Consider the following 141,041-nt stretch of genomic DNA (forward strand, 5'->3'; position numbering starts at 1 on the left):
GCCTGGCTGAGGTGACACCTTTCAAAGCCTCTGAGCTGTGGCAGACTCTGCCCTTAGCAGTGGTGGCAGGTGATAGAATGAAAAAAGCATTGTTGTCACAAACATATAGAAATCTGCACTATTACAGCCAAAGATCCATACGGTGGAAGGAGTTTGATTTGAGAGGATCTTACTCTTGGTTCTGTTTTTGGCCCTTCAGCACTGCTCTGCCTCTTCCTCTAGAACCTCTACAGCATCAAGTTGTGCTGACCAAAATTAACCCAACTACCATGAAAAGAAAATCTTTCATCTATTTAATGCTCTCCAGGAAGGTCTCCATATATGAAGCACACAGGGCATAAACTCAACCTTACGGAGAATTTTACAGGGTATTTCTTCTCCTTTTACAGTGCATTTCTTCTCCAGACTCAAATATCATGAAGAATCTTTTGCTGGAAGGAAGAAAATAGTCTGTATCCACAGGTGGGGGATAGAAGCTAGAGTATGTGATGAAAAAAATCAGGTTCTCTGGTATATTCAAGCTCTATTTTTATTTTTTTTTATTAAAGTCTATTGAAAACCAGGCTCTATTGTTTTATTCAAATATCATGTTAGGAAATGAACAATACACAAGCAAACCATTGTACTAGGATGTGTCACAAGCTTTTTATACAGATTCACAGTGATAAACAGATAAAAAGACACTGCTTTTGATCTATACCAGATACTTAGGAAGAATACAAAGTGCAGCTTTTTAATATTATACAGTCTCACCCAGAGGTGTTTCACCAGAAGTCTGGCACATAAACAACTTCTTTTTTGGAAACAGAAGTTTCCAAAGCGTGACAAGCACTAAAACTGCTTCATCCAGATCACTGGGACAGAGTTGTTGGCACAGGCTCCTTTTAATGTCCATTCCCACCTTCGGAGAGGATGCGTGAGGGCTCTGTGTACTTTGCTGTCATCAAGTAGAAGAGGGCAGGGGCAGGTACCAAGGCAAGCAAAGGCAGGTCCTGCTCAAGCTTATCCAGTTTGGAAATGGAGATGATTCCATAGGCATGAAGTAACCAGTGGCTGAAGAGGACAACGAGCCTTTTCTTCCTCACGAGCAAATCCTTGAAAAACTTGCAAAATAAACAAAATATCCTCTTAGCATTCAGCCTGTTACCCAGCTCCTGAAATTTAAGAGGTGTGACAGGTAGAGCACAAAAACCACGTGAAGCCTCCTGGGTTTGAGCCCTTCCAGCACACACCCAGTTTCTCAGTGCACCATCAGAGGGAATTCTCATGTGAGACTCCTCCAGCCAAGAGGGGAAGGGATGAAGGAAGAGGCTTAAATGTAAAATACACCACTGAGAAAAGGCAAGAGACAAAGTGGTCTCTGCTCACTCAAGTCTTTTTTTACTCTGAGTTTTAACACAGGAAACATGTTTACCCACCTCCACTTCAGAAGCAGACATGTACACAGCCAGTGTAACCAAAGAGAGCACCAGGATGATGTATGGGAAGGCATAATCTAAAGGCAAACATGCAACATGTTAGCAGACAAAAAATGGCACAGCTTATCCTTCAGCAGAGAGTTTTTCCACAGGTGTGAAGCAAACTGAGCTACTCTAGCTGCCTCTTAGCATGGCACCACACATGCACAGCAGTGAGGGTCAGCCAAGCACAGCCCTTCAGCTGTTCCCTCTGAGGTTTTCTGCTGTTTCTCAGTGGAGTTACTCAACACTTACACCACAAATTGAAAAAGGCACATAATGAGAGAAGTAGGCTGAGTGGAGATTTTGTGGCACTTCTCCAAATGTGACAAGAATGCTGGAAGCTAAACCAAAAATAGTCAATCTCCCCAAATTTACACTGAAATCCATCTCCAAAATCAGACAAACTCTGCCTTAGCAAAAAATGGAACTAGCTCACTCAGAAGTACTTTCCTCTCACGCCCCCTCTATTCCTTCTTTGGGAAAGGGACAATCTCTAGCAGCACTGCCTGAGGCAAAGCAGTGTTGGGCAGGAGCCTGGTGAGGACAGAGCTCCTAATGAGCAACCTTTTCAGGTGAAACCCCTCAAAATAACCCTAAACAATATCCTTATTCCCAAAGCAAAAAGTGTCCCTCCCTACTCTCCCTTAAGTCCTCAGTGTGCATTTATAGGTGTGTTCAGGAGCGTTTTTAGGAGAGAACTCACAGAGAAGGCCTCCTCCCACGGCCTGCAGCACGGTGAGGATGGGGAAGAAGTAGAGTGCTGCATAAATGCTTTTAAATCGGTCAGACCTTCCCAAGCCACAGGCAATCTTCTTAACCAGGAGAGGTCGAAGCAGCATCATCAACACAAGACAGAAGGCATAATAGATAAACACGATGGTGTACCTGGAAGAAAAAACAAATCCTTAAAATATGCACTTTTCTCATGGAGATTCGAGTCACAACCAAGGAATTTAGGGTTAGTCAGTAAGCTCTAAAGACTTTATAGGCAAAAGGTGTAAATGATGGGCTCATTTTTCCCTAGGGGAAACAGTCAAGATGTTTCTTTTTCAAGAAAAGGAAAACAAAAAGAAAAAAGTTTTTAGCTACATAGTGACAGGAGAGGACATTCTCAAACTGCACATGGGGAGGTTCAGGTTGGACATCAGCAGGAATTTCTTCACAGAAAGGGTGATCAGACACTGGAATGGGCTGTCCAGGGAGGTGACAGAGTCACCATCCCTAGAGCTGTTTAAGGAAAGATTGGAATTGGCACTCAGTGCCATGGTGGTGTTGGGCCATAGGTTGGATTCAATGATCCCAGAGATCTTTTCCAACTAAACTGATTGTGTGATAGCCTGGGCTATGCCACTTTCTTTGATTATTGAGAAAGTCATTAAGTGTCGCTAAATCTATGAAAAACAGCTCAATGCACCAAGGATTATAGGAACTGACTTCATTGATCCCAGCTCTACCTGAACACTTCTGGCAGCTTTGAGGAGAGGCAGGGACAGAAAGCCAGCTGTACAAAGGGCAGGGAGCACAAACCCTTGACACTCACAGGGGGTAGACGGCCTCGTGGGTGCAGTGCACCGTGGTGATGTAGTCGGGGCTGGGGTTGTAGAGCATGGTGTACCAGTCTGAGAGCTTCTTCACGCGGCAGGAGCGGATGTGCAGGGAGCCCACGGGGTCGCTGAGCAGCAGCGTCACCACGGCCGCCACGCTGCACTCCAGCAACGCCGTCAGGTGCTGCAGCACCGCGCTGGAGCTGCGGGACAACACACACCGGCACTGCCCCGCTGCCAGCTCCTGGCAAAGCCCAACACCCGCTGGAAACAGGGGGCCTGGGCTGGGCAGAGCCTTCTGCAGAGTTAAAAGCCACTTTGACAATCTCAGATGATTTAGGGTGCAAAAGAGAAGAGCAGTGAGGGTAAGGCGCCACATGTCTCAGGAGGGGTGACATTGCTACATGTGATATAAGCAGAACTTCCAAAGTTGCAAGTTCTTGTTGAAGATGGTAAATATTCGCATATTAAACATTCCCAGTCCCCTATCTTTTCAGTCCTCATAGAGTCACACAATGATTTGGGTTAGAAGGGAGTTTAAAGACTACGCAGCTCTAACCCCCTGCCATGGACAGGCACAGTTCAGTACACTCCAGAACCATCATTAAAAAAACTCCAGTCTAACACCTAATGGCCACATGCAGCTATTGATTTAAACTTTTTTAGAGAACTTCTCTGCTGTAAAGGCCACAGCAGCTCTGCTATCAAGACCCAAACCCATCCCAAAGAGAAAACTCAAACCCATCCTCTCAGTGCACTTGTGCAGCCCTGCTGACACTGACTCAGGAGAGTGGGGATGATACAGCCTGCTGCTTCTGTCTGCTGGGAAACCAAATCCAGCCCAAACTGCCAGATGGACTGTGCACCACCACATTAAAGAGACAAGGACCATGCCCTGAGGGCAGTGACTGGAAAGGGTGTCCTGCAGGACACTTACATTTGTAAATAAACCCTCCTACAGCTGCTCTAAACTTCTGTGAACTGTATCAGCTCAATCAACAACAAGGGTGGATGGGGCTCTGAGCAACCTCGTCTACTGAAAAGTGTCCCTGCCCATGAGAGAGAATTTGAACTGGATGATCTTTAATGTTCCCCCCAACCCAAACCAGTCTAGGAACTGCTGGACAGTTCAGTATCTCAGACTGATCACTCGTGGATAAAAGACTTCCAGTTTTAAACAACTCATCTAGAGAAAGGGTACACAAACCTCTTTTTTCCAGAATACCACTCAATAAAGAACCAGTGTAAAACCAGGGGCAACATGGCCATGAAGCCGAGGTACAGCCAGTCATAGCGGTCTGGAGACCCCACACATTCCCGGCAGATTTTGTTGTCATCCGTTCTTTGGCCTCTAGGACACACCTACAGAAAGCAGAGGTTGTATTTAGAATCCCAACAGCAAATCACTGCAGCTAATGGAAAAACAGCTTGAAGCAGTACAGGGCAAGACATAGACCAGATTTTAAAAAGACGAAACCCCAGTAATTTCTCAACTGAGACTTGCTCTCTCTGGTTCTCCATTTTAATATAAACAAGGGTGAGGCATGATTAAAAGCCTTTATGCAAGCCTCCATTTTCCTCTCCTGCTGTCACACCACTCCTTTTCATCTCAGCTCCCTCACCAGGCTGCTCACAACCACTGTTCCCCAGTTTCTTGCTCCCCTTTCATCCCACTCTTCCTGAATCTCGCTCTCCCTTAGCACTCCAATAAAATCGGAGAGCACAGTGATTTATTTCAGCACAGCTCTCCAACACCATCCCGTTCTGTTCCAGCTTTTCCACTCAGCTCGGGTTCAGCACCGAGCCTCCAGCACGTCCTTCGGGAACCGTGTCCCGGTGCAGCTCCTGTTGGTGTCCTGTTTGCTGTTCTCGCCCCCGCAGCCGCGGTCACCCCGAGCCGCAGGGCTGGGACGCGCCGAGCCGCCCGCACCGGCCCGAGCCTCGCACTTACCCCGCAGTCCCCGTACGTCTCCACGGAGCCGTTCACCGACAGCACGGTCCTGCCGCAGTACAGCCCGAGGCAGGCGGGCTGGATGTCCACAGCTGCGGGGAAAGCGCGGGCCGCGTTACCGGAAGAGGCAGCGAAAGCCAGTCCCGGCCCGCTCCAGCCGCTGACAACACCTCAACCCCATCCACACCCCCACCCTCATTCCCAGCCCCGTCCCGGTGCCCCATCCCGGCCGGTCCTACCGGCGCGGAACATCGCGGTAACCCAGCAACGCCTCCCCGGCACTTCCGGCGCGGCGCTTCCGCTTCCGCCGCGGGCCGGCTCCCCGGGCCTCCGGGGGCGCGGTCTGGGGGCGCGGTTACGGATGTGGGCGTGGCTATGAGGCGGGACTGCATTATGTGGGCGCGACGTGCGCGTGACGTCATGCTGAGGGGGCAAAACGGGGCGTGGTCTCTCGTTTGTGGGCGTGGTCTTTCGGGGTGTGGCCTGTGGCGCGGGCGCGCCCCCGCCCCGGCGGAGCGGGCGCGATGGCGGCGCAGGGCGGCGGTGACGGTGGCAGTGGCGGAACGGGACGGGCGCTGCCGCCGCACTCTCCCTCGGGCGCGGTGCTGCAGACGGGGGGGGTGCACACGGGCGGCGTGCCCCTGGGCATCATCCCGCGGCTGGAGGCGGCGGAGCAGGCGGCGGCGGCGGGGCTGTCGCTGCTGTCGCTGCGGCGGGAGGTGGCGGCCAGGCAGGACCACGTGCGGCGGGCGCTGATGCACGAGCCGCGCGGCCACGCCGGCATGAACGGGGCCGTGGTGGTGCGCGGCGGGGCGGCCGCGGAAGGCGCGCACCCGGCGGCCCCGGTCCTGCACTGCGCCGGCTACAGCGCCATGTGCGGCCACGCCGTCATGGCCCTCGGCCGCTTCGCCCTCGACTACGGGCTGGTGCCGGCGCCCACCCGGCCCGAGACCGCCGTCCGCCTGCGCTGCCCCTGCGGGCCCGTCACCGCCTTCGTGCCCTGGGACGGCCAGCGCAGCGGCAACCCCGTGCGCTTCCACAGCGTGCCCGCCTTCGCTGCCGCCACCGGTGGGGACCGTCGGGTTTTGTGGGGTGGTTGGTGGTGGCCTGGCTGAGGGGCATCAGGCAGTTATCTCCCTAGTTCTTCAGAGGTCATCAAGGTGATGAGCTCTGTAAGGTGCCATAGGAATACTCAAGTTACCATCCCCGTCCACTGGGTTCCTTCACTCTCTGCGAGCCCATGGCTTCGCACAGTTTTAGCTCCTCACGTTCCTCCCTTTTTCTGCTCAGACTTGGCCATTGATGTCCCTGGCCATGGGAAGGTGGTGGTTGACATTGGCTACGGTGGCACTTTCTACGCCTTCCTCAGTGCCGAGCAGCTGGGCCTTGATGTGTGCTCTTCAAAGACCCGAGACCTTGTCAGTGCAGCGAGTGCAGTGACAGAAGCGGTGAAGAAGCAGGTATGGATGAGCACTGTGGTATCCCAGCATGTTCCCTTTGGGGTGACTGCACCAGACTGAGATGCTCAGCATGGTGGGAGAGTCCCATCCTCCTGGCCCCACGTTGAATTTCAGTCTGTAACAAGGATGTGAGAAGGAGCCTTCCTGCTTTTCTGTTACCTGCAAAGCAGAGGTGGAAATGCAGTAATGTGGCCTTGTCCCCTCCCCTGGTCTCTCACAGAAGCTGCACTGCACACATTGCTGCTGTTGCGTGCATTTGTGACCCTCTCTGTGCTGTTCCCAGTTCAAGCTTCATCACCCTGAGAGTGAAGACCTGGCTTTCCTCTATGGCACCATACTGACAGATGGGAAAGATGCCTTTAGTGAGGAGCCCACCACCAACATCTGTGTGTTTGCAGATGAACAGGTACAGAAACGAGCTCTTCTCAGGCACATGAGGCACCACAATTGTCCCTTAGATCCTCTGCAAAGAAGAGAGACTGTTCTGATTCTTAGTTTGGGCAGTGATTGCTTGTGCTGCTGTCATGTCCCTGGAGAGCTGAGTGCCAATTCTGGTTTTGCTCCTAATAGCAGAAATCCTTCTTCACACCTTAGATGGTGACATTTCAAAAAGGTTCATATCCAAAACCTGTTGATTGGAATCCAGGATTCAGGGGCTGTGACAGGAACCCAGCATAGTGCATGTCCCTGAAGTCCTAATCCAGGGAACATCTGCTAGGGATGAACAACAGGAGAGAAATGGGGTGTTAAAATTCTGTTCTTGTTTGCAGAGCATAAGGTATGACCTAAACGGCAGGGGAAGTTTTGGTTGGACTTCCCAGCAGTGAGGAGTATGCAGCACTGGGACAGATCACCTGAGAAGCTGTGTTTTTGGAGATTTTAAAAACCATGCTGGCCAGGAGTCCCCTCAGCATAAGGAGAACCAATCTTGCCTTGAGGTGTGAGAATGGGGCACGTAGCCTTAGCCCCTCTCAGTCCTTTTAAGATGCTGGGAAGATTCCAAGTGTTCCTAAATAGCCTCAGTGTGAAGTAGATCATCCATCCCTAACTGTGCCAAAGCCAATCACAGTCCAAAAGTACCCCAAACTTGCTTCTTTTTTCCTTCTCAGCTCTGATATATCTGAATTCTCTACAAAAGCCTGGGTTGGAGGGGCTTCCCCCAAGTGCAGTGTAAAGGTGGCAGAGAGAACTGAAGGGAGCAATCTCATTTTGTATTAAACCCCAAAATCTAGAGCTGGTTCATCTCTTCTGCTGTAGGTTGACCGAAGTCCGACAGGTTCAGGGGTGACAGCTCGCATTGCCTTGCAGTACCATAAGGGACTCATCCAGCTGGACCAGAGCAGAACCTTCCGGAGCAGCACCACGGGCTCCTTGTTCACTGGGAAGGCAGTGAAGGCAAGTGGCTTGTGCTGGGCTTTCCCTTGTCTCAAGGGCTGCTGGAAATGTGCTCAGTGGGGAAGCAGAAAATCCTTTCTGTTCCTGGGGAAGGGTGTAGGGAAGGAGGGAGGTGCCTGTAGGTCTTGCCCTCCCACAAACCTGGCCCTTGGAGGATTTTAGGACCTTGTTTTGTGTGGCTGCTGCACACTTTGGGATGTAGCAGGGCAAGACAGAGTGCTCGGGGAGGGGTGCCTGCATAAATGCCAGGTAGCACAGGAATTCTGTGGGGTTGGGAGAGTGGAGAACCTTCTGTTGCCTCTACCCTCATCCTAATCCCCCTGCAGGAAGCCAAGTTTGGGAACTACAATGCTGTCATTGTGGAAGTCTCAGGAGAAGCCTTTTATACTGGTACAGCCACCTTCACTGTCGAAGAGGAGGACCCACTGAAACACGGCTTCTTCTTCAAGTGACCCGAGCCATGGATGGTGGCAAAGTCTCACTGATGGTGCTGCACTTCTCCTGCCCATAAACTTCTGTTTGCTTCCCCACATGTTGGAACAGGAACAGCCTTGGGTGGTGTGACAGCATTTGTCACATTTCAGGGTAACAGGCTTGTTGCCCTGTTGTGATTAGCATATTGGGTGCACTATGATTAGCATATACAAGCTGCTCTGAGAAGCTGTAGTAGTTTTCTTCTTTTTCTTCCCAATAATTCACAGAAAACGGAGCTGATCTTGTGAGAGCTGCCTTCAAATTTATGTGCCTTCTCTATGTCTGCAAATTATGAATTTCAAAATTAGATTTCTCTTAAATGCCAACTGAAAACTGCCGTTTTCCTTGTTTTCACTCTCAGAGCTCATTTGCAGGATTCTGCTGAGTATGTCATGACTCTGGGTTTGAATTGCTAGCTCTTGTTGTCTCCTCCTCAGCCAGCTGTGCTGCTCTGTCTCATGCCCCAGCTTCCCTGCTCAGCCTGTCCAGACAACCCTTTCCTCACTCATTTCACCCCACCAGGGCTCTCCTGCACCCAGGGGCTGGATGCAGCTATTTGATCAGAATTTCCTGTGTTCCTGCTGAGTGTCCATGCTGTGCTGCTTCCCTAAGCCTTCCTCTCTTGCTTATCTTGGACCACTGGCTGCAAATACCCTGTGGTTAACTTTCAACAGGAGCAGCTGTGTTTGAAGGTCTGAGCCATTAAGACCTTTGCTAATTATTTACTGATTTTGTCCCAGTCCAGGGGCAGCTTGTGCACCAGATTGCAGTCAATGCTTGTTTTGTCAGAGTCCCTCCAGGGAAAAAACAAGCATTTGCAGTGGCAGGAGTAGAGCTTCACTCTGGTGGTCTGTCACTTCCACTGTGTCTCTGGACAAAATGGTGCTTGTTAAATGAAGACACTCATGGGAGGAACTGGCACTTGTTAAAATGAGACATGAAAATGAGAACGATCATCTCACAGAAGCTCATGCAGCAGAAGGGAGAAAGTCATACTGGTGAACTTAGATAAGGTTGGCACAGAAAAGCCTGGGAGGAATTTCTTCTGTGAGCTTGAAAATAACTTTGTAGCAGGAGGAAACAAAAATCCTGATTTATGCAACTGCTATGCTGACAATAGAGGGTTTTTAGGATGGTGTCTGGGGCTCTTGCTCCCAGCTTTCCTGTAACCCCCTTTTAAGTCCCATACAACCTCTAGTCCAGGAGAACAAGAAGTGACACACACATCCTCTGAGCTTGCCAGGAGCACACTCTTACCTGTGTTTTCATCTTCTGGGCATCTCTCTTCTGACCAGCCCCCCAGCCCGGCTCTTGGGAAGGAGCTGGGACAGAAAGTCACAAAGCCCAGCACAGGACGTTTGGAGGCTCTTCAGGCATTAACTGGGATGCATCCTTCATTACCTATTCTCTACCTCCATCCCTAAGAAAAATTTCAGCTAGGGGCAGGCAGCACGGATGACAGTGGGGGGAAAGGGTCTTGCTGCCCATGGCAGATCCCTGGCCTGATCCCTCAACCCTACAAGTGATGACCCCTCAAACCCCAGCCCGGTGAGCCGGGGTGGTGATCCCGGCCTCCACCCGAGTGTCTGGGGGTAGCCGGTCCTTCGTGGTGGGGAGAGGAGCTGCCAGGGGAGCACATCTGTGGGGACCCATCGCCGACTCCGGGATGGGGCTGACGCCGGTGTGGGGTGCGATACCGCGGCCCCACCGCTCGTCTGTAAGGGCTCCGCTCCGCCGCCCCCGGGTCCAGCCGGGCCGGGCCGGGCCGGTCCCCCGGGCACCGGCGGCCGAGCGACGTCAGCGGCCGGGGGGGCCGGGAGCGGCGGGGCCTCTGCAGCCGCGGCGGGGCCGGGCCATGAGGCTGCGCATGGAGCCGGCGGCGGCCGTGCCGGGCAACCTCTCCCGCGGCGGCGGCGGCAACGAGAGCGGCGGGGCGGCGGCGGCGGCGGGGTGGTCGGCGGCGGCGCTGGCCTCGCAAGCGGCCGCGCTGCTGCTCATCTTCGCCCTCTCGGCGCTGGGCAACGGGGCGGTGGTGCTGGTGATCGCCCGGCACCGGCAGCTCCGCACGGTCACCAACGCCTTCGTGCTGTCGCTGTCGCTGTCGGAGCTGCTGGGCGCCCTGCTCTGCCTGCCGCTGGCCTTCCTCAGCCTGCTCAGCCGCCCGCCCGGCGCTTGGCTCTTCGGGCAGCGCCTGTGCCTGGCCAGCGCCGCCCTCCACGCCGGGCTGGGCATCGCGGCCACGCTCACCATGGCCCTGCTCTCCTTCGACCGCTACTGTGCCATCGTCCGCCAGCCGCGGCACAAGATGGGCCGGCGCCGCGCCGCGCAGCTGCTGGCCGCGGTGTGGCTGGCGGCGCTGGCGCTGGCCGGGCCCTGGTACGGGCTGGCGGGCGAGGGGCGGCGCGAAGCCAACCCCGGCGCCTACCGCTGCGTCTACGTGCTGCCCTGGGGCTCCTCGCGGCTCGGGCCGCCCTACGGCGCTGCCCTCATCGTGCTCTGCTACCTCCTGCCCTTCGCCGTCATGTGCTTCTGCCACTTCAACATCTGCCGGGCGGTGCGGCTGGCCGAGAGCCGCGTGCGGCCGCTCACCACCTACGGGCACCTGCTGCGCGCCTACGGGGAGATGCGCACGGCCACCACCGTCCTCATCATGATCGTCTCCATCATCTGCTGCTGGGGGCCCTACTGCATCCTGGGGCTGGCCGCGGCCGCCGGCCGCCTGCCCTTCTCGCCCACCATGGACGCCGTGGCCAGCGGGATGGCCTGGGCCAACGGCGCCATCAACCCCCTCATCTACGCCGCCCGCAACCCCAACATCTCGGTGCTGCTGCGGCGCAGCCGGGAGGGCGGCTACAGGACTAGGAACAACATGGTGGCTTACCTGTCGGTGCCCGGCCGGCAGCCGGAGCCCCGGAGCCGGGCTGAGCGTGTCCGGGAGCGCTACATCAATCGGCACAGCGGCCCCCCGGGCAGCGGCCTGTCCTCCTCCAGCCCGGCCAGCGGCGGAGAGGTGGCCATGTGGGCCTGCAAGACTCCCGCGGTGCTCTTCTGTCGGGATGGACAGCCGGACACTCTCTCTGAGGCCACCCTGAAGGCCAAAGCGGGCGCCGTCGACACCAGCCTCTGAGGGGATGGGGGGCCGGGATGGAGGCATCTGGCCCCGGGGCTCTCCCTGAAGAAAGTCCTGGTGCTTGGAGCCCTGTGCAGCCGGATTACCGGGAAACTGTGATGGGACTGTGTTTCTTCTCTACTGTGCGAGCTCTGCTTTGGAGACCCGATCTACAAGCAGCAAGAGCTCCGCAGGGAAGGGAAATCCTTCCTTTTCAGCAGGCCTGATGCATCGGTGACAGCCACCAAGCCCAGCCAGCCTAAAAGCTCAGCTGCAGGAACAGGGCAGCGTTTGCTCCAGACCTGCAGAAAGTGCCACTGTGAAGCTCAGAGGCTGACACACCAAAGCTGACTGAACGACTGTGTGAGCTGTTTGTTAAGTGCCAAAAAAGCAATTGAAAGCTGAGCACTGGCAGCTGGAAGCCGCTCTGAAAACACCACACTGTGAAAACCTCATCGTGGCAGGAACATGTTGCTTTTACCCATTATATGTGGAAGTGCCAACAGTCATGAAGTCACAGACTGTAGGACAGGCTGGAAAAGTGAGCTATTTATTATTTTATTTAAACTCTGAAGCATAACAAAAAAAGTAATTGTAAAAGGGAAAATGTGTGGTACTGGATGGGAAGGAAAGGAGGGTAATACCTCAGGTGGTGGAATCTCAGCAGCCTTTTCTCTTTTTTTGCAGGTACAGTCAACTTAAAATACTATGAATATGAGAAACATGAGTTCCTCAGACAGACTGAAAAGGGTGTGGGCGTAAACTGTGGTGTGCACAAGATATATGTTTTCTTTTTGAGCTCATCCAAAGTGTCTCACATCTCCAAGAGTTTTACCATAATTAGAGGAGCTGTGTGAGAGAAGGGTGTGAAAGGAGAGGTAAACCAGTACCACGTGCTCCGTGTGTGCTCTGCAGCGTGTGAAAATGTGTATATGCACAGAGCAGATACTGTTGTATTGATGGCAGCAATCCATTGGAATACAATAGTTAAAAACCAGCTGTTTGCTGTTGAAAATAGCACCATGAAAGTGCGATTGCATAGCATAAATTTGAATGAATTTATCAGTGTTCTGATAATATTGATCTTCTTGTTCAAAGGCCCAAAGCCTTAAATTAGTATTTTGAATCAGAAATTAAGATTTGGCCTTCATTTGTCTTTGCCAGAGTTAAGTGTGAGACGGTATTTTTCCTTGTACAGGCTTTAAAAATACAGTGTTTTGGTTTTACCTTATTTTTCAGCTGTTTGTGATGCAAGTAAACACTGTATCATTATTTTGTGAAACAATAAATAAATTGTCTTTTATGCAGGAAAAGAAAGTGTCTCAGCCTGGCATTATCCTCAGGCCAGCACTGGGAAGGGAACTCCTGTAAAAAATTGCCAGATGAATGATAGTAGAGAGATCTAATTGTTTGTGAAATTTTAATGGAGCTGGTTTCAATGCTGTAAGCATTGCTGTAACTTTCTTCTCTCATGTTCCTGAAGCCAATGAGGAAAAGATCTCACCCTTGACTACACAGCACTGCTAATTTGCCCTGCAGCTATTGGATTTTGCAGATTGAGCAGTGTCTTTTTGCTGTTTCAGAAAGCAGCTGTGCAGAAAGCCCACTGCTCTTCACAGGAGCTGTTTGACAGCGAGTGAACACGGCTGGCTTGTTGGAAGGGAAGGGCAGGACAGGAATTTCTGGCACACCTGCCCTTCCACAGCAATGCTGGCTAAGTGTAAATGGAAAGGGGTGGTTGAGAATAATGAGATTGGATTTCATTCTTACCTGGGTAGCTGCAGGTGGTAACAAGGAGGTTGGTGGGGGATAATTGATCATGCAGAGCATATGGCAGAAAGCTCCTGAAAAGGGTGGTCCTGCTTCCCTCAGTGCCTGGCTCTGGTCACCTTCCCTGTCCCTTCTGTCCCTGCCACCCTAGCTGACTCAGGCACTGAAGAGCCACCGATTCCCTCTTTTTCATACTGGTTTCCTTTTCTACTGATTTGATGTCCTGACCAGGGTACCACAGCCCAGGGAAGCATCTCTGTGGCAGTCAGTTATGGCAAGGGAAGGGTTGGGGATGGCAGGACTGAGGGAGCTGCACTGTGAGTGGAAGTCACTCAGCTTTCTAGGAAAGTGGTGGTGAAGCTGCTATAACACAGGTTTCAACATACTTTTAACAAGCTCAGGCTGGTGGATGTTAGTCTTACATATGAGGAATTGAATGAGGGCAGCTGGCTGTGGTTTTGGAGGCATCACAAATTGGCACATTTCTGTGAAGAGCTAACTTGGGCTGTAGCAAGGGGAGATTCTTGACCTGATCCTTTTTGACATGGACCTGGTTCAGCTTCAGTAGAGAGCAGCTTGTGTTTCAAAGCTGTGCCTGGCCTGTGCTCCTCATAATCACAGAATCACAGAATCATTGAAAAAGGCCTCTTAGGTCATCAAGTCCCAGCACTGCCAAATCCACCACTAGCCCATGTCCCTCAGTGCCACATCTACATGTCTTTTAAATGCCTCCAAGGATTGAGACTCCTCCACTTCCCTGGGCAGTGTGCTCCAGTGTTTGGCAACATTTTCTCTGAAGGAATTTTCCCCACTATCCAATTTAAATTTCTTCTGGTGCAGCTTGAGGCATTTTCATCTGGCCCTTGTATTTGTTACCTGGGAGAAGAGACCAGGTTGTTGTAGAGAGATCCCTTCCAAACCTCCTTTACTCCTGGCTAAACACTCCCTCAGCCACTCATCACAGCACTGTTGAACAAGTCAGGTACATAGGTCTCTACAGCCACATTTTTAAAAGTATGTTTTAAAAAATACAACCAAATGGTCTTCAATAAACCACAAACAAAGCTGCAGGCTGCCTGCCAAAACAGTGCTTGAAATGCTGCAGTGTCCCAGCTTTGCTGAACGTTGTGCCTCTCACCCAGCACCACAGAGTGGGTGAGAAGGTCTGTCCCTGCACCTCACAATGGCTCCACGAGTTCATCTGGGAGAAAGAAACCAGTGGATTAAGCCACTGTTTTACTCTAGGTCTGAAGACTCTGCCTGTAGTTGCAGCTGCTTGTTCATGGGTGACAAAACATTGCAGCAGGTGGCTCCTGGCCAAGCCACTGTGGGACATCACCCCCACATCTCCCACATGCCCATGCTGCTGTCACCCCACTTAGAGGTCCCCTTTCTTCGGGCTGAAAAACTCAGAAGGCAGGAAGACACTGATGTTTTAGACCCTACAAAACTGGCTCTGAGGCTCCAACCCTCCAGCTTCTTTCCTTTTCCCTCCCTTGAGATGAGCCTGGACAAAGCAATCTGCACAAATTTTATTTGATCAAGGATGGTGGGACATATTTTAGCACACCAAAAATCACGTGGATTATTCTGTGCAGGATATTCAGCATAAGAGAAAGAGGAGCTCAAGTGATTTGAAGGCCAGTTCAGCCCTGGATCCTGAAGACAACTTCAGTCAAAGGCAAATTAAAAATGAGTCTTTGGGCTCTTTAGTCTCTTGTTGACTTTCCAGCACACTTAAACCCTCAGTTTAAGAGTACCTTACTATTTGGCAATGACAACACGCTCCTGACTGAACTAATGCATTATATCTCAGAAGGAAAACATTAAATCTTGATGAATGACAAGCTTTTTAGAACATACTGCTCCAACTGCATGCAGCGGTAGTTTTCCTGCTGATTTAATCATCAGATTCATTCAAGTAGTTATTTTCCACTCCCTTCCTAATCTGTGGATGAAGCCTCCGTTCAAAGCAAATGCTGTGTGCATAACTTACGAACTGTGAACAATTAGCAGTCCAATTAGCAGTATTTATAAGTGACAGCCAGATGGGCTGTAATAGCTGCCATCAATCACCAGAACTGGGAGAGCTCAGGAGTACGAAATACCCCATTGCTGCCTCTCTTTCAGCGCTGCTGTTGATTCCTGTATCCAGCAGATGCCAGCAGAGACCTGAGCAGCCAGCACAGCTGCCCCGTAGTGATCCTGAGAAAAGTCTCTTTCTGTTAATGAGATCAACCACTGCCCTTCCAAATTCCCAAATCAGAGCACTCAGGGTAGGGGTTGTGACCCATGCCCAAAGAGCACCTCACCAAAACCTAGTTCAAAAGACAGATTCAACACGTGCTGCTCTTTGGGAAGTTTGTTGTACAGGCTGAAATGAATAATTTGGAAGGCACATCAGAAAAGTGGCCTTTTGTGCATGCAGGCCAGGGCTACAAACCTGCAGCCTGCAGGGCTGGTGAGATCAGTCCTAGTGCTGGCAGGGTGCTTTGTTCAGCAGCACAGCTGCCTCTGCACTCTGGCTGCTTTTGTATCTTCACATAATGGCTCTGATTATTAATAATAAATGGGTGCTCATCTAGATCTGCTTGCAAAGCATTACAGAGCCACAAAGTGCTAGGAAGAAGAGGTCCCGAGTCCTCCAGGAGGAATATCCCACATTAAGATCCAGTTTTGGGGGACCTCATGCCCAACTGCACAGTGCTGCTTTGCTGCTGCAAGCCTTGGGCTTGCCATGAGCAGTGGGCTGAGTTTCAGTGACTTCTCTGGGGCTGAATGTGGGAGGACAAGGCCAGCCCTCCTCCTGTAGCATGGCCAGCCCTCCTGCTGCTCCCAGTTTGCAGAGGAGTGATGGGTTTTCAATGCCATGCTGCTGGCAGGCTGCTACCTGAGTCCTGAAGTATCTACACTCACCACAGCCAAAGTGCTTGGGCAACAGCTCAGTATTTCTAGGTTTGTTTTTTTTTTTTTTTCCTAGGAAATCATCACTGCAGGAAGCAGGAGGAAAAGTGACATGGAGAGAGACAGACTGTGAATCCCTCTCAGCATGAAATGGTTGAGTCACAAGGGGAATCAAAGTGAAAGCAGCAGAAACCCCAGGGCACAACACCAAGGCCTGCACTAATTTGTCTGGGGAGTTATGGATGATCTCAGCCAAGAAGACCCCAGGAGGCTGTGACAGAAGGAAATTTAACAAGGCAGGCTGTTTGCTGGGGCTGTTTGTACTGGGTGGCAGAGCACACCAATGTGCCCACAGGCTCCTGGAGTGATCATAAGAGATGAGTAGGATCCAGCTGTGATTCAGCAGAGGAAGTAAAATCACCTGAGAGGAATTGCTTGTTATTTGTGTTATTTCTTGACCTGCTGGCACTGAGCTCCTCCAGGTTGAGCTGGTTTCACAAAGGCAAGCACTGCCAGAAGCCCACAAAACCAACTGGGGAGCAATTTCTGAGTACTTGGGATCCATAACTTTATACATCCTTTATTCTTGCCTTTATTTTTATTCTTATCTCTTGCGTAGTCAGTTCAGAAACTAAGTGAACATCTAAAGGTAATCATAAAGATAACAAAGTTTTTTTAAAAGCATTGTTTAGACCAGAGGATTGTGCCTTTCCTCAGGTGTCTTTTATTGTGTGCACTGAAGAGTTAAAGGTGTTTGCAAACTGCAGTGCTGCACACATTTGCTTTCCCTTCAGACATGGGGACACCTCCTTGCCACCATAAAGAAAAGTGGAAAGATGCAGCTGTGATGACTTTGGGGAAATCACTCAGGAAAATGATATTCCTCAATTCCTGGGATGGAGATTGGGAGTGGAAATAGTGCTGGTCAGCCTTCCACATCTGGAGGAACATCCCTGTTTCTCCCAGGGGCCAGAACAAGCAGGGATTTCTCCTGCTTCTGCCACTTCAACACTTTGGATTAAACACTTGGGAGCTTGGCCCGAGGAATTCACTGAGGGATTCACACTCAGAGCAGGTGAAAATTGTCCCCATGTTGGGGCTGCACATGGACACCAGGCTGGCTCCTGTGTGAGTTTATGGAAAACACCAGGCTGGCCCAGCCCACCCCACTCCATCAGAGAGCAGCTGGGAGGATGCTGGTGCTTCAAAACCCCTCTGGATGGGCCCTACAAATTAACACACGCCCCAGGCTCATCTACCCTCAGGGCAGGTGTGGACAAAACCAGCAAAATTAATTTCTCTGAAATTCATCTTGCCCTCCCAGCAATTTCCTCACGACCCTGTAAATGTAATTTGCTTACCTGATTTAGCAACATACTCTGAACTAATCTCAGCATCAGGGATAAAAAAATGCTCTGAGTAACCAGGTCACTAATTTTTTTTCTAGTGGAATCTAATGTGCTGCAGCACTTGTGCCTGGTCTGTGCCTGTGGCTTCTGTGTTCAGTCTGGTGCATTTTACAGAACATTTGGTAATATAGCATCCCTGAGGTCATGTCAAGTTCTGAATACAGCATGTGAATTGTGGAGTCTTTACAGAAAATGTAACTCAAATGGTGATCTCCTCCTGCTATGAAATTGGAAAGACTTCCTATAGAAACTAGGTCTTGCCTGAGTGCTTCTTACTGATTTCATAGCAAAGAGGGGTTTAGGGAATGAACAGGAGCTGGGCAAAGTGCAAATCTGAGACTTGCTTGCTTTTCCTTCAGCCCAGGGGATGCTCTGCACAGAGCCTGGCAAAGCAAAGCCATGTCAAAGTACACAGGCACAAATTCAAGCAGATGGAAAAGCTGCTGGTACCCTTCAGCACCCAAAGCTCAGATAAAGCCAGGGGCACTGTCCCAGCCCAGCCTACAGCAGTGTCCTGGCGGGCCAAAGGCATGGGTTAGGCAGCAGGAATGAAGCTGTGTCCTCCAGACATGGTGTGGTGGTGCCCAGGATAATCTGGTTTAGAGCAGCTCTGCTTGCTGTTGCCCAAAACCAAAGCATGTGTGTCCTGAGCCACCTCTGAGCTGAGAGCACATGGGCAACTACTGGAATATGGGCCAGTAAAGAAAGTAATGGGAAAATGGCAATTGCAATGACTTACCTTCACAGAATTGCTCTGAGAACTGGGAAACTCCAGCTTAATTTCAAGTTCTTTGTGGTGTGACAACAGAGTGCATACAAAGTGTAAGGAAAGCTGGGTAGAAACAGGCTCCCAACATAAACCCTGGCACTGGGGCAAGCCCTGGGGACGCTGTAGTGGAGTGGGACACTCTGTGGTAATTTCAAAAGCCATGAAAGTAAGTTCAGATGACCCACTAAACTGTTTTGAGTTAGTTTATCTTACACACATGGGCATTTTTGGAGCCTGCACCTTCACACACTCTGCATCCACCTGAAGGTGAGACATTGCCAAAAGTCACAGACAGGCCACAGGCTATGACCTTTGGCTATTTGAGTCGAATTACAGTGGAGAGAATTAAAATTAGCCCTCCTCAACCATTCTGGGGGAAACTTGCATAGAAAATTTAGCGTGAGAACTTTTCAGACCACACTAGAGATCGCAGAGGAAAACAAGCTGAACTGATTTTGTACTTAACAGCTCTAAAATGCTGAAGTTGGAAAGTACCAGCAGATGGCACATTCCTCAGCCTGTGCTGAGGCTCCAGTGGGGCCAGGCAGCATGAGATTCCTCCCTGGCTTACCTGCACACACTCATCAAGCCTGGTTTAAGGCTAAAAATGACACAAAATGCTCCGAGGTTTCAGGTCAGAGCAATCCTGATTCAAACAGAGAGCTCTCCTTTTCACATGCATCTGTTGGAGGACCCTGAACAGTGCCAGAGCTCACAGGAGAGATGTCTGCAGGATTTGCTGCAGGAGATGGAGTGGAGATGGGGCTCATCCCCTCCGTCCTGCATCCATCACCTTTGTGTCCTCATGGCCTCTCCTGTTTCCCCCAGAAGCCAAGCTCGAATAGTGTGTTCACCCAAAGCGCAGGCTGGTGAAATAACCAGCTTTTATGGGAATTGAAATCATAGAATCATAGGATTGTTTGGAATTGCAGAATGGTTTAGATTAGAAAATATCTCTAAAATCAGTGAATCCAACCATTCCCCCAGCACTGCCAATCTCACCATGAACCATGTCCCCAAGTGCAATACCTACATGGCTTTTAGATACCTCCAGGGATGGTGACTCCACCACTGCCCTGAGCAGCCTGTTCCAATGTTTGGTAACTCTTGGGACAAAGAACTTTCCTCCAATATCCAATCTAACCTGCTCTGGCATAATTTGAGGCTGCTCTCTCTTGTCCTGTTGTTTGTTACCTGGGAGAAGAGATCAACCTGGCTGTCCCCTCCTGTCAGTAGAGAGTGAGAAGGTCCCCCCTGATCCTCCTCTTCTCCAGGCTGAGCCCCCCCAGCTCCCCCAGTTGCTCCTCATGAGACTTGTACCTGTTCCTGAGGCAGTCCAGCAGAGCCAGCCCTGCACAAGGACTGCAGATTTGATCAGGCTGTGTGATAGTGATGATGGCAAAGTGCAGTTTTACCCCAGAGCATCTGCTTGACATGTGACACGGGGACAGTGGCAGTGGGGACAGGTCCCACAGCACAGGTGGGAGCAGAACTGGCAACATCCCTGCTTTGCTTACCCTCTCCCAAGGGCCTCCAGCAGGGATGTCAAAGTCTGACAGGTCCATTTGGCCCACAGTCCCCTTTTTTGGGATTAAATAAATAGTCCAGCAGCTCCTGCCAGTGACACAGAGCGGCTGCCAGCAGGATGGGAGCTGGGTGTGTCTCCCCACGTAGCTGTGCCTGCCCTACTTGAGCTGAGCTTTGCATGCAATGCTGCAATGCTGCCGTGCCTGCATCGGGCCATTGCCACAACTCCTTGACTCATCTTTTCCGAGCTGGGGGGCGATGCCGAGGACACCGGGCTGCGAAGTGACACCTGACACTCCTCACTCCCATCCTTCGAGGTGACACCTGACACTCCTCACTCCCATCCTTCGGCATCAGGGAAAGCTGCCAGAGCGAAGCGCAGTCAGGGCTGGCTCTGCAGGTTTGGTGCCACCAACCTGGGTGGCCCCATGGGACAATTCCTCCAGGAGCGCCGTGCCCGGCAGCTTCCCTGGCACCAGCGGGTCTGGGCAGGTTTGGATCATCCAGCACCCAAGGGTGTGCTGGCTCATGGCTGTAACTGGAGGGAACAGCCAGGATTTGGGGCACAAGAGCCTTTTTTCAGGTGAAAACCCAGCCAGCCAGGAGGACATGGGCTCACACAGCACAGGTGTGCCAGTCCAGCACAGTGCCCACCCTGGTCCCCTTTCCTCTGGGATGACAAACATTGTATCTGAAATTTGTATCTTAAACAATAGATGCTGCTAATCCAGCCGTGTGCAAGGGTTTGAAGTCACTGAAGCTTCAAAGTTATCAGGATTTTTTTTTTCCCCATCAAGTATCTTGTTTGAATAAAAAGCTGTGTCCTGACCTCACTCACGTCTCCCTGCCCCTGTCCTGGGGACCATGATGTGTCACACAATGGCATGGCCAAGGAAACCTGCAATCTGCCATAAACTAGAATTTCAGGTCCTCATAGGTTTGTGGGGTTTGGCCAGCTTGTTCACAATCTATTTATGGATGAACCCAGACCAGCCCTATGCTGGGGACACGGGAATTTATGATGGGAAGAGCAGCTGAAGCCATTCCTGTTTTCCCTGGGTCCTATCACCACACAGCCCTGGGCTGCTTTCCCATGACATCACCAGCCCACGACTGCCGGGGTGGTGATGGAATCTGTGCTCCCTGCCAGCCCCAATCCAAACTGGGAAGCCCATGGGTCACAGCACAATGCAGATTCTCCCACTGGCACAGGCTGTGCGGTCTGGGGGCATCTTTGGGTGCTGCAAAAATCACTCAAGAATGCTGGAAAAAGAAAGTAAAACAGAGCCTGGATGGAAAGGTGTGTGGGAAAGGAAAAGGTGAGCAGGAATAAGCCAGAAAGGGTTTGGGCTACTGCCAAGGAAACATCACTAGACAGGCTCGCTAGAGGCACGGTGGCCAGCCCAGCCAGCACTTCTCCTGGAAAAAGGGACAGGATCTAATCCCAAGATGCAAAACTGGCTGCTGCCTCCATGCAGGATCCTGGAAAAGCCCCAGTGGGCTTTTGGAAAAATTCCCACCAAGGTGGGAACAGGCATCAGCAACAACACAAGGAGGAGGAATGGACAGGTACACCAACTGGGAGGCATTTCAGAACCCACACGTGGGTGACAATGAGGATGCTGCAATCCTGGAGGGTGGAAAACCCCTAAAACCTCCTAAAACCTAGCACTCAGGAAAAGGGTGAAAGGGTTATCACCTGACCCCAGAAATGCCTGCAAACACACCTGAAAAAGGGCAACCCTCAGAGAGCCTCTTTTTTCCACACCTGCCTCAATTCCTAATTATTCAATTTTTTTTCCCCTAAAAAATAACTCACGCCTCTGCTGTGTACACTCACCGAATTTGTTTTGCTTTATTGCATATTGCCATCTTAGAAAATGTACAGTCTCATAACATTACACAGCATTTCCCACTAGCTAGAACTACTAACATCCTTGCACCTAACAGACTACCTTAGTCACTACGAAGCTAATAAGGTCCAAGACATAAACTTTTGTTTACAAATTATTATGGATTTTTTTTGTTTGTTTTGTTTTTGGCATTATTAAAAAAAAAAAAAAAATCATCTTTAAAATACACACCCAAGAGAAAAGAGTGGCTACATACACCAGCACCAATCTAAAAGTAGTTTTCGACAATGGCACATGGAATTACCTGCACACAGCCTTTGTATTTATTTATAGAGATATAATATTTTTTCTTTTTTCTATTTTTTTTTTTGAAAGAAAACAAAGAAATGGCAAAGTCAGCCTGATAATCAGGCTGTTGTAAAACAATTAAAAAAAAAAAAAAACAACCCAAGAGGTTTGGAAGGGCAAGAGGAAATCTGTCAGGAAAGGTCCTGATGTGGCACTGGGGTTGCAGAGGCAGGAGCTGGGGTGGGTGCTGGCACCCAGACCCCAGGAGGAGATCTCCCTTTCTGACCTCCACCACCTGTCCAATAATAAACACATGTGACCAACCATTCCTTAAACCATCAGAAGCCAAACTTTTTTTTTTTTAAACCTTTTTTTTTTTCTTCTTATTTTATATATTTTCAATTCCCCCCATAGTCCATTCCCTCAATTGTATCAGCCCCATTTTTTTCAGCCATAAATAAAAAATATAAATAGAGGCACTTTAGTTAAGGAATAGTATTATCATTACCTTTTGTCTTTATTTCCCCCTCCTTCTTAAAGCAAAGTGCTTAACTCCACCTTTGAACATAATCTGCAGGTTTTGCAGCTGCTTGGATATGAGGTGCTGGACTTTATTTCAGAGCTTACCTGCTATATTTATTACTGCTTTATATGCTACTCAGAAAGTCTTTTTTTTTTTTCCTTTTTTCTTTTTTTTTTTTTCTTCTTTTTTTTTAAAATCTACAGTGCGTTAAATGTTGCAATGAAGGAAAGAACAAAATGGTAAAACCACAGCTCTTGACAACTCTGCTTTGAGAGAGATTTCACAGCTTTCACTCAGCACACAGACCCTGCGGCCTTCAGGTGCTTAGAACCATATTTTTTTCTATACAAATTAGTTTAAACAGCACTTTTGCTATACAGTACATATAGTTAACTGGCATCCCATACCCCACCAGTAATACCGATTATCTGACAAAAAAAAAAATAAAAAAGAACAACCAACCTTATTTCAAATAGTGTTAATATCTAGTGCAACAGGGACAAACTCATCTCTCCACAGGAAAAAGAACAAACAAACAAACAAAAAAAAAAAAAAAAAAAGATCACAAAAGTATTGGTGGTATAAAAAGGTTTTGTTTTGCTTTCTTAAAAAACATACCACAAATAAATAAAAGTAAAAAGTAACAGTCCTCTATATACTCAGCATAATTTAAGAATACAAATGTTAATATGTTAATGGTGGTTATTTTTTATTCTCCAATTCTTAATTTTCTAAACCCTTAAATTATTACTCCCTGAGAGCTCTGAATTACTTTTATTATTGGTTTTTTTTTTTTGTCTTTTTCGTTTTTGTTTTTTTTTTTGGACTGACATTTGACAGGTAGTTCTGCTTACAAATTTGCAATGACAATGAACAGCAAACCAGTCAAAAAAAGGACCTGGCTAAGAGACGAGTGTTTCTTGGCATCGCTGCTTCTGTGTGTCCGAGAAAGAAAAAGGAAAAGAAGGTGGGTGAAAGCTGGTGGGTTTTACCCCAACCCCTTTGTATTTCAGAGACATTTGGTCCTGACCCACCTTGACAGAAGATACAGTTTGTCCCATTGAACAGAAAGCAAGAACAAAAGTTACAACGCAAAAGTTTGTGCTCTTCGTCTCCTCCGAGAACCGAACCTTTCCCACCGTCTTGGGCCAGAAAACGTTGCAAAAGTATAAATACATCAGTGTGGCGTTACAGCGAGAAGCACTTTGGGGTAAAGTTTGTCCTTTAGCAAGGTGGCAGCAGGAGGAAAAAGAGAATTTCCCAAGGATGACGGGAAGAGCATCTCTGGGAGCGCCCGCGGCGCCGGGCTCGGGAGCCAGCGCGAACGCGCAGATCTGCGAGTTTCTCAGAATAATCACAACAATGAGAGAAAACAAACAAACAAACAATGCATTAAAGTTCAGTCAACTTTGCTTTTTTTCTTTTTTTTTTTTTTTTTTTTTTTTTCTTCTTTAAACCGCTTGGCTTGTGTGCAAGGCGTCCCCTGCAAATGGCCCCTGGGGGTTCTGAGCAGGAGAGCAGCAGCAGGCAGCTTCTCCCCGTTGGCTTTGGGACCACGGGGACAACCGGCGGCTTGGGGTTGGGTCCTCTCTTGCTCCACGGACGCGGCATTGTGCTTGTGCATGGGGAGAACTACTTTTGGAGCGGGGAGGAGTCGGTGCTGGCACTCACCCACGCGAGCTGCCCACGCACCTCCCTCCACACGCCCCCGACCCGACTATATACACAGTATATACACACACCCACGCTCGCCCGCGGGGACAAAGAGCGTGCCACTGTTCCGCTTCGAATCGCAAGGCAGTGTCATGGAAACGCAAAAAAAAATAACAATAAACAAACCAACCAAAAACCACAGCCACTTCAGAAAGACTGACCCGCGTGTCTTTTGCCGGGTTTTGTTGTCAGTTTGTTTCTCAGAAGTTGAGCTTGGTGACGGGCCTCTCGCGGCCGCTCTCCGCCAGCTGGTTGGTGATGCGCTTGCGGTTGCGCTTCAGCTTGGTGAGGTCCTTGTCGAAGACTTCTCCCGAGCGCAGGGCCGACACCAGGTCATCGAACTCGCCGCTCTCCTCCCCGGTCTCCTTCGCCTTCCTCGCCTTGCGCTCCCGCTCCCGCTGCTCCTTCAGCTGCAGGCCGTGGTGGAGGGGGAAGAGAAAGCGTCTCAGTCTCGCACAGGTGGTTGTGGGGGTGTCCAACACATGCGTGGTGATCCCCAAAATCACGGAACAAGGGTGGTTTCCCACCCCACTGCTTCGCACATGGGAGCTGGTCAGGGTCATTGACAGACCACATCCCTGGAAGTGTTCCAAGGCCAGGTTGGACAGGGCCTGGAGCAACCTTGTCTAGTGGAAGGTGTCCAAGCCCACAGTGAGGGGGATGAAACTAGAACTAGGTCACTTCCAGTCAAATCATTCTATGGTTCTGAGATTCTATGATACAAGCCGCGAGTCACAGCCCCATGGCTGCTGCTCGTGGGTCACAGCAGTCGACAGACAGCACCAGCTCTGCTGCACATTTCAGCTGCAAGACCTCACCAGCCCAAGGTCATTAGTTAATCAAGTAATCAAAAGCCAAAAGCCAGTGGGTCTAAGACCACAGAAGCTCCCTTTCTGGTTTTCAGTGCTCCCCATGCCACCCTGACCACCACGGGGACATCATGACACGGTTGCCACTCCCAGGTGCCCTGGGTGTGCTGCCAGACTTGCTGGTGTGTGCTCACCTGTGCCTCCATGCGTGCCCGGCGCTCCTCCTCCTCCTTCCTCTTCCTCATGTTCTCATTCTCCTGCTTGGCCTCGGTCACAGCTTGAAGGAACTGGTCAAAGATGCCAAAGAATTCATCTGGCTGCATTTTGTCTGTGTCTTCTCCGAAGTGCTTCACAGCCTTGGAAAACTGGAACAGAGAAGACAGGGGTGCATCAGTCTTGGATAAATCCACTGGACTGGTGAAACTTTCAACCTGATGGAGCAGAGCGAAACACTTCCAGCAGCCATACCACACAGCAGGGCTTTGCCACAGCAAGCCTTGATTTCAACCTGAAATAAATCACCTGGTGTGTTACCTGCTGCCCTGCAAGACCTGGATCACTATCAAGCCCCCTCTCCCCATCTTGCCTCTAGCTCTGCTGAGCCTCCCCTGCCCCAGCTCCACTTTATTAACTAAGCAGCAGTAAAAACAAGGAAGCAAAATACTGTGGGACTGAAGACATAAAACTAATAGTAAACACGGCAGGGGAAGGGAAACTTGCACTTTTAAGTTTTTCTTTGAAGTATTTTTGGGGTATTATTTATCATTGCCACATGCTCTGCTATTGAAACCAAATGTGTTGGTGAAACTTCTAAAAGAGATTTCTGCCCAGGCTCAGGCACAGCCCTGGGCAGGGAAATAGGGAGTTTTCCGGCCTCTTGTGCTGTTTGCACACCATTAATGTGAGGGAGTCGAATGAGGCCGTAGCAGAGGTCAGGACAGGACATCCACGATCTGCCAATGTGTCCTGGTCCCCAAGCAGCCCCCGAGTTGTCCTTGGGACTGACACTCTTTGTTCTCACTTCCAGTCTGAAGGAGACTCTTTGTGCAGAGAAAGTTTGTTAAAATTGTGAAGGCACATTCTGGAGATAAGCGTGCTTAAAAGAAAAGAAAAACAAAATCAAAGCACCAACAGATTTATTAGTTGCTTTGATATTGCAGGGTAGACCAAGAGGAACATTTTTAAAGCCTGCCTGTGTGATTTAGTTTTATTTGCAGGGGTGCCCCAGGCTCTTCAAAAGACATTTAGTGCATTTTTATTTCTTTGTTTACTTAAGAAACTTAACACTTCAAGATGCAGGAAGGAATCTGAGAAGTGCCACTATATAAGTCAATATAATTGAGGCTAATCTTGCTGATTTTAATCAAGATCTTACAATTCTCTGCCATGTTACAAGAGAATCTGGTGGGGGAGGGAAGGCTGAAAATGCTCTCCTCATGTGATATAAAGTTTATAAAACAGGGATGTTTCTGCTTTCCTAAGACAAAACAGGAACACAACTTGAATCTTGACACGTGTTTAAAAAGCAAAGAGCTGGAGCACTCCACACAGCCCATCCCTTCCAACAACCATGGAAAACTGCTTCAGAGGGGACTTCCACAGATGCTGGGGACCATGAGCAGACCTTCTCCTCCAGATCCAGCCAAATCAGCAGAAGATGATACAGTTTGCTGAGTATTTGTCACCAGTCCTAACTCACTGCAGAGAATATCTCTGTCAGGTTACCATCAACAGGCAAAAAGGGTGGCCTGAGCTAGCCATGGCCTCAGGGAGGTCCATCATAATGCCCAAGCATGGGTCAGAAGGACAATGCCAGCTGGACAGGGGGTACAGCCAGGGAGGAGAGGCTGAAAAGCTGCTCAGATCTCAAGGACAATGGTGACCTTACCAGCTCTTTTGTTTCCATCAGGAGATCTTCCACATCCGAGAAGCTGAAGCTGGCCAGTGTGATGAACTGGCTGACGACAGACACAAACTTGTCACCTGCTTGCTGAACCTGAGACTTCTGGAAGTCCAGCTCCTTTGGGGAGGAAAAAAAAAGAAAGGTAAATCTGGTCAGGCCCTGGCTGATGAGAGACACAAATACCATTGGCCTCTGGAAGTGTCATTGGGAGTGTGACTGAATCAGTGCCAGGGGTTCTGCTGGCACCACCACTGCTGCTCCCCCTGCCATGCTGACACCCTGGATTACACTGCCTGAAGCTTTTAAGCCAAATCCTGCAGGAAAGCTTATGTAAGCAGGATAATTCAGCAAGACAGCGAGTCCTTTGGGATACCTCCACCATTTCATCACCACTCCAGCTGTGCTGCAGAAGTGCTCCCCAACCCTCAGTGGTTTTACAGCCAAGGGGAGACTCCTCTGCACATCACAGGTCCTCCTTGGGTATCATCACTGGGTTTACTCAGCCCCCCTGGATGTATCAGACTTAAACCATGCATGTGCCTGATCACACATGGGAACTTCAGTGCCAAAACAGCCAGGCACACATGCAGGGCAGGAAGGAAAGGCATGCAGATCTCCAGGATGTGAGATAAAAGCTGAGAGCTCCCTGGCCTGCCTCCTCAAGGAGGGATGCAGTGCTGCTCAGAGCCAGGCTGCACTATACTTCATTTAAATAATACTTACAGTCTCCACTGCTCTCAGGCCACTTCTCAGAGTGTTTATTTCTTTCTCCAGCTCAGTCATGCTGTTGGAAATAGCAGGATGTTAATTTTCAGCTTTTCCAGCAAAATCTACAGCTCTCTGACCAACTTGACCATGGTTTTCCCACTGAGAAGACCCCAAAACCCTGCCCACATTGCCTCCTTTTTGCAGACCAGCGTGTCTCAAGCAGCAGATCAGGCTGACAGCCTCTAAGCTGGGACAATCTCAAAGTGGCTGCAGCTGCTTGTTTCAAAGCAAAGCGCTTTTCTGTATTTTTAATCAAGGGGACTGTGCAGGTTTAGCAAGCTCAGCAGCCTCCAGCCCTCTCCAAGCAAAAGGATGGCTCAGGAGAGGGCCTTGCTGGGCACAGATTTCTCTCCAGGTCCAGCAGTAGATGGGATCGCTGTCCCAGTGCACAGAGGAGAGTTTTTCAGGGTACCACGGCTGGGTGAACACCAGGCAAAGCATCCTTCCGAGGAGCAGTGAGGCTTTCACAAAGGGAGACAGCCCAAATATAGAGAAATGAAAATAAATCACCATGTCTGGCGCTGGCTTTGTTTACACAAGGCTCGAGCCCCCGATGAGCTTCAAATTCAAGTGCTTATGGGTTTCTACCACTTTGTCTGAGGGGAAGCTTTCTCACAAAGCCTTGGTGACCACAGGCTTGATGCCTTTCCAGGGGTGTCTGTGCAAGGCCTGGGGTCCCTGGAAATGCTGATGCTGGGTCATGGGGCAAGCATTCCTGGCAGGTTTAGTCTGGGAAAATGCAGTTTTGGGAGGCCTGTGCTCCAGCAGTTCATTACTAGTGGTGGGATTGACAGAGGCGGCAATTTCTGCTTCACAGCTGCAGGACTGGGGGGAATTCAGGGTTTTCCAGAGCTTTAGAAACTTTTTGGTTTCACTCTTGATTGGACCAAACCCAAATGTTACATATGGTGTCCAGTTTAGAGCAAAATGATAAAGTTTAGGGGGTAAAGAAACCTCTGTGCAGGCGTTTTCTTTCCCGTATGTGTGCCTGTACAACAGCTGCAGATCAGGAGCATGGGAAAGCCAAGTCTCCACCAGCATGGAGCATGTCCTGCTCAGCCATGCCCTCAGCTGATGCCTACAAACTGAGCACCACACACCCACAGAACTGTGGAATGCAGGGGAATGACCCCTGCATTCCCCCACAGAGCCATGGAATATCCCGAGTTGGAAGGGACTGACAGCAATCTCCAAGTCCAGCTCTTGGCCCTGCACAGGACAGCCCCAAGTATCCCACCCTGTGCCTGACAGCATTGTCCAAATGCTTCTGGAGTCCTGTCAGGCTTGGTGCTGTGACTGCTGTCCTGGGGAAGCCTGTTCCAGTGCCCAACCACCCTCTGGCAGAAGAACAGTCTTTCCCACAAGCCAAGATTTGTCCTGTCACTGTGCTCAATCCCAATGGCTGATGATTATTTTACATTTTATACATGAGGATCCTTGTTTTGCCCAGTACACATCTTCCCTAGGAAGCCACCACTGCTACAAGAGACCTTGGAAGCTTGGAAGACCCTCGAGCCACTGCAAACTCCATGTACATTTCATAGCATCATAGAATGGTTTGGGTTGGAAGGGACCTCAAAGCCCATCCAGTTCCAACCCCGCTGCCATGGGACACCTTCCACTATCCCAGGCTGCTCTGAGCCCCATCCAACCCAGCCTGGAACACTCCCAGGGAAGGGGCATCCACAACTTCTCTGGGTAACCAGTTCTAGCTGCATGCTTTCTATATAGATGTGCAGTTTCAGCCCTTTTCATGTCCACAGCCAACACAAAGCGCTGCAGAAACGTGTGATCTTTGCTGCTCACATCCCTGAAGCATCAAAACCCGTAAGCTCCTGCTGGAGTTAACCAAAACAGAGCCTCATTGATTTCAGAGGTACCTCAGCACATACTTGAGGGCTTTGCAGGGCAACAGCACATTCCTCCTGAACATAAAGGTTCAGGCTGTGTCTAAGGGCTTTGCTGAACTGGGGCAGCCTGTTCCCAACAGGTCACCGGGCAGGCTTAAAAAGCTGTTTGCAAACCCCAGAAACTCCATGTTGGTAGAACAAGGGGCAGGCAGGACCTGGATGCAGGTGAGCCCCTGACAGAGCTGCCTGGTCCTGCCCATGCTGCAGGCAGAGGCTCCCTGGCACATGAAGATAAACAGCTGCCCTTTATCTGCAGCCACACCGCAACCGCTTCCTCCCGGATTACTTAATGTACCATTAGAAATTAATTAAATGCTTTTGCGGTGAGATAACAACAGGAAGCGGCTGCTCCAAGCAGCTCTCCTCCCCCAAGCTCAGAAGTTTAGAGCCTTTGCTGCAAGGGCTGTGATTAAAAGCCGCCAAGTGATGTTTGCTTGTGAGTGTGGCCATGGCATGGAATACAGCCTAGCAGCCAGGATCAGGCCAGGAGGGTGAGCCAGGGTGAGGAGACGTGGAAAAGCAGGCTGAAATGAGGGGAGAGGTGCTACCAGTGCTGCCTAAGTGCCACCAAAACCTCTGCTTACTTGACTTTGGCTGCCTGCGGGATGTCTCGCAGCTCCTCGTGCAGGCGGAGGACTTTGGGATATTTCTTTTCCACGACAGTGATGAGATAGTGCAGCAGGGTGATGTTCCTAGGAGAGAGAAGCACAGAGGTCAGTGTGGAAGCTTCTTGGGGAGCTCATTGTTCAGCCAAACCCCCTGGTTAAACCCCAACCCTAGTAATGAACTATTTGAGGATTTCTGCAAGGATGCTGCTTGATGCCTGTGTGGGGCCATGGCATGGGTCTGTCCCATGCACAGCTACAGGGCAGAGCAGCCTGGTCCCTGCAAGCTAGGGTTCTCCACAGGAAGAACCCAGGGGAGGTGACTTGAGTGTCCTCCACTGTCTTTACTGATGGATGAGACCAGGCAGGTTTGAGACCTGAACCAACTCCTCTTGCTCTGTGAACAGAGCTCAGAAGGGCAGAGCAGACCAGGCAATGGCTGCATCAGCATGGGAGAGTGGCAGAGGGAGTTCCTGCAGAGAAAAGCCCCTGGAAACCCTTTCTCTGGCTCTTGGCAACTCCCTTCAAAGGGGTTAAAAAGCATTTGGAAGATGATCTTCCTAATCAGCCTTGGCTGCAGTTTAGCCAGCCCAGGAAGGAAAGGCCCCATCAATCCCCGTGCTGATCTGCAGCTTGGCTTCCCTTGAAAGCTGTCCTGCTCAAAAAAATGCACACCCACATCACTGGATGTGCCAAACTGGGCAGCAGAAGGAGGGGACTGCTCCCACCTACCCATGTCCCAGAGGTAATGCTAATGACCCCTGCATTCCCCCAACACCCCTGGGGCCCATGGATGCTACCAAGGATAAGGGCAGCGGATGCTCACTTGTCAATGCTGGACTTGGTGTCCGCGATCTTGTTGAGGCTGGAGATCTTAAACCCGAAGGCGTTGCCCCTCTGGCCCTTGTTCATGTAGTTCCCGAAGGCCAGGACCACCTCCAGGAGCTGCTGGAGGCTGGTGCTCTGCAGCACTGCCTTGGAGCCAGCACGAATGGCTGAAAGCAGAGAGGGGTGGGACATTACCCCCTGCCACAACAGCCCATCAGCAACCCCTTCAGTACCCCCAGAGAGTGACCACCAGCTCCTTCCTTTCCCTTTCCCTTCCCCTTCCCAGTGCCAGCTCCATGTGGACCAGGTTGATCCTGGCACAGAGGATGCTTTTCCTGGGAGTGATCCCTGTGCTGGCACAGGGTCCCTCAGCAGGGTCACTTGCCTTCCACCTTGGGTTTGACCTCTGCAACTCTCTCTGCAAACTTCTTCTTGAAGTAGAGGGACTGCAGCCTCTGCTGATAATGGTTTATCCTGGAAAACAAAGAGGAGGTGCAGGTTGAGCTTTGCTTGCTCCAGGCAGAGCTCTGTTGCTCCACTGCTTACAGCTGTGCTTACAAAGCATGCTTGAACCAAAGTGATTAAAAAATAATGACCCCTTTTCTCCCTGAAACTGCTGGGATGGGAAAAAAATTACAACTGAAGCTACAGCTGTCCTGGGGTGGATCCCTGTGGGTTCTAAAGCACACACTTAAGCCTATCCCCTTAACTCAGCAGGCTCAACAAGTGGATTTTGACACCCTGTTGGTATGAACAAACAGTTCTTTCACAGCCACTCCTAAGCACCGGTGCTGATGAGGTCTGGGCTCCCCATGGCTTTGTGATGAGCTGCAGCTGGAGAAAAGCTCACCTACAACCAGAACTAATGAAACTGGACCTTCTGATCATCAGAATGATGGGCTGGGCTGGCAAGTCTCTTTCCTGGGCAAGTCAGTGATGGCTCTGCTCATGTCAGTTGTGTTTATGCTAATCAAGGTCTCACTCCTGAGCACGTGGCAGTCTGATTTGAGTCACTTGGATCAAGGACCCACGGGAAACATGCTCACACACAGGGCCATGAGCTACGCTGTTGTACTAATCAGAGGTGACAGAGACATCACACTCGGTTACAGACCACAAGGCAAAATTAAAAAGCCATGCTGGAAATCAAGGGAAAATGTTTGCATCAGCACATTGTGCTCTCCAAAGAATGAAAGCATGGGAGCAACACTTAGGTGAGAGTCTGTGAAGAAGAAAGGTGACCTGTGATAGAAAAGCTAATTCCGAGCATCACAGAGCCCTGAGGGCTCAGGTCTGAACTTCACAGCTCCATCCTGCCTGCCTTTGACACTCAGCAACCACACAGCACATCACTGCAGTGCTCATCGGTGCATTTCTTGGGGAGGACAGAAGCATTTCTATTTCTGATCTCCCAGTGCAATCTCAAATTGTAAAACTCGCTGACCTTGCCAACAAGTGACTGGCTTGAAGTTCAGCTAAGAAATTCAAAGAGCTCAATGCTCAGTTCAATTTAAATAAGGAGCTTCAAGATTTTTACCCAGCACCTCTAGAGGATGTGCATGCAATAGGTAAGGTTATTCATCCCTGAAGACTCCTACGTTTTACATGATTGCTGCCAGGAGCAGGAAGAAATGACATTTCCTTTCAGTCTCATATAGTCTCAGGAGCCCTAGAGATGAGTCAATCCTCAGGTGAGAGCTGGGACTCTTCTACACAGCAGGGCAAAATGTACATACATCAGGCTTGAATATTCGTTAGGATGAAAGGGAAAGGAGCATTGTGTTATCATTTTAACAGCACTTCCCACCTGGGCCACAATGAATCATAGAATGGTTTGGGCTGGAAGGGACTGAAAGATCATTTAGTTGCAACCCCTCTGCCCTGTAGGGACACCTTCCACCTGACCAGGTTAGATTACAGAATCTCAGCATTATCAAGGTCCAAAGAGACCCTCAAGATCATCTATCTAGTCCAACCATCAACCCAGAACCACCACAAAATCCATCTCCTCATCCCTCTCCCCTGCTCTGTCCAGCTGCTGCTTGTATGGGAGCACAACCCTGATTTTAGGAGCACAGCATCACAAATTATCCTTACAATCTGGAGCACCTTTCTTGCCCTCCTGCCTTCTTGGCCCGCTTATTTCTTGATGTGAAAAACAGTAAGAAGGGCTTATTTCCCAAGCAGGCTCTGTGAAACAGCCACTTCCCAACCAGCCTGTGCAGCCACTGGCCAAAATGTGTCCCCTGAGGCACCAACCTGCTCATTTCGAAGAGGAACCGGTCAGCCTTGGCCATGCGGTCCAGCTCGTGCTTGTGCTCTTCCAGCAGGTCAATGTCACCCTTTTCAGGAACAAACTTCAGGAGCTGAACAGGAGAAAGACAGCAGTGGGACATGAGATCCAGGCACACTTTTTCAGGAGTTAAGAAGTGATTTATGTCCTTGAGTCTAACACCTTTTCAGCATGTGCAGACAGTGAGCCCAAGGCACCTGTGAAATAAGTGTTACTGCTGTCCCTGTGACCTTCCTCACACTACTCCATCACGTCAGTGTCTCCTGCCTCTGCCCTGCCATCACTCAGCTCTTACTATGAATTAAGTCTGCTCTAAGGAGGTTTCAACATCAGCTCTGCCAGAGGAGATGTCAGTCAGGGATTCCCATTTGCTGCAACTCTACTTATTAGCAAATGGAAATTTTGTGCAATGAATCCTCCCACATCTCTGCTCAAAGTGCAATTACCAGCTCAGCTTTAAGGACAGGTGAATAATATGCTTCCAAAGGGATTCAGAATGGGTGAAAATGGGATTCCCCTTTTCAGGACTGCACAAACACTGTCTAACCTTTCAAAAATAAACCACCACTGAGCACAGATTTCAAGCTGCAGCCACAGAAAGGGGAAATGGCCCCACCTTGGGGTCCCAGGGCACAGCTGGGTGCAGGAATGGCACATGGGGGCCATGCTGTTCCCAGCACTGATGCCACAACCAAGCTGCTTTCCTGCTGCTCCACCTGGGTGGGTTTTCATCATGTGACTGGTAAATAACTTGGGGCCCAGCACACTCAGAGCCATGCTTTGGTCCCAAGCACTTGGCACGGTGCTGTCTCAGCATGAGGCAACCACAAAGGAGCACGAGACACGTTGCCCACCTGTTCCAGCATGTCTTTTGGGAGGTCCTCCTGCTCATCCATTGTCAAAATAGCCCGTTTGATCTCCTCATTCGAGAGTTTCAGCCTGGGAGGTGGAGGGAAAGGAGAGTTATTCCCAGCCCAGCAACTGGGGAAGGCTCAGGAGCGTTTCCTTACACATCCCTGCAACACGAACAGCTGAACCCCCAGCCAGCAGCAGCATCACAAACAGCTTATCCAGCATGTTATGAAGGAGGATGTGTCAGAAACGTGGCAGAACCGTGCTCTGCCAAGGCTCAGCACAGCACTGAGCAGCCCTGGCCCTGCTGCAAACAGGGGGTCAAACCCCCCCAGCCAATTCCCCCTCCCCACACCGCAGCTGCCACTCCCTATCTCCCTGCTTTACAGTACTTTATGTAAGGATTGTAAGCAGTACTTTAAATATCCAGCTTTCAGATGTAACTCTTGCCCATAGCAATGCTGCTCCTGCAGTTCCAGCACCCCCAAAGGCCACAGGGCCAGTGAGGTTACATTCCCACTGGAAACAGAGCCCAGCCCAGGCTCAGGAGTGCAGCTCAGCACTGCCCCTGAACCCACTGCTACAACCCTGAAGGAAAATCTGGCCAGTTTCCACTGCTGTTCTTGGATTTAAACATTGTCTTTCCCACTTCTCCTGACCACCTTCGGCTGGAGTCTTCCTCTAGGAAAAAATTAGAAAGAAATCCAAAATTTGGGCAAATGGATGTTCAGCATCCATTCAGGAAACCCCTAAGTTTGGTTTTCTCTGGAAGGGTGGGGATTCAATGCTCTTGGAAGTGTAAGAAGCTGGAAACCAGCCTCTCCTCCACCTTTTTCTTCCTCTACTTCACCCAACAGGAACTGAAGATGCAGCCTCAAATTGGAGCTTTCCAAAACCACAGACCACTGTGTCACAGCGAGCACCACCAGGCTGGGCTTCCCTGGCAGGGATCTCTCTGCCAGCAGCCCACACTGAGCTGAGGCTACAGAGAGATGGAAAGACGCCCTCGGCTCCTCCTGGGCTGGAGCAGCCATTAATTACACTTTAATTCGACTGCAAGGAACCGCTCCCTGCAAGGACTTTGATTGCAAAACCACACGTATTTTTCTTATTCTCTGCATTGTGGTCTGTAAAATAATCGTAATTAAATAAAGGGAAAGCCCAGAAACTCCTGCAACTCCATTTACCTATATCCTCTCTCTCACCCAGTGTGCAGTTGTGGTTAAAGCCATTGCAACAAATCCAGTTTAAAAAATGTAATTCCCTGCACTTGCATGCAGGGAAAAACCACAGAGTTGAAAAGACCTGTTTGAAGAACCCCATGGCCCCTGTATCAGTGATCAGTGCTGCCAAGGGATGCTGAAACACTGGATGTGGCTCAAAGGAATGAGCTGAAACCAGAAACACACCCTGCAGCAGGATGTGAGACCTTGGAAGTCAACCTGATCAGCAGATCAAAAAGAAGATCAGGAGCTGACTTGATCACTCTGAGTAATTAAACAAGGAGGGTGTTTTTCACCCCCACACCTCTTCAGGGAGCAGACTGAGACTGTGGAGTTGGCTTTTGGAAGCTAAAGCTGATACAGGGAGGGTGCTGGTCTCTGAGGCCAGGGTAGCAAGGGCTTGGTTTAGCTTGGAATATTTTGCTCAATACTGCTCAAGCTTCATTGAAACAGGTGCATCTTACAGACCTGGTAAGTAAATCTTCATTCCTTACGAGCCCATGTTTCTCATCCTGCACTCACAGTCCCCTCTCACCAAGGGAGCACCCTAGAGAGGGTCTGTTAATTAAGGAGTGAATTAAAATCTACCTCAGCCAGGGGAGGAAGCTCAAAGATTGCACAGAGCAGCGGCCAAGACAATTGCTAGGGTCATCATACAAGGAACAAATCCAGAATCCTTGGAAAATATCCCCTCTGCTGCTTTCAGTAACAAGCAGCCACATCCTGGGGTCACCCTACCTGTCCCTTACTACGGCAGTGGCCAGGATGGGACATGATCCAAGGTGGGATATGAAACTGCAGAACTTCTTTTATACTCAAGCAGAAACAGGAATGCTCAGACCACCAACACCAGTCTGCACCCTGATGAAAAGCAGACATTGGCTCAATCTGGGCATCTGGGATCCCTGGGAGGCAAAAATACTCCTGGGAGAAGGGGGTGGGCAGGCAGCTACTCCTCATCCACAGCACCTAAAGCACAGAAAAGTACCATGATCATCTCCAGGAGGGCGGGGGAAGATGAGGGTGACGTTTCTAAGCCCTTACTCATTGAAAGCAAAGTCAACAATAAAAACACATTTAGAAAGAAAGAGGCTGGAAAAAGAGAAAACCCAAACTTTTCTCAGGAATCATCACAAGGCAGTGCCAAGAACAAGAGCCTGCCCCTGCAACAGCAGAGAGCAAGCGCGGGGCGCCAGAAGAAAACAGCTTCTCAGACAATTTGATGGGAAAGGGGCCAGTGAAAGCTAGAAGCTTATCTATAACCACAATAATTATCATTGTTGGCAGCAGCTGTCGAAGGCGAGCCGTCTGAGAGGAAGGGGGTCACAGGACTCGCTGTCACAGGGATTTAGAGGCAGCAGCCCGGCGATGCGAGGTGACAGCTCGCCAGCCCGGCCAGCGCGGCGCGGCTTTTGTCGGGCCCCGCGCAGGACGTAATAAGTGTGAAGGGGAAAAACAAATTCTGCCAGGAAAGGGACGCGCCCTCCCTGAAAAGCCACATTCATTTGAGTTAAAAAAAACAGCAGCCTCATGTCGCCTGGCCGGGAGAGAGGAATCAAACGAGGCATTCACCGCCAGCACAGCCGGAAAACGACGGAGCGAGGGGTGGATTTGCATCTGGCAGAACTCAGGACTAAAAATACACACCCATACACAGGGAGCAAAGGCAAGGACATGGTGGGTTCACAGAGGGAGACACGGTAAGGCACTGACATCAGCAAAGCCTTCTCCAAAAAACAGAAGGAAAAAGCAAGCGTTAAAAATATTCTTGTGCTGCATTACAAGCTGGAGGAAAATCCAGTGATCTCACTGCGCAGTAATTTCTCCCAAAGCAAGGGAAACAGGCAAAAAAATAAATCTACAGAGAGAGATAAAATATCTCACTGGCCGTAATCTTTCCACGCTGCGAGCCAGACAATGCCTGGTGAGCTCACAAATGTCTGGGCTAAATCAGGGGCCAAGCCCGCAGCTCCTTTCTATGTGAGTCTGCTCAGCCCCATGCTGGCCATGCAAGAGAGGTGGGACAACAGCAGCCCAGCTGCCAGACCAGTCCCTTTGGAACACTGGGACCAGGGACCCACTGCTCTGCCCAGCTTTGGGATGGGCAGCTGGGGTGGGCAGAGGCGAAAGGGTTTGCCCAGTGATTCATGGAGTCCTCTGGAGATGCAGGAGCTGGACCTGAGAACACTAAAAGGATGCTTGGGGTTTACCTCTACACCACCTCTGAGAGACCTGGCATCAAATCACCCAAAGGGATTTTGGGGAGAGAAGCTCATTGTGGTCCTGGGAGTACCATGGGATGAACTCCAAAGCACTTCCAAAACAACATCTGGGGCAAGTCACTGCAACTTCAAAGCCACTCATCCCTGCGTGAGCATGGGCCTGGGAAAAGCCATACAGAGGCCTGAGGACCACCTCGCAGGGCAAGTCTGATCCTGCTTTTCCCCTAGGAATTGGCCCACAGGGAAAGGCAGGCAGGCAGCAACCTCCATCCTGCCCTTTTTGTGGGATTAGTTACTGGCAATTTGTTTCCAGCCATTGCTTTCTTGGAAGAGAAAGGTTTGCTGGTGAGATGAAATTGAGACCTTCACTCAGTAAGATGTGCAAGACGCCTTTGAAGTTGAGTGCTTGGGTCTCTCCCCTTCCCACTGAAGGAGCTATTTGTGTGCTTAACTTCCAAATATACACTTAAACCTCTGGCTGAATCACACCTAAACCCACTCGACGCTCAGCCTACGTACGCCGGGAGCAGCTCAGCCAGTGCCCCAAATCCCATCGTTTTACTTGCTAATAGCTGCCTGCCACAGACATACTCATTTGCCTGCTGCTTTAAACTCTGCTTTCATCATCATCCTTTTTTATTTGGACTGCTAGGAAGCATGAAAATCCCCAGAAGCAGCCCAGAGCAGAGCCAGCCAAAAACAGGGCAGTTTTACCCCCAAATGCTGCAGCACTCGTCGCTCTCACTGCCCACAGGCTGCCAGCCACCTCTGGGAGAAGCACCAGGGGCTCAATTACCCACCCAGAGGTTTGGTTTTTTTGCAGACATCAGCCTCTCCAAGCTTCCTAGAGAAGGAAATCAGCTGGGCTGCCCCGACAAGGCACCATCTCCACTTGGAAGAACCAGACGGAACCCACAGTCTGGGAAAACACTGAATTCGGCTGCAAACCCAAGCCACCAGCAATGCTGCAACATCCTGGCCAGTCCTGGGTGGCACAGAACCTTCTGTGCCTCCAGACAGCAGATTGAATATTTTTAAATTTTACTGATGTTGGATTTTTTTTTTTTGCTGGGTGAGTCAGAAACAAGTGGCATTTTCTGCTGCTCTTTGCGTGTTTTTTCCAAGCAGCTACACTTGGAAGTAGACAAGCTACCTCCTTTAAAAGGATGATGGCTCATTCTTTTAAACCACCACAACCTGGTTTCCCTTTTCTCAGGATTCAGTCTTATTGGTGTAATTTATCTTGCCAAAATAATTTTTATCATTTTGGCAGCTGTTTGGAGATCAGATTAAATTGCTGCTAGCAGTGCTGAGCCTGCCTGGTGAGGGGTGTGAGGGAGGCTGTCAGAGCAGCAGGGCAGCTGTAAGAGGGCGACATCCCCTTCCCAAAATTTAGATGTGGGCAGCAAGGTCCTGCCTGAATTCCTGCTGCTCCCTGCACCCTGCTGATACCCAGCACTTCCCCAGCCCAAAGAGACCCTCTTCAACCACCAGCAAAGAGCAAATAAAACCCAGGCTGAGAAAGATAAGAGGTGAAATCAATCCCCTTCCACCTCCTGTGAAATCTCACTGGGTATCCCATCCCCCAGACCCTCAGGGGCTTGCCAGGGTCACCAAATTGCCACAGCTAATGGCATTGCCCCTCTCCAGGTCACCCCACCATGAGGATGTAAGGCTATAGCTGGGTTCAGGTGACACTGACTCTCCTGCTGCACTGGCTCCTGTCATCAACCCCCTGCTCCAGGGATGAGGAACACACTCAGGGCAGCCCAGGGCAAGGCATTAAGCATCCCCCTAGTCTCCAGAGGGTAGCAAGGCATTCACCATACCTGGAGAGGAGGATGTTGCAATTCTGAGCTCTCCGGCCGTCTATGACAGAAAGCTCCTTGACTTTGTGCCGGGAACTCAAAGTGTCATCGATGGCATCTTCCTTCTGCAAGAAAATAGCAAGAAGAAAAGCCTGGAGAAGAGCCTTGGAGCAGCAAGGACATTTAGCACTCTCAGCACACAGCAGCATGATACACAGCGGGCCCTCATAAATCAGGAGTGTCACCACAGGTTAAGGTAAAACCCCTCGCCTGTAACCGACACACAGCAAGGCATTTCATAAACCAGAGCTGCCTTTGAAGCCACTGGTTAGAAATGTAAATATTTTCTCAGACAGGGAAGATTTAAAAATCTGCAAACACTCGGGCGCTGCTGAATAAATGAAGGCGGGAAACATTTCCCTTCCCTAGCATACATACTTGTGATACTTCATTAAACCCTCACATGGAGTATTTCATTACGAGCTGCTGCACACACTCAGCATGGCTCTTGTTCCTCACCCCTGCTCCAAACATCTGTGATCACCCTTCATGCATCAGTCCTCCCGAGTCAGCTAACCAATACAGGCTATCAGACTTGTAAAAGCAACCAGCAGCTTTTCCAGTGAAATCCTCCCAAAAGAAGGGATTGGAAAGCAGGAATTGGTGTGGCATGAGCATCTGTATCTCCTAAATTGCTTGAACAGGTTACCTTCAGATGAGTTGTGGTTGTGGGCAGATCTACATAACAGCAGCTTTGCAGGGCTGCCCGAGGAGTTCATGTTGCCCCAGGATTTAATTTACCATATTGCATATTTTAGTAAGGTTAATCAATTAAAAGCTGGCTATTTAATCCTTCTGGAAGGAACACAATCTGGAGCTGCAAGGTCATGAACGTCCATGTAAATGTCCACAAGCATAGGACACCTGGCACATGGCCACTGCAAAGGCCAAGAGTGAGCACTGAAATTACCATTTTTTTACTCATTTTTTTGTTTCAATGAAGAAAACATGCAGATATGAAATGGGGGAGAGAGAGGCAGATGATGAAAAATGAGCCCCAAGTCATCCAGCACCAGCTGCCCCTCTCACATGCCTTGACTGCTCTGACCAAGCAGAGAGCTTCAGCCCGTGGGTTTATTTCTACCTTCTGAAAACGAAAACTGCTCAGGGGTAGGAGCTTCTCTGTGTTCAGCTACATCTAAAAATCCAACTCTGGGACTCAGACATTGGCTTTGACCTCAGGCCAGACAGCAGAGAGGGTGGGTTCTGCCTTACCAGCCTCCCCAGCATCAACCTTCAAGCTGCTCCTTCTGGTAATCTTTGCACCTCTCTGATTCAAGCCCATTTGTCACACATTAACCCCCCTCAGAAGCAGCCACGTGCCCCCTGTGTCCCTGTCCCCAGCCCCACGCTCACCCTGCCCACATCACACTCCTGCAGGTGCTCACTTACCTGTCTGGAGCTACCATTCACAAAGAAGTCCTACAGCCATAGCAGAAGCATGGAAAAAGGCAGTAAAAACACATGCAGTTCAGTGATCTCGGCAAAACCAGAGGGAATTGAAGCACAGAGAAGGGAAACGTGCACTGTGGGGGGGGTTTGGCAGCATGGGGAGGCAGGTGGGGGTGCCAGTGCTGAAATGGGGGGGGGATGCAGGTGAAAATGTGGGTTACAGGATGTGCAGAAGGGGAGAACTGATGGGAAAGGAGGCTCCATGAATGGATCAGGCCAAGGCACATTGTGCACAGAGGTGAGGAGGGGACACGAGATGAGGTGGGAGGATGCTGGCCAAGCCCTGCTACTGGCCCAAAGGCACAGCACTGCTCAGCCTGTCGTGCCAGGAGGAAAATTGCTGGTTCTTGCACATCTGAGGGACTGAAATGCCAACACAACTGCCAGGAAAAACAGGGCTCTTAAGTGGAAATAACGAGAGGCACATCCTGGAGCAAATCTGGCCACAGCAAAACTTCACCATTTGCCACAGCAACACGCTTCCCCTCGAGTTCTCATCCTCCTCCTCCCTCTCCCTGCTTCTCCAGGGCTTGGCAGCCTGGCCAAGTGCCACCCCAATGCCCACCAGCACCATGCCCCTCCCAAGACCTGGCTGTCCTGCTGGGCTCCCCCACCAGACTGGAGGCAGGTGCAGTAAAGCCAGCACCGCACACACACACACACACACACACACACACACACACACACACACACACACACACACACACTCGAGTTTTCCTTCCTAGTTCCCCTGGCTGAGCTGTGCTGATCAAGAGTCTTGTGGCTAAAAGTTTCTGGTTCAGTTAAGGTTAAGGATCAATGTTTCCCTTATCAATCTCTTCCCAGCAGTCTCCTCTTCGGGACAGGCACAAAGCACATCCATGAGCTGCAATGGTTATCTTGATCTTCATTTAACTGGTCCCTAATTAGGAGCTCTTCCTTCCTTCCATTTCAACCCTCAGACCTGTGCCAAGATGCTCAGACTTGCCCCAGGCTGCTGGAGAGGGAGAAGGACGTGGTGGCTTTCTTTGCAGTCCCCTGCTCTAGGAGAGGGAGGGCTCCTCATACATTAAGGTAGAGAAAAGGTTTGCTACAAAAACCTTCCCTCTCTGCCTCAAACCAGCCTCATCCCTGCCCCTTTCCCTCTCAGGAACCATGATCCAGCCTGTGCTGCAGGATGGTGTAAGGATGAGCAGCTTTAAATGTGCTGTCACCATCCCCACAAACAATTCCCAGCTCTGTGTCCCTGGCCCCTGTGCAGGTCACTCTCCCTTGCACAGAGCAGCTGAAGGCTTTACCTCCTTCATCCTTTTCTGGGAGATGAATTCTTTCCCAGCTCACTGCTAAGCCCCTGGTTCAACAACACATATTTTTTCCACTTGGCCCTGACTTTTTTACATCACTCACCGCTGCAGGACCTGCCAGGACTGCCCTGACTGTGCCACTGCTACTTATCAACATCACTCCCAGCCTCTACCCCCATGAAGACTCTCAAGACGTCCCTGACAGAGGCACAAATCCCTGTGTAATTTAAGCCCTGATGGTCCTGGACTTGCCCTTCTCCTACATGCACCCTTAGATAGCTACTGCCAGTTCTCATGCCACAGCCAAAAACTCCTGCTGGCTTTTCAGTAAATGCTGGTATTCTGTGCAGCTGCAGGGCTGAGACCTTCTCTGGGGACAGGGACATCTGCAGAGCCTCAGCTGGGAGGATACAGGCTCTCCTAACAGTTTCATGCATTGTGAGGCAGGGAAGCTCCCAGGCTGAGTCCCAGGAAGCCCAGAGGGTTCCTGTCCTCCCCACATGGAAAGGGCCTTTCCCAAAAGCTGCAGAGCTCACTTAGTAGCCTGCATTTACATCCTAGCCTGTGATGTGGGAAAAACATTTAAAGAGATGCTTAAAATTAAATACATCATTAAGCCTCGGGTCTGTGCAGCACTTAGGGATTCCCAGGACTGACAGCAAAACCAGACAAATCCCAGCAAAGGCAGCCCCACAACAGCCACCCTGGGGGGGCTCAGAGAGCTCTGTGCACTGCACACACCTCTGCCTGCTGTCCCCAAGTCCTGCTGGGGCACTGGCCACAGGGATGCACCACCTGACCATGCATTTTCAGAGCCCTGGTTTTTTGGGGGGCATGGGCAGACAGGCAGCCCCTGATGCCCCATGTCCTGTGGATATTTTGAGTCAGGACAAGTGAGAGGCATGATCACTGAGCAAGTGGCTCAAGACAGGGAACAGGGAGGAAAAAACCCTGCTCCTCCATTGCTTCTTCGTGACAGAAACCAAGTTTTGCTGGAGCTTGAAAATGCTGTGAGTTATTAAACCACATTTAGTTCATTGTGCCTCAGGGACAGGCTGTTCACTTCCCCAGCCCCCCACCATGTGCACAGTGCCCCGTGGTTTGCATGTGTTACAGAATCACAGAATGGCTTGGGCTGAAGGAACTTCAAAGATCCTCTAGTGCAACCCCCTTGCCATGGGCAGGGATCATTCCACTCAACCAGGCTGCTCAGAGCCCCATCCAGCCTGGAACACTTCTCCTGATCTCATGGAGCACATCCAACCCCACACCCTGGTGCCTGCACTGCCACTGGCTGCAGAGCCACGCACCCTCTCTCCATCCTGGGAGCACCCTGGGCACTTCCAGCTAGACAACCACATCCCTCAGGCCCAAGGAGATGTGTCCCATGCTCCACTCACAAAATGAACCACCAGGTGAACCACAAGGAACTTGTGCATCACGTCCCCAAGGGCAGCTCCAGCCCCAGCAGCATCTCACAGGTGAGATTTTGCCTTGTCTTTCCCATCTGCCTTTCAGATGTTCTCACAGCATCTTCTGCCAGTCCCACCTCAGCCACTGGCTCCTACTTTCAGCTCCCTTTTGGTCCTCATCCCATCTGGGGTAGAAGCCCATGTCACAGATCTCCTTGCACCATCTCCCTGCTCCTCCTGGCCCCAAACCTAACCAGCCACTTCATCCAGCAGGACCTCAGCCAAGCCAAATTATTTTTAAATTCCTGCCTGGCAATAATCTGCATCACACCAGGTGATTCATGGGCTCAGGCAGGCAAGCCTGAGGGCAAACTGTCCTGCTGACACTCAGGTTTCTATTCTTGCTCCTCTTCCATTTCCATTCCTTGTCCTCAGACGTGCCCTGCAGCAGGCATGAGTCAGGCTCAAAAAATGCCGGGGGAAAGAGACATTGCTGTGGTCACCTATTCCCAAAACACTGGGGCAGGCAGCACGTACTTCTGGTGGCTTACTTAATATTTGCCCTGCTCTAATCCACCCTGATCTTTCCCTCAATTAGCCTCTGGAACAGATTAAACTCTCACACTGCCTTAATGAGCTTATGGGTCTGGTCCACTCCTTCCTGACACTGTCCCCCTGAGCCTGGCACGAAGGAGACAAGCTGTCCTCTCCTCCCAGGAACACAGCCAGGTGTTCAGCAGGTGAACATCCTTTTTCAGCCTCCCTCCTTGCTTTTTCTCCTGCCTTCTTGAAACACTCATTGCTTTTTCCCATTTTCATCCTGCCTGGGGTAAAATATGTGTCTAATTTTCTTCGTGTGCTTTGATGCCTTCCAAACTGGGGCTACAGAGCTTGAGTGGATTAAAAAGTGGAGAGTTTTGCCTGCAATGACATTATTTTGGTTTGGGATATTTGCTCAAAGCTCACATTTTGCTCTTGGCTCACTACAAAAATAAAAGGAGAGACCCACCCATGGTAGATGTGGGCAAAACTTAGTCCTTCTTGGCCAGAGAAGGATAGAAATTTTCCACCCAATACAGACACATGGAGCAGTTGCTGCTAAGAGCAACCCAAAAATATTACCCAACTCTGGCCACATCTGGGGGTTATTTTCATGACATTCCCTGTCTCTTTTTTTTTTTGTGTGTGTGTTTTTTTAGTGATCCATCTTCGGGGTGCACGTGGTCAGGTGTGGGCAAGGGTGGAGCCATGAATGGCCACCTCAGTGCAAAGGCTCTGGCACACGGAGGAGAGGATAAAGCAGATGAAGTGGATCTGGCAAACATGGCTTTGGTATGAAATAATGATGGGAGATGTGTTTTGGGACCACAAGTGAAATCACATGATCCTATAACAGTGGCACCTCAGCCAGGTGTGCCCACCCCAGGGCAGCTGTTACCTGCTGTCTTTGGTAGGCAGAGAATGTCCTTTCCAGGTCTTCAAGGTCCAGGATTTTGTACACTTTTGTGTCATCTATGTTGGTCCACACAGTGCCTGCCAGCTTGTTCTGCAAGACAGTGGAAGCATTGCAGGTTGGTCCTGCTCACTGCTCTTACATCACCACCAGCACCTCCAGTCTCACCACCCAAATTACTGCCCAGCTTACCTCTGGAAGCTTGGACCAGTTGAAAGACTTGAGGGCGTTCGTTGGCTGAGGGATGCTCTTCTTCTTGAAGGCCATGCCCAGGGGTGCTCCAAGGGGAGGCATCATCCCACCCAGAGGTGGGGGGCCAGGGGGAGGTGGGGGACCACCTGGAGGAGGTGGTGGGGGAGGCGGTGGGGGACATACCCCTGGGAGTGGTGGGGGTGGCGGAGGGGGGAGAAGAGACCCGGGAGTTGGAGAAGGTGAAGGGCCACCAGGTGCTCCTGGTGGCATGGGAGGTCCTCCAGGACTGGCAGCACAGATCGCCCTCTGGGAGAGAAAGAGGAATGGGGACTGGTCATATGGAGTTAGGGGATACCACCTAAGAAATACCCTCATGCTGATTTTTAATTAATTTGGTTAATATTTAGGAAACAGAGGAAGCATTCAAAAACTTCAACACTCCTGACTGAGGGTCAATGCATGTCAGAGGCAAAATCATCCCATCACAAGGGACCTTGGTGGCTCCTCCAATAAGCCTCTTTCTCAGTCCCTCCATGCAGCTCAGCCTCCTGCAATCACCCCACAGCATCTGCAGGGGGTTAGGGACTGAGCCCACAACAGGGAGAGGGTGTGAGGTCTCACCCTGCTCATCTCGTGGAGCTGGGCTGTGAGATCTGCCACCTGCTGCTTGACCTGCTTGTGCTCACTGGATTCCTTCTCCAGCTTCTCCTTCATCTTGTTCAGCGTCTGCATCATCTCTTCCTTCTCCTGGGCCTTGGCATCACACTCCCTCTCCTTCTTCTCCAGCTTCTGCTGAAGCTCTGTGTGCTCTGGAACAGCCCCACAAGACCACTTTTAGGTGACAAACACTCTTTTTAGCCAACAGCAGTCTTTTTAGCCAACAGCAGCCCATGGGGGGCTAAACCCCACACTGCCCAGCAGAGAAGCTTCAGCTGACAAAAGGGAGCCTGTGTTGTGCCTTAGTGGCCCATCTGGAGCCTTTCCATGAAAAAATATTATTTGCTTTTCCCATTTCCCATGTCAGCCCCATGGTGTGATACTATCTCAGCCCTTCAAAAAAGCCTGCAGATACACATATAAATAAACACATCAATACATGGGTATGTTAACTGTTTAGCCAAGGTTAGAGTTGACACTATATTTCTCCATCACTCACCTTTTCTCATTTTCTCTGCTTGCTCTTTCCACTGTTTCACTTCATTTTCATTGACTAACCTAAAAAGAAAAGAGATGCAGCACATGAGACAATCCTGCTACAGAACAGGAGACCATCACCAGCAAGGAACATGACTGGAGACATGGGATTTCAGGCTCCCAAACTGGCACACCTAAAAGCTCTGCTGTGTCTCCCCTCAGCAGGGTTATGTAAAATTTATCAGGGAACAAGTAAAAACTCCTAAATCTCAAACACTGCTTGCAAGTGCTGTCTAATGAAAAGGATGGGCTTCATTGATAAGGTGGGGTGGGTGAGTCCTGGGAAGTCAACAGCTCCAGGGATGCTGGCTCACATCCAGCCGAGGAGCAGGAGCATCACTGTGTGACAGCAACAGGTAAGGAACACTGACACTGAGCACTTACATTCGTACAACATTTTTAATGTTGAAGTTTTCCAGGGGAGTGGCGTCGGGGTCCTGCCCTTTGTCACTTTGGATGACGATCTGCTGCACGATCCTGTCGAGCAGCAGCCAGTACTGGACAGTGTTGCCGCTTCTTTTATCTGCAGGGAAGGAAGGGGAGAGGCTGATGTGAGCAAAGGGGAGGTCGTGACGCTGCTGGGCAGGAGAGCTGGGCTGCCAAGCCTCCAGCAAGCCACGGTTTTCCTGGCCTCTGCTGGGACTCACAAGGCATCTGGAGACAGTGGTGCAGGATGGACATAAAGTGCGGGTACGCCTCGCTGTGCGTCAGCCTCTTCCTCGTCAGCTCGAACATCTGAGTTGCACTTTTGGTGTCGATGTGGACCTGTGGGCAGGAGCCAGGCAAGGTCAGGCCACTGCACCCACAACAGCATCGTTCCCTGAGCCTCAGCTCCAGACCCCACGAGTCACCCCCACCCCAAAACTGACAGACAAACCTGCCTCGCTGCCCTGTGAGGGGCAAAGAGAGGACAAAAGGGCTAAAGCAGGCTCTAGGACAGATGTTGCAAAAGAGCAGGGGAACAGGAAACATTTCCAACCTCCATGTTTTATCCAGAAGACCACTCTTTGTCCCAGGGCACGCAGGTGTTTTTAAAACTAACTGTGGCATTGAGTGCCAGAGCCTACACCAGCAGCATTTGTACTCACCAGCTCAAATCTTTTGGCAAACTCCAGTTCATCTTCATTTCTAAGCATTTCGAAGAAATCTAAGTGCCTGAGGAAAGAAAGGGAAATAAAAAAAACCAGAACAACCTGTTAGAAGCAGATATAAATGTGACAATTAATAAATTACAGGTAGCAGGTCTGTTAGCTGACCAGACACTGTAGGGGCTTGAAACACCAACTAGACCTTCAGCCTCGACTGCCTAGGCACTACAGGAGGTCCAAGGAGCCTTTTGGGATGAGAAGGGTTGGATGAGGGCTGACAGCATCCCTTGAACCCCTGATGGCACATCCTCCCCAGCTCAACTCTACATCTGAAAGCACCAAAATCATGTTGGAATTTTTTCCTCCCTCTCTGGAGACAGCAAGGAATTTCTCTAAGAGGTGTGACTTTAGAGCCATGTGATATCTGAAAAGGCCAGCACCTGAACCAAGGGCACCAGACAAAAATCACAAGTGTGCTGGGGGGTCATTACTCACCGGTCAAGGGTTGAATTTTCATGTTGCCTTAGTTTATCAATGACTGGCTGGATGCCGAGCATGAGGAATTCGTATCTCAGATGGAGTCTGAAATCCAGGCTTTCCTGCAAGGGACAGTTGTGGGCTCAGCACAGCAAGGTGCACATCCTCAGGAAGTTCACTGAAATAAAAGCACCCCAAGCCCCCCTGTCCCAGAGCCCCGGCGCTCACCACGCCCGCCCCCTGGCTCAGGACGGCGTTGATGAAGGACATGATGGCTGTCTTGAGGCTCACTTCGTCTCGGTACCGGCCTGTGCTCTTGTCCAAGTCGTTGATCAGCGTCTGCCAAACACACAGTGTCAGCTAAATGCCCCATGACAGCCCCAGTGCTGCCCAAGCAGCCAGGGAGCACAGGCAGGAACAACTCCTCATGATGCTCCCTCCCATACCTGGCGATGCACCCTCAGCTGCTGGCCACCCCAGCCCCCACTGGGGCCAACACCAGCCCATGCAGATGTGCTGCAGCCTTGCAGAGCTGTGATCCCAGTGACCCTGCACAAGCAAGCCTTTTTTTTTGGTGGGTGTTGCCTTAAATAACTGTTTCCTCCCTCTTCGCTCAGCTGCAGATCTCATCAGACATGGCTCTGGGCTAATTCTGGATTTTTCAACTTGCAAACAGCCATAACAAAACACTTGCAAGCAGCCACTTAAGACATTCAGTAGGAGAAAGGGACAGGAATGCTGAATTTCAAGGGCTGGGGGCTGAGTGGAGACCCACCTACCTGAAAACGAGTCCTTTCGCTGGCGTATTTCTGGTAGTGCAGCATCGCCTCCAGTACCTTTTTGTGGCCCCCGGGAACCAGGCACACGGCGCCCATGATTTCCAGAACTGCCACTTTTGTCTTAATATTCTCTGTGCTCAGACTCTGAGCGATTACATTAATGCTCTCCAGGTGGGCCAGGACGTGGGCCCGGCCCAGGGAGTTGTTCATTAGTGCTTTTATACATCCAATGAGCGAGGTATGTATTCGAGACTCTGCTGTCTCATAGTCCATGCTTTTCAGAAAGTTGAGGATACACGTTAAGCCATCCAGGTCGATGAACCGGGTCACAAACCTGCCAGAAAAAGGGATTTTCACTTTAAAACAAAATGCTAAAAGTCCATCTTTACCCTCAAACAGAGCTTGTCTGTTGATGTAAACCTAGAACCTTCCTGTATACCTTTTCAGGCATTCCAGAAAGCCTGAAGGACTCCCGTGGCCCAGACACCAGGATGGGGTTGTAAAAATCAATTAAATTGGTGCCTGGTAGCATAGGCAACCAGGCCCCACCTGCACAAGGTTCTTCAGAGTGAGGATATTTCAAAGAGGACCAGATAAACCAGCCATCAATACAAGTCCCAGGATGGAGGCTGAAGTTTGCAGTCACACTGCAAAGAATACCGACCTGAGATTTGAGACCAGTCTTGAACTGGAAGAAGATCCCAAGCCCTGAAGTCACCTCCCCATCAGCTGCAGACACATCAAGGTGAGCCTTTCTGCCTTCTCCTGCCCCACCATCTACACCCTTCTCCTCCCTCAGGCACAGCTCCCCAGTTTTAAGGGATTTCTGATTTTTACAATGGCTTACAACGCCACTGAACAGAAAGCAGACAGCAAACACAGGGCAGTGCCCCAGGCAGATTCACTAGAGCAGGCAGACACAGCACTGCACACTGCTGAGGCATTTTAGGGCCCCCATGCCCAGTGCCATCCAGGCTGGGTGTCCTCTGGTTTGGCAAAAGGCATGGGCTGGGAAAAGAGCTTTGGAAAGCAAACGAGCCAAGAACACCCCAGCACTGGGATGATTTTAATTCGAAACAAGCCATGCTGATGCGCAGCAACAAAAGGGGTAATTGCAGGCTTGGGGAAAATTGCTTTCTCTGCTCCAAAGCCTGCTCTTCTTCCAGCCAAAGTCAATAGGAAAGTTAGTGTTCACCTCCCAGGGTGCAAAAGTAGGGCCAATAGGTAAAATTTTCTATGGAGCCTGCTGCATCCCTCCAAAAACACTCAAACCCCACTTTTAAGGATTTTGTAAAGTTTCAGGGCCACCAGCCCTGCTCACTGCAGGGACCAGCACCCACAAGGACCAGGTTCTCACAGAAATCAGATGCTCACCCTGGACCCTGAGAATTTCTTACCATCACCACAGGTGGAAGAAGGAAAGGTATTTGCAAGCAAAAGTAAATTTGTTTCTTGCATAACCAAAACAGGTCAGGTATTTCCTAATGGAATGTATTCCCATCAGAAGATGTTAAGCTGAGGCACCTTAAGTGTTGCAAAAGTGTGCATGCAGACTCCAGAGAAAATAACATTAGGAAAAGTTACAGACATTCAGAAAGAGTCCCAGCCATCATTTATCCTCCCCACCAAAAACTGTTTTCCATTTCATAAAAGCCTGAAGATCCATGTGACTTTATTCCCCTATAAAGTGCAAGAGCAGTTGAAGTTGAAACAAAGGGCCTAGCTGACCAATAAAAATTGTTGTTTTCTTGGGGGGGGAGGGGGGAAATCAATCTTTAAAGAATTTTTACCTTCTGCTCAGTACAAAGGAAAATCTGGAAAAATAAAAAAGTTGCCTGATTTTTTCTGAACAGACAGGGAGGTCCTGGTGGCTCTTGGTCACTAAAAGGACCAAGAAAAACGAACAAAATGACAAAATGTGACATAAAAAAAGCAGTTGGAGAAACAAAAAAAATACAAAGCAATTAGTGCCTCAGAGTCCTTGCTCCCCTCACCAGTTCCCATTTATATTCCTATTTAATCCCTTGCTCTGCCAGAGAACTCAAATCCAAAGCCACAACCACAGCAATAAAGCCAGAAAAGGGAAGGGAATTGCCTCATTGGTTTTGTCCGCAGTGCAGTCTTCAAACTTTCAATTGTTTTATTTCTCTCCTCCTCATCTTCTTTTTCCAAGGCGATCAGTGACTTTCTCTGTGGAAGGAAGAAGGCAGAAATCAGAGGGGGAATCCCTCCCTGTGTGCCTGAGCAGTGCCCACCACACACTGTGCCATGGGGATCCTAAACCCATCCTGGCAGTGTGGAATCCTTGTGGCAATCACAGAACTTGGGAAAAGGAGCAGAGAGGAAAAGCACTCCATGGTCTGCAAGGAGACAGCCTGGACTGGGGACAGAGGGATGAAGGCACTGTCTTCAAGCCCCCACACAACTCCTGCTCTGCTCTGCACTGGTGCAGCCTCACCTTGAGTCCTGGGGGCAGTTTTGGGCACCACAATACAAAAAAAAAAGACATCCAAAAAAGACATCAGGCTATTGGAGATCATCCAGAGGCCATGAGGATGGTGAACAGCCAACCCCCAGTGCAACCCAGCAGTGTGCATCTCAGCTGGGGACAGTGGCTGTGTGCACAGGATGCATCTCCCACACTGGAATTTGCTCTCCAGTTGGGACTGGGGATGGGATTTGACCCCTGCACCAGGGCTGCCTGCTCCCTGGGCATGCATGAGGCACAGCTACAGCTAAAGCAGCTCCCCAAGTGGTTCCTGCACCACCCAACAGTGCTGGGCCCCAGAGGTGTCAGGGTGAGCCCTGCCAGCCCCAGCTGAGGCTAATCCAAAGCAGAGAGAAAGGGTCCCAGCAGATATGAGGAGCTGTGCTGACCCCTCCATTTAACCCAGCTCCTCTTCAGCAGCACGTCAGGGAGATCAAAGCCACCCCCCAGCATCTGGCAGGCTTTGATCACAAGCTCTGCTCAGGCTCAGGGCTCTGCCTGGCTGGCAGCCCATGGCCAGCACTGCATGTTTCTGCCTTCCAAGAGGGAAGCAGCACACTCCCTGCTGGCTCACAGCCCCTGCTCATCCCTCTGCCCCAACCCTGGAAGTGTTCAAGGCCAGGCTGGATGGGGCTTGGAGCAACCTAGTCAGGTGGAAGGGGGCTGGAACTGGATGTTCTTTAAGGTCCCTTTCCCACCCAAACCCCATCCATGGTTCTGTGACTGTGTGAAACGCCCCAGGTGCCGTAGGGGCATCTCCGTTTTGCAGCTGTACCTGTTGGTCCAACAGGTGACACTGCCTCTGTAACACCTGCCACCCTTCAGGCACAGTGCTGACACTGTCCCCACCAAACTCTGCCCCACAAGGGGCTCAGAGGCACCAGAGCTCTGGGGGAATACTCACAGCAGCCATTGAATTCAACTGATCAATGTAGAACTCTGGCCAGCTGGTGGCTCCTTTATTTTCTTCCTGGTCCTGGTAGGGGATAAAAAAAGTGAAACAAAAGCCAGATTAGTAGAAATAGTATTAACATTCCCTGCCCTTCATGACCAACCACTTCTGAAGCACCCCCAAGCTCTTGCATTCATTTATATTAATATAGTGTGAGTTTCTTTATTTTGAGCTTACCCCTGACTCCAGCTATGGGAACAGTACCTGGTTTATTGAACACCCATACTTGAAATACAATTACAGCACCTGCCTATGACCAAACACTGCCCCACTGGTACTGCAGCAGTCCTGTGATTATCAGCTTCTGGGAAAACACACTGGAATTTTACATCCAAATCTCTCTTGTTTCAACTCTACAGTGCCCTTGAAGCTTTGGCTGCACACCCTTGAATATGCTCAGTGGGGAAAATGTTAACAAGCAATGAAGAGTGTTTAAATGTGACATGATCTAGGCTGCACTCCTGGAGCAGAACCATGACTTATCAACATCCTAACAGAGACTCCAGGCACAACAGTTCCTCTGGGGACTTCGTAAGTCACTGGGAGGGAACACGCATCTGGCAATGTCACCTCTTAAAGGATGTCACCCCTGGGCCCATGATCGATGACCTGAATGATGCAGAGCCTCATCTGGTCATCCTGGTCCATGATGCCCTGCATCTGTCAGGGTTCATGAGGGGTTTTCAGTTCTACCTTGTTCTTGTAGGACATGATTGAAGGACCTCGGAGCCCAGCTCAGATAACTAATGCTGGAACAAGTAGGCAGAATTTGAGGGAATACTTCATAATTAACCTTTTCCTCCACTTTTTTTTCTAGAGACATCTATATCAAAAGAAGAAGAAGATTTCATGGCAGAAATGCCACACAGGTCTAGGCTGGAGTCAACAGATACTACACAAATCCCAAACATTTCCCCTCAGTAACCATCTTCTCCTCACAGCCTGACTTGCTGCATGGCTCTGCCCCGTCCCTAACTGTAAGAGATGTTTGTAAACCTCATCCTACACCACAAACACGATGGTGGGAGCTGGACACCTCCTCTCTGCTCCCTCTCTGTGCATGCAGACAACCGTGCCTGCTTTCAGCAAGCCCAAGGAGCAGAGTGCCAAATATTTACTGTGGCTCAAGGGGAGTACGTGGAAAATATTTGTGCATCCAAACTTCCCAAGCTGCAGCGTGCCAAGAAGAGGGCACATGGAGTCAAGGACGGGTAGTTTGGACGAGACTCAGTTTGCCCCTGGGCAGAACAGCCTGTGCCTCCAGACCTGACCCTTCCTTTGGCTGTGCCTGGCTCCAAGGAAGGGACAAAACAAGCCTGAGAGCACCAAGAGGCCTGGAAACCTCTGCCCTTTAACACTTTTCTTCACCCCACAGTCCCTCAGAGGTGCCAGGCAGCTGGGTTGAGGCTCAGGCCACCTGTCTGCTCGGTGTCAATTCTGTCTGACACGGCCATCAGGGCTTCCAGCTCCTCAGCCAAGCCCTGGGCACTGTACCAAGCTGCCTGTGCCCTGCCAGGGGAAGGCTCTGCACAGAGCTTGTGGGCATCCTGCTCTTCCCAGCTGCCCTGCCCCACTTAGAGTCCAGCATGCAAATGTGCTTCAGGGGACAGCAGAGCTGGGACATTCACAGGTGCCTTGAACAAGGTCCTGTCACCTCCTGGAGGTGTCAGAGAAGGTCTTTCCCATTGTCCCTCTGATAAAGAGCATCTCTGTTCCCCCAGAGACACCAGCTGGGAAGGGTGGCAAGGTCCCCACCACGGCACAGCAGCAAGAGGGGTCCAGATGTGCCCAGCTAGGAGACCTGGGCAGGGAGTGAGGTCCATGCTGAGGAATGGGGAGGGAAAGCAGCAGGGCTGGGTCCTCCCTCATCCCAGGACCTTCCCACGTGCTGTGAACACCTGTGAGGCAGGCAGGGATGTGGACCTGCTGCTCATTTAGGGTTGAAAAGAAGCGGTGGAGCAAATAAAGGTCTCCAGGGGGTGGAGGGGAGGCTGAACAACAAAATTGGCTAAACTGCTCATTTATAATTAACGTGCTGCATTATAAATATTTCCCTTTGCTCGGCTCCCTCGGGCTGTTGCATTTCCTCCCTGAAACCCCCAATTTACAGAGCACTCTCAATTAAGTGCAGCAGAACCTCATTAATTCCGATGAGCAGCTGGGCAGGCTCGTCAGAAAGCAGCTTCCCAGGCAAAGGGGGACTGCACAATAAAGCAGGCAAAGATCAGGGCACGGGCTTCCCTCCCCTCAGCTCGCTGCAGGACGTTGCTCAGTGGTAATTACTGGGGCTAATGGTCTACAGCACACTGATAAGTGTCCTTTGGTGTATTCCTGGTGGCAAAGAAATCTCCTCACAAAGCGACAGCCCGGAGGGAAGTGAGTCACAAGGCTCTGCTCAGCACCAGGAGGAGGGAGGAACCTCTCCAGCATCAGGATTTGAAAGGCCGAGTGTGTAAAATAGTTTCCCAGCACGCAGGGTGGGTTTTGGGATGTGGGTTTTGCAGACTGCCCTTGGGGAGGGATGCCCAGACGCAGCTGAACACCTCCAGCATCTCCAGGATGTTCCACTGCATCACTGAACATCTCCCCATTCCTTATTCTCTGGGCTGAGTCTCTGCTGTGTGTGCTCTCAAGCAGCAAAGAAGTGAGGGCTGATCTGAACCCTGCTGGAACCCAGGCTGAGCTGCTCTGTTAGAGGCACACTGATGGCTTTAATTGCACATCAGCATCCCTCACTGTCCTCCAGGCCTCGATGTGCTCAGCTGCAAAAATTAAGACATGCCAAAATTGCACAGACAAGGGCAGACCTCGCTCCATCCCCTGCTTTGTTCCACCTGCTCCCCTCACCTACTTCTTTCCAGAAACCTGGCAAAACCACAAATCCCATCAGCTGTGGCCCTGGTGTCACCCTCTCGTGTCACAGGCTCTGCTGTTCCTCTGCATGGGGTTGATGGATGCTGCCCCTGGACTGTTCTGTGCCCTGGTGGCAGTGGCAGGGGGTGTTGTGTTGTGATGTGAACCCGATAAACGAGCTCCATCCCCTCCTCAGCACTGCAGGGCAAGCAGTGCCCAGTCAAGATGCCTCATTAGCAGGAGCTTTCCCAAGTGAAGGTCACCAACCTGCCAGCTCCAGCCATCCCTTTGCTCTTCCCAGGGAGATTTCACAGTCCCCTGTCATGTCTTGGTTATGAGCCTGACACTTCCACACCCTTCGTGCCTCCCTCTCAGAGCATCAGCAGCTCCCCAGCCAGACTTCCCTCTCTTCCCAATGACCACTGGGCAGAGGAAGTGGGGGCTCAGACAATGGTGGCTCAAAGCAATTTCAAGTCTGATCTCAACCCACTTCCACCTGGAAAGTGCATCCCCCCAAACTCCTGCTGCTCTGACCTGCAGGAACGCAGCTGCTGGGAGCAGTGCAACCTCACAGCATGCCCCCATGGTGGTGGGGAGAACGACACCTGTCATGCTTCTCAGTTCTTTGCCACCTGCTCTGCTTCCTAAACAAACTTCTGGCAACATCTTTTGGATCCTCAGTCTGCAGCTGATGTCACACCTGATCCAGCAGCCTGCTTCCCTACGCTCACAGCCCATGTGGTGCTTTGGGATAACTGGATCTGCTGCTGCTTTGGGATAATTGATGGTGGCTGGCTGAGTTCCCCACCCACCTGATGTCCAACTCAGCAAGCTACGTCCTACAAGGCTGGAAGGAAAAGGCTGGCTCACAGCAGCCAGCTCCATGAAAGGCACAGAGCCCTTCAGTGACAACACCCGTGGCTTTTCTCCAAGGTAGCAAGTGATAGGACAAAGGGAAATGGCCTCAGGTTGTGCCAGGGGAGGCTTAAATTGGATGTCTGGAATAATTTCTTCACTGCAAATGTGGCCAGGCACTGGAACTGTCTGCCCAGGGAGTGGTGGAATCACCATCCTTGAGTGTTCAAAAAAGCAGGGATGTGACACTTGGGGCCATGGTTTAAGGGAGAGCATGGCAGCACTGGGTTAATGGCTGGATTCAATGATCTCAGAGGTCTTTCCAACCTTAACAACTGTATGATTTTGGTGGTTCACCTCCCTCTTGGCACCACCTGCAAGGCTGGTCTGCCTCAGGAAAGTCACAGGAAGGGATTAAAAAAACCCTCTTCAACTGGCACCAGCTGCAAAAACAGCAACACCCCCTCCATTTTTACACATGGTCCTGACATAACTTTCATTCTGCCCAGTGTTCCCCACCCCTCCTTGCTGCTCCATAAGAGCAGAGCAAGGGAAAGCTGGCAGCTCACTGCATTTTGGCAACCCCTCTCTCCCTGACTGCTCTGGATGATCCACCTGGATGCTGTTTGCAAGGTCAGAGAGGAAGCAGGAGGTGGCACAGATGAGTTTTAAAGTTTTAAAAAAATGAGTTTTTTTAAGTTTCTACAGCCTATGTGAGATGTTTAAATGCAGCCCAGCTCCACCAACATGGCCCAGCCCTTGCCAGGTATGTGCTGGTGGAGGTTTGGGCCCACCACAGCCCCCCAGGGCTCCCTCATCCCTCCAGGTATCCCTGGAACAGCACCTGAATGATTCAATAAAGCTGCTTCCCCATGGGGCCATGCTGCAAAGGGCTGGAATTTCATCAGACTCTCCCCAAGCTGGGATCTCAGGGTCTGAACCAGCCCAGCCCAGCCTGCTCTGGTTTTCCATATGCTAACACTTCCCATACCCTCTCCTCCACAAACACACACGTGCCCTCGTACGCTTTTCCCAGGGTTTAAAAATTATGCTCCCCATAAGCAAATATAGCATGACCAGATGCCTTTCGTAGTCAGCTGGTTCATTGTTTGAAAAGCTTCACTTTAAAATCCAAAAAGATTGCTAACAGATGCATTTTTTGGCCGGAGAGCGAGAAAAAAACCTTGCTTAAACAAAAGTGTGTTGTGATTGGAACTAAAAGGGGAATTACCTTGAAAGATAAAAACTATAAACATTTCCAAGTGAAAAACACCCCCAGCCATGCAAACAGCGAGTTTCTCTCGGTCAGCCTGAGCAAATGACACCTGAGATGGTATTTCAACCTGCTGCTGCAATAACAGCAGGTATATCTGAATGCTCAGAGGCCATGAAACCCTTCTCATCCATCCCAGGTGACCCTGGAGCATGGCAAAATGCCGAGCTATTTTATCCTCCCCTCCCCTGCATGCCATCTTTGTCAGCTTTTGCTCTTAGTTCTGCTACTGCAGCAAAAATATGGGGAATTGATGTTTTTTAAATGAAGGAAATGGAACACAAGCCCCACGAAGGAGCTGCAGAACTGAGCAGGACAAGTGGAGGAACAAGCTGGAAAGTGAAGCTCTCTGGAGGGAGTGGGTGGAAGGCACAGTTGGAGGGGAAAGAGGCTGGCTGGCTGGGAAATAGAAGATTATTGGAGAGACATCACTCATTTCCCCATTTATCACATATTTCCCCTGAAAAATCACCACTTCTGCCTCTTCCTAATGTGAAAGGATCCTGGTTTTTATCTGACCCCTGAGGGAAATTTTAGATACAAGCTTTGCTTCACACTGCTCGGAACGATGCATCCAGGGTTAGAGATGCCCCCAGGTTTTCAACACAGGCCTACAGAGCTCAGCATCACTTGGCATCCCTGCAGGTCGTTTTTCCTCTAGTCCAGCTTTAGAAAAGCTCAGCTGGACCCACAGGGAGAGGGGCAGCGCCAGACCCTGCACTCACATGAGCTGTTTTTCACTACCCATCCCTCCCACCTGGTTATTTATTCTGAGCTTCTGCCCCAACACCCTGTACTCACCCCTATTTTGAAGCTCATAAAAACCACCCTTTGAGCTGCTTTAACAGCTTGACATGACATACATGGGCTGTCAGGAGCCAAATCTCCTGCAGTTAAACAGGTCCTGCAGACTAAGCACGAAGGGTTAATCATTAACTCCCTCTGGAAAAAGGCCATCTCTTCCACTGAGGCAAACCCACAGCCAAAGAAACAGCAAATCTGGAAACCCTCCTGCTTCCTCCCTGCACTTCCGAGCAATATCCTCTCCTGGAGAGCGGGGCCAGCAGGGAGCGGAGTATTTTGGGATGAGGTATGAAACGAGTCATCGTCCAGAAATACCACTTCTAAAAGCAGATCTCATCCTGCTGCTGATGCTTCTCTGCTTTTGCATTTCCCTGCTTTATCCCAGCCGTAGAGGGGCTGATGACTTCAAAGGAGGTCTCTCCAATAATCTTGAAATCCCTCTCCTGACCCCAGCACTGCACGGCTGCTGGGTTTAGTGCAGATTTCAGTTCCTCCTTGGGTTGCTGCTGACACAACTCACCAGCCCTATCATGAGATGCTTTTCATCTCTCTGTCCCCTGAGCGACTCAGGGTGATGCAGGAGGGCTGGGACCACGAGGAGTTCATGCAGTGCAATCCCCAAGGATGGGATCAAACCCACTGTCTCCATGGATGGAGAATCAGGGAGGACAAAGCCTCCACCCTGCCAAGCCAGTCCTGTGGGCTGGGATAGGCAGAGAAACCAGGATACAGAGCTGCAGGCCAGGGGGAAATATTCCAGGGAAAGAAACACACCTGGGGAATAGCTGGATTTCCCCCATTTCCTCTCAATAGGCAATGCCAAGGCCAGGTGCTGTCAGGTCTCTTTCCAGGACAATCCAGCAAAAAATGTCTAATTTTTGGTTTCCTCTTATGCAATCTTGCCCATCACAGGAATATATAAAACAGCAGCATCTGGGACGTGCTCTGGACAGCTGAGTGTGATGGATAAAACCAACAGCAAAGCAGAAGTGCCAGCCAAAATTGGCAGCAGAGTAAAAAGCAAAAACTGCTCAGGGGACAATTCTGGATTGTTGGAAAGTCAGGCAGCTGCCTGAGACTGATGTCCACCTCTGCCAGCCCCCAGGTAAAACTGGGTGTTACAAGCATCTCAAACAACAGATTGCTGTTAAACACAGGCTTTGGGCACATCCTGCACTTCCCAAATCACTGTCTCTCTGAGAGCAGCCAAGCCAGGCAGGTAGGACCACTGTCCTGTCCCCAGCTCTGCTGCCCTGCCCAGAAAGCAGACACTGCTCTCAGCTGGAGAAGTCCAGCCCCTCTCCTCGATGCCAGGCTACCATGTAGGTGATCTGGCCTCATAAATACACAGGAGCACAAGAAAGATTTACCATGAGCTGCCAGGGATATCCAGCAGTGTTTCTGCTGCTCACCAGTCATCATCACACAGGGCAGGACAGCCTAGAGCCTGCTGTACACAGACATGTTCTCCAGCCCATGTAATTCCTGATTCCCTCCACGGCTGGAACCTTCATTGATATGGTCTTGCTCATTTTTAATTAAAAAGCAGGAGAAGAGCATTTGTCTCCACCAGCACATCTCCATCAGAGCAAGCACATGTGCTCTGCAGCTCACTGTGATGGTATCACAAGTAGGGAAGGAGTGGCTGGGAACAGCCAGAGGAATGAGGACCAGAGGAGAACAGCAGCCAGGATCCAGCTGGATGCCTGCTCCCAGAACCTCTGAGAATGCCCCAGGCACTTCTGTGGCTCCTTCCCCCCACGAGCAAGGAGTTTCACAGCACAGCCTTTAAAAACCCATGAGAGTAAGGAGGTTCTGGGAAGGGAAAGAGCCACCATCAGCTCCATCTAAACCCTTCCTCAGGAGATTAGATAGCACATAATCTCCACTCACAATAATCATTACATGGCTTTGCTTGATTTAACTCTCCCATTATCCACACACACCAGGGCAAGGCTCTGCTTATCCACCAGGGAGTGACGAGTGAGCATCCCCTGCCCATTCTCTTGTTGATCCAGACCAGTGCCTGTAATTTGTTAACATCCCTCCTCCCCTCCGATTTAAATCTCGGGCATGGCAGGCCTCTGTCTAACAATAATACAGGGATTTCAGGGGTATTTATGAGAGGCTTAAAACTTAATCCTACATGAGCAAGGTAAGCCTGCTCTTGGCCTAAAATGTGGATGGAAAATCTGGTGCCATTGCTACAGCAGGAGAAAAGAGGCGTTTCCAGCAGTGAGCACCCTTTGAGTGGGGCCAGGGACTGCCAGCCCTGCCCAGCCACCCCCTGCAGCCAGGTGAGGGGCACAGTGGAAAATCAGGGAATGCAATCACAGAACCCTACAACAGTTTGAGTTGGCAGCAACCTTCAAGATCAGCTGGTTCCAATGCCCCTGCTGCCAGCAGGGACACCTGCCACCAGACCAGGTTGCTCCAAACCCCATCTAACCTGGCCTGAAACACTTCCAGGGATGGGGCATCCACAGCTTCTTCGGGCAACCTGTGCTAGTGTTTCAACAGCCTTACTGTAAAAACCTTCTTCCTTTTATCTAACTTAAATAAACTTCCAGTTTAAAATCATTACCACTTGTCCTACTGCAACAGCCCCTATTATAAAGTCTGTCCTCATCTGTTTTATATGCCTCCTTTAGGTACTGGGAGGGGCTCTAAGGAGATGGTGAGCAGCCCCTCGCCCCTGCAAGGACAACCTCAGTGCCCACAGAGTTCCACATGGCCCTGATGTGCTGGCAGGGATGAGCCTGGGGCTGGGGACACTTGTGAGGATTGTGGGGACACTCCCTTCAGCCTGAATGGGCTGGGGACTAAAAACCTTGTTTTCCCAGGGTCACTCCAGGAACAGGGACATTTCTGTGACACCCCAGATACCACCTGGCATCCCAAAGGAGCTGTGTGCTTCCCCCCAACTCTTCCCCATCCTGCATGAGAGGGAAGAGGCTCAGCACCCAACAAGTCTCTTACTTTTTTCTTGCTGCAGTAGATCTGCCACTTCTTCTCCGCTGGCAGTGCAAACATGGCCTCTCTGTGCTTGTCCGTGAGGTCAAGTTCATCCTGGAAAGGGGAAAAGAAACACAAAACATGCACCATGAGTACACAAACAGGTGATGTACAGACACAACCCACCAGACAAGCAGTGTGCATCAATGTGGGGCCACACACATCACAGCACAGCAGCAGCCCCACAGCATCACCCCGTGACTCTCGATTTGTCAGGGCAATGATGCCAATTCCCATCCTGCTATTGCTGACCTCTCCTGACTCTGGGCTGCAAACTTCCGTGCCTTGTCCCTCCCAGATATCTCCTTCACTGCTTTTAAAGGCTGTAAGTGTTTTGGGAAGGATACCCATGAAGCTATCACGGCTGCCCACGAGACTCACACTGACAGCTTCAGGTGAGCAATCTCATCTAAGACACACAGCAAAGAAAAATTCAAACAGGATCTTTCTTTTTTATCATCATTGCTTCACTGGAGCACCCCACCCCGAGTGGTCCAACCCATTTCCATTGCTGACACCCTCATATCATCAAAAACTGTAGTGCTTTGGGTTTTGCTTTGTTTTCCTACAGCTAAAAATAGAAAGCTCTTTTCCTAATACCTACAGTTCATAAAGAGGTACCTCCTCTCCATCAAAACTGGATCACATACTGCCTGGCAGAGATAAAGCTGTTTACTGACTGAAGCCTTTATTGGTTTATCTGATTCTTTAAAGTACACATCCATTTTCGACTTGGAAGCTCGGTTAGCAGCGTGCCCTCCGCCAGCATGCCCGAGTATTATCAAAGCCTCATCGCTTCCTGGTGCTAGATGTAGGTCAAAGCTTTTATGAGGGAACTAAATAAAACATTCAGGCAGGCCTGGGAGGCTCGTTGCTAAAGCCAACATTGATCTTAGAACCATGGGTGTCTCTTAAAATCACCACCACTGATGACAATCCTCGTGCTGGAGGGGTTTGGGGGTGGCAGTGAGATACTGGAGAGGCTGCAGAAGGTCACAGGAAAGCCCCCCAATGGCCTCAAGCCAACTCATCCCACCCAGACAGAGGATTTAAGTAAGAGGATCACCATTAAAAATCACACATTTAATTTCAGCAACCAAAAAAACCCCACGTGGAAAACTCTTAAAGCTTCCCTGCCTGAACAATTACACTTATCAACTAAAACTGGCAGCTCCTGTACCCCAATCGAAGCCTCATTTGGGGAAGGCTGAGCAAGAAACCTCTGGCAAAAGATGGCTCCCTGCATCAGCAAGCCCACAGGGCAAGAAATTCATCTGATCTAATTCATGCTCATATTGCACCCAGTAGCCAAGGAAGGGAGCTTTCAGCTATATTGTAACCCAAACCTAGAGGCTCTCCAGCACAACAACCAGTGACAGAGGGCTGCTAGCAGTCCCAAACACCTCAGAAAGGCTTATCTATCCACTGCAGGTATTGATTTCTCTTCTTGATGAAATTACTCCTCAAAAGGAAAGGTGTTCGGAGCTTTTTCTGTTACATATTTCATGGAGGAGGCTTTGCCCTACATCTTCAAACCACCATGCTGCACAGAGCTGATGCTGGCGGAGTTCTGGAAGCAGACTTGAACACCTTTACAACAGAAAAAAACCAAAACATTTTGCTACAACAGAGACTGGGAAAAAAGAGAGGGCTGAGAAAACCTGAGCCCAGTGCGAGACACATCTGTCATGGAGTTACTTTACCTTTAAGAAAGTTTAAGTTGCTGGGATCTGCCTGGCGTCTTTTCTCCTGACCAATTATCGGTCATTGCTGAGAATTGACAGCAGTTTAGGCCATTGAAAAGTGGGATCAACTTGTGAACCCTACCTTAAAGTGTAAAACCAGAGCTCTCTTAGTTCTCTTTGTTTTCCTGGCTGGGAAGGGCGGCAGAGCCCCAGGCTTCCCGCTCCCTGCCCAGGCCATGCGGCCGGGCGGGGACTGGGCTGGGCCCAGCGTCTCCCGGCCGGGGGATGCGGGCCCTGTGGAGGGGGTTTTCTCCGGGCTCTGGCCGGGCCGGGCCGAGCCGATCTCTGGCTCGGCTGCAGGTCTTTTGCTGTGGCTGGATTCACTGGAGACTGCTGAGTGAAGAAGGAGAGGGGCTCTGGGCCTGCAGCGGGCTGGGCGCGGCGCCTACACTCTCCAGAGCAGCCATGAGGAACTTTCCATCGCAGACGGCTCCAGCTCCTGCACCGGCCGAGGCCACAGAACTACCTACAACAGCCTGGGCAAGATTTTAACTCTTTCATTTCCCAGATGAGACTTGCGGATTAATCTTTTTATCCAGACAGAGAAAAGAGAGTGATCAACATGAAAAGAGACTTTATAAACTACTAGTGACAGGAAAGAAAAGAAAAGGTAGAGAATTAAGAAGATGCTTTAATTAAGCTGAAATATCTTTCTGTTAAAACTATGGAAATGGACAAAAAGGTCTTGAAAACGCTCCTTTAATTCATGACAGTATATAGGGAGGAATAGAGTGTTCAAAGTGTAAATTTTGAGTAAAAAGTAGAGTAATTATGGTACAGTGAAGTGCTGGAAGATTTGAAGCCTTGAGAGGCAATGAGAAAACTGTTTTCTGGTGAAGCTCACGGAAACAGATGAAGAAGACTTTTTTGCCTTTGAATAACTTATCCTTAAAAAATCCCATCCCTAGACTCATGGCCCATACACACTTGAGAGTGATGTGAAAAATGGGAGGAGTGGGCTCTAATAATAGCAGCTCTGGGCAGCTAACATTAGAGCAATGGAAAACTATAACAAAAATAGTTTTTCTTGTGAGAGACTCCATAAATTAACAGGAAGAAACTTCTGTTTCTCTATGAAGACTGGTGAAAAGACTGTAGCAAGAATTGGGACTGTTTTAACCATCAAAAGTTCCAAAGGTTTTGTCTCTTTTGTCATGTGAACAAGGGAATAGTGGGTAGACAAGGGATGAAAAGGTTTTTCTGGAAGTTTATTCTGGTGTTTTTATTGTAGTTTGTTAATAAACTTTCTTTTTTTTTTCCCTTTTAAGTTTTATGCCTGTTTTGCTCTTGTTCTAATCCATATCTCACAGCAAGAAATAAGTAATTTTCTTAGTTATTGGTTTAAAACCACGACAACATCTCATCCTCCTGCACCCAGGGAGGAGAACCTGGGCTAGGGACTACTCCAACAAGTGCCATTCTCAAACATTCCCATGTCCTTAAGAGTTTGGGAGGTCAGAGATTTGTATCAAGCAACCAACCTCCACCCCAGCCTTGGGCAGGTCTCGTCACCTTTCCATGCCTCAAAATCAAAACTGCACTTCCCCGTTGTCTCCTCAGGCCATGAGCCAGTCAAACATCCAAGCTCTGCTTCAGCCTCAGTTCATAGAAATCACAGAATGGTTTGGCTTGGGAGAGACTTTAAATATTATCTAGTTCCAACATTCTCCACCCTCTAAACCAGGTTGCTCAATGGTCCCATACAACCCAGCCTTGAACACTTTTTTGAAAAGTCTAAAGGTGACCAACAGAATGATACCTACACAGGCTGAAATTCAGCTCATTGGAAAAGTAAATCTGGGAGTGTGGGGGAGGACAAGGGTCTCTTGATGAATATTTACTTCTGTGGTGAGGGTTTGAGAGAGCACAGGAAACTGCTTCCACTGTGACCCCACTTTCCAGCCATGTGAATGAATCTGATAGGCATGAAAGCACCAGCCACCCACATCTGCACTTAGGTCCTTAGAAAAATATTCACTGAAACTTTCAAAATGCCCATACCCTAAAAAGACAGCTTGTGCAAATGTGAAGATTTATTAACCAAGAAAAAAAAATCTAAACCAAGCTGAAACCTAAGCAGGAGCAAGGAGGGACAAAACAGTAGAACATATTAGGTAGGTGCTGGCACATGACAACGTGCAAACACATCCAAAAAAGGTGCAGAAATGCTTCTAAGTCTCACACAGCACATTTCATTGTGCCCCAGCTCTAACATGTTCAGTCATCACAGCCCTGCATCACTCAACAACACCTACCTAATGATATCTTGCAGGATGCTTGGGAGAGGTGTTTAAATAAATACTGTGTGGCACCAGTGAATATGAAAATCCTCATAATCAAAGAGTGACTAACAACTGTTATTCGGAGCCGTAACAGTGACTCAGCTGTGAAGAGTCAGGTCTTTGCTGGTTTTTAAGTGTATGGGGATTCCTGCAGCCAGCTTTCACCCTTTGCTTAGTCTCACTGATGTGCATCTCAGTGCAGGCTGCTCAGAAACTGCCCTTTCCAACTCCAAAAGATCAAGAAAGGATAGGAACAACACCTGTTTTCTGGGGGCTCACAGCCCACTGTAGAAATGCCTTTAACAACTGACCGGAGCCACACACGGCAGAGAAGCCGTGCAGAAACTCACACCCGTATGGGCCTTCAATTAATAATTACAAGCTTGATAATTAGGTGATTCCAACTGGCAATTCATTTTATGGGCCATTTGCAATCCACACACTCCCACTACAGCGTGTGATGCTGGCAGCTGCTGAAGAGTGAGAAGACAACCAGTGGGTCGGTGTCCGTCACCCTCACAGCCCCTTGCTTCAGCCTCACCTTTCACAGCTCTGCCCCTTCCACCTGGCTGCCTCTCGTGTCAGGATCTGCCAACTTCACTATTTTTAATACTTTTTTGGAATCAGGTCAGTGGCACATAAAATAACAGCCTCGTTTTACCACCAAAAGGAAGTCTCTGCCCAGAGTGTTTTTACTGGAAGAAGATAGGCTACTCTTAAATATTTATCCTGTACAGCTAAACTATTCACCTTTACATCAGGAAACAGGTTTCCACATTAAATCTTCATCTGAATATGGTTTTAGAAAAAACCTCATAGGGAAGCTTTGATTCTCAGTGTGTAAGCTGCTATTTCCAGGAGGTAGAACACTTCCATGTGTTCCATGTGCTCTGCTGAAGGCTCTCCATTCCAGCCAAGCAAACCTCACTCCCTCTCTGAGCTCCACTGAAGGTGAGATCTCACACCACTCTCCTAAAGCTATCTAAGAACGTGGGGCTCAGCTCAGCACATGGTGAGCACAATCCTCTGGGCCAAACAGGTTGTCCATAGATTTCCCCTGGAGGACTCAGGGACAGATGCTCCTGTGGCCTGCACCTCCCTGAGCTGGCAACTTGATGGTATGAGGAGACCTCTGGTCAATCAACCCCCTGGTCAAGCAGGGCCATTGCCCAGGGCCATGTACAGATGGCTTTTTGAGTATCTCCAAGGAGGGAGATGCCACCACCTCTCTGGCTGGTAGCCACCAACATCTCCCATCACCTCCTGAAGGCAAAACCAGATCAAGCCAAAAAGCCACTGGAAGAAATGTTCGGCCCTCCCAGCAGGAAAAGCATCAAGCCCAGCCTCAGACTTGCAGCACAGTCCTTTGAGACAAACTCCTGCCCCTGACACTTCACACATGCCATGTTCTAATGAGCATCTTCCACAGACTGAGAGCCATGGGCTTCAATGGGGGCAACAGGAGGGAGACAGCAGGATGCTGCAAATCTCCTGACTTCAGGAATGATCTCCAGGGTGGCTTCCTGGAGCTGGGTGAACCCAAGTGCTGCCCACCCCTGTCCAACAAGACCACAGTGAGACCAGCATGGGTTTTTCCCCTACATTCCACAAGTTCCTTGTGCCATCAAACATTCTACATGAAGCATCTGGGGAGCAGATATTAAATAAAGAACAACTCCCTGTAAAGGAGTCTGCAACTCCAAAATACCCTTACTGTAAGAAGGTACTGTAAGGCTGTAAGAAAAGCAGATGAAAAACCTTTAAATCCAATGCACTGCTCTGACTGATAAACTGTGTAAGTGTAGCACATGGAAGAGACGGGGGTCACCCACTGCCATAACTGAAATAATCATTATTTATAATTTGCTGGTTTGTGCTGGGTTTGTATACACACATATATATATATGTTTATAGAATGATAGAAAAGTTTATTTTGGGCAGAACCATAAAGATCAGCTAGTTTCAATCCATTCACTGTTAGCAGGGATGCCACCCACTAGACCAAGCTGCTTCAAGTCCCATCCAACCTGGCTTTAAAACTTCCAGGGATGAGGCATCCACAACTTCTCTCTCTCTGGATTTACTTATATATACATGTGTGCATACATATATATATATAGAAATATATATATACAGAAAGATGTCACTGGATCAATAAATGACCAACATAATAAACAGCAAGTGAATTTACTCCTGGTGGATGGATGCACAGAGTTTAGAAACCTCTGTAAGCAAGGTTATAGCACGTAAAGATGAGATCTCTTGCATCATCAAATGAAGCATGAGAGAGATACAAGACTGTTCAAAAAATTTGGGAAAAAATAGAAGGAAAAAACAAAGCATGAACTTTTTGGTGACATTTGGCATTAAGGGGTCCAGTATAGGAATTAAAAAGCCAATAAATAATGGCCTGTTGAAGCCTGCACTGCCTTCCTTTCTCAGGGGTCATATCGCTTTTTCACTCTCTTCCAGGCATTCTTCTCCAAGTTCATCAATTTGATTTATCCCAGAACGCTGTGGTGTCAGGGGAAATGGCAATCAGCATTTTTCCCCCGTTCCTCATCTCATGTTTTTCCACTGCCGGCCGGCGCTGCCCGCGCGGCCAGAGCAGCAGCTGCTGCTTCCACTGCCAGCCCTGCTGCCTCCAGCAAACCCCTGCCTCAGAACACACCCTGCTCTGCTCCTTTTAAGCTGTTTTCTTGGAAAAAAAAAAAAAAAAGACATATTAGTACTTATTAATCAGCGGCTGTTACAAACAACCCCCGCCTCCACACCCTGTGCCGCAGGAAGAGATCCTCCAGCTGCAGCTTTATTTAGGCAACTACAATTCTCAGTGTATGCAGATTTGTCTCAGGGTTTGTTTTTTTTAAAGTCTTTTGTTTTTATTATCACTAAAAAAAATGCCTCCTCCTCAGCACACTTCAGCAGCAGTACCCTGAGAGCTTAAAAACACCTCCTCAGACAAGCCAACCCCTGCTAATGTTATCACTGCGTATTTTTAATTTCTCCATGACAACTTGCAGCTGCAATTACAGAACATGAACAAAAATCGACTATTCATATTTCTTAATGAATAAGCATAACAGATAAAAGATTATTATTCATTTTGCCTTTATCATGTAATGAATTTCCTGGATAAAGGAAATTGCTCGCAGCCAAGCGAATGAGTAGCAGCAACAAGGAGTAACAGAAGCCCTTCAAAGTGCTCATGCCTTGTTAACCTCCTCCCACAATTAATTTTTTGTCCTAGTCTCAGAAAGACCCCAATCCACCCTGCTCAGTTATTGACCTGAACACATTGGACAGACATAAATAAAATATATATTCCTTCCTTCTTCTGCAGGAAAGATTATGGCCATCAATAGCTGATTTAGCCCTTCAATAAACTCCAGCTGCAGTTGATGCATGTTCCCATCAGTTCAAACACCTAACTGGGGTAGACAGTATTTAATGCTTTAATATTTTACTTCAATTAATTATTTTAATAGGTAAAAGGTTTCAAAGCTGCTCATAATTCAATATTAGTGTATTTTAAGAGAGGTATCCAATTAGTTTCTCCTTTTTTGTTATCACATATATATATATATAACTTCACATACACTTTTTTTTGAATGTTATTTATTGAGCTCAGCCTTCTGTGACCTTTTCACCGACCTCATCTGGAAAACCTTTCTGCCATTTTAATTAACCCAGGGTACTTTTCCAGCCTGAGTTATTGATCTACACAGTTTCACCCTGCAGTGCACTCTCAGATCTGGAAGCCCTGCAGGTGCATCACCAGCACACCTTTTCCACACAATTGTACATACACCCTGAAAAAACAACAAAAATATGTCTCAGCCTATTATCTATTACTGTGACAGCTCAAATGGATTCAATCCAATCAACCAGAGCTGGGGACGGCTGTTCTTTGGTGGGTGCACCTCCTACCATAATAAAGCACAGCACTGGAAAATAAGTAAGGTTTCAGATGTGAACATCTCACCTCTTTACAGAAGAACCAAAGTAGCAGATCCCTTCTCAGTCAGATTTTACACTGCTTCTGCTGCTGGCACCCCAGGGAGTTGCTCAAGCTGGAAATCAAGCCAATGGGTCAAGAGTGGCTCCAGTTGTCCCCTGCCTGAGAGGGATGTTTGGGTAGGAACACTGTGGATGGTTGGTCTGGGGCTAAACCATGACAAGGTTCCCCCAAATAATGCTCTGGGAAGGGTTTCAAAAGGGGGCTGGATGGAAACAGAGGCTACCAAGCCCCACACCAGCTTGATCCTGAAAGTTTCCCAAGAGGTACCACTCTGTTTGTGGGACCTAAAGAGTGCAGCCACGGGAAGCAGAAGCCAGCTGTAGCCTGATGCTGATGGAGCAACAGAGGATGGAAATGGACACCCGGGTGGGACAAGTCCTCATCCCCCACAGGCCTGGCTTCAGTCACACCTGGCACCCTAATGGCAATTTTAAGAGCTTACTCAGGTGCAAAGGGTCACCCTGAGAGGAGGTTCCTTCTGACCAAGGCTGGATGAGACTTGGAGCAACCTGGTCTGGTGGAAAGTGTCCCTGTCCATGGCAGGATGAGATGTCCATGGCATGGAATGAGATGATCTTTAAGGTCCCTTCCAACCCAAACTACTCTGTGATTTCTATGATTTCAGGCTCTGACACGCAGAAAGATGTCAAGCACAAGGATATAAACACAGACTGTCTAATAGGTGTTGGGTGTGGCTGGGAAAGGGAAGCTGATCCCTGTAAATAACAGTATTGATCAGAACACTGGAGTTCATGGGAATTAGGATTACTAGGCACTCAGGCAGGATCCTCCCTGCAGGGCTGTGAAAACCTCAGCTGCCAAAAGCTGACCTTGGTGATGTTCCCACGCTGAGGAACACCCAGACTCTGCCAACAGCAGATACTACAGCAGCACAGACAGCTTCCACTTGTATCTGCAACTGGAAACAAGGCAGGCACAGGCAATTCCCAGCAGGAATGCTTCCAGCTGAGGATGGTGATAGAGCACAACTCATCTGCTGTCCAACCCTGCTCATAACTCCAGCAGCACCACCCCACCACTGAGCAGTCAGAAGAAGACTGCTTCTGGAGCAGATTCCCCGTCCAAAGAGGCTGGTACCCTCCATGGTGACCTGTGCCAGAAACACTGAGATCATGTGCAAGCCAAAAACCTAAATGCCTCAATTAAGGTCACCCATGCGTTACCAAATGAGCTGGCCAGGCATCTCCCAGGGATGTGGCCTCCTCTTTTACGAAGTGCAAAGTGGAAAGCATTTAGCAGGTAGACTATATTGTTTTTCCACTTCACTTGTACTTCTCCTGGAAACAAAGGGGTTCCTTATGTGCTCTCTGCCTTCAGCTGAGATTCACATTGTGCTGTAACGTGGCTCCTTTGTAAAATCAGGGCTTGGGAACAGCACATTTTTTGGGCAAGCCCCCACACTGGTTTGTAGCAGTAACAGATACTGCAATTACAGGGCTGTTTCTGCTGAAATACAGCGTTCCTTGGTGGATTGGTTCATTTGGGTCCAGGGAACACATGTAGGCAGAAAACCCTTATTTTCTGACTGAGTAGGTGTGTGACTTGTCTATCAGATTCTTGTCTATCAAAAGGTGCATTTAGAGATTATCTGGGAGGGCGTTAACAACACGAGGTGATGAAAACAAGCACCGTGAGCACTGGGCTGGGATGGGAGCCCGGCAGATCCAGACTGTTCACATCTGAGAAACAGAAACTGGGCAGCCTGGTAAAAGTGTCCATGTGGCACATGGATCCCTGCAGAGTGAATTTAAAAACAGGTATCACCGATCATTTGGTTCTTAAAAGTGATTCATAAGCCAAGGGAGCTTAGCTTTGGGAGACAGCAGTGGGATGGGGTCAGGAGCTCCATGCTCAGCACCTGGCTCTGGATTGACTCTGCAGAAAGGGGTGGCTTGCCCAGGACACAAGGGCTACTGCAATTGTCCTTTTTTCCAGACACCAACCACATGCTTTCCTTTGCAGATATAGGGGAAATGGCTTTGGCCACCATTCAGCAGTTCTCAAAATCCTCAAGTCCTTAATGCTGGAAGGACCAGGCTGCAAAACACAGCAGCTGACCTGCAAGCATGAAATCCAAAGCTTGGCTTTGCAGCTGATCCCTCAGCTGCTACTTAAAAGCCATGTTGTTTTGCAAAGCCCAAAACCTCATACTTTCTCCTTATTGGATTAGAAACCGGGGGGGAAAAGCACATTACTGAAGTTCCTGAGTACAACTGGATATCGCTAGCAATGAGTTCTCAAGCCAGAGCTGCTATTGACACACAGCAGTGCTCATGCTGGGCACACCACCACTTCTCCTCACGTTCATATGCTCCCTGTTCAAGCAGCATACAGAACAGGCATCACCCCAGCATGTCAAGAGGAAGGGAAGGCACAGCTCCAAGGGACAGTTGTGCATGGAGAATCCTGCCCCAGCACTGCACATCATGAGCCACAGACCCATCGACCACCACAAAGCCTTTCAAAGGCAACAGATTTAATGTCTGTGACAGGGGGTACCATCTCTTGACTACATCCTGATAGCATCCAGAGAGCAGCTCGGATGAAATGCATTAGTTGTCCCAAGTACAGCAACAACAAATGCTGTGATAAATCTTATAAGCTGCCAGAGACCTTTTTATTGTTCCTCAGGCTCACAAGTTTCCACTACTTCATAAAGCAGCAGGGAGGGGATACAGCCGTCTTCCATGTGAGGAGAAGGCATAAAGCCCAGGCAACATCAGTGGGCAGAGGCCTGCACCCACCCTGAGTCTAGGGGGCTGGGGACACAGCCATTCACCTCCCCAAATAGCAAAAAACTTGTCAGCTGCTGGAATCTGGGCAGAGGGACCCAGGGAAGGTTACCTGCTCTGGTTTCACAGGCTAAAAACAGCCTGCTGCACATCACAAGCAGGATGCAGGGCTGGATGGAGGTTGCTCTAATTTCTTCTGCATCACTAACTCAGAAGTGAAAAGGCTGCAAAGCCCCATTGGGAGCAGTAAATGGAATTTCCTTGAAGCCTGGGGAAGATAAATGTTGAGGAATGTCTGGGGCAGCATCTCCTCTGAACCCATCCCTCCAGCAGCAGGGATGCAGGCTGGGAGCAGGGTGTGGGATCAGGGAGAGGCAGCATCTTGTGCTTCAGGGGCAAGCAAAGCCACACCAGACTCAGCAGCTCCTCTGAGCATCTAAGCTATCTGAGGAGCCACCAGAGCATCACTCTGACTCTGCAAGGATAGAGATGCCACTGTGACCCACCCCACTGTGAAGAGAGCCAGAGAGGAGTCCTGGGTCATGCCGGGGCTCCTCCTTTCCTCTCCAAATCAACCATCCCAGCCCCCTGCCTGGTGCACACCACCACACACAGAGAGTTTCATTACAAGCCTCGGAGTGACAAGGAGTGTTAAGCAGATATAAAGGACATCAGGCATTCACCCATCTGGTGGAAAGTCTAGTTGCTGGCGGAAAATAGAGACGATTGTTATGGCAAGATCTACCATATGGCACCATTATGTGGAGCTTTGCAAGTGCTTTCTCTGAGCGTGCAAGCAAGATTTCAGCCTTTGAAGAAATGCTGTATTGTTAGCCTGGATACGCAGGAGCCTCTTGAAAGAAGCTGTGGCAGATGGCACAGCTTTGTTCTCTTGGTTTGCAGGCAGTTCGTGCAAGCCCAGACTTCCTCCTCTCTGGGGCACAGTGATCAGTGATCCTCCTGATGTGTCCTATGGGAGGAATGATGGCTCCTGAAACTCCTGAAATCCAAAGGATGCTGCCTGGCAGGTACCACACCTCTGCACGAGCCTCAGGAGGCAAACACCGCCTACCCAAGCCAGCAGGACACAGCGGTGCTACGCATGGAAAGCTGCACGAAATCATAAAGCATCGCCCCAGCCAGAGGAGCTGCAAATCAGTAAATCTTGCTGAAATACTCTGCTTTTGTTTGTGCCTCTCTGCCAGCACCTGCTCCTCCCTGGGTGGCTGAGCCTGGCCAGAGCCCCGGCAGGACAGGGGACAAAGAAAAGCCTTTCAGACAGGGCCGGTGCCTGCTTGAGCGACATCCCAACAATGCTGCAACAAAACCCATTCAGACCAGGCTGGGGGAGAGGCGGAGAAAGGGAAAAGGTTCCTCTGGGAGGAAGTGGTGATCAGTCATTGACCACAACAACATCTGCATCTGCCCTGAACCAGGGAAAAGCCCCTGGTTGCTGCATATGGCTGGCTGGGACAGGGAGCATTGTCCCTGCAGTCTGGGATGAAGATCAGGCATTTCTTATTGCTGAAATTTGTGCCCAGGCAAAAAAAAAATAAAAAAAAAAAAAAAATCCCATTTCCCTGTTGTTCCTAATGCAACTAAGTGAAAAACACCTGCACAGACACAGAATAAACCCCTGACTATTTATCTATTCTATTTACCTATCCTAATTAAAATCCAAATTGTCCATCTAACACAAAACAGGCCAAAAAACAGACACTGGGAGAGCAGCCCAAGCCTTTAGCTGACCTTGGAGTCACAGCTGCTCAACGTCCCTCTGCAACTCAGGCCCTCATCCTGTGCTGCTGGCATGGGACAATCACCAATTTCTCACACTACGGATGTTTCCTGCCTCAGATCAACGAGGCACACTTAAGAACACACAAAAATCAGGGAAGATTTTACAGGATGGCTCCAAAAAGAAAGGGACTTCACCCTTTGACGTAAGCAGCAGGCTGGGATCTGCAGAGCAGGGATCCGACTCTTGTTTGTGTCTGTGGGAGGATTGTCCATGCCAAGAGACCAAACCTACTGCTGCAATGTCCCCAAAGATACCCCCTATCCCAGGCTTGAAATCCTCCATCCCTCCCACTCTGATCCATGATGCCAACAAGTGGGGCAGAAAAGTCACAATTAATCTGCAAGAGAAGATTTGGCAAAGGACCAACTCCAGCTGGCAAAGCCTCCAGATCCCCTCCAACCCCTTTAACTTCCCTCAACCCAATGGGCTGAGACAGCCAAGGACTTTGGAGGGAGCCTCAGTCCCACAGGGCAGGCACAAGCCATCCCACCCAGGAGGACTGAGCACGATGGCATCGGGCTCCCGCAGGCGTAAAGATCAGCCCAGCACCCCTGAGTGCTTTCTCTGTCTCCCTTCCAAATGTTACACAGTGGGTTTGTACAGGAACAGTGGGATACTTTCCAAACCATTTAACTAATGCTGAAATTTAACACCCCACACCAACAGGTTACAGAGAGCAAGAAGGAGCCCTTGTAAGGATGGGGGGTGGAATTTGCAACTTCGCTCCCCTGAATGGGACTCTGCCTTCTTGGGCTTGGCTTCTCCCTCCCTCCCAGTGCTGGTTTGGGTAGAGATCTGCCTGGTGGGCTTTTTGGGGAGCCAGAGGGTTGCAGCCACTTGTGTGGGAGCAGGGTGGGCACCCGCTGTCCCCCTCCCTGCCCAGGGAGGCAGCGTGGCTCCTGCTGCCAGCATGCCCTGGAGCAGCAGCTGCCTCTGGGCCTTTTCCTCACCCTTGGCTGGGGAAAAATAACTGAAAATCTCCACAGCATGGAGAAGGACTGGAGAGCAGAGGGGCCACACCACGGTGTGCCCCAGGCTGGACTGGCTCCTGCCTTGCTGCACACACAGAGGTTCCCTGTGGCACTGTCACTGCACAAAGCATCTGGATGAGTTTTCTTCCATCATCTTGGAAGAGATGTTTTGAAAATCCTGGGTTGAGGTGAGGTACACAGGCTTGGTGGGGCTCCAACAAATGCATCTCCAGAGATGCCCCCTTCAGCCCAACAAACCTTTGGCTGAGGCATGAGAAAAGTGATCCATGGGAAAGAATTTTCCCAGGAAAACCTGATTTAGCCAAGTAACCAGTGGAAAATAAATTGGGACGGAAGCAGCCATTTCACCTGAACAAACCCAACCTGACCAGAGGAGTCCTGCTGCAGAGACACTTCATCCCCACTGTGCTGCACTGCCACATCCTGCCCTTGGAGGATGTCTTGGCAAAACCAGCTTTTATAATACAACCTGGAGCTTTCCTCTACCAAGAGGCCCAGCTCAACAAGTCCAAGCTGCCTGGCATCTAATGGGATGTGCTGTACCTTGAGGTATGACTGACCAGTGACATAATTCCCTGCTCCCTCTATGCATCCAAGCACTGTAGGAAAACCTCATTTCACTACTGAGTGAACTCAAAGTAGAACACCATCCAAAGTACCACACCAAAATGTTTTTGCTTAAAGGAAATTAAAGCTTTTTTTGGCTGTCATTTTTTTTCTTAATCCATGTTTTTTCAAGTTTTGGAACCAAGGGATAAAGAAACAATATCTTGACTTTCCAAATCTCAGCGTTGCCCACACCTGACAATTTCTGTGAAGCTGAGTGCCTAGCAAGTAAAGTAACTTTGCACCTATAGGGAATATTCTGCTTTACCAGCTTGGACCCAACCCCCTGCTGCAAGAAATTAAGAGTTTCTAATGAGAGAGACCACCCCAAAGTGGCAGGACTTCAGGGCGGAGCAGAGCTCAGGGTCCAGCAACAGCAGCCTCCCTTCACGCCAAAGTTTGCCTGAAAACTCAAAACCAAGGCTGGAGAGACCGCAAAGAGGGGGTTGAGGGGAAAGGGGGAGAAACCCCAAAACTCAAACTGAAATTAAGAAGTATCCTACTCACCACCAGCTCGCTGAACATGGCATCCAGCTCCTCCACCGGTGGCATGGGCAGCGAGGGCTCCATGGTCTGCAGGGCGAAGCTGCTGTCATTGCGCAGCCGGTACGTGATCTCGGGGTGGTCACTGCTGCGGAAGCAGCAGAAGATGAAGGAGATCCCCCGGCCGCTCCTCTTCCTCGGGGCCATGGCCACAGTCCTCTGCGTCCCTCCCTCCTGGGCACTAGATCCTGCGGGGAAGAGAAGAGCGGAGGCTCGAGCAGCCGCCCCGCAGCGCTGCGCTCCCGTCCCGCGGTGGGAGGAGGAATCGAGCCACCCACGCGCTCGGCACCGAGGGGAAGAGCAGAGACAGTTTTCATGCCAAATATTTCTGCTCAGATTTGACGTTTACAGTCCTGGCAACCTTGACGACCACGCAAATTAAAAAGATGGATTTGCTTTGCCTCGTGCCAGAGCTGGCAGCGGCAGGGGTCACGCCACTGTCCCCGTGGGATGAGTCCTGGGCCCCACCACTGTTGCCAATCCCAGCAAATCTGCAACAACCTCCCCATGCCATGGCAGCCAGGCCAGCCCCCCTCATACCCACACCTCATATCCCCTCATGCCAGAGGTATGGAAAATTCAGGAGACTGCTGTCAGAACAGCTGGATGTGCTTGGGGCCACCAGGTCCCCACCATGGGTGATTCAATCCTTGAAGACCTCATGCGGCTAAGCATGCCCCGAGCTAAAGACAGCAGCAGAGCTGAAAAAATATCCTGCACGCTTCTCCCAACTCTTAAACGTGTCCCTAAACATCCACCAGCAACCCCTGGTACGGCAGCTCTTTTTCATGGAAAGTTTTACTTGGCTTTAATTAGATAAACCTTACTTGCAGCTCCAGTAAATATTTACAAGACGCGATTTCAGCTGATAAAAATCACACGGTGCTGGTAGCTCAGATTTTCCTAAGCAGTGCTGACATTGAGCATCGCTCGCCCCAGCACTGCTTGAGTTTTGCTGATTTCTGAATCTCTGGCTGAGAGCAAAGCTCAGGGCAGGAACCATGTGTCCTGCCTGCCTAATGACAGCAAGGACCAGGCAAAACTGCCCCAAAATTGGGACTCTTAAGTCAGCAACACAAGAGGAGGGTCACCAATGAGGAATGAGGAGTGTGCAGAAACACTCTAATGAGAAAAATCAACCAGCGAAGTAGGGAATCTTTCAAAGCCTAAACATTTGTCTTACAAAGTTACACACCCACATATTTTATCTCTGCAAAACAAGACACTGAGATGTTAAGAGACTGGACAAACAGCCAAGGTTGAAATATGGATGACTCAGATTTATTAACAAAGCTATGAAGAGACTCGGGGGAAAAAGGTCAGCATTTAGAAAGGAGTGTCTGATCTCCCTGGAGCCTGCCATTCCCTCCAACTATGGATTTATACAGCAGAATAAACAGCTGCTGTACCCTGTGGAGAGCCAGGGCTGGGGTCAGACCTGGGGTTAGACCCCGCACCACCACAGCATGGCAAACACTGCCCTCTGAAAGCAGGGACCTTACAGAAAATCCAGGCTCTACCCACAGCTCTTTAACAGAGGATTTGACCCTTAAAATTATCTCGATGGCACGTTTTTAGCACATGGTGTAATCATCTCCTGAACCACAGCGATGGGAAACAGCTATTGGATCTTCACGCAGGATAATCCCAGGCTGTGCAATTGCTCTGTGCCTAGCCTGGAGAGTCCCCCTCTTCCTGAAGGGCCCCAAATCTCATTTCACATTTTTTACATCTTGGATGTAGAAATATGCAGCCGCTGGAGGAATTTCAGCTGCCATGAAAGCTCTCTCATCACGGCTCCCCAGCAGCCAGCACCGCAGCAAATCCATTAGCAGCCGCCTGCTGGCATCCCCTCGGTGTCAGCAGGGTTTGGGGACCTGCTGCCGAGTTTCTCGCCTAAAAAAGGGAGGGAAACAAAAAACCAAAGGCACACGGATTTCTGTCCACTCCAACACAGGAGAAATCACTGCAGGTTTGAGTTTTAAAGAGCCACATGGAGCAGGGTGCAAAGGGAGATGCTGGTGGCTGCCCAGAGCTTTGTGCCCAGCGCGGGAGCTCTGTCCCAACCTACACTGGGTCCTTGGATGTGCAGTTTGGTCACTTGGTCATTCCATGGGTACAGCCACACAATTCCCAAAGCAGTGTCTGACCCCGATCCTGCTCCAGGAGCTGGTCTGGAGCAAACAGACCCAAGTCCTCCACAGGGCATTCTCCATCCCCTTTTCAACACCATGTCGACCTTGTCCTTGAAACCTGCTGCTATCTCCAAGCTCTGACTTGGGCTTACAAAAACCTGTGGAAGGCTTTTATCAGAACAACATCTGCTCTTCAGAGATATGCACTCCTGACAATGTTTTATGAGGAGTCTGAATGACAGACCAAAAGGCAAGGTTTTATTTTGGGGTTTAGAGCAGACAGCCATGTAGCAACCAAGACAAGGCACTTTTGAGCTGCTTCCAGCTCTGGAGCTATTAAGGTTCTTCATTTTCATCTATAAACAATTTAAAAAACCAAACCACCCTATAACGTAGACTGAGTGGGCTGTAGGTTATTAGCAACCAAGGCTAAAAAAAGGTTAGGGAGGGAATATGTTAGCTACCAGGCAAATAGCATTAAACCTTCAGAAGGCTGATGAATATTCATTGACATGATGGATCAAAATCAAAACACAGCTCCCTGGCAGGTCGTTGGGAGCTGCAGACAGCGCAGTTTGCATCATCAGAACGAAGTCCAGCTACACAGCCTCCTCCCCTGCAAATCCTGCAGAAATTGGTTATTCAAGAAGAAAAAGCAGCAGCCCCTGGCAATCTGGAGGCTTGTGTTGAGAACAGAAGGGACATGTTCTATGCTGCATCATATGTTAAGTGTCCTGCTCCCACCTCCTGCTTGTACCTTTGACCGCTAATTAGATCAATAAATTTAAGTCAGATTGTGATCTGATGGTGCCTTCTGGCCTCTACTATTGAGCGGGGCCTGAATAAATTAAGCTTAATTGCCCCTGTAAGAACAGAGCCAGGGAAGATGGGTTGGGATGGGTCACTGAAGGAACTTGTAGCCAAGCCCAAATCTCAAGGCAGGACTGATGGGGCTGAATCATTCCCAAACAACTCTGTTTTCACAAAAACAAGGCTGAAAATGTGTGTGTGATGGGCTCAAAACTGGAAACCCAGACCGAAGAGAAGGAGGAGAAGGAGCTTAGCTCACGTATGCAACCAGCAGGGATGGAGGCCACCCGGCTCAGTGATACAGAGATAGGAGTTTAGTTCTCCCCAGCCCTAAGAAGAAAAGCATCAAGCCTACATCGCCCTGAGCAGTGTTTAAATGAAATCAGTCATTAGGAGAAAATTGGACCCTGGTGTAGCTTCCGCCTTTGCTTTAAGGAAAGGAGAGCAGCAATTACCACTTGCATATTCAACAGCCTCCTCAGCAAGCTAAATTAAACTGCGTGGAGCAACGAGCTGCCAAAGCCTGTCTGTGACCGATGCCCCAACCAGCTGGTTGGGAGCCAGCACCGGTATTGCAGCATTGCGGTCTGCAGCCTAAAAATACCCAACAAGGGCACAAACATATGCAAAGGAGTGTGCACGCTCCCCTTCACACCCTCCTCCTCCAAACCCACCCAGGAGCCAGGAGCTAAATCCTCAAACATGAATATTAGCTTGTTGTTTTCCTGGCTCCCCTCCCGAAATGAGGATGCAAGATCCTGAGCGAGCTCTTTCTCTGAATGTGGAGCTTTATTCCAGCACCTTGCACAAGGAGGGAGTGGTTTTGCTGCAAGTGTAACAGCGTTCACTGACCGTCTCTGCCATGTCCTCACCAATTTCAGCATCTTGGGCCATGTCAAGCTTTGCCTGCCTTTACTCTGCAAGAGCTTCAGCACGGCCTGGGATACTCCCAAACAATGGAAATATTCCAACTCTCATCCGTCACTGCGAATTGACCTCCTTGGCTGGTGATGGTTGGGAGGCACTTGGCCTCAGCAAGGACTTTAGGAAGACACCATCAGTGTCACCAAGTGTTAGAGCCAGCTGTCCTGGACCCCTTTTCTCTTAGAAAGCAGGAATTTGGCATTGCACACAGTTTGGCATTGCACACAGTGCACCCTGTTGTTGTCCCACCCCACCACCGAGCAATGCTCATCCTCCCTCAGGGTTTCTCCACATGAATTCAACACCCAGAACAGGGCACAGCACAAGATAACTTGCATCATTTTCTTTTTAAATAAATAATTGTAGATCATTTTTCCTTCCCTGTAAGTCACATCCAGACCTCCACAGCAATAAAAACTGGATGCTCCCACATTTTTCAGATCAGCTGTACATTTGCAGCATTACCTGAGAAGCACCAAAGCACCTTTTTAATTTTTCACCTTACAGACCTAAGACATACAACACCTTCCTTGGCTCCACTCAGAAACCCAACCTCTTCTTGGGTCTGACTGTGAGCGTTCCAGAGTGTGCCCATGGTGCTCTGCCCATCCAAGAGGCACCAGCACATCCCTCTTAAGAGAAGTGCTCCTCCATTTCACATTTGCATCAAAGATGGTGCATGGGAACACTTTTTACCAAGGGGGGCAGGGAGTGGGTCAAAGCATTGTTCAATTTCAAAAATAAAAGGTTTGACACTGAGCTCCTGCATGGATGAAATGCCCAGAAATAGGATTGCCTTCCCTCCAACACAGAAGCTTAAAGGATCTGAGCCCACTACCAGCACCTCCACCATGCTGAGCATGATGCTGCTATCCCCAGCACAGCTGCTCCTGTTTAAAGCAACCAGAATGATTTTTAGGCCATAAACTCTGATTTCCAATACCCCCTTTCTCCAGTGTAAAGCTGTTTTCAGGCACAGGCTGGACAGGGAGCAATGTTTGTGTTTGGTGGAAATCAGTGCATAACATCAGGAAGGGGCAAAAAGCCCAACACATTCAGCTAAAAGGCTTTAGAACTATTGATTGCTTTTTCTCCCTCCATCTACTTTCAAAACAGCAGCCCAGAAGGGATGGGAACAGGACCTTTTCCATGATGCAGCTGCCAGGAGGAGCCTGACTCATCATTACTGCATCACAAGAGCTGTGATTCTCAGCACAAGCAAATCTCAAAGACTTGGATTTCGTGCATTTATAAATAACACCCGCCAAATCCTGAATTACCCCTCATCCCAGAAATCCTATTATACTCCATGAACACAACAAAAAGAGTGTTTTGTGTCTCCATACCTTGCTCGGGCTACCTGGTACCTGAAGGCCACCAGCACACTGTCCCTGATGCCATGAGGAGATGGCTGCAGCCACAGGCTCTCTGCTCACTCCAGCAAAGCCCCATCTGCCAGCATCATCAAAAACCCAGTGCTTGCCTAAAATGTGTCACCTCCTCTTTCTATTCTTTCCTTTCATTGTGGCATTTGTCACATCCTGAAGCATACATCTGGGCCTGCTGTCTCGCAAGAAAACATTTTGCTCAGCTCAAGGGCAGATGGATTGATGGCCACATCCAGGGTGCAGCAAGAAAAATTACACTGAGTTTATTACAGAGACAATGAGGGAAAGACATAGTTTCACAAATTTGTAAAGCACCAGAAAAGCCCTTCTTTTTCCACTTTAAACTTACACCTATCAAAAGTGCTGGGAGAGACTTTTTTTGTATGTGTCTGCATGGGGCTCCCACTTGGAGGTGTTGATGCTATTCAGGGAAAAGGGCAACAACCTCCAGCGTGCTGTGAGAGTTCCATGGCCTGGCTTGCCTGTCGCCTCCCCAGCACACGAGTGAGGGCCCTGCCAAGGGAAGCACACACGCTGCTGACTCTGTAATCCACTTTTCAGGGGGAAGAGTGTGGTGCACAGCAGGGTGAGACGGGATCTGTCTTAACGCTCTCCAGCTGAAATCAATCCTCGGAGCAGCGCTGCTCGCTTTGGCAAGCCTGCAAAAGTCTGGAGCAGGGGATGGTGTGCTGCAGGACGTTCCTGCCAGGGCATGGAGACAAGCTTGGATGCAAGGAGAAGGCTGAGGGCTTGCAGCATCTATCAGGAGCTGGCCCAGGGAACCCCACGCAGCCCTGGATCCCCTGTGGTGCATGGCTCAGTGCACATATCAATCCAACCAGGAAAGACGCTGCTGCAGCAAAAGTTTGTTTAGTTTTTGAGGATTAAAAACCAAACCTTGCTGGAAGTTTCCCAGCCATCTAGACGGTGAGTAGCACAATAACACTGGAGGTCACGAGTTCTCCACTAAAAGGGTAAATTTCATCAGTGACAAGCTGAGCAGCGGCGCCAGATGCTCCAAACCACTACAGACCACTTCTTACAGGAGCTCCAGCAGATCAGCTCAGGCAAATACCATTTATTTCAGGAACAAGGACAACAACATGAAGCCACAGACAAGACCCAGTTTGCAAACCTATATAAATATATATATTTCTTGATATTCACTAGGGTGCTGAACGGCCCAATTTTACAGACACACACATCCCGTTTTCCCAGAAACCAGGCGGATTTGTGGTCCTCTTTTTGTAGAATCAAACCAAAAAAGTGGGGTGGGTTGGCACTGGTGGGAAGAAGAAACATTTTCAAGTCACATATCGCTCCCTTAAATGTACTTAAATGATTTGCATCCTGAAACCAGGCACAATGCTTACCCAAGCCCAAGTGACTTTCCAGGAACGCAGAGGGAAGCAGAGCTGGCAGGGGGGGCTCTCCAGGAAGGATGCTGGGGCATTCCCCTGAGCTCCCTGTGTCCCAGCCCAGTTTTAAAAGGCAACACGGAAGAAACAGTAGAAAGGCAGCACGAGGGGCCGAGGGTCCCGGTGCTCCCCTCACCCTGTTCTCATTTTTGGGCAGCAGCTGTCAGTGCTGCATTGTGGTGGGGCTCAAAGGGGCAGACACAGCTCTTTCAGGGATTAGCACCCACCTGAGGCTCTCCTGAAAGCCTGAAGCCTTGCAGGGAAGAGCATCCTAGAATCTGTCCTGTGCCATTTGAACTTTGTCTCTGACGCAGCCTTCGGGAGTGTCTGGGCTGGGTGATGCCAAGCCTTGTCCAGGCAAGGACAAAACCAGTCAAGAGAGAGGGATACAAGACCCCCTGGGCAGCTCAGGAGGCTCCTACAGCCTCGCTGAGCATCCCGGGGGGAGCATCCTCTTCCACCCTGGCTCTATCCCTATCATCCAGCACAAGCACCAAGCCAGCCCCACTCCTTTCCACTGCTGGTTTTGGGAGAAAACTGCTCATTCAAAGTACACCACACCCCCAGAAGGTGCTAATACCAGCTCTAAAGCCCAGCCCAGATATCACAAGTTCTGACTATTCCCTTTGACGATGCAAATGCTGTTAATATAAACTCAGCATCATGGCAAGCCAGAGAGGAGTTGTATTTCCCACTGGAGGAGGATATTTGTTTGCCAATTAGCCTTTTCCTGGAGAACAACAGTTCAATCAACAACCTTCCTTTATTTTAATTCCTCCCTTATTTTCATCCCTGTTCCTCCAATGAATATTTGGGCTGTGACTGTGATTTATCATATGCAAACCCTCACTGCTGAGCTTTCCATTTCACTGCTCCCCATTTCAGCAGTAATCCCTGGGGTGAAAGTGGATGAAGGCAGGCAGGTTTTCTTCCTCTTTCAAAGCCTCTGAATTTGGCATTACAAAGTGCAGTTTTCAAGTAGCTCAAGAGCAGATGCTTCCAGTCCATCAGCACAGCAACATCTGCCATGGGGCCACCATCACAACAAGGCAACAAGGAGCTACTGGCTGAGTCCCAGAGGGCTTTTTTTGGGTGGTGTTTGGAGTTTTTTAGCACTATCCATGCTTAAGATGAGGCTACTGGAACCACAGGTGTTCAGGCATTTCATGGTGTGGAGCAAGCTGGTTTCTTTCTCTCTTAAAATGGAAACTGGATGAAGGCTGCTGTAAACAGGAGTCCTTCCCAGCGGGGACCCTGATGGCTAAATATCATTAAACTTCAAGATATCATTAAACTCATAGTACAGAAGGTGCCCAGAGCAAACAAAACACACTTGTCAGATCCCTCAGCTGGCCTACCCATCTGCAATGCTGATTTCCTTTTAAAGGTTTTTAAATTCTGATGTTAATCCACAGTGATTTCCCCCCCTAAAGTACGAAGTTGGGGTTGAGAATTCCTTGATAAACATGTCTAATGGCAGAAAAGGCCCTCAGGCTCCTTTTCCTTCCAGTATGACACTAATACCTCCCTGTGTTCCAGCAGATGAACACAAAAAAAAAAATGTATATGAGCTCACATCAAGCACAACACAAATAGCTCTCACCCAGCCTGGGAAAAAACAGCAACTTTTATCACATTTCACTGAAATACTGTCTGCATTCAAACAAAGGAAAAGACAAAAAACTTAGGCAAGCACAGCAAGTGAGATTAACTGGAAGGCTTGGCCATACTTATTTTATGTAGCCACAACACAATGTAGCTTATGGCAAAAGCCCTGCTTTGACCAGGATGGATCTGCACAGCCCCAGCCACCAGGACACCAGATTTTCCAGGACAGCTACTCAAATCCACCACCTGCAATTCACAGGACAATTCATTAATGGGGGCACGTGGTTTTAATTGCCTAATTATCCGGCCTCTGACTGAGGGGAGGGAATGGGGATGAACCAAGAAAAGGCTCCTCTTCCCCTGCTGCAGCATCCAGAGGGGAATGTCAGCCCAGTGGAGGTCCTATGGGGATGCATTTAAAAATCAATAGAGGCTATTTTAATGCTTAATCCAGGAAAGTATCAGCATCAGCAGTGTCAATACAAACCGAATTTAAACACACTGAGTACATGCACAGGATTGTTAGTTTTTCCTCTGCGCATTGATTTAACCAAGTCTGGTTTTCCCCTGAGAGTTTGGACTCCAAACAGGGCATCCACAGCATCTCTAGTGCTTCAGGCATCCTGCCTGCCTTCATTTCTATATACTGCTCAAAAATTGAGCCTCTCCACCCCACATCTTAGTGAGAAAACCCCCTGGAGGGGCAACATCACAGCAACAGTGGCCACATCCCTGCCACAGCTACATATGGGAGTGGGTATCTCCTCTTCACAGGTTTTCACACTGCACCTGGCACAAACTGCAACACAAGCTCCCCACCCCTGTAGATATTCATACAATATATCCCTTTTCATTAAAAAAAAAAAAAAAAAAAGAGAAAAGAAAAAAAAGAAGAAAAAGAGGCACCTAGAAATTGCAAATAACCACTTCGAAAAAGTCACCCAAGGGGATCCCAAGAGGCTCAGACACCCTGAGAGAACACAACTATGTTTGATTTTTTAAATTTAATCGCCTCTGCAGCAGGAGGGCTGGGTGTTGATACATCTGGGACTCACCACACTTCAGAGGTGCCCAGGAGCACAGATTCACCTTCCCCAAGGACACTGCAGGCACAGCTTGGGCTCAGAGAGCCACAGGATGGGCTCAGAGAGTGTGACCCACTCCTGCTGGAGTTTGGAACACCAAACCCTGGCACGCTGCTCTCTGCAGAGATGCTCCCACAGCACCGCTCCACCTCGTTCACCTTCCTCAAACCAGCCCTTGCCCCCTCCCAAGCTGGACATGGTTCATTTTCTTTGGGTTTGTGCTGGGAGCAGTGTTTCTGCCTCGTTTTTGAACCGAAAGCACTACAGCTGCTAATTCAGAGATGTTGTAGTTACTGCTGTGCAGTGCAGAGCCAAGGTCGCTCCTGCTCCTCAGCGAGGAGGCCGCGGCTGCAGGAGCTGGGAGGGGACACAGCCAGGACAGCTGACCCCAGCTGACCAAAGGCTGTTCCAGAGCACTTGGAGTCATGCTCAGCATGGGGGACACGTTTGGAGTGATGGCATTTCTACCTCTCCCCATCAGTTTACCCGCAATCCAAACCGATGGAGAACTTCACACGGGTGAGGCCTGCGGGTGGGCTGGGTCCTGCAGAGCTCTTCACACCTGGCCAAGGCTTCAGGTGCTCTGGTGATCAGTGACTTGTGGCATTCCTTCAAAGCTCCCCTCCCTTCATGGCTGCAGGGCAATGCATTTGACTGACACCAGGTCTGCCCAGCCCTGCAGTGAGAAAATACACCCCCAACACCCAGAAACACTCTCCCATTCCTTCAGCTGCTTCTGAAACACCTCTGCCAGCAAAAGTGGCGATGGAGTTGGCTGATAGAGGCCACTCAGGGGTGCAGCTCTGCATTCACCAGAACATCAGCTCTTCCAACACTGCCCAGACAACACCACAGATAATGAAGTGTGGCCCAACAAGCCAAACAGAGATTGAAATCCATGACTCCATCTCAAGTCCTTTCCTAGAACAGACAGCCTGCAGGTTTCACTGCCCAGACACTGCCCTAAACACTGGAAAACATTTTCCTCCCTTGTCTGACCTCTGCATCCCATTGCCCCAAAATAACACTGCAGTCTGAATGGCCTAAACATAATGCAAAGAGAGACTGACCCTCAGATCATCCAAAATCTTCTGACTGTCTACAGGGGAAGGAAATTAAATGGCTTTTGGATAACAAATCTTTGCAGCATTTTCCAGCACAAGACCTGTAACACTGAAGTGAAAGCATGAAGAAGCTGAAAATTGGATTTAGGTACCTGAAAATTCACCCCACTACTGCCAGAGTTGTCACAGGAAGAGAAATCACCCTGAAATAATTGCCTCTCCAGGCTAAAATTTTCAAAATGCCCTTAACGCAGATTTTTAGAGCTGGCAAGAGATACCCTTCCCCACGGACTGCAACATGAGCTGTGAGAGCAGGCAGAGAGGAGAGAAAACATTTTCCAGGCAATCACAGGCATTTTTTTCCCAGCTGAGTGCCAGTGAGAAGAGCAACCCATGCATCAACAGGAGCACTTGACGCATGCCAGCGCTTTCTAAATTCACTTTCAGAAGATTTACCAACATGTCCTATGGAAAAGGAATGTGTGCTATGCAAATCCAGCCTCAGACTGCTCCCTGCCTAATCTAGCTTTAGATTCAAATGCTTATTACCATGGCGTCTAATCGGGTCATGTGTAATAGACAGGTTTAGTTTGAGCTCCCAGGACTTCAGCTGTGTTCTTACTAAGGCACTGAATTAAGAAAGAAAAAAGGAAACAAAGAGGGGCAAAAAAAAAAAATCCAACAAAGCAAAGAATTCAGGTTTTAGTGGAAACCAGGCCTGGAAAAAAGCATTGACACCTACCAGTAAAAGCCAGGCTGATATGCAAACATTTGGCAGCTCACCAAGAACACACTGAATGTCAAGTCCTGTTTGCACCCCATCATATCCCTGCAGGGAAGCTGGTGGTGGCTGGTGTTTCATAGTCTCTCCCTTCCCCCTGAGACAAGGTGATGAAATGATCTCACACCCACATAGGACCCATCTACCAAGCCCAGCTGGTCACACCATCACCTCCAGACTACCTTACAGATGCTCTGAGCACCCACACCAGCACCTCCAGAGCCTGGGTAAGATGTGCCAACCAGGAGCTGTTGCTGGTTTAGGGAGGAAGGGGGGTACATCACTGCATTAGGGTCTGCAGCAGGACACAGGGACCATGGGAATCTCATTCCCAGAGGCAAACCCCTCTCTGTTTGCTGGCACCAGCCACACAGCCCTGGCCAAGGTAACCTCTGTCCTAATCAGCACCAAGAAAAACGCTTCATTCAACTTCTGACTTTGTGAAATTTGTTCTGCTCAAACCAACTTGGTACCTCCAGGACACAACCTACAACCTCTTACCTCCACCATGCAGCTGCAGCTCAGCCACTGGGCACCAGAAATAACCCAGAGGCAGGGACACAGGATCCCCCACTCAGGCTTCTCCTCCCCATCTGCTGCTCACCTGCCAGTCTGTGCTTTCCTGTGATACAGCATGTGAGGTTTCCAGCAGCATTTCCCAGCTCCCACCTTCAGGATGCTGAATCCCAGAGCATGGCCTCCCCTGCCTCCACAGTGCCAAACTGCACATGGATTGGCAACTCCAGCAAAAAGTCCAGACATCCAAATGTTGCTACCAGTTTCTGAATACCCTGCAAGACAGTGCTGACCCTGTTATGCTACCAAAACTACATTTGGTGGGTATGCCAACATGAATGGAAAGATTTCCTTCTGTGAATCTCAGCAACATAAGCCACTTTTAGAGTGAGGCTGCAGGATGAATTCACATTTATTAGACATCAGAGAACTGACTGAGGTGAACATCCCCCTGGCAACACCTACATGTCTGCACAGAGACCTGCAGCGTGGGCTCTCTGGTGTCTCATAACGTGGCAAATCCAACTAAAGCACTCTTTATAGCTTGGATGTTCATAACATTTATGTGTGTCCCCTGGTGTCTAGTACAGGCTGAGGCTTCATTGCATCCCTTAATAAAAAAATCTCCACGCCATTCTAACTTGATGGCTGTTTTGACAAAAACTGCAGCAGCTCCACAGATCTGAGATGAAAAACCTGGCTGAAAGAAAGGACAAAAGCAGGCAATGGACTTAATGAATTGTCAGTGACGGGAGGAGGAGCAGATGGACAGACTTTAAAGCTTCCCTTCATCAGGAAATTAAACTAAAATCATGGGTTAACTTTCATCAGTGCACAGTGTTACTGAGGAGAGTGAGGCAGCTGAAATTCTGCCATTCATGCACGTGTTTCCCTATGCTTCATCCTTTACTGAATTAATAATCAAATGCTTTGAAAGGAAGAGGAAAAAAACAACCCAGAGAAACCAGAGGCTGCAGCTCTCAGTGCTCTCATCAGCCTCTTCAAAGACCAAGCCAGATTTACCAGTGCCTGCATTGCTGCCCAGCTCTGCTGGTGTCTGGCTAGGTTCTCCCTCCAGCACCTCCCCAGCTCACAGCTGCACCTGGAACTGCTCTGGGGGACTTTTTTCCTTGCTCCTGTAACCAAAACAACCAGCAGGGATGGTTCAACCAGGTGGAAAGACCCCTATTTCCATGCAGCCCAGCCTGCAGCACAGAAGGAAGAAACTTTGTGAGACTCCCTGCCTGAGGACATGGATGGAGAAGCTTATGGGGGAACCCTTCCCAGCACCAAAGCAGACATGAAAATAGCATTTACCAGGTCACAGGTACTAAATACGCCAAGCAAAGTCACGATCACTTGTGAACCAAAAAAGAAAAGCTCACATGCCTGTATTTACAGCCACTGCCACTTGTACAGCAGTCTCCAGGACAGGAGACATTCCCAGTGGTGACTGTGAGGAAGTCCTAATGAAGAGATCCATGGCACAGAGGCTCATGGATAGCTCACACACAAGTGATAAGATATTTCCAAGCCTCAGAAGCCACATTGCTGGAGCTGTGGATAACACACAGGCAGAGAGCACGGTTTGCTTATGATAAGCCAGGATGACAACCCAAATGTAAAAATAATTTAATGAATAAGTATATTTAGATTTATAATCCCACAGCAGCTTTATTTATAGGGATGCCAATCACTTTTACACAGATATAAAATTGGCTGGCAGAATGCCTTAGACTATATCCAGAAACCCATCTGTAACAAATCTAAGCTGTGATATCCCCGCGTACGTTTGGCCAAACAATAACGCTGATGCCAGTCATCTTCACTTTAAATGTGCAGATGGGCGAGGGGGGCTCGCCAAGCCTTCCCCACAGCCAAAGATGGATGAATTCCCCTATCACTTACTGTAAACTGGTTGGGAAAAGGAGAAGATGAAGGAAAACCAGTCACCATCTGGGCTGTGTGGATTCCAACACCAGCGCAATGCTGGCTGGAGAACAAGCCTGCATCCAGCTCGCTCCAGGTGAACCTCTTTCAGAACCTTCCATCACTGAAGTGGGGAGCTGTAAGCAAGGTGAAAAAACCCCATGGAGCTCTGCAGCACCTTTAAAAGGTGGGGGCATTAAAGTAGAGCTCTTTGGTATTTTTTTTTTTTTATTCATCGTTCAAGATACAAAGCTGGGACAGAGGAAGATGCAGGAGAAATTAACTGAAAGTCATCACTTGGCTCAATCTCAAAGCAGATGAGGATTTCTAGTGATTCTTGCCCAGGATCTCACAACTTTATCTAAGGCTGCAGATGTCAAGGGGAGAGGCTGCTGTGGATTTCCACAGGGCTGGTGACCACCTGGAAAACTGAAAAGTCACAACTAATTCACAAGAAACAGAGAAAAACCTGCTCTTCATCCCAGTGGGACTTCTGGTGACTGGTTGTCTCAGAAATGGGGCAAAACAGGGATGGCTCCATGTCAAATACAGACTGTGGGTAACTGCAATTCATCCATAAAGCTTTTAATATGTTGGCACATGCCAAGGTGGAAAAGGTTATTCTGGAATATTACTTTGAATAGCTCTGGGAACAAACCCAGCATTAATTTTCAACACTTATTCAGCAAATGATTTGAATAAACTGAAGAAGGCTCATGCATACATACTGACAGTGTTATTTGGTAGATTTTTGCCTCTGCTCCTGAGATATTTTATGACAAAACAACTCCCAGCAAAGACAATCCCTTTCCAGACTGCTAAGTGTATTCAGTTACCCTTGGGGACAAGGTAACCTCTCAAGATCCCTTCCAGCAAAATTTCAGTACCATGTTACACCACAAACTATTTTCACACTGGCATTTGCTGTGATTTATCCCTGGAAATAAGTTTGTCTAAAAGAATAACTGATGGAAAGAAAAAACCAGAAACCAAACAGTTTTCTTGCTCAAGGACAAAGCAAAGTGAAACAACCAAGCACAGACCTATGGCATCCTCGATCCAAATATTTTCCAAAACATTTCCAAATGTTTCTCAAAGCTTCCAGATGAAGCTTTCATAACGAGGCTGCAACCCCTCCAAAGCCTCAGGCATTGAGACATCATGGTGTGCTGCAGCAGAGACACCAAGGAGATGGCTGCTGGTGGCTCTGCCAGTGACACACCTGCCAAAACCCCCCCACCCAGGGCCCTGCACAGAAAACACAGTGTTTCAAAGAAAAACTGCCTCTGCTTCCTCCACAGGGAATATTCCAATGTGAATGAGGAGCTAGACTGCTACCTGGGCTTTCAGGAAGAGTTAGTCCCTCTGTGCTGAGCACTGCTGAGGCCACACCTCGAGTGCTGTGTCCAGTTCTGTGCCCCTCACAAGAAGAAGGTCATAAAGGTGTCCAGAGAAGGGAAGGGAGCTGGGGAGGGGTCTGGAGAATAAATCTAATGAGGAGCAGCTGGGGGGGGCTCAGCCTGGAGAAAAGGAAGCTCAGCTTCTCACTCTACAACTCCCTGACAGGAGGGTGCAGCCAGCTGGGGCTCAGGCTCTGCTCCCAGGGAACATGGGACAGGATAAAAGGACATGGCCTCAAGCTATGTCAGGAGAGGATCAGGCTGGACATCAGGAAGAATTTCTTTCACTGAAAGGGTTGTTAAGTACTGGGACAGAGTGCCCAGGGTGGTGGTGGAGTCACCATCCCTGGAGGCGTTCAAGAAACAACTGTGTGTGGCACTCAGGGCTATGGTCTGGTTGACAAGATGGTGTTTGATCCAAGATTGGACTCAACGATCTTGGAGGACTTTTCCAACTTTAATGATTCTATAAATACATGTGGCCAGATGTCCTCACATTCTCAGCAGGCTTTTGAGTTTATTCCAGGAAACTCAAGAAGAACCTTCCCTGCCTCTCTTTTGGAATTTAAAAAAAAAAAATAATAATAATAAAAGAATTCAGCAAAATTATTAAAAAAAAATTAAAACCCACTTACAGAATGGTAAGGAGAGAAAACCATACATTTTCTACACTTTTTCTATATTTCAAGCTAAAAATGCTGAAGTCCTGTCCACACGCCATCAAACGTTTATGGTTATTACGCAGAGAAAACTGAGACAGCTGTGGGAGATTTTGTTCCGAGCAGCTGACCACAAGCACAGCAGCCAGAGGATGAGCACTGGGGTCTCAGCAGTGCTCAGCTGCAGGAGCTGACCGCTCTGGGGAGGGGGGACTGGCACACAGCTGGTCCCCATCCCACTGCTGACACAACTTCCATCGTGCCGACAGCCTCATCGGAAACAAAGCAGGGTCTGAGTCCTTCAAAGTCCAAAGCTCATCTCCACCTCTTTCAACATGCTCTTGGACACAATCAAAGCCCCTCCTATCAACTGTACATGGGCTTTGGATTAGAACTTTTGTAGAGTAGGGAAAAAGAGCCTTCCTCGAGGATGATAAAGTCTAGACACTACAATATATTTTCCAGCTGATGCAGCAAACCGAAAAAGCCCTCCCTTGATCTTGGACTGTCACGATCAAAGCCATTATCCCGTTTGGAGCCCTTCTGAAACTTTAGCTTCCAAATGTGCAAGTTATTTTTAAAATCTAAACCAGGCCAAGCCTCTTGTTTGGAGTTTTATGAGGAAAACGGGGTGTGCTCCTCCCAAAACTTCCCCCACCACGTCTGGAAGTGGCTGGTGGGCACATGGTGAAGGACCAGAGCAGGGAAGGAGCCCCACGTCTGGGGACACCTCAGTGGCACCTGGTGGCCACGATCTGCTTGCCCAGGGGGACACAGCTGAACCCCCCAAAGTGGCTATGGTGTGGGGAATATTCCCCATCCTTGACTGAGACAGAGTTTTTTGGAGACCAAACACTGTTTGCCATCCCCATCCCCAGGATTTGTGCCTGCCTTTGGCACCTTCCATCACAGTGTGTTACTCTGGAGACAAAGAAAAGGAAACAGCTTGAGAGGCTTTAATTTTGTACAGAAATTAAATAAAACTAAGCACAATGAATTTCCTTTACCAGGTAGCAGGATGATCAAGTGCACAAATAACATCCAGCTCTGCACCAAGGGACAACCAAGGGACAAAATAATTCTCCAGTCTCTTGGAGCAGGTTTTCAGCTGGCTGGAAGAAGAAATACACAGCCCTGCAAAAGAGCAGGAAAGCCAAAGCAGAATCATTCCCTGCCTTAAGTGGGATGCTCAAGGAGAGGTGGTGGAAGACCAGCCAGCTCATCCCAGACCAGCTGGTGCTGTGATGAACACCAGAGCTCCTGGCATGTCGTGGCCTCTGCAGGAGAGGGAACCTGTGGTCAGCCACAATCACCAAAGCTCACAGTGTCCAGACTGGAAACAAACAAAGGATGGATGGTCTGGAATGATGAGGAGCTTGGAGAGAACTTTGAAGGGCTTTTTGAAAGCAGGTGACCACCAAGCCTCCCTTCCCACATCCTAAGGTAGACTTTTAACAGGATACTTTTCAAAGAGATGGGGACAGGAGGTGGCTCACACTGCAGAAAGAAGAGAGCAACATAGAGCATTCACATGCTCCAAAGCTATTTAAAAGCCAAATGAGGCTCCCTAGTGAGCACTTAATTTAACTGAGCAACTTCTAAAGCACCAGGCAAATGAACCACATCATCTCCTTTTCTTCCCAGCATCCTTCTCCACCACTCTGTCACCTCCCTTCCCCTCCACGCTTTCCACTCTCCTCCACTCCCAGCAGCTCTGCTTCTCCTCCCCACCTCTCCCTCAGTCCAAACCAAGCGGATCTGTGACAGGCTGAGCGAAGCAGGCAGGCACACACCAGCAGGATGGGGATTAGAGACCTGCCACCCCCTCCTGCACCCCTCACTGTGGCTGGAGGGACAGTGCCAGGCAGGAGCAATGGCTGCGCTGCACATCACACATTCCCAGTGCTTCGGGAGGTGTTGTCTGAACCACCACCAGACTTTCCAGCTGGGCAAACATCAAGGAAAAAATCAGGTTGACAGGCTTTCTTATGAGTATTTCCATCAAATAGGACTTTTCCCACCTCCACGCACACCGGAGCAGAACGAGCAAAGTCCACTGGCAACACGGTGCTGGTAGTGACAGCCACCACATCAGTCCCAGAGGGGACAGAGGATTTGCCAGTTTGTTTTGTAACTCCAAATTGTTACTCTAGAGCTGGGACAGGATGTGGGGATCATGCCCAGCTTCAGCTCTGCCACAGCAGAGTCCAACACATACCCCATCACCGTGGCTCGTCTCTACTCTCCCCCAACAAACGCAGAGAGAAGATGGACTTCAACCTCAACCTTCACACAAGCAATTTTCCCTGAAGCCACCAAAGCCCTTGAGATCCCTTTGGTCCCACCTTATCCTCTTTAGTGTCCCTTCCCTTTCATGAGCTTCTCCCAGGGAAGGAGAACAAAACCCAGCTGCACATCTGTATCCCCACAAAGGGCTCAGAACCTCAAAAATTTATGCTCCCTCTCACACAGGAAAGCAGAAAAACTGATGGTAAAGGCTGCTTCTGGATTTAAAAAAATCTAAACCCATCAGGGAAGCAGCACGCACCCCAAATCCTCACTCCCAGGGGTTGCACATTGGACATGATGAATGAGGTAGCAAAGGCAGCTGACAAGCCAGCACCTCAGAACCCAACCCTTACCACACCAGCTCAGGAAGAGAGAGAAACCAAAGGGAAAAAAGCAAATTGTCCAGCCCCACACTGCCACCTGAACAGGGCCACTCATCTGCTCTCGGTGACAAGCACTGAAGGGAAAACATCCCACAATTCACTCAGGCATGAACCAGGGCCAGGTTCAGCACCTCACTGCTCTCCCTGCGAGGCTTCCCAGCCTTCCCACCCTCCTCTGCAGTGACTTCCCTGTCCTTCTCATCTCCTGTGTTAGACATGGGAAATGTGTGCATTAACAGTCCCCCTTCCCAAACCAAACATGCAAATACAGGCTGAAAAACAGCTGATTCCCAATCCTGACAAACTTACAGTCCGTAACTTATTTCCAGACAGAGCTGTGATTTTTATAAGGGATACCAATGGGCTAAGGAGTCAAAGCTGTAACTGTGCGAGTGAAAGCAAAAGCCTTTCATTCCTGTAAGGCCTTTTTTTCCCCCCTGCTCCTGAAATGACAGGGAGCAACATAGCTCTTGCCAGTTTAGTGGGGTGAAGGCTTGGCTGAGAGCAGTCTCATTAAACGGGCTGGGTCTTTCAGCGCCAATCCAAACACTCAGTCCTCTGATCACCGCATGACGGGCTGGGAACCACAGGCAACTCACAATTAAACCCGTGACAATCAGGAAAAATCCGTACAACCCACCCCCCCTCAAGCTGAATCCACCAACACCATCCCCACCCTCCCTGCTTTCATTTATTTATTTACTTACATAAGCCTCATGACAGATAACTTGGAGGAAATCGGATGCTTTAATGATTAAGCGACACTTAGGAAGCCCTCTGGAAGATAAATACGCCCTTTGGTAACCCTGCAACAGAAACAGAAGGTACAAACAGACAGTAACTAATTATTCTGATTAAATCTTGGAAGACCTGAAATACCCGACTGCAGCAGAACAAAGCCAGCGTGCGCAGGGAATGCTCGTAAAGAAAAATAAGTCACACCCATTTTTTGAAAGAATTCACCCAAATAAACCCCAAGTGCTTCTCAGGGTTGTTTTTGTTTGTGTGTGTTGTTTCTTAAGGTCTAGGCAGCTGATAGGAAATCTCTGCCATGCCCTGGAGGGATCCCGTCGCCTTCAGCTAAAATTAGACTTCAAGGGAAGCAGCGCCTCCAGCCCACCACGCACTCGAGGAGCGACGCGTGGGGGTTTTTCCTCCCTTCCCATCGAAACCAAACACAGAGGGGTTTTTGGATTAAAAGAATTCAAGGAAAATAAACAAATAAGGTGCACTCCTAAGGAGGAAGGCGGGGACAGCGGGTCTGCCCCGCTGTTAGGCTGGGAGGGATGCGAGCCAGCAATGAGATGTGGGCAGGTGGGGATGCAGCAGAGTCACAGGGACTGGGCAGGATGCTATGGGATGCTCAAGGCAGCAGTGAGAGGGACTTGCAAAGCTCACCAGCAGCCCATCCACGATATCATGGATATGGAGTGAAGCACCTGCTTTATTGGTGCCCAAGACACCAATGCCAGGAGCCTCTTAGAGCCAATGCTGCAGACCAAGACAAGGGGATGTGCTCAGCAGACATTCCCGTACTCTCCTTGCCTTGGAGGAAAACCATAATTCCCCTCCACCCCTTCCCTCTGCCCTCCCCCCACCACACTAAATGCCAGTGAAGCTCAGGGGAATATTTAATCTCAAACCTCAGTAATCAATCAGTTCACCCTCATGCATGAGAAAGAGTCACAGCGGTAAGCACCAAATCCCATTTCCATCCAGCAATACGAAGGTTTAATTACGTACATAACATTTCCCTTTTAGCATAAATCCTGAAGAGATCCAGGCAGCCCCCAGGTTGTGGGTGTGGAAAGACATGGTGACGGGGAAGAACATGGGGAAGGGGTGGAAGAAAGGGAGGAGAAATCATTATGGCAATGATTTAAAATGACAAGTTTATATGGCTGCTCCACTTTGCCGTTGGCACAGCCATCATTTGACCTTGTGTTCGCTGTCCCAGAGGATGGGAAACAAGCCCAACATCCAGCCCCAACACCAGAAGCTGTATCTGGTTCCATTCCAACACACCAGCAAACGTGGGAAAGAGGGCATGGAAAATGCAAGATGGGCACACATGGAAGGGCCTGCTTGGGCTGTGATAAAAATACCAGCAATGGAGCCTCTCCACTGGTGCTGCCAGACTTACCCCAAAGCCTGCTCACTTCAAAAGGAGCCTTCCTAGCTGGGTCTGAGCAGGTTTGGGATCACTCCCTGCCAACACCTGTATTTCCAAGTGCAAGAAAGGCTGGACCAGCAGGACCATCACACAGCTGCCAGTGCAACAGGTAGGCAGCTGTGAAATACATCCTTCCTTTGTCCAACCAGACCAGTCCTGAGGGGCACAGCTCACCAATGGCCATGCTGAAACATATATATATATTGTTTTTAAATATAACCACATGCACAGACTGTTCCAATATATAGGAACAAAAGAGGGGACACCCTGCTGAAACCCCATGTGCAGCTCCACTGCTCTCACAGCAATGAAGGAAATGAGAAGCAGAGACCAGGCACACACCCGGCTTGCCACGGTGTGTTTTGGCTCCAGGAACATTTCTGGATTCTCCAGCTTGAGCTCTGACCTCCAAGAGATATAAAATGGTTTTGGAGCCACTCGGGAGAAGTGGAGGGGTCCCTGGGGGCTCAGCCAGCCAGGTGGAACAGGATGGAGAGGTGCTCATGGGGACAGCTGACCCAGTCCGTGCCCCACCAGCTCCGAGGCCTTCAAAACACCCACTGTGCACAGGAAGAGGCCAGGAACAACCCCAAACCCCCAGTGCAGAGCAGAAAGCAAGGTCCCCTCATCCACCCACGACCACAGCTCCAGCCTCACCAGACCACAGTGCTCAGACAAAGCAAGGGAAACAAGCTCAGGACTGGGGGTTTGGGGTTACCTTTGACTTCTCTCATGTCTAGCAGAGCTGTGTTTCTGAACCCTCTTTTTCCAGGTAGATCCAGTGGCAGGCTTTGTAAACACATGTGCATTGCTTCCAAGGGGCTCATAAAAGCAGCTTTTGGAATGGGAGGTGGCGCAGAGCAACAGGAATTTTTCAATTCCTCTAGAAAGGAAGCATCACACAGAGATGTGGAAGGAAAACCTACCTGGAACCCAGATTTCTGCACTGTGGTCTCCTTCGAAGGCCAATGCTCTACTGCTCTACTCTACTCCCGCCTTTTTTCTTTCTTTCTTTTTTTTTTTTTTTTTTTTTTTGGTTTCCATTTCCCCAAGATCTGTAACATCAGGAAATGCTTGGCACAACAGACTAAGCCCCCAAACTCCACACACAGGGAAACTACTGCTCTTACACCCTGCCTGAACACTTTATCCCACCCCAGGAGGTGCTCAGTTAACAGGGACTGGGCACCATCAGATGCTGGCAGCATGTTCCCAGAGGATCCAGCTGTAACCTCATCCTCTCCCAAAGAGCAGAACTTCACAGTGCAATTCAGGACAGAGATACTCCGTGCAGTATCTAGAGCAAATTAAACCTCCCAGGCACAGCAGCAAGCATGGATTTATTGATTCATGGAAAACGTCCTTATAAATTACTTCATTCAGATCAACGGGACAAGACAAAACGAGGACTTTCCTCAGCAGTGAGAGGTTGCACTGCAGTCATTTCAGTCCCACGTTCCAGAAGAAATCACTTTTTCAGAGCAGACATTTCTTACAAGGCTTTGGGGGGCTGGCAGAGTGCAACACAGAGGCCAGTGGAGATCTGTGTCACATCTCACCTGGTCCCCATCTCTCTGCCCCACAGCAGGCAGAGCCAACCATGATTTTTGCAGGCAAATAAGAAAAAACACTGCTCAGCATCAGTTTCACATCTGCACAAGCTCCATCCACACCTGCTTGCTGGCTTACAGAGGGCTGCAGCCACCAGGTGGGATGGGACACAGAGGCTGCTGCCTGCAACAGCTTCCCCAGGCACTCCTCCAGGGTCTCCTCCCTGTGGAACAGGGAGCTGGGATTGTCTCCCTGCTGAGATGTGGCACAGATGAATTAGAATCTCTTCTGCATTGTCCTCTCCCAGCCCTGTGAAGCTACATTAGAAGTGTTTGCTCTGAAAGTGATTTCTCCTGGAGTATGGGGCTCCCAATCACTGCAGTTTGTTGATCTTATCTGCTTCTCTTGCTACTGGTAGCTTAATGTGCTTTCATCAGGCTCAAACTCCCTTCAGGGCTACCTGTGGTCTGCATGCAGAATAAGCTGAGCTAAGGCTAAGGCCACTTTCTGCAAGTGCTTGTTCCAGTGGCTAAATGCAGCTCAAATATAAATAAATATCCAGATGTCCTCATGCCTCGTTCAGGATCCCATGCACCTGGCTTTGGCTTCCAGGCATGGGCTGAAGAGCTGCTGGATGCCATTTTAGAGCTTCTTGATGAAAAGGCAAGAGAAGCATTCCCATTCCCCAGCACAAAACATTTCCCCAGCTTTTATGCACGTGCAGCGCTTCCCTGCACACTCATCAGTCAAACCAGGGTCAGGCACTGCCCTTCCACCATGGGTTCAGCAGCAGCCCCGCTCCCAAACTGCCTCTTTTGCTAATCACAGCTCAAAATGCTATTCCACAGCTCCAAATCATTGCCTGTGCTCCCTGTCTTCATATTAGCTTTGAAAATCAGCACCAACCCGAGTGCCACTTTGAACCACCAGCAGCCAAGAGGCTGAGTCACGCTGCTGGATGCCTGCAGGATGGTACCCACCGAGGGCTTCTAGGAATGCCTCCGCCTCCTGTGAACTCCCCCGCTGGAAACATTCAAACTGCAATTATCTCAGCAGATTAATAAAGAGTACAGCACCTCTGGCAGCAGTCTGAGGCAGCAATGAGCTGAAGTTACCAGGGCACACACAGCTGCGTTTGTGGTCACCTCCGCCCTGCCACGCTGCCTCACCCCTTCCCCAAACACACCCGCTTCCCTCCATCGATACTTTGATAAATAAACCTGTCACATCTGTTCGCTTATCCCACCGCTGAGGGGTTGCCATTCCCACACTGGCTTTGCAGAATAAAATGCTAATGGCTTTCCCAATCTCCGGTGTGATGTGGTTCCTTGCCTCCTCCCAGCCCCAGGGCACAGCTCCTGGCTCCCCAGCATCCTCCTGCCTTATGGACCGTGCAAGGGCAGGGAAGTGACATCTCACCCTTCTGAGCTGGAAACTGGCCCCACCGAGGAGTGCTGCTCTGCTCCAGAGACACCAGGAAAGGGAGGACAAACTGCCTTGCATCTGGAGAACTATTCTCTGCCTCCCTGAATTGACAAACTCAGGCACTTGCACAGAAGACAACGAGGTGTTTCACCTTTCAAGGGTAAAGCTGATTTCCCCTACTTTTATCTAAAATTTGGGGCAGGCACCAGTCTCTTCTCTGTGGTGGCCTGTGATAGAACCTGAGGGAGCAGGATGAAATTGTGTAAGGGGAGGTTTAGGCTGAATATTAAGGAAAGATTCTTCCTCCAGAGGGTGGCTGGGCACTGGAACAGGCTCCCCAGGGCAGTGGTCACAGCCCCAAGCCTGACAGAGTTCAAGGAACATTTGGACAACACTCTCAGACACATGGTGTGATTTTTGAGGTGTTCTGTGTGGGGCTGGAGTTGGACTCAGTGGTCCTTAAGGGTCCCTTCCAGCTCAGGACATTCTATGCTTCCATGATAATTTACCTCCTCTCTCCACCTGTAAGCCAAATCAGGGATAAAGCAGGCTAGTGACTAATTATTTTAGGAACCATGATGAGACATATATATTTTTTGTTTTAATTAAAGGGAAACTCATTTACTAAAACACTTCAATTGGCTTAATTATCCCAATCCAGGAGTTTGCTAGAGCATTTTTTGTTTTGTTTCTTATTAAATAACAGAAGTAATCATCATAGGGAGGGCAAACACCCATTTCCCATGGAAGTCATCCAGGCTTTTCCTGACATCCTGGGACAGAGGAACAGGAAAGTGTGAAGGGCTGGCACAGAGGTGGATAAGAGGGTTAAATCCAGCAGCTGAGAAATAAGCTGGTTACACACCAGGGCAGCAAATGGGGGAATACAGGTTCGCCAGCCTCCAGGAAATGCCTGTACAAGGCACTTGTATGGCTGACACAGGGTATTTAACTCAGAAGCTGCCAATATTAGAGACCCTGAAGCCACATTTCCCTAAAGTTCTCCTAAAGAACTGCTTTCATGGCTCCTCTCAAGCCAGCAACAGTGAGGGCTGAAAAAACTGGCTTTGAGGTCAGCATGGCAGGGAAGATGCAGCAGCACATTTCACCTGTTGTTGAGACTGTCTGGTCTTCCGAGGACCCGTGTGAGGCCAAACACAGAAGAATCTGAGATACTGTCACACAGGACAAACCTCAGGAGATAAAGCAACCAAAGACCCATCCAGCAGCTGTGGCAGAGCACCAACACAGACAGAAGAGGGTGCAAACAGGCATCCCCCAACACACAGCTTGTGCCTAATCCCAGGCACACACATTCCCAGGTGACACCTTTGGACTAACACACTAAATTTCACCACTGGTCTTCAATTCACCTTTTGCCTTCCAGAAGTAAAACTTCTTCCAACTGCTGCTCAAGCTGACCAACAGCTTTTTATTTTCCTTTGCATCCAGAAATACTGAACTGCTGCTACTGGGAATTATGCAAAGATGGAGAGGGACCTTTTCTCTGTCCTGAAGCCACCAGCCATGTCCAGGTAGGTGCAGCTCAGCCACTAAACTTTAAAACCCGTCAGACAATTAAAATCTTACGTCTATGCTGGAATTCCTCATGCTTCCAAAACCTGCATCACATGAAATTCTGGAGCTGGAGCTCTCCACACAGATGGCCATTGAGCATCCCACACTTTGGCCTGGTCCAGATACAGGTAAGCAGGAGAAAGTCTCAGCCATGGGATGCCCCAATCCCGCTGTTCTCGCGGCTCCATCCGGAGGCAGCCAGCTGCATCCCATGTTCGTGTGTTTCCCATAATCAAAAAGGGAGTTAGCCTCCATAACCACAACCCAAAGGGTATATTTAGCTCCACTGGAAGACAAAGGAGATCGTGTCCACCGCAGATTAAATTAGCAGAGGCTGCTTACGCCAGGAGCGCCCGTCCGCCATCCATCACAGCTCCCACGGATTTATTCCTAGCTCCACACTTTAGTGCTCCCCCATGGAGGAAAAGACCTGCTCCATAAAAGCTCTGAAAAGCAAAGAGGTGGAAGAATGGGTCCAACAGGTTTCCAAAGCCTTAGGCAGGACAGTCTCTTGCAAGGGTTTGTGTCACCTGTCTAGACCCTGGAGCCACGGCATGGGATGAGGTGCAGGAACACATATGGGGCTGCACCTCCTTCAGCCCACAGTGAGGAAGAGGATGACAGGGAACAATGGGGGACCCTCTGAAACCACCCCAGAGCCCAGCCCCAGTGTGTCCCCTGCACCCTAGCACACTACAGGAGGGCAAGGACATTTCCCTCCCTCATGGTCTTCAGGACCTTTCCTTCAGATCTGCCTCCCAGTAAAAGACTCAATTCTCCTGCCTAATTTCCACGGATATAACTTCATCCCCCACCTCCTTTGCTACAGTCTCACACAACTCAAAGACGCAAAGACGTGGTTATTTTTACATTTTCCTCCCAGGAGATGGTATCTCCACAGGGCACAGCTGCCATGCCTCATCAGATCACTGCACCAAACTGCCTCAGCCCCATGACAGCAGAAGAAGTCGGGGGGACACCCTGCCACCAGGTATTTTTCTGTCTCACCGGCATCAAAACTCAGCAGCTTTTCTGTCAAAAGCATCCCAAAAAAGCAAAGCAGCACCAGTCCTGGAGGTTGTTCCAGCTCCTCTCTCCGTAACTCCCACCCAAGCACTGAAACCATCTTCCAGTCATCCCAGTTTTAGATTTTTCTGAGGCTTTTGCAGTTGTCATGGAACCCTGGAAGGCATTTGCTTCATCCAGATCCAGATCTTTGTGGATTCAGGATTCCCAAATTGACCCAAATTTCCCCAGCACAGAAAGTGACTGGGTTTGGCCATGCCATAATATCAAGGTCCACAACATGACCTCCTTGATGTGGCACATGGGCTACAGCACATCATTCCATGTCTTCAGACCCACATCTCTTACTGGGCACTTCTACACTGGGAGAAGAAAAAAAGCAGCACTTCCATGAATAACCCAAGAGCTTTTGGAATTTGGGGAGCAGGGAGACAGAGAGCAAAATTCTAGGCATGCAGGGAAAAGCTGGTTTGTGCCCCCCTAGGAGAGCACCAAGAAGGGTGGAAGGATGGTCTGCTGCATGTGACAGCACATCTGCAGCAGCTGCACCCTACAAGTTCACCCTGTGTTTTCCTTTTCCCCTTTCCCTGACATCACTCTCGCCATCATTTGTCTATAACAGCGAGGCCAGGCGTGCAGGGAAGAAGGTATCACCTGTGCACGGCTTATCTGTAGCTACTTTACAAATAAAAGTGATCCTAATGAATGTTCGCACCCTAGAAGAAATCCTAATGCCCTTCCCCCTCCTACAACTCCCAAAGCAAAGCACAGATCCAGCTGCTCTGCAACCTTATCTTGATGCAGAAGCAGTCTGGGACAGAGATAGAAGGGTTCCCCAAAGGCACAGCTTATTAAAGGCATCTTTCCTTAATCGGCTCTCTTCAAAAACGCCGCACTCAAGCGCCGTTCCCGGACTGGTTTTCATCACAGCAGCAGCAAACACCCCCAGCCTGGCCAGGTCGTGTGTCCCCCTGGAAAGCCACAGGGTTTTCCAGGCTAAAAAGCAACAACTTAAAACCAGACAGATCCGTCCAGGCCAAGGCACTTTGGGGACCCCACAGCCGAGAGTCGCAAGGAGCTCCCAAACACCAATACACCCTTGCTCTCGCCCCAGGGATGTCACAGAAATGGGGGCCAGCACACTAATGAAGTCCATGGGATGTTCCCTCTTTATCCAGCAGGGGATTGCACATTTGCAGTCAAAAGCTCCTAATCCCAGGTTTCAAGAAGCAGAGCTACAAAACAACCACACAAAGAGGCAGCAGCTCGCACGCATCCCGGGAACCTCCCCGCAGCCAACGCCTCTGTGTTTATCCAACACGAGATCTTCTCTCGTTCAGCTATTTTCATCCACCCTGCGATTAATGGATGCAGAAGGCGGCTGGGTGAGGCGTTCGACAAAAATCTCATTTAGAGATCAAGACAAGCTTAATTGGTTTCTAGCCAGACCTGCACAAAGATGGGTTACTCCACAAATACAGTTGCTAATCTGCCCATTATACTCCCTAAACTCCCACCCACAAAGAAAAAGAAAATAAAGCAAAGATGCACAAAGGAATGCAGGATTTTGAGCGTGTTACTTCCAGCAAGGAACACATCACAAGTGGTGAATTCTGCAAGAACAAGGGCTTTGCTTTTCTTTGAAGGAAAAGGATAACCAAGTGGTAAACAAAATAACAACAAAAAGATTAAGTCTGCATTTTCCACAGCCAGTCCCCAGCCATTCCGGGTTCTTGAAGAGCATTTCCAGCAGCCATTGTTTCTGTGGGCAGGCCAAAGCAGGGGGAAAGCTTACACAGCCAAGGAGACATCATGTCACAAGTGACAGAGTAGAAAGGATGGGGAACCTCGTGATTAAAAAGCACAGGACTGAAACCCTGGAGAGTTGAACTCACTTCCTAACTTGGCTGTAAAAAAAAAAAATAAATTAAATTCGCGAATTTCCTGTGTGATCACATCCTAGATGATTTATTCAAAACCTGGTGTTGAAAAGCCAAAGGAGGGGGAAGGAAGCAGGAGGAGGAAGGGGAAGACACAGTGCTGTGGGCTTTTAATACGCTTGGGGTTAGACCAGCACTGGCAAGCAGTGAACATCCCTCTGTACTGGGCTCTGCATAACCTGGAGCTCGTGTCCTGTGTGTCCCACAAGCTCAGGTAAAAGCCTGCCCTGCTGCTCTGCCCAGGTGTGTGCCATGGGCTCACAACACCACAGCCCCGCCAGCAGCATCCCACAGGCTTCTGTAACGCTGGACTCCCAACAGGAACACAGCCATGTGCAAAACGGAAAGCTTAGGGATGGTTTCCCCTCCTGGAGCTACACGAGAATTTAGAAAGAACATAAAGCTGTCCCCAAATGCATTGTGCTGTAAATCAGACACAGCCCAGCTCCAGCACAGGTAGAGGCAGGTGATGAAAAGGTCTCTTGGTTCCAGCCTTCTCCCCTCGTGCAGCAGCCTGGGACTCGCAGCTCCAGCAGAGAAGGCCTGTTTATTTTCCTGAAGGCCAGCCAGCTCTGGGCAGGAAGTGCTGCACCCAAGGGAGAGCTGAGCTGCGGATCCTCCAGCAGGACAGAGCCAAAAACCAGAGCCAGAAAGGACGGCAGTCCTGGGCTTGGGACCTTTACAGCAACATCCCTTGAGCTGAGAGCAGCTTTGCAGGACCTTTTGGAGCAGGAGAGCTCAGAAAAGTGCCCAGGGACAGAGAGGTGTTTTTCCAAGACCTTCAGCCACGATGTGAGCTCACAAATCCAAGGCTCGGTGCAAACAGCAGCCCAGTCTCTGGCATTGGACTAGAGCTTCCAGGCATGGGGATATGGGGTTGGTATGTCCCAAAATGCTGCTGTGGGAAACCCAGGGTTTACAGATTCAAACGTTTCCTTTCAGCAGCAAGACAAGCTGTAATTAGCAGCGCTGAGTCCAACCCAGGGGCTGGATAAGGACATTCCCGTGACATATCTGACAAGGCGACTGCTGGATATGTTTTCCTTGGCTTTTTTCCCCCCTGGAAAAATGAGCACCCATATTTCACAGGTCTTTTTGCTCTCACTCCGTGTTGCCTGGAGTCAGTTTCCCAGAGTAAGGGCATACATTTCAGAAGACACTGTAAAAGCCCATTACCACAGCTGGAACTTGGGTCTTGCCATCCCCAGGGATGGGTCCCTCCTTAATTATCCCACAGCCCATGGCATACTGGGGATGCCAGACCCCAAAGACACGGTCTCAATTTGACTTTCACCAAAATGAAAAACACAGCCCAAACCACAAGGCAAAGGTAAAATAAAAACATGAACATGAGGCAACTGAGCTACAGCTGCGAGACACATCATCACCACTGTCTCACACGTCTCTCACCTAGTTCAGCCTCATCCCCAGTGCAAAATCAACAAAGCTTCCTCTGATGCAACTACAAGCAATCCTTTGGAAATCAATTCAGAGAATTTTGAGGCTAAAGTCCCTCTTTGCTCTCTTTTTCTCAGGATGAAAGCTGTCACGCTACAGAATGGCTTTAAAACCCTGGATGTAAAGTAAGTCCTAGTGTGCCAGCTAAGGGAATGGCACAATTTCATGACTAGGTAACCCAAATCACAGCCTGTCACACATCACTGCAGTTTGAACACAACTATGTTCACCACTGCATCAATTAAGAACTGACAAATTTTGCTGAACCCAGTAAGTGGAAGACCAGCATTTAAAACATAAGTAAATGGGGAAAAAAATGATGAGCATAAAGCCCCAGCCCCAAAAGCAGACTGACTGTAGGGATTACAATATTTAGCATGCTCCAAAAATTTTCCTCAACATCTTTTTGCTCCATGTGATGGGCAGGGATTTCTTGTGGCTCCAGAACCACTTGCTATTTCACATGCAATTTTCCAGCAGTGCTCTCCATGGAAAAACAGATGGAGCTCATAAATGGATGCAAGTGGTCCCCAAAAAGCTTCCAGTCTCTTTGCAGGGTATCTCCAAAACACTGGGACAAGGAGATGACATGCTGGGGTCTGAAAACCAATCTCCCCAACCCCGAGAGTTTTGGTGAGCAAATGGCTTGCGTAAAGTTTCTGTCAGAACACCCATTAGAAGTGCTGGCATTGTAAACAAGGTTGCTCCAGAGGTACCTGGGATTAGCACTGTTCAAACAGTCCTTGGCATGACTTACTGGAGCACCCAGGAGCAGATTTGCACGTTCAGCTTTTCTCCTGCCTGACGCTTGCCCGGCACCACGGAACAACACCCCAGCTCCGACAGCCTTATCCCTGCTGGAGTTTGAGACACGGGGCTGGAGCTTGATGGAAGAAGCAAACCCAAGGAGGCAGCACCGTGGGGCTGCTTTTTTCCTGTGTTGCAGGATGAGATCCAACACCAGGCTGTCCATGAGCAAGCTGGGCACACAAGTGTCCCTCTGCAGTGGCACAGCAGCTGAAAGCGACGCATGGGATATGCAAGGGGAGCGGTGCCAAGGCAGACAGGGCAGCTGAAAAACACCAGGCACCCTAAAAGCTTACCCTGGTATCAAGGCACAGAGCAGCCTCTCTTCCCTGTGCTGGGCACACAAGCCAAGACACTCCTCGTGCCTCAGGGGCAGAGGGAAGGAAACCTCAGCCAATGAAGCGTCCTTTGCATGCGATTCCTCTGGAAGCCAGGCACGACAAGGGTATGCACCTTCCCTGACACATCTCCCCCACCCTCAGCTCTGGCAAGGAGGTGCTCTGTGGTTTCCAGGAGCAGCAGCAGCATGAAACAATAGGAACATGAAGGATGACTGGGCTCACGGCAGGGAAAGCTTTACACAAACAGATTTATGGTCACTTCCATCCACACAAGCGTCCTCGAAGGAAACAGCTGCACCGGACCACAGCTGACACAGACTCTCCAGGATGGGACATGAGCTCACAGCTCCTCTAAGCACCATTCACTACGCTGATGCTGAGGCCAAGCAAAGAACAAGCACTCAGAAATAAAAGAAGAAAAATAACACACCCCATGGCTAGGTAAAAGTCAGGTGGATGTGCTGCTCCGCCTCAGAAAGGTCTGGACAAAATAAACATTCAGGAGCAGCAACAGGACAGACCCACCGTGGACTGAACTCTATGTCACACAACCACCCAAGCCAGAAAACATCCCCTGCACTGCCTCCATGGCCATACCACAGCAAGCAATTAATCTCGCCTGTTTGGGGTGGGGGAAATTGTCCCTGGACTGTTCCTCAATCCTCCTCCTCCTCCTCCCTGCTGCAGCCGGGAGAAAAGCCTGCCAACAGAGTTTGCCTGTAACAGGCACCAAGCTGCTAGAAAATCATCTGAGCAACATAAAACATCTTTCCACGCTCCCCTGTAACACACTGCACTCTCCTTCTCACACCTCAGACCTGAGTGGCTGCAGATCCCACCCCTGAACGATGCCCTTCTGCATCCCCCATTTTCAGACTCCGGGTTGTTTTTTTTTTTTATTTTAATGACAATGAGTGCTGTCCTCCCCTCCCAGCCCAAGTGGTGCAAAACTGGCTGCCAGGTGCAGAGCACAGCCCCAGCTCCCCTGCCCTGCAGCCCCAGCACATGGACAGTTGTGTTCCTGCCCAAAACCAGTGTGAGGACTTTCCTGCTTGGTGCAGTCTGCCCTCAAATGCTGGACCCCAGAGCCTCTGAGGATGCCCCACTCGCTAGGAGGGGAGGCAAGCCTGTCCTCACTCCTGCAAACCATCGGAGGAACCAACACCCTGCAGAGCCTTCCCTAAAAGCTGCCAAGCTCAGTTTTGCATATTGGTACAGAGCCCAGCTGCTGGTGTTTCACACAGCACCCCCAGAGCCTGCCTCTGAATGGCACAATTTTGAATTGCTTCCGCCTGCCATCCTGCCCCAAGGCAGGATCTGCCAGCAGCCCAGCCCATCGCCACGGGAAACAGGATGAAAGCCCCATGTGAAAGAGGAGCAGCAGGGAGCAAGGAACACCAGGAGATCCCACTGTGTTCTCCTCTGCTCTCCTAGGGATGGGCACAGGCCAGGTGGATTAACTGGGTCCTTCCCCTCTCTTTATCTCACCAATCTCTGGCTGTCGCCAAGTTGTTTTAAGCTTTGGCATGGCTGCTTTCCACCCAGAGCCTGCACAAAAGGGGACAAGGAGCCTCAGTGCAGAATTCCTGGCAACAGTCCAAACCCAGAGGTCGGTAACTGGGTCACTGGGTTCAGCTTCCGAAAACCATTCCTTCAGGAGGTGTGGTAAAAGCAGGCACGGTCTCCTTCACCGCCACAGACAGAGCTGGACACTCCTGAGGCTCCTCCACCACACCCTCCACACCTCATTTCATCATCCTGTCATAACAGCACTGGTGGCACAGGGACAGAGCAGCCTGGACAGGGACAGACAGCCCCGGCTTCCACGCAGGCTGCGAGCACGGGGGAGACACGATTCAGGTAAAGCAGCACGTAGCTGAAAGCACAACGCTATGCAGTGCTCAGCCCCAGGAATGCAGAAGGGAAACATGAAGCCACTTGTCTGGCACGGCAAATAACCCTTCAATCATCCGCCAGGCCCTGCCGGGGAGCTCTGGATTGGGAAAGAGAGGATGACTCCAGCCAGCATCGCATCAGCTCTCACCAGCCGTGCCACGACGCGCGGCTGCGCTCGCTCCGTGTCTCTAAGCGAGCTCCAAATACGAAAAAATAAAAAACCCAAGCAGCAGCGAAGCAAGAGGCATGTACTGCAGGAAGAAAAGGGGTTTGAGGAGCAAGCAGCATCGGCACCCATCAGCACTGGCGTGAAGAGCAGCTAGCTGGTGGGTAAGAACACGCCTGCCCAGCACCGCCCTTCCAGCGGGTCACGGCAATGTTTTGAACACAGTTTCTCAAGGCAACTCAGTCATGAGGAGCAGATCATCGAGAAACTTTCTGAGTCACGGTCACATTGACTCACCAGTGAGTGTCTCTAGGCTGGGCCACCCCATCCAGTTTGGCTGACTCAGGAAGGGACCATGAGCAACCTCCTCACCCAGTGCTCCAGACAGGACAAACCTCCTCCATTTAATGCATTTATAATAAACTCCCCTCAAAAGGCTGGGGGTGAACACAGGAGGGAGCACCAACAGGACTGGGCAAGCAGAGACTCATGTGAGGGCACGGAGGTTGCTCCAGACCTGGGCACAGCATGGGACAGATACCCTTGGGAATGACCCCACCCAACCCCACCATGAGGAAAACACAGGCCAGATGTTCAGACGACTTCAGGCGATAATTTGGTTAATTTGCTATAATTCAGGTGGCTGGTGTTCAGGCCACACCAATCACGAAACAAAGCACTGTCAGCTCAGATCCTGAAACTCTTCAGTCAACTAACCACGTCCTCATGGTGTGCCAGGGCCGCTTCTCTCATTTCCATCTCCTTTGGTTTTCCTCTCAGTGGCCACAAAGATTTGAAAGCTTTATGACTCACTGAGCAGATTTTCTGTGCTACCCCAGAACTCCTGGCTCCTGTGTATTCCACAATGTTATGACATGCCACAAGGACAGAAGATATCAAGTGCAAATGGTCTCCTGAGAGGGCAGAAGGGTAAGTAGGCACCAGCACAGCTTTCCTCCCAGTCAGGGAAGAAAGGAGAGAAGAATCAAAGGCAAACAGCAAATTACAACATGTATCTGGCAAGGGGTTGTGGAGCCTCTAATTTTTGCATTAAATACAAAGTTGGAAATCACAGAATCACAGAATGCTTTGGGTTGGAATGGACCTTAAAGACCATCGAGCTCCAAACTCCTTCCTCTAGTTTAGGTTGCGCAAAGAGTATGTCATGAAGGGTGAGGGAACTAATGCAATACTCAGAAGAGCTTCTGCTGGAATATTTAATGACTTTCCAACCCTTAACTAGCTGTTTCTCTCATCCCATAGTATGGTAAAGACACAGAGAGTGACTAAATCTATGTGACTTAGCATCTAAATTAACCAACACACAAGTCAGGAGGAGGCATTCAGTATTTCTGACCCAATTTACAGCCCTTTGCTTAGATCAGCTCCTTTTTTTTTCAGCATGGCACTGACATCTGTTGTGTTGCATGAGTGAAAAGTACATATATGATTATCTTAAAAGGGTGGGGGGGGGGAAATCAATGTGGACATGATTTGAATTTTATGGCATTCAGCTGCCACGACTTGCAAATAAACAGCTGTCCCAGCAGGTCCATGCAAGCTTAGCAGCACAGAAGTAAAACACAAGGTTTTTCTGCCCCTTTAAAAGGGTGTTAATTATATTTTAAAAAAATATATTTTTATAAGAAAATAAATTGCAGGTTGTAGATTCATAGTTAGGTCACACTCAATTCCAGCAGAACAAGCACATCCTGCTTCACATGGCCTCACCAGTCGCTCCACAGCAGTGGCAGCTTTCTGAAACCAAGTTAAGATATTTAATTACCAGCATCAAGTCAGAAACCAAAGCGTCCAACAAAATCCTCATTTATGAGGGAAGCCTGCAGAAATGTCGTTGAGCAGGCTCTGGCAATCTCCAAAGCTGACAGCTGGATGCCCTGGCTTATCGACTGCTAGAGCACACACAGAAAAAAGCTCGGAATAGTTGCAGTGCCGAGCAAGCCTTCAAGGCAGCCCCAACAGCCTCTTAAAAAGGCTCACAGAAATAGGCAGGCTTCATTTATTAATACTTCAGAGATAAAAGTGGCCGTGTAGGACCAGCTCAGTGGGTGTCTGTGCAGGAGGAGGATGGGCATGAAGACCACCCGCTCTGGGTGGAGCATCTGTCAGGATCCCCATGCAACCAGTTCAGGTTATACATTCAGCACCAGGTACGTTTGCAACCTGGGCACGTGGTGGGCTACTCCAAGTGTGTCAGCCAAAGACTTTTAGGGATGGACCCAGCAGGGATGGTCAGGTTTTCCTATTCAAAACTGGAATATGGAGCAAGAGGAGCCACACTCCTGGCTGGCTGACAAACAGAATCTGTGGGAAGCCCAGCTGCCCAACAGCTCCATGTCCCCACTGCCTTGGGTTCCTCAGCTGTGACATGACAGCGCGGGAAAAAGAGGAGGAAGGAACCAAAACAAAGCACAGAAGCAAAGGGAGATAAATGTGATCCAGTTAGACCGGCTGTCCCCAGGTCTTGCCTGTCCTCACTGGAGGAGCCAGCCTGCCGTGGCTGTCCCTTTCCTGCTCCCTCCTGCACCCCTGCCACAAACAAAGGGTCAGATAAGGAGCCAGCTCAGGTCAAGACCGGTTTGACTCCGTTTCAAGCCCAGGGGAGCGGATTCAGCGCTGATTTTACACCTCACCCATCCTGTTTGCCTCCCCGGGGCAGAGGCCAGTACACGGAGCAGGGTGCACGCCTGGCTGGCTGGACCCAAAAAATCTCAGGGCCATGTCAGGGCACCACCGGCAGAGCCACACACCAGCTGAGCGCTGGCCAGAGCCAGGAAGCGCCACTGCTTCCTCCTGTCCCGCTGTCACACAACATTGGGCTGTCGGAGATCGTGGACTTTGGCTTTTGCTTCCTGCTCCTGACAGAGCAGGGGCAGGTCCCGGCATATGGCCATGGAAAGGGCAGGGCGAGTCACTCATTAATCGAGGAACAGCAAGGTGGATGTCTGACCCACGGGGTTCGGGGGGAAATGCACGCCAAAACAAACCCCGGTGCTCGTGGAAAAAGAACCAGATGCTGCAGGACCCATCCACTCCTAACGGGACTCAAAGACAGGCAGGCAGGGAATGCCAATAGCTTTGGAATACATTGATTTTGAAAGGGAGGATACCGAGGTTGCACCACAGTTCACCACTGATGCATTAATACACACCAGCACCTGATTTTGTACGCAGTATCAGAATCAACCTCTAGAGAGGGAAAAAAAGGAAAACGCTGGCTTCTCCCTCTCCGTGCCGCCGGGAGAAGCTGGCTGGCTGTACAATGCCAGGCATCTGCAGTGCTCAGGCCTGGTCAAAACCACCAGGGCAGCCTATGCCATGGGCTCCCCCCTACCTAGCACCTGGAAAATGGCACTTGGCTGCACCCCATGATCTTCCACCTGCCTCCGATTTCCACGGGGAGCCCCTCGTCCCCAGTTTGGCAGCACAGCCCTGTCGGTTCACGTGGCTTTTGTCAGGAGGCACATTATCATCTGCCTTTGCTTTAAATTAACCTTCATCACTAAAAGATGCAGAAAGACTTTCACACCACCACCAATGCGAGCCTGCATGGTGTGAAAGCCATGAATGTTGCAGACCCCAGGGATGAAACCCCACCGTTCACACTGAAGACTTTGTGCCAAGCAAAAGACCAGGATCTGACCACAGGCATCACACACCAATGGCAGTGCGTGCCAACCCTCAAGCTCCATGCAGCAAAGGCATTGTCCCTTCTTCAGACAGACCCCTGACCGGAATCCTCCCTCCCAGAATTTTTGGATGGGTGCAGCCAGTGACAGACCCGACCTCCCCACCTCGTGACTGAGCCACACACCTGCTTGTAGCCAAGCCAAAGCCCAGCCCCAGCTCCCACATCAAAGCAGCGGCTGGACCAGAGCACGCCTGCAGTAAAATGTGTGACACCAGCACCAGCGGCTTGGCACAAACAGATCATGGGGCGGCCCCAAACTGCTGTGCCTGTGGGGAGGCACTCAGGAGGCTGAGACCCCCGCCGAGCCCGCGAGAGCCCCATCAGGGGGGGTCACATCGGTGGTGTGGGAGTCGCCGCAGGGGTGGGAGCCGCCGTGCCAGCCGGCGCCGGGGCTGCAGCAGCCTCCGGAGGCGTTGCCATGGAGAAGGCAGCGCAGCAGCAGCATCCCGCATCCCACGCCCCCGCGTGGGCGCCCCCAGCCCGGCGCCCCCGGGGCTGGGCACCGCCCGGGACCCGCCGGGGCCGGGGGACCCGCCGGGGAAGGGGGACCCGCCGGGGAAGGGGGACCCGCCGGGGCCGGAGAACACGCCATGCTGCGGGACGCCGGCAGCGGGGCCCGGGCGCTCCCCCCGGGGCAACAGCTCCACGCAGCGCCCGGGGCGGGGTGGGACGCGGGCTCGCCTCCCTCCCCACGGCGGGGAAAAGGCAGAAAAGCCCCGGCCCCGCTGCCGGAGCTCCCGAACCCCTCCCCAGCACGGCCGCGGAGTACGGGAGAAGGGCAAAACACTCCGCCAAAAGCCCCCCGAACCGAAAGGGGAGGAGCGCCGAGGGGCTCGGAGGACTCACCGCAGCGCGGCCGCCGTTCCTGCCGGGGCGGAGGGCTCGCAGCCCGCGGTCCGCCCGCCGTTCCTGCCGGGGCGGAGGGCTCGCTGTCCGCGGTCCGCCCGCCGTTCCTGCCGGGGCGGAGGGCTCGCTGTCCGCCCGCCGTACCTGCCGGCGCGGCGCTGCGCTGCGCGGCGCGGAGCCCGCCCGGCCCCTCCCCCCAATGGGCCGCGCCCGCCCCGCCCGGCGCGCTGGCGCCAGCGCCCGCCCGCCGCCGGGACTGGCAGTGACGCGCGGGGCGGGGGCTCCGCCAGCGGGGGTGCCCTGCCGGGGCTACCGCACCGGGGATGCTGCAAAGGGTGTACGCCACCGCACCAGGGGCACCGCACCGGGACACCGCACCCGGACACCGCACCCGGGACCCGCACCCGGGACCCGCACCTGGACACCGCACCGGGACGCTCCGCTCGGAGCGCTGCGGGTCCGGCACTGCCCGCTGAGGAGGAGGAGGAGGAGGAGGAGGAGGAGGAGGAGGAGGAGGAGGAGGAGGAGGAGGAAGGCAGGCGGGAGGGTCCCGCTCCCGCCGAGCGGCGAAGATAAAGTTTCAGCCGGCTGGCGACATGGGTGACACGGACATGCGGGATCTGTGTCGCAGCTGCCTGGCAGAGGCCTCTCAAGATGCGGCAGTCTCCGCTTGGATTTAAGAAATCGATTTTCCAGGGGTTCCCATTTCACGTGAATCAGAGCAGCAATTGGATACACGGTTGGATTCCTACATGCATGGGAATAACCTCGCTGCATGAGATGGCAGAAGGAGCAGTTTGTGTTCTTGGTGCAAATCAAAACTCAGATCAAATTAATAGCGTGGAACATTTTATCTTAAGTAAACTTTTATTTTTTTTTTCCTGGATAAGAGGTCAAGCTATTTACATCTTGTATAATTTTTTTTTCTTTCTTTCTTGGCAACAACTATATAGGAAGGCCTGAAAGGCAGGAAGGGATTTACTGTGATTGTGTTTCATATGGAGTATGCACAAAAATTGATATTGAAATAAAGGAAAAGCCAGTGTTGGGAAAGTAAAGAAAGAGCATCCTTAGAGTTGATACCAAAACGTGGAATAAAATTACAGAATCACAGAAGGGCTTGGGTTGGAAAGGACCTTCAATATCATCTCATTCCAACCCTCCTGTCATGGGTAGGGACACCCTCCACTAGACCAGGTTCTCATTGGCCTTTTCCATCTGTGCCTTAGCCTTCCTGACCCCATCCCTAAACATCAAAATCATATCCCTGTACTCTTCCTAGGTCACCTGTCTCTGCCTCCATTGGATGTGCATTTCCTTCTCACTCCTCAGCCATGCTGGTCTCCAGCCTGCCTTGCTTGATTTCTTGCCTGTTGGGTGGTGAAACAAATGGAAGACAACAATCACAGAGGCAGTTTGGGGGTAAAAAGGTGTTAAGGGCAGGTTATCTGGAGCAGCAAACCCTATGATGGTGTTATGAAACTGTAGGGACAAGAGGATAAACATCTGCACCAGGGCCCAGGGTTTGGCAAGGGAAATTATAACTCACAAAATCTACCACAGTCCTTGATGGAGCCAAATATGTGGTGGAACAACAGACATCTAATGGATATAAGAGATATCGATTTCCTAAAGGCTCTGACAAAATCCTTCATCACAACACATTGAGGGGAGTAAGGAGCCATGGAAAAAACCTCAGTGGTTTATAGACAGAAACCACAGAGGCCAAACTGGGGTGGTCAGTCTGCACTGGAGCTGTGAAATGGGGAGTTTCACAGAGATCTGAGCAGGGGCCCGTGCTCAGCATCTTCATCAGTGATGTAGGAGTGGGTGGGGATATGGTGAGGGTTTCTGGTGACACTGAGCTGCTTGCAAAGGCAAATGGCACCTGTCCTGATTTAGGGCAAATTTGGGGGGGAACTTCCAAAGGGGACCCTCTAGAAAACAGATTCAAGCAGCCCCTCCCCCAATCAGTTCAGGAAAATATTTCCTCGGAGAAAAGCAGAAAAAACTTGTTTATTTTACAAGGAAATTATTCACAAGCATAAAAAAAATTTGAATAATGGTAAACAATAAAACCTCTCACTGTTCTGAGGAGATGACAAATTCAGAAAGTCCTTGTTGTGGGGTGCAGCTCAGCTCACTCAGTCTCGTATCAGTCCCTCCTGCGCTGGAAAATGCTGTGTCCCAGCCCCAGTGGGCCCCAGGTGTGAGCTCCTGGTGTTTGTCTGGGTTTTCAGTCCAGAGCAGGCCAGTCAGTTCCAGGAAAAAGAAAAACCACACTCCAGGGAACTTCTCTGCCTCAGCTGGCTAAAAACTAACTAAAAGCAAAGGAGAGCTCTCTCCCACTGTCTCTCCGTGCTGCAGACATCACAGTCCGTGTGAGAGAGTGCAGGGGAGCAAGTGCAGTTTCTGAAAACAAACTGTGCGCTTCTTTTCTCCCCCTTTGCTCTCAGAACCAGTCTTAGAGGTGCAGAATTTAATATCCAGCATAAGCAGAACACACAACTGGGGATACAAGCATCATAAAGTCACCCCAGGACAGCACCAAACCGCAGCAGGACCTCAGGATGCTCAGTGACAAAATGACAGATGAAATTCACTGGAGACAAATGTAAGTGACGAGCCTCAGAGGGAGAACTCCTAACATCACACACATGGCAATGGGCTCTGAACTGACTGCAACCCCTCAGGAAAAGGATCCTGGGTTTTAACAAGGAATTTATGAAAGCATCAACTCATTGCTGAGGAGCAGTCAAGAAAGCAAATAGACGGATAGGAGTTAATGAGGTAAGAGGAAAAACTGCTGTACAGATTCCTGGTTTGGTCACCTCCTGAATACTGTGAGCAGCTCTGGCCTCTGTTCTCACCAAAGAACTAGTGATCAAAGATAGGGAGCATTTTTCACTGAGGTAAATGGTTAGGCCAGGACTATTCAATCCAGTATTTCTATACAAGCCTCAGGCTCAGGAAGTCCTGGAACTGCAGGCAGCCTGCTGTAGGCTTGGAGACTTTATGGGAAAATATCCCTGAACACTTCTCATACCCCTGGCTTATCATACACCATTGGCTATGAGAGGATGCTGGGCAGGATGGTCCCTGCCTCTGACCCAGCACAGCTTTTCTTTTGCTCTTCCATTCATCTTTTTTTTCCTCCATGAAATTACCCCCGTTCCCCACTCTTCTTCTCCTCAAGGACTTTCATTAACCATGTCGTGATGGTTTGATCTGGAAGCTCCCAGCCTGGGTAAGTATCTGCTTAATGGTTGGCATCTGGAATTGCATCTTCCTCATCAAAACTGCTCAGCCATTTTCTTGTAATTGCCTCCTCGGAGCTTGTTTGGACGCTGCTTATCAAGCCCCATTGTGTTGCTTTCCTGCTTGTTTTTCCAACAGCCGCCTATTAAATTAAGCTCCTGTATTCAGACGGGAAAACCCAATAACCAGCTGCCCAGAGCCTCTCTGGAGAAGTGGGACACATGCAATAGTCATCATGTAAGACTGATGAGCACCCGGCCCCAAGAAAGGGAGAGCATGGGTACCAAGCCTGCTTGGAAAATAATCCCTGTAATGCCTTGTAACAGGAGGGAGTTGGCAGAGTTTGCTCATTGGATGAAAAACTAAAACAGGACTTTCTCAGAGGTGAGGGAAAGAAAATGGGTTTCTTGTTCTAAATCTGGAAGAATATACTTGGTAGTGTTCATCATTAGATGCTCACTAGACCCTAAGAAATGTTCTCTGAGACCAATCCATGTCAGATCAATACTTCCTTGTCCCTGGGGGAGAGTTTTTATGTGTCTGTTCCAGTGAAACTTAAAAGGACACTCTTGATTCAGCTGACAGTAATGGAATATGGGCCCCATCCCCTTACAAAAATTAAATAAAATTGATTTTGTAGGAAAAAAAGCCCCCTCGAGGTTATAGTCTTTCAGGCTGCACAGATTATATTCTCAGCAGAAAAACAGGCCACAGTTTTTATTTAATTGTTGTTCCAGTCTAAGCCAAAGACTTGCACCAAAAGAACAAAACCATCATCTGAGCCTCTACCACCATCCCAGTCCATTGGAGCTTATGGGAAGATTTCCATCAGAGCAATCAGGGCTGGTTTTGGCTCAAAGGTAGGAAACAGCATTATGCTTTTTGTTCTTTGATATGGGGTTTTTAGAGTACTTAGAGGACCTTAAGCAGTTCTGTAAATGGGCTGGGATGTTCTGTGTGAATACAAACCACACCCTAAACCAATGTTATCTCCAGGAGTGCTGGGCCCAATCTCACCCCAGGATTTACATCAGCCCCTGCAGCTGGCAGGGGGCAGGCAAAGCTTTGGCGTAACATTTCATAGCCTCCAAAGGGAAAATAAACGCATTCCCAAGGCAGGACTCAGCCGGCTGGGAGCGTTTGCAAAGACTCAGTGGATTTAGGCCCTGATTCTGCAAAGTCCTTAAGCTTGTAAGGAATTTGTAATTTGCTTGTAAGCAAATTCCCATCCGCTTCAGTGGCATTTAATCACATGCACATAAGTGCTTTATGGCGTACCAGGGAGCTGTACCTTGGTGGAGGTGGGGATATCAGGAGCCCAAGCAACCAAATTATTTTCCAGTGTGTTCAGAGAAGGGTAAAATCATGGAATCATATTACAGAATCATAGAATGGTTTGGGTTGGAAGGGATCTTAAAGATAATCTAGTTCCAACCCGGCTGTCATGGGCAAGGACATCTTCTTCCACTGGACCAGGTTGCTCAGGGCCCCACCCAGCTGGTCTTTCTAAGAAATAAAAAATGCAAGAAATACTTGGAGAGCAGATTGTGAGACTTCTTGCAAACAGCTATAACAAGGTCTCACTCCAGCCCTGCCCTGTCTAAACCCACTCTGCTGGGAGATGCTGGGAGAGCACAGCCTCTCCTGGCTGCTTCATCTGGGAGAACACCATGCCCTGTGGGAAACAGATGACTCAGATGAGTGGCAGAGGGATATAAAGCACTTGTAAGTGTGCTGGGGGTGTAAGAAGCCCTAAATTATTTCAGTGCTTTGGTCATGGCCCTCCACTCCACCCCTCTCTGTGCTCCTGTCATTGCCTTTCTCCCCTCTCCACTGGTCCCTGCAGCTGCCAGAAGCCCCTTGTGCTTCCCTTGCCATCCATCCTCCCGGCTGTCTCCTGTGAGATGCTGCACGTGTGGCTGTGCCCTGGTTTGCATCATCTCACTGGTGCCTGGTGTGTCTTTGGCAGACTCCTGACACTCAGCTCCTGATTGCTCACGAAGCCAAGGGCCAATCTTCCTCCCTGGATTGTCCTGCCAGTGCCAGGCTTCACCCAGAGCTTTGTGCCAGCCTCAGATGCTGGCTCTGGGGGAACAAGTATGGTTCAGGGCGGCTGGAGGGCTCTATCTCTTCCCCCCTAGACTCCCCAACGTGGCTAGAAAACAAGCCATTCCTAATCAGGTCTTTGTAACTTTGCCCAGGTCTTTTTTCTCCTCCCTATTCCTAGAGACAATTTTTTGCAATTGCACTGAACTGCTGTAAAAAGTACCAAACAAACAACAATAACAAAAAAAAAAACCCAGAACAAATTAGTGGATGAAAGTTCAGTGCCCAGCTTTCTTTTTCACATCCATGGTTCTTTATCTCCTGAGAGCAGGGAAGGAGGTGAGATGAGAGGTAGCATCCAGGGAAGAGGTGAGGCAGGAGGAAGAGGAAAGGGGTGGGAGAGGGGTGTAAATCAGTGCCTCTCTCTCAAGGCCAGAGGCTGCTGCAGATTTCCACCAGCTGTTGCTGGGGCTGTCAGAGAAGGGCTTAGCAGGGATGTGTGCACACATAGCTTACAGGGAGAGCTGCTTTTATTTGTTCACATCTAGCAGGGGTTGAATTTATTGCCTTTGCAGAGGGGCCAGCAAAAAGCCAGAGCATCACTTAAATCCCATTTAAAACCTCAGATTAAGGCTTTGCAGGAAGGGAAAACAGGGAGGTGGAAATGGCCTGGCCAGATCTTGCTCCATTGCTTGGGGGAGTGAGCTACAAATCCACATGGCTACAACAGCCAGGGGGACAAGTGAGGCTGTTGTTTTACCAGCAGAGCATCCTTTGGTCCAGACATGTAGCAGCTTCCTCACGAGTGGAAGTGGCCAAGTCACCTCTCACTCGTGATGAGCCTCCAGCCTCTTATTGGAGCATAAAACCCCCAGGTCACCAGGTGGGTCCCAACCCAATTCTGCCATCCATTAAGGAGAGAAGCTTATCCAAAGGAATTAGAAGCCCTTATCAAAGGCCTACCTGCATTTGGAATATCTTAATCCTCATGATTTTTGACATGATCCGATACTCTATACCTATCTTACTTCTGCAAGATGCCTAAGCCAATTCTTGGCAGAATTTGTCCAAAGTGACTCAGCCAAGGTCACTCTTAAGAGTCTGTGGTTGACCTGGGAATGGCTCACAGATACCCCAAGTCCTGTCTGAGCACAATAAATCACAAAACCCCCTCCATCTTGCTCACTGTTTTGGTCCCCCTGATTTGTCCTGCATCATTAAATTTTTACAGTGCCTGACTCCAGATGACTTTAAGTTTGTGCCTCCTGTCTCCAGTAACTGCAGAGCTAAGAGGTTTTGTTCCTCCCAGCACAAGGGCTGGAATGTGAAGACTCAGCGACCAGCACAGGCAGGAAAATTTCTCCCATCCCTGACAGCTGTGTAACTGCATGTACATGCTCCTGGTATCTTTCAGAGCATCAGTGTGGCCTTTACAGGTCCTGGTGCTGCATTTCTTTCTGATCAGCAGAATTCAGGACAGATCTGCTACAGGACTTGAACAACAATGTTGCAGACAGCAGAGCAGCAGAGTCCTGTTGCATCCCTGCCAAGAGATCACATCCTGCATGGATGGAGCCAGCACAGTACTGCTCCAGCCTCCCTGCTCCCTCCCTGGGCACTCCTGGGGTGACATCAGCACCATGAGATCATCTCTCTTGAGTGGCTATATTTTCTTACAGGTTTTCCCTGGAGGGCTTCTGGTTACTCTCCAGTTGCAGTTTCTTTGCTGCGAGGACTTCCGCAGGCTCGTGTTCCCTTTCCCATGGTGCCCAGATGTTGCTTCCAGCCCAGGGTCTCCAAGCAGCTGTGGCTCCATCAGCTGTCAGAGCCACTGTGCTGGGGAATGTTTGTGATGGGGAGGTATTGCAGCCACCTCTGGCTGATCCAGGCTGTACCCACAGCAATAGCCCTACTGGAAAGTTTTCCTGGCTTGGCATGGGGTCGGACTCTGCAGGAAAGATTTTCTCTTTCCTCTGCTCAGCCTTTTCTGTGCCCAAGCACACAGACCTCTCCTCCTCCACCTGCCTTGCAGTAATGTTAGGTCCACGCACAAGGCTCTGGCTGATATCCTGGCAGGATGCCCTCAGTAAAAGCTGCCCATGGCTGGTGATGCTCAGAGGTCTGAGACTCAGGCTGCAGCCTTGGGAGAGCAGCACCTTCATGGCACAGGAGGAGCCCCTGGGAGTGCAGAGATGAGCAACTGGGGGCATCAGGAGATGTGGCAGTAACAGCAGCCTTCCTGTATCACTGTCTGCGTGGTGGATGGAACCCTGAAAATGCCTCCACTGCCTTGGATTACTGTGACAAAAGGGTGTTGCTAAACTGACAGAGGGAAATCATGGTCACAACAACAGCAGGAGGCACCTCCCCAGTTGCAACCTCTTTAGTCACAGTTGGATTACCAACTCCATTCTTATATTTTCCATGGGGGTGGCATGAGTAAGAGCTGACTCCTGGGGATGCCTGTTCCCTGCAGAAACCCTTAAGGAGAGAAATGCTGATGGGACTATCAGGCCTGGCTTTTCATCCCTTTATGTGGGATGTTGAGTGGTTGTGCAAGGAGTGGGATGGTGACTCAGGTACAGGACAGAGCCAGCCTGGCGGGCAGGATGTTGAGGACTGCTCCAAGCATCCCCTAAGGCAGTGTCACTGGGAGGGGATGGGAAAATGCACAGTTCAGCCTTTTCCACAATATCTGCAACACCTCAGTCCCTCCAGAGATTATATTTGGGACATGGACTTGCCTTGGAGAAAAGCTCCCAGCCCCCGCAGCAAACCTGCTCTGTTTTGACCAGTGGTGAGTTGGGAGTGAGATCAGCTCTTGGGAATGTCCCAACATCTCCCAGATACTGGTGTATGTATAAGGGACAGTGCAAATGATGGGCAGAGGGCTCAGACACAAGCCAAGTCTCACAGGTCTCCTGCAGCTCCCAGCCGTGGGTATCCTGGGAGACTCAAGCCCCTGCCTCAGCCTCCCCACAGCCGCTGGGGTGCTGGATGGAGATGGCCCCCGGCTCCCTCCAGGGTCAGACTCTGCACCCAGGCCCCAGGGTGATTCCCCTCACTGTGGGGACCTGGGAAAGGCAGGAATGGGGGCAGAAGGACTTTCCCACTTGGGCAAAGCTGATGGGAAGGAAACCTCGCTCCCTCAGCGCTGACTGCCGAGGCGGTGGGAATCTGAGCTCAGCCCCTAGGCGACTTAATGGGCTTTTAAAAAACCCCTTTGTATTGGATCCATTCTTCTTCCCAAAGCTTGCTGGCCCCGCTCCAAGGGGAAACCTTTGATTCTACAAATACACCACAATTATCATCCCGAGGAGTCTCAGCTATCAGGCTCCCCGCCTCCAAAAGATCAGCAGGATGCCGGAGAGGTGCTTAAATCATTTCATCCTAAGAAAGCCTTGGGCTGTAACAGCTTCCCTGTGGCTCGGAAAAAGCCACCCCTCTCCCAAAAGCCTGGCTCCATTTTTCTGCCGATGATACCGTCGCTAGAGGAGGCAGGGCCGCTGGGCTTCCCGGGGATTGCCTCAGTCCTGGGACCCAGCTCGCCGAGATTTATGAGCTCACAAGAATCTCGCCTTGGAGTTATCTCCCCCTCCCCGCTTTTTATGGCTGTGCAGAAAGGGATTCGGCGATAGTGCCCTGCTGGGTACCGTAACAAGCTCGCTCTGTTTGACAATTGCAAATATTTTTCTCCAACATTGCGCAGGCCCATGTGCATGGGCTGCTCTCGACTTGGTGTGAGGGAGACGCAACCCAAAAGCTTGTCAAGCACTGCATCCATTCCCTGACTCCTATCGCTTGCTCACAACTCCCCTAAGCTCTCCTCCAGGTAGTTTTTTTATTCTTTTTAAACTGCTCCGAGGTTTTGTTGGTTTTGTTTTTCTTTTTTTTTTTTTTTTTTTTTTGGGTTGTGGTTTTTTTTGTTTTTTTTGTTTTGTTTTTGTTGGGGTTTTTTTGGTTTGTTTGTTTGGGGTTTTTTTTGTTTTGTTTTGTTTTGGTTTTGTTTTTTTTCCAGAAGTATTTTTATTTTCTTCAGGTAATACAAATCCTGCCCTTCTACAATGCTCTCCAGTCTAATACTGGGCTTTTTGAAGGGGCTAGGTGCTCCACTTTCAGCAGGAGTCCAGCTCTTCCCTCCTTGCAGAAATCCCCCTTTAAAGCACGTCATCAGTACTCTTCTGAAGCTGTTTTTCTTAGTAGTCTAAATAAAGCTTTCAAGTTACGACTCCTTGATGTGAAGCCAGATTCAGAGGCTGTCAGTTCCTTTGTGTATCCTCTACTTGTCCGGGGGTGTTTTGTTTTATTTTGGGATGGCTGCTTGCTGCAAAGCTGTGCATTTAGCAGCCCGTTCCTGCCCCATTCTGCTCCTTGCCAGTGACAATGTAAGCTCCAAAGCACCTCTGAGTCCCTGCAAACCCTTTGCACTGTGCCTGCCTTTCTGCGAGGATAAAAGATTTTACAAGCAGGAATTTCCTCGGGCCACGGGCTCACTATCACAGGAGCCCCGGGGAAAGGTGTTTCACTGTGGCTGAGCATCCAAGGCCAGTGTCCCTCCCAGGCTGCAGCCGTGGGATACAGATGGAGTCCCTTCCTCATGGGAATCAGCTCTATGGGGAAGGCTGATCTCCTTTGGTGACACAGCCACCGCGTGGGTCTAGCAGAGGCTGCTGTGACATGGCATTGTCTTTGGGGATGACATCCCCATCCTGCTCCAGGGCCGTGGCCAAGCCAGCCAGTTCCCTGGACCAGCCCAGGCTGATCCAGCTCTGCCACCAGGAGGGATGTGGACCCATAGCCAGCTTAGGGACTCACACAGATCACTCCAGAAATCTACAGGTAAGCAACAGGCTGAGACCAAAAATCTGCTCCTATCCTTTATCAAAACCACTGCCTCTTACTTAGGATGCTCCAGGCATGATTCAGCACTCATTATCTTCATTGAGCTGGAGATTAGGCTGCAATATTCCCAGATAATAGCTTTATTAGCTCTGTATTATTCTTTCTACATTATTTATTTACACTGAGTCAAGAACACTCAAAGCTTTCACTGAAACAGTAACAGCAGCTCATCAGACAACATTTTACGCCGAGCAAAGATCCCGTGTAGAAGGAGCTACTCCAGAACAAAAGTACCCTTGCCAGTGAGGTCTTTTGGGCTCAAGGAAGCTGTAGGTGTTATGGGTGCCCCACCAGATGCTAATAGTGTGGAAAGGCCATTTTCTAGAATTTCAGCACAGGCAATAGATTGTTGTGTCCCTGCTGTGCTGGTTCTGCCAGGGCTGCTCCTGGCCCAGGGACAGCTGACATTCATGGCACAGCTCACCAGGGAGTCTTTCTTGAGCTCCCATGACCTGTCTGCCTCCAGCCATCCATTCTGTCCCAGCACAGGCTGGCACCAACCCTCTTTTGGCTGGAACAAGATTGCATTCTCCCTCCCTCTCTCCTGAAAAAGGAATTAGACTGATTTAGTGATAAATGCATGGGCTCTTGGCTTTGGCCTTGCCTTGCCAAGACACACATGGGCCACTGCAAAGCTGTGGTAACCCAGAGAACCAGTCCTGAGTAAAAGGAGTTGGCCTCAGGAAGGGCTGCCTGGGAGGTCCTGCACTATGTGCTGGTGATGTAACCAAGTCCAGATTTTCCTCTGACTTGGTGTCACTGCAGAGGATGACTGTGGGGGATGACAGCAGCTGAATATCTATACACCTTTGCCCTATCCTTAATGACCTTGTCATGAAAAACAGGAGCTGACAACCTGACTCTCCAGACAACCAGCTCCTTCCTGGGATGCAAAGGACCTTTTCTGGTACAGGGTACTCGACTTTCTCCATTTCTTTCCAAGTAAGTCTCTTTGCAATCAGAGCTGCTGACCATCTTATTAGCACACTGCCCAGTCTGGACTAAAGGGACACACATGATGCTGGGGTTTTTTAGTCCACATTCTCCCTATGAGCTGTCAGTACCCATTGCTTCCAGAGCTGAGCACAGCCCCACATGACACCTGACACACTCCCCAGGGAGGATGCTCCAGGAATGTCATATCACCCACCTAAGTTCAGCAGGTGCAAAAGCAGAGCAGAACATGCACAGGGTTGATAGCCACAAATGGCCCTGCTCTCCCCAGTTCACTCCTGGAAGAAGGATTCCCACCTGGGGAGTGACTGCTTGTGATGTACCCACCACACAGATGCTGTGGCTCCTCAGCAAACCTGGCAGATGCTGGGGGCCAGCTCTGACGTGCATTTTTTTTTTTTTCTGTTTGAAACAGTCTCTCCTGGAAGGGTTTCAACTGGAGACTGTATATAAAAGCTGCCGTTGTTTTTATTGGGCTACCATCCATCTGTTTATAACACAGATGCCCTGAGTGATTCTGCTGGTGGGAAGTGAAGGTGAAGGGACTCCTTTTAGAGATGTTTAACATCATCCATCTTTCAAGCTCTCACAGCACTGCCACATGTCTGGGGTTTGGTATAAACACTCGAGTTCAGAGTCAGTGAGACAGAGCGGGGCAGGCGGTGCAGTTACGAGATGTCCTGCGTCAGAAGTGGTGTAATTTGTAGCTGCTTGGAAACGCCCTGGCAGAGAAACAGGGGATCTGGGAGACTCACCTCTCCATTCCCGGCCCAGCCCAGGGGCAGCCTGCCAGCCCCAGAGCACAGGCACGAAGCCCTAATGGAGCCACAACACAAACTGCTCGTTTGCTTGCTGTTTGTACTCCACATCAACCAGAGCAGGCTGGAAGAAGCTCTGGATAATATTTGCTTGTGTGTTCCACTTCAAAATCCCAGCTCCAGCTTTCTGGAGCTGCTAGCAATGTACTGCCCTGGCAGTGCCTCTAACTGAAGCTCTAGTCAGCCAAGAAGGGATGAATTTGTCCCTTCTTTTGAACCACAGAAGGGGAGTCTCCATCCCTCTCTCCACCTGTGGTACCCACCTGCATCCCACCTCGGGCTGTTCTACGGAACAGCCACTGGCACCACCAGCCCAGCTCCATCTGCTCCACCTCTCTCCCATCCCCATCCCTTTCCTTTGGGACATACCTTCCCTGGGTGCAGATGTCCTGGTTCCCTCCATGCCTCCTGCAGCTGCAGCTCCTGGGACTTGGACACAACTAGATGCTTTGCCCGAGTCCAGAGAGTGGATGAGTGTCAGAGGAGAGATGTGGACATCCCTCCCTGTGCTGTGCCTCCAACCCAGCCCCGCTGTGCGTGAAAAGCGCACAAACCGGACATTCAACTTACCATGTCTTTGCACAAGGCCGGCCACAGCTGGGGCTGCCAGGGAATTATCAGATGCTCTTGTGGCTCTGCAGAGAAGCCAGGATTCTAAGGGAAGGGTTACTGATTGCATTTTGGCCCTGGGGAGCTGTGTTGGACAAACTGCTGTATAATCACTGCACAGTCCAGCCTGCAGAACAGCACTGTAATATTTTTCTCTTATCATCATGCAGCTTTGGAAGCTCTTATTTGATCTCCTTTATCCATGTGAATGTGTTCAAGAATGCAGCAGCCTCTGCCTGCAGAATAGTTCCTATTGTTCCCTTTGTTCATGTGTCTGGGCTGTTCCTCAGCCTCCTCTCTCCCTTCCTGCCAAGAGACACACTCTGCATGGTCAAAAAGTATCTTTACAACTTGATCTTAGGTATGAACTCAGCCATGAGAAAGGCAGAGGGCATATTTTCCTGAATATTACAGCTTTTTGTGATGCAGAGGGAACGTGGTGCAAGGTACCCTGAGTTCATATGGTGAATTAGCTGCTTTTAATTTCAACCAGGATCTACTCAGCCATGCCCAATGTGCAAGCTGCTCTGAATTAATGCTGAAAATGGATGGCATTGGATTGGGCACTTTTGGGTTATCGATCTATTCTTCCTGAAGTGCTGACCCTCTTAGTTTGAATAAATCTACAGTAACACAGCAAATCAGCCTGGAGGAGAAACAAAGAATCTGAAGGCCATGAGAAATACAGATCTGCATTTCAATTTTTTATCCTGCTTTTCTTCTGATACAAAAGCTTATACATGCCTTCATGCTGAAAACAGGCTGGAATTGACTTAGATATTAAAAGTATTTCACTTGGAGACTTCTTTTTGTGAGTGTGGAACTGAATTCAATGTTTTTCAAAAGCAGGCCTCCAGCTTTGCAAAAATGTCTCTCTCCTTTCTACTTCTCCTTCTAGACAGGTTTGCAGCAGGTTATCCTAACATGATCTGCACAATCTTTACACCCCATTGAGAGCACAGTTTCAAAACAAACCTCAAACAAATCTCAGTTCCATCTGAAAACCCATCTCCTCTCCATCCTCCTTGTGTAGAGCCCATAGGAAAATGTCAAATTATAGAAATGAGAACTTTGGCACAGCTGAGTTAGATCAGGCCAAGTTTGTCATCAAAGTTACAGCTGAAAGTTGTTAATCTGTTGGTGATTTGCAAGCAAATCATTTTTTATATTCTGTTTACAAAAAAAGAGAATTGATATTATTGGTTGAGCCTGGAGGCTGATGCATCACCAGCCATGGTAAAGCAAAGATGACAAGGAGCTTGCTCGCACACTGAGGAAGGTGAGCTCCTTAATTAAGCCTGAGTCATCACTTCCATTGGGAGCAGGATGGAAGGATGGCACCAGAGCCACTGGCTGCCACGGGGCAGGGGCCAGAACCTGCTGAGAGCCTGATCCTGCACTGCCTGTGGCACACACAACTGGTGAGACAGGTTGGAAATCACTGGCTCAAGGCTGGATGTGTGCTTTGGCTTTCCTACCTGCCTCACTGGGAATTCCTTTAGAAATCCTCACTGGGAATTCCACCTTAGACTGAATTTACATGAGTAGGAGGCCAAATAGTTATTTAATATTTTTTTTAGGTCTTGTTCCTTTTTTTGGGTGCTGAATGAATCCAGGGAAATCACTTACTGCTGCTCAAGTCTCATGGATGTGCAGTGCTGTTAATCTCAGACTTCATAAATTGTAAATTAAGGTTCCCAAAATCATGAGACTTGTATTTGTTTATTTTTAAGTAAGAGAAGTTGTCTCTTTTTATTGAGGTTTTGTGCTTTCAGGATATGACGTGGCTTTCCCCACCCCACACATGTAGCAGCAGAAACAGCCCCAAAAATTAGAATTTCTATTGCAATTGCCTGACCCCAGAAACAGGAATTTGGAAAAACATCCCCTCCCTAAAGACCCAGCTGAGACCTTTGGACATGGGCAGTGTAGGCAGTGTTTCAGTTCACAGGGACCAGGGTTCTTTTTACCCTGATCTCTGAGCAGTGGCCTCTGAAACTGCCATTGCCATTATTTGATCTGCAGACTTAGGAGGAAAAAAACCCCAAAGGGCAGCTGACTTTCAACGCAGCCTCTCCTCTGCCTTGTAGCAAAACCCCTTGCCAGAGTGCAGAAAGCAGTAAAACCCTCCTGCCCAGCACTTCTATTTTCACGCAATGTCAAGGTGAAAATCCCCCCAAGTGAACCCTGAGTGTCTCTTTCCTCTGCTCAGCTCACAAAGCAGGAGCAAAGAACAAACCTCCTTTCCTGCCCCTCCTACCTCCCTGAATCCCTTCTCATTAAGGAAAGAAAAGGTCAGTATTAGTGGTGTTGAAATGGAGCACAAGGACCGAACCGCCTCCTGCGCCTGGTGCAAGGCGCTGAAAGAGCCAAGCGTGAAACAACATTTTCCAGAGCCTCCATCAGCTCAGGGGGCTGTCTTGGCCTGCCAGTGTGCAAGGAAGGAGCCTGATTTCAGGAAGCAATTTGCAACTAGCCCCTTAGGAGACTAAGGGGGGAAAAAAGCACCCGTGAGTGGGTCATAGCTTGGTGTCTCCTGAGAGAAGTTTGAAAAGTGCCTGGCAATTTGGGAAATTCAAGAGGTGGTGGACAAGTCCCACCAGGAGGACACTGAGGAAACCTGAAGCTTACTACACCAGAGGGTTCTTGGTGAGGCTTCCCATCTTGGCTCAAGCCACTGTCTCCCATCCTCTTAGCATCTATTTGCCAACCCATCCATGCAGCAAAGCCAACACCTGAGCCTGTGTCATCCTCATCATGAACACAGATTCTCAAAAGTGGCTTGGAGAGATGATGTTTCCCACCCCACCAATTCATCCACACATCTTAGCTCTCTGCAGCTGTCTTCTGCCTCTTTACAGCTTCCTCTCCCTGGCCTGGTAGATGCTGTCCTGGCAAAGCATGGATTTGGTCAATCATAACCATCTTTCTCCACTTTCAATACTACTGCCTTCATATTTCCTTCTGCACTGCCTTTTACTCTTCCTGCTTATACCTCGTCATCCTCTTTGAGTCCTGCCTGGTGATGGTTGCAGAGATCGAAGCTGGGACTGGCACCCAAGGCTTTGAGGCTGTACCCTCATGGGGAGTGGAGTCTCCTGTATTCTTGTGGTTTTCTCTCTGTTCATCTCCATCCACTGTTGCCTCTGTTCTTAAATCTTCTGGCACTCTGGGTGCAGAGAGATGCCCCTCTGCTCTGTATTTATCTGCCATCCCTTATGGTGCTGTCCTGGCTTCATTATGAGAGATATTGCCTAAGCCTGGGTGAAAAACAGGGGCCAAAGCCCCTTGGGACCAGCATTGCAGTGATCTGTATGCTGCAAACTGAGCAGGGATGGAAGGCTTAAATGTCCCAGAACTGTGCAACAAATACTGTCCTGTGAAAAACAGGAATATTTTCCCTTTTTATTGCCCTGATTTGGTATCAAACCATGTTTAAAAAGCCTGACTTTTCTGCAGGGATGGAAAGTTAGATTTTCGACTAACCTACTTCTTGCAATCTTTAATCTGTTTTAGACTGAACCTTTTTTTAACCTCTATTTTTTTTCTTTTTTCAGCGCAAACAGACATAATTTCTACACCACCTAAATACTCTTTTCTTGTGCACCAACAACACAGGGCATTTACCTTGGCAGACCAGGTAAAACAGTGCCCTGAGGGAAGCTGAATAGGCCCTGGTGATGAGTTATGGTGTCTAACACTTCCCAAGTACAATCACAATGATTTATGACCGCTGACATGACAAAGATTTTGTCTGGTAGTGAGGAGTGATGGCTGATGTCCCTCGAAATGCTTATCATTTCTGGCAGCTTAATTGAATCCCGTTAACAGATGCAACAAAACTGAGAAACATTTCTCCTCCTAGGAGTCCTCAATGGAGCAAAACAAAGATGATCTTGGCATTATTTCTCTGTTTTCAGGAACTCTTCTTTGAAGTCAGAGGGTATCTTCTGAAGAAAAGGAAGTAGGAAGAAGGAAGGAAAAGGAAGAAGGAAGTTTCCTTCAGAAGGAAACTTTTTCCTAAAAAGAAAATGCCACCAAAGTAGTATATTACCTTCATATTTGATTTTAGGACACCTTGGCAGGAGAACAACCTCCCATGATGATTGATAAGAAGGGACCCTTGGAGAGTTGCTGCAGTTTTCCCCTGTGGAGTGAGGCATCCCACATTCAGCATGCAGAGGACTTGGGCTTACATCCAACTTGGAGCCTTGCCCTTCTCTTGGGGGTTTTGAAGCTTTTCAGACCAGTTGAGCAAAACCTCAGATAACTGTGACAGCCAGGGCATCCAGCCCTGGCTTGTGAGGTATTCTGGGAACAGCTCTGCAACACAAGAGCTCGGCAGATGCAAGGGAGGAATCCAGGCATCTCTGCCAGGCCTGCAGGCAGCTGGGAGCGCTACAGGAGATCCCTGGCTGGCTGCAGTGCTGCAAAGGGGCAGCCTTTGCTCAGCACCCAAGAGAACAGCAAACCCAAGGCCACTGGAGGTGGCTGGAAGGAGAAAGTTCCATAGTTCAAAGCTGCTGTGTGTGCAGGAGGAGGCTAAAATGTGGGAGATGGTTTTCAAAAAGGTTCATCCATAGCAGCAATGGACATCCATGGCCTGGAAGGACTTTCAGGGAAGTTGTGCATACTGCATGTCCTCTTGCAGCAGCTGAGTTGTGCTAGTCTCTCATCTGATTTCATGCACCAGCATGTTATCTTTTTCTCGGGAAAGCCATGGAACTGGGTAGAATTTAAATTATACCCCAGAGAAGCTGGCTTGCTTGCTTCTCTGACAGAGGTCATAATGAGGGAGTTGGGATTCCAGTTATAGCTCAGCACAGCAGATGTAGCTGGTTTTGCAGATGATAAAAATACAGCCTTGTCTCAGGAATGCTGGAGAAGTGAGGCATGCGTGTGGCTGGTTTTTTTTTCCAGAGCTGTTGTTTAACTCTGGCTGTACTGTACAACTGTTGTTCCCATTGGGAAATCAATATTTACACAGTAAACGGCAATGAGACATGGGCTGGGTGCCATCCAAGCATGCAGCAGGACCTGCTCTGGTGAATGCCCACACCTCAAACTGTGAAAAATGTTAGTCCTCTCTCTTTTGGTGTAGGAGTACTTTTCATTAGCAGTGATGAATACTACTTTATTTTTACTCTGCTCTGTATGCTTTCCAAGGCCTTTCCTTGCAAGGAAGGAGGCAGCCACTGAAATATGGAAAGCTACATTATATACTCTCCTGTATCACACACAGCTCACCTCTTCTGATCAGAGCTGAGTGCTTGGTGCACTGAATTAGCCACCCACTCTAAAGGAAAGGAATTTATCTGAGAAAGCAATCACAACTAACACTTCAAATACTGAACTTCCAACTCCAGCTCCTGCTTGCTCTCATCTGTATGTCACAGTATCATAGGACTGTTTGGTTTGGAAGGGACCTTCAAGACCATTTTGTTGTAACCCCCCCTGCCATAAGCAGGGACACCTTCCATTAGACCAGGAGGCTCAGAGCCCCATCCAGCCTGGCCTGGGACAGTGCCAGGGATAGAAGTGTTACAGGAACCTCCTCAGGGATCCTGCAACTCCACTGCCTACAGAGACCTTTCTCTGGAGGGCAAAAACCAGTGACCTCCCTTCAAGGAGCTGGTCTCTGAGGCTCAGCTGGGACTGACACAAACCTAGCAATGTGAACTCAGTGCTTTGCTGTTCCCCAGGGCACTGCCAATGGAGGAGTGCACTACAGGCAGAGTGGCACTGCCACTCTCACTTTATCTGGATGCTACGATGAGTCCATGTCCTCTTGGATTCACAACAACACACTTTCAAAGGTGTCTGTAATACTGCCTGGCCCTGTATTCCCTCCTGTTTGCAGGAGCACAGCTGTAAGGAAAATGTTCTGTCTCTAATCTCTATTTACACAGGATGGTGATAAAGAAATTCCTTCACAATCATTTAATCTCATTTTGGGCTGACACCACCATCTTTGCTCAGCCCAGCTCCAGAGCAGCAACACAAGCAAACACGACACAGTGATTTGTGGGCTCAGGAAGGGCAGTCACACAAAACCAATCTCTGTACCAAAGTACCCCTCGAGTCTTGTGCTCAGTTTTGAACCTCTCACTGCAAGAAAGACATCAAGGGAGTGGAGTGTGTCCAGAGAAGGGCAATGGAGCTGGGGAAGGGTCTGGAGAACAAGCCTGATGAGGAGCAGCTAAGGGAGCTGGGGGGATTCAGCCTGAAGAAAAGGAGCTCAAGGGGGACCTTCTCACTCTCTACAACTCCCTGATAGGAGGGTGGAGCCAAGTGGGGTGAGTGTCTTCTCCCAGGTAACAAGTAACAGAGGAAATAGCCTCAAGTTGTATAACAGGAGGTTTAGATTGGGTATTAGGTGAAATTTCTTCACTGAAAGCATAGTCAGGCATTGAAACACGCTGTCCAGGGCAGTGATCGAGTCACTATCCCTGGAAGTGCTCAAAAGGTGTGTGTGTGTGGCATTTTGGGACATAGTTTAGTGGTGGGCTTAACAGTGCTGGGGTAACAGTTGGACTCAATGATCTCAGACGTATTTTCCAACCTAAACAATAAATGTGATTCTAAGTTTTTTGCTGAGCACGATGAGTGAAGTGAGTATCTCACCAGGCAGGACGATAATGAGAGGAAGGACAGCCCCATCTTCTGGAAGCTGAGGTGGTTGAAGCTCTTGCCCAATTTTGGCGAGAGATTCGAAGCAAGAAGCCTGTTCTGGGGCGAGTTTCTGCAGTAAACTCAGCCGGCTGTCTGCAGCAGCGAGGTGCTGCTGGCATACGTGCTGTCCCCACCATGAGCTGGCCTGCTCATGTCAGTAAGCTCTGCATGAACTCACTGCCTGGCCCTAAAGGATTGGCAAAACAGGAAACTCTTTCAAAGGTGTCTAAGGACTTATGTTGATGTTTGAATTTCCCTTTCATATTGCTGCAGCATTTTTGTCCAGGCACTTTATCCCTGCAGCTCAAAGCTGTCATTTATTTGTAGTCAGAGATTTTGTGCTTTTGAAATTAAAGCCAAGGTGGACAGAAAATAAAAGTGTTCCAAGACGCTTTAGTGCATTAGACAAGTGTTAATTAGGGGAAGCTGAGTCTTTCCAGCCCTTGAGGCGAAGCATATCTGGTGTACAAATAATTCAGAAAAAGGCAAAGCTGTTCTGCCTAGTGAGATTTTTGGTCCTATACAGTTTGAGGAAAACACAGAATGTACTCATCAGTGGAAACAGAGTTATAACAGTGAGAGTAACTTAGAAGGAGCTGATGGGGTCAGAGGCAAATGCAGAATGTGTGGCCTCAGCTGGGAAAGCAGCATCCTTGCTCAGCCAGACACACTAGCAAGAAAATGGGCTGAGAAAACATGGCAGGGTTATTAAGGGAGCTCCTCTGGTCACAGCCCAACCTGTGAAATGGGTTCTGTCTGCTCACAGCCTGTGATCACAGAAGCAAACAGTGTGTATCTCACCCTTTTCCTAGGAGCTTTTGGGAGCCAGCTCCCAAAATAGCAATTGGCAGTGATGGTTATTAAAAAATATACTCTTGAAGCTGCACCTGGAGCTGGCCACATTTTGATGACAAATTTTGGCAAATTGTGTACTTGAAAGAACTATGGAAAAAAAATATACCAAGAATCTGTGAATATAACCCCTTAGGTGAAACTTTGTCCCACTTGTTATCCAGCTCAGCAAATAATAATGCCCTGCCCCTGAATTCAAATTCCCATCAGAGCCATTTTCCTCAGACAATGGTTTTCTTTGCCCTGGTAAACACAAAAAGTGGGCATTTTCTCTGGGGAAGTATTATCAAACAAAACCTTTTCTCCCAAAGGGAAACACTTTTCCCAAGCCATTGAGATGCTAAGGGACAACATGTTACTTTAATATCATCTTAAATGAAAAAAATTAGATGTTCTTGCATTTAATTTTACTAGTACACATATCTGCCATTGAAGTTCTGACTTTATTTTAAAAGAGTGATTTATGCATTTAGCTTTTGGTTCATTTTAAACTTATTTTAAGAGTCATAAAAAAATCTCACTTTGGAAGTGCAGAATGATTAATTTCTCAACTACATTTTTGCTTTGAAGTGTCTGTTGGCTGTTAATAAAATAAGTCCTTTTACATTTTCTTCAAAGTCACAAAACACAAATACACATGGATGCTTTGGGCCAAAGAAGGGGGCTGAAAACCTGTCTGGCAGTGGGAATTTAGCTGAAAGGAGGAGAGGAGCTGCTGTCTCACCAATCTGGGGAAAAGTGCTACATTTGTTCAGCCAAAGCCTCTGCATGTGGAGGCAATGGGAAAGCTGGGACTGGGTCTGCAGAGAACCCGATTTAGAGGGTGGAGTCTTAGGCAATGAACATTACATTTTGTTAGAAAAACACTAGTGTTTTCATAGCCCAGATTTCATAAAGCTGATGTCTGTCTGACTGAAAGTTAAGTGCCTTGCAGCCCTGCACTCAGTGTTTGCTTAGTGGTGAATACTGTAGTAGGCTCTGTGTCCAGCTCACAGCTGCTTTTGGAGTGTGTCTAGAAACACTCGTGCCTCTGAGACATGGAGAAACATGTAAGCTCAGAGGAGCAAATTTCCAGCTGGCAGAGCTAGGCAGCCACCCTCAGAAACCACTGGCTCAGGCTGGCTGAGTATTAACCTCAAGTACTGGGGAATGAGATTTTTCAAAAGGGCCACAGTCAGAGCAGAATGCTAAACTCAGGGGCTGATGCTCTGGACCACTGCAGTAGTGCAAAGGTCCTTCCGCCCTTGGGGAAGCATTTCACCAGGAACACTGATGCTGCAAAGCAACATCCATCTGGAGCCAGCAGCTGTGCTGCCACCATGGCGCAGAACAGGGGAGAAGGGAGAAAAAAATCAAAGCAAGTTGGACCTGAGCAAGGGATATGCCATGAAAGGAGTTATCTCTGGAACACATAATTCTCAAAACCAAAAATCTTTCTTTTACTAAAATATTTCACATTTCTCTTAGGGAGAGTCCCATTTAGCTGTTGCACTTTGGTCACTTAGCTCTAAACCAGAAAATGCCACTGAACATCACAGAATTCCTTTTTAAAGACGCTTAAGATCATTTGACATTATTTCTCGAACTGACCTTCCACAGCCACCTCACAGAGTTCAACCACTTCCTACGGGCAGGACACTTTAGAGGACATGTACTGAAGCATGCCACTGAAAAACTTGGGTAGCAGGGCAATTTAGCCACATGGGAACTGCCTGATTTTTGCAACATTGAGGGAAAGGGGGTCTGGGCTGCAAAGCCAGCACCTGGCAGAGGAGAGAAAGCTGGTGCTTTTGCACTGCACTTCCCATCACCCAGTGGGACAAAAGCGGCTGTGGGTGGGGAGAAGAGTTTCAGGTTGCCCGGAAGCATTTCCGTGTGAGGAGAACCTTAGTCCCAAACACATCAACCAAGGGAATCCACCCCCTTCCAAGCCGAAGGAAAAATCAGAATTTTCCTGGTAGAAAATGGAAAGGTTTGGAATGAAAGTCAGTGCTGGAATGTCCCCGGATGCCCGTGTGGATTTTGCAACCCTGCAAGGCCGGACTGTGAGGAGGGGATCCCAAGAAACGCCCTCTTGCTCGGGGGCCTTCCATGGCACGGCAGCACAAGTGAGAGCCCTTGCTTGGCCTTTGCCTTCAGCAAGGCCCCGGGGTGGGCCAAGCCTCAATGCCCTGGGAAAGCAGCTCAGATTGGCCGTGCCCAGCATGAAGGACGCCAGAGGACAGAGAGGCAGGCTCAGCAGCGTGCTAGTGGAGTCCAGCTTAGGCTGCAGCTTTCTGCCCTTGTACCTCTGGAGCCTTGGAGGGGAAGGCTGCGTGGCTTGCGGTGACTTTCACCAGCGCTCCTGCTAACAGCACTGGGCACCCCAAGGCTCTTTGGTCTCAGCGCAGGCAAGAGCAGGAAGAAACAAACCCTCACCTGGCTTTGTAAACCCCTGAGACAAGCAAAGACGAGCAGTGTGCGGAGAAGGGACCATCAGCACTGCGCAGCAGCTTCTCTCCGCCATAAATCACAGAAAATTCAAACATTACTGGTTGGCTTTGGCCTTTGTGTTGTGTTTTATTTGGAGCTTTGTCCCTCAAAGGAAAACCTGTTGCATTTGCCATATTGCACAGCTGGATTGCAGTGCTCCGCTCTCTGACTGGGAGCTGCCTAGATGGAACTCACCAGTGTGCCTTTGCCCCTCTCTTTCTTCGCTTACGATGTGTCAGTTCCAGAGGTTGACGGGTAACATCAGCGTTTCCCTTTTCTCCCCTTGTGCTCAGGAGCTGGGGGAGCTGCTGACATCCTCTCCTGCCCCAGCTTGACCCTAGAAGGTTTCTGCAGTAGGGGAAGGTGGCACGTAGCCAGTGGCTCAGCTGCCAGCACCGGTGCTAGCCAACGGGGAAGGCTCATCTCTATGGCTTGAGTCAGCTCACAGCTGCCAGCACCTGCACTGTGTCCTGCCCCACATTCGTCCTGCCACGCAGTCGGAGGGCACAAAAGTCCCCCTGGAAACCACGTCCCCAGGTGCCACATCCACTTGACATTTGTCAAGTGCATCGAGCAATGAGAATTGCACGGACTCCACGGGCAGCCTGTGCCAGTGCTTGACAACCCTTGGAGAGGAGAAATTTTTCCCTAAACCCCATCTCCGCCTCCCCTGGCGGAGTGCTGACTTGAGGCCATTTCCTCTTGTCCTGTCCCTCGTTTCCTGGGAGCAGAGCCTGACCTGCCCGAGCCCCAGCCTCGTGTCTGGGAGTTGCAGAGAGCGAGAAGGTTCCTCTCTGATGCTGAGCGGGACTGCAGCCACGTGTCCCCCTCTGGCTGTGCCCGGCCCTGCTGGCCCTGCTGCCCTGCTGGCAGGGCCCTGAGCCCGGGCAGAGCAGTTCCCTGTGCGGGCACAGCCCATGGGGTGCTCCCTGCTGCGGCCTGGCCCGGCCCCAGAGCAGGGTCCCGCTTGCGGGAGGCCCCGGGGTGGCCGCGTGTCTGCAGCCGGCTGTGGCCGGGCAGCTGCCTCGGCCGTGAGGGCTGCAGAGCTGCGGGAGCCCGGGGCTCTGTGCCGGCCGCACTGCGGAGCTGCCCGCTGCAGCCGGCAGGGCCTCAGCGCCCGCCCGCTGCCCTCCCGCCCGCCCGCTCGGAGGCGCCAGGCCCCGCTCGCTGCTCTCATGGTGCCACTCGTGGCCCCAGGGCTCTCCGAGGGCTTCTGCAGGGCCACCTTGCTGCGGCCTTTCAGTCCCTGCCCGAGGCCCAGCAGAGCCCTGCACGGGGGCTGTGTCCAAGGGCCTGCAGGGACAGCAGCAGGGCCGGTGGCTTCCCCGTGACACAGGGCGGCCTTAGGCTGGAGATGGGCAAGAAATTCTGGCCTCTGAGGCTGGCGAGGGCCCGGCCCACGCTGCCCGCAGCAGCTGGCGGTGTTCCAGGCCAGCTTGGCTGGGGCTTGGAGCACCCTGGCCTAGCGGAAGGTGTCCCTGCCCATGGCAGCGGGGCTGGAAGGAGGCAATTTCTAAGGAGCCTTCCCAGCCAAGCCATTCTGTGATTCTGTGATCAGAGGGGCTGGGGACGGCTGGGCCTCATTTCTCATTGGAACCACTTCAGCACTCTGAGTCTGCTGGAGTTCAAGGAGACAGTTGATGAGCCCACATTGACGGCGTGTGACGTTTACCCGTGCTCTAGGTCTGGCTGATATCAATAAAGTCTCGCACAATGCAGATTCTGCAATGTTGCATTTTATTGAAACAAGAGCAAAGCCGTTTCCAGCTTGCCAATCCTAAACATGCTAACTACACAGCATTAATATGGCTCGCAGCTGAGAGCCACACTAGATACGGATTTGCTTGTAAATCAAAATATTATCCTACGTGTTCTAGCTATCTGTTCTATATGCTATCAATATACCTATTTGATGAAACTGACTCCAGACAAAAATGCACTAAAAGCATGAATATGCATCACAATATAGTGACACTACATATGTCCTCTACTGTTATTATTTAAATATAATTACATATTCAACTCTTTAGAATAATATTGCTTCATGACACGAGAATTACCTATTTCATAATTTTGATACTATTTATATTAGTCTGTTGTTTTCTTGTGTTGTATTTTAATATTATATGTGATACATTAATCATTATATGACTATTATATATGATTACATGTTTATAAACATTAAAGTATAAAATATATGAACACTATATATATATATATCTATCTATATCTATCTAGCTATGAAGTAAAAATCTAGGTTCTTCTATAGATAAAATTTCAGGTCAGCTCCAACACAGCTGGTCCAGAGCTGACCCAAAGGTGTCCCTTCTGGAGTCAAGGAGAGACGCCGTCCATGGACTCATCCCGGGCAAGCAGCGCTGACTTCTCCTCTTGGTCCTTCTTGCTCCATTTCTTTCTTCTTTTCCTCACCCGCATTCCCGCTTCTTTCACATTCCGATTTTTGGCCCTTCTCAAAGGCTGGCAACAAGTGCATGTTGCAAGTGGGATTTGGTGACTTTGGTGCTGCACGTGAGGCATGTTCTCTCTTCAGATGCGCCCTTAGGAATGGGGAAGCGCAAGCCGGGCTTTATGCAGATCTGGGTGTGTTTTTTTGGAAAAATCAAAGGATTCAAGGAGGTAGAAGAAGCCCTGCTGTGGCCCTCCACCTGCTGAGGCAGCAGGAGAGGCTGTGGGACTTTAGCCAGAGCCTGTGCATGCATCCTCTTCTCCTTAAAGGACCAAATTTGTAGGATGAGGTGGCTCTTTGCTGCCAGCTGCCAGCAGCACAAGGCCAAGCACAGGCTCTGTGCTCGTAGCCGTGACTCCTCTCCTTCATTCATTCAAAGTTCATTGCGATTGTTTCATCGAGCCACTTTCGCAGAAGCCAGTACTCCAGCATGGCCTGGCTGTACGCGTCCGAGTCCTGCGCCAGGCGATGGAAGAGATTGTGTGTCGTAGCCGTTGGAACATCTGGGGGTACCCTGATGTCACGAGGAAGCCTCTCGTTGCCCACAATGAAGTGGTTGAGGCGTTTTGCTCTGACACATAAAAACAGGCCATCTCTGATCTGCAGCAGTCGCTCCAGGAAATGTCTCCTGCACCACAATGCCACGGGTGTGGCAGCGAGCAGGTGCATGATGAGGGTCTTGATGGCGTAGGTGGAAAAGCAGAAACCCAGCTGGAGACGGGTGAAGAACTGCAGGCATCGGAGGTGCAAACTGTCGGGGGGGGCCTGCCTGGCAATGTGCTTGAAGAACTTCATCTCTGCCACAGCATAAGTCTCAGGCCAGGTTGTGTTTGGGGTATGGGCCTCTCTAGGCTGGCTGCTGACAAAGATGTCTGAGTCGCCTCTCCTTACCCCAAACAACATCTCAATCCTGAAGCTCTCTTCTCCGTTGGTCACCTTGAATTGGCAGGAGCGTCTGGAGGGCAGCAGCATTAAATGCCAACTGTGTGACTGAGGCAAAGCTGGCCAGATTGCTCTCACCAGTTGGTAGAACCAGCGGGCCGTTTTCTGCACGTCGAGGTAGGAGCCGGTGCACAGGGTGTCCAGGAGGCTGGGATCCTGATTCCTCCTCAGCTCCTCCTCGGGGTGGTGCAGGAAGCACAGCATGTTGTCGCCCTGCTGCTCCCTCGTGCAGGTGCACTCCAGCTGCACGCGCACACGGAAGTTCCTCAGCTGCGTGTGCCCTGCAGTGTCCAGCTCCAGGTGGAAGCTGTGGCCTCGGGGAGGGGTCATGGGTACGAGCACGCGGTACACAACGTCCTGCTCGCGGGGACTCCAACCTTCAAAGGCGCTGCCCACCCCGATGGCTCGTTGCAGGACTGGGTAGAAACTGTTTGACAAGACACGACCAAAGAAAGTGGCATAGTTGTCCATCAGGTCAGTTATCCACTCACAGCCTCTCTGCAGGTCCTGGACAGGCCACTGGATGCGGTCCGTCAAAACTACACCGATGATTTCCCCAAAAACCTCCTCTATTTCTCGGAGTAAATCTTCACGGTTGTTTTCTGCAGCTGCATCCTCATTGACAGCTCCGTTTCCACCACGATCTGCCTCATTTGCAGCAGCATTGCCCGCTTGCTGTACGTTGCCGTCATCATTGTTGTCTTCCTCCCGATTCGCATTGCCTTCTTCATTTCCAACAGCTTCTTCTCCGTTTGCATCCCCGTTTCTGACTCCCTCTTCATTTGCGCCATCATTTTCTTCTTCGTTCCTCTCTCTCCTCAGGCTCCTTTCCCATCCCATAAACCATAGGAGCAAGACGAGGACCAGGAGCACAGCAACAGTCACGAGCTGCAAGTACTGTTGGGCTTCACTCTTCCGGATGAGCCGCTCCACTTCCTGCTCCAGCAGGAGCCTCTCGCGTTCCAGCTGCTGGGCACGCAGTTCCATGCGCCGACGAGCTTCCTCATCCCAATCCCCCACAGGCTGTGGGTAAAGGGTGAGGCTCTTCAAGAGCATGAAAAGGAACACGACGGAATTCATGGTCTGCAGGAGGATGGAGAGAAGGCCTTGAGTCATGCTGCGAAGGAGGGAACTACTGGTTGCGGGAGGGAGGGCAGCAGGGATCTGCTCAGGGATCTGAGGGCAGGAAGGACAGGGCCCCAGACAGCTGGCAGGCAGCAAGGCCTGTCCTGCTGACCCAGCAGCAGCAGCAGCAGCTGCAGCAGCGTGGCCTGCCCGAGGCTCTCCCACGAGGGGATGTCCCCACACTCAGGGGGAGAAGCCAGCCCCGGGTGCAGCGTTTCCACCCTGGCCCTTGTCCCCAGCCCAGCCTCCCCAGCACGTGTGCACTCACCGCTTGCCCAAGCAGTGAAGGCCAGCGTTACCTGCTGGGGCCTTTTGGAGCTGCCCCCATTGTGACATGTCCCCTGTGATGTCACGGGTGTCACAGCACATCACAGCCCAGCCAGCCCCACCCTTTGTCCCCACCCCCACTCAGCCACTCACAGTGGTCCTGGTGTGCTGTTTAAGGCTGCCTTGGAGGGAATCTTCTTCCAAGAACTCCCACTGTTCTTTCTTTTGGATTTGTTTTCATCTGCCCTCCACTGACAATCTCCCACATCTCCATGTTGGAAGGCACGCTTGAGGATCATTGAGTCTAACTTTTGACTCCTCACTGCTTGAGCTACACGTCAATCTCTGAGTCAGCGAGGTTGAAAAGGTCCCTGAAGATCACACAGTCCAACTGCAACCTTAACGCTGCCTATTGCGCCAATCAGCCAGGTCCTCAAATGCCACATCCCCATGACTTTTAAACCTTTCTGAAGGTGCTGGCTCAGCCATTTCCCTAGGCAGCAGCCTGTTCCCAAGCTAGACAGCCTTTTTGTTGAAGGAAGATTTCCTAGAGGTCCAATCTAAACCTCCCGGGGTGCAACTTGAGGTCATTTTCCTCTGGTTTCT

At 49.9% G+C, this 141,041-nt stretch overlaps 5 protein-coding genes across 8 annotated transcripts; 2 read left to right on the forward strand and 3 right to left on the reverse strand.

Moving 5' to 3' along the window:
- Positions 1 to 511: 511 nt before the first annotated feature.
- Positions 512 to 5,304, reverse strand: JKAMP (JNK1/MAPK8 associated membrane protein). Its single transcript, XM_005520036.3, has 7 exons — positions 5,195 to 5,304; positions 4,956 to 5,047; positions 4,212 to 4,366; positions 3,001 to 3,207; positions 2,164 to 2,345; positions 1,419 to 1,495; positions 512 to 1,103 (listed from the first exon to the last, which is right to left on the reverse strand). Exons 1-7 carry the CDS (start codon positions 5,205 to 5,207, stop codon positions 885 to 887), a joined length of 945 nt encoding a protein of 314 aa, XP_005520093.2. The 5' UTR covers positions 5,208 to 5,304; the 3' UTR covers positions 512 to 884.
- Positions 5,305 to 5,479: 175 nt separating this feature from the next.
- Positions 5,480 to 8,617, forward strand: L3HYPDH (trans-L-3-hydroxyproline dehydratase). Its single transcript, XM_088057847.1, has 5 exons — positions 5,480 to 6,023; positions 6,246 to 6,415; positions 6,699 to 6,821; positions 7,673 to 7,814; positions 8,141 to 8,617. The coding sequence occupies exons 1-5, from the start codon at positions 5,480 to 5,482 to the stop codon at positions 8,260 to 8,262; spliced, it is 1,101 nt and encodes a 366-aa protein (XP_087913973.1). The 3' UTR covers positions 8,263 to 8,617.
- Positions 8,618 to 10,139: 1,522 nt separating this feature from the next.
- GPR135 (G protein-coupled receptor 135) lies at positions 10,140 to 12,583 on the forward strand. Its single transcript, XM_005520367.3, has one exon. It carries the CDS (start codon positions 10,140 to 10,142, stop codon positions 11,409 to 11,411), a length of 1,272 nt encoding a protein of 423 aa, XP_005520424.2. The 3' UTR covers positions 11,412 to 12,583.
- A 9,020-nt stretch (positions 12,584 to 21,603) lies between these two features.
- Positions 21,604 to 113,186, reverse strand: DAAM1 (dishevelled associated activator of morphogenesis 1). 4 transcript variants are annotated; one of them, XM_088057754.1, is made up of 27 exons: positions 113,052 to 113,186; positions 94,840 to 94,938; positions 75,708 to 75,931; positions 60,965 to 61,054; positions 52,153 to 52,224; positions 50,856 to 50,950; positions 48,761 to 49,094; positions 48,210 to 48,320; positions 48,000 to 48,103; positions 47,505 to 47,571; positions 47,064 to 47,181; positions 46,801 to 46,939; positions 46,379 to 46,437; positions 45,844 to 46,031; positions 45,223 to 45,528; positions 45,016 to 45,123; positions 40,823 to 40,852; positions 39,392 to 39,495; positions 34,120 to 34,204; positions 33,232 to 33,338; positions 31,358 to 31,446; positions 30,971 to 31,139; positions 30,124 to 30,231; positions 27,585 to 27,645; positions 26,847 to 26,978; positions 25,153 to 25,323; positions 21,604 to 24,559 (listed from the first exon to the last, which is right to left on the reverse strand). In XM_088057754.1, the coding sequence occupies exons 3-27, from the start codon at positions 75,888 to 75,890 to the stop codon at positions 24,350 to 24,352; spliced, it is 3,240 nt and encodes a 1,079-aa protein (XP_087913880.1). In that variant the 5' UTR covers positions 75,891 to 75,931; positions 94,840 to 94,938; positions 113,052 to 113,186; the 3' UTR covers positions 21,604 to 24,349. The 4 variants fall into 4 exon arrangements, with proteins under 4 accessions (XP_087913880.1, XP_087913882.1, XP_087913881.1 ...); XM_088057756.1 differs by lacking the exon at positions 40,823 to 40,852; XM_088057755.1 differs by lacking the exons at positions 94,840 to 94,938; positions 113,052 to 113,186 and adding an exon at positions 84,149 to 84,215.
- A 25,284-nt stretch (positions 113,187 to 138,470) lies between these two features.
- Positions 138,471 to 140,123, reverse strand: LOC148184048 (inositol 1,4,5-trisphosphate receptor-interacting protein-like 1). The gene is made up of 2 exons (XM_088058074.1): positions 139,815 to 140,123; positions 138,471 to 139,718 (listed from the first exon to the last, which is right to left on the reverse strand). Exons 1-2 carry the CDS (start codon positions 140,121 to 140,123, stop codon positions 138,471 to 138,473), a joined length of 1,557 nt encoding a protein of 518 aa, XP_087914200.1.
- Between the last annotated feature and the right edge of the window lie 918 nt (positions 140,124 to 141,041).

Source organism: Pseudopodoces humilis, chromosome 7 (assembly GCF_049639895.1).
Source record: "Pseudopodoces humilis isolate 2021_Gansu_Grassland_sample_001 chromosome 7, ASM4963989v1, whole genome shotgun sequence".
Taxonomy (NCBI): Eukaryota; Metazoa; Chordata; class Aves; order Passeriformes; family Paridae; genus Pseudopodoces; species Pseudopodoces humilis.

What these genes read in the sequence shown, in the direction of transcription:
- DAAM1 (XM_088057754.1), bottom strand. Translation starts at nt 75,890, where the DNA reads ATGGCCCCGAGGAAGAGGAGCGGCCGGGGGATCTCCTTCATCTTCTGC. An exon ending in CAAAAGACATGCTGGAACAG is followed by an intron (nt 33,339 to 34,119) that starts GTGGGCAACGTG and finishes TCTCCTGTTCAG; the next exon opens with CTCCTGAAGTTTGTTCCTGA. An exon ending in ACCAAGTCCAGCATTGACAA is followed by an intron (nt 30,232 to 30,970) that starts GTGAGCATCCGC and finishes TCTCTCTCCTAG; the next exon opens with GAACATCACCCTGCTGCACT.
- GPR135 (XM_005520367.3), top strand. Translation starts at nt 10,140, where the DNA reads ATGAGGCTGCGCATGGAGCCGGCGGCGGCCGTGCCGGGCAACCTCTCC.
- JKAMP (XM_005520036.3), bottom strand. An exon ending in CACGAGGCCGTCTACCCCCT is followed by an intron (nt 2,346 to 3,000) that starts GTGAGTGTCAAG and finishes TTTTTCTTCCAG; the next exon opens with GTACACCATCGTGTTTATCT. An exon ending in TGTCTGCTTCTGAAGTGGAG is followed by an intron (nt 1,104 to 1,418) that starts GTGGGTAAACAT and finishes TTATTTTGCAAG; the next exon opens with TTTTTCAAGGATTTGCTCGT.
- LOC148184048 (XM_088058074.1), bottom strand. Translation starts at nt 140,123, where the DNA reads ATGAATTCCGTCGTGTTCCTTTTCATGCTCTTGAAGAGCCTCACCCTT. An exon ending in ATGGCGCAAATGAAGAGGGA is followed by an intron (nt 139,719 to 139,814) that starts GTCAGAAACGGG and finishes GGCAACGTACAG; the next exon opens with CAAGCGGGCAATGCTGCTGC.
- L3HYPDH (XM_088057847.1), top strand. Translation starts at nt 5,480, where the DNA reads ATGGCGGCGCAGGGCGGCGGTGACGGTGGCAGTGGCGGAACGGGACGG. An exon ending in CGCCTTCGCTGCCGCCACCG is followed by an intron (nt 6,024 to 6,245) that starts GTGGGGACCGTC and finishes TTTTCTGCTCAG; the next exon opens with ACTTGGCCATTGATGTCCCT. An exon ending in CAGAAGCGGTGAAGAAGCAG is followed by an intron (nt 6,416 to 6,698) that starts GTATGGATGAGC and finishes TGCTGTTCCCAG; the next exon opens with TTCAAGCTTCATCACCCTGA.